Source organism: Typopeltis vanoorti, chromosome 17 (assembly GCF_054136105.1).
Source record: "Typopeltis vanoorti isolate ZY-2024b chromosome 17, IOZ_Tvanoo_1.0, whole genome shotgun sequence".
Lineage (NCBI taxonomy): Eukaryota > Metazoa > Arthropoda > Arachnida > Uropygi > Thelyphonidae > Typopeltis > Typopeltis vanoorti.
In genome coordinates, this window is record NC_143565.1 from 43,873,947 (window position 1) to 43,995,842 (window position 121,896).

The window sequence follows — 121,896 nt, forward strand, 5'->3', positions numbered from 1 at the left end:
AACACACCATTTAAAATAATCCATCTATTATAATCAAAGTTCCAATTATTGCTATCAAAATCCTTGAATGTTTGCATCTCAGAATTCTAAGAAATAAGGGTTAATCAGGAGAAAATTTGAAAAAGAACATTTGTCAAAATCTGACTTTCATACTAATCTTCCTTTAATCCCCAGGCAAATGCAGGTGGGTAATCTTAATCTTCCAGGCAAATGCAGGGGAGGTATAAATACAGTCTAATTGTGATTTTTCGAGTTTATTTTCGTGCTCGTTAAAACAGCCCTTGGCATTATGGCAGAAGCAAGTAAAAAATGTAAACATTTTTCTTTTCAAGAAAAGCAAAGAATTTTGAGTGTTATGATAAGATGCCCAAAATGAGTCAGCATAGTTGCAGCTGTACATTTAAAAATTTCACAACCACTCTTGTGTAAGATCTTAAAAAACATCAACCATTACTAATCAGCTCTTACTAATGAGAACATGGATCAGAAGAGAGCTCGATCTGGTAAGGATATTCAAGTTGAATCAGCATTAAAAATTTGGTGTAGTAATGGTCATGAAAAGAATGCTTCGATTAATGGGTCTTTGATGCGTCAAAAAGCAGAACTTGCAAAAACAATGGGCAAAGAAAATTTCATTGCAACTGATGGATGGTTTAACAGGTGGAAAAAGCAAGACTATTGTGTACAAGTGTATTCATGGTGAAGAAAAAAGTGTTGATTTTTTACCAGCTGATGTGTGGATTAAGACCAAGTGGCCAACAATTATTGCTGAATATTCTTCCGAGGATATTTACAATGCAGACGAAACAGGACTCTATTTTCGTGCAATGCCTGAGCATACTTATTTGTTTAAAAATGAAAGTACTGTACTAAAGGATTTAAATCTTCAAAAAGGAGCGAATGACAGTTCTTTGTTGTGCTAATGTGCAAGGTGAGAAACGAGAGCTCCTAGTGATTGGAAAAAGTAATAATTGGTGTTTTAAAAGTATCATAAGTTTGCCTGTCGACTATTGTTCTAGTGCAAATGTGTGGATGACTAATGACATTTTCAACAATTGGTTAGTTAAGTGGGATCTTAAATTAAAGAAGATCAAAGTAATTTTCTTGCCTTCGAACACTACATCGTTAATTCAACCATGTGACCAAAGGAATCATATGAGCTTTTAAAGCTTATTATTGCATGGAAGTTTGTGCAAGAATTATAGCTGAACTTGATTATGTAAAAGACCAATCTGATGCAAGTGCAATTGCAAAAAAGATTTCCCTTCTTGATGCACTGCATTTGGTAGCAATGTCATGAAAGCAAGTCTCAGAGAAGACTAAAAAAAAAAAAAAGGATTTTTTATAGGTTTTATTTCTGGGAAAATTCCCATGTTAAATTTGAAACTCCTTCTTCCGAAGAATTTGAATATCTTACAAATGAAAATTTTGATAAAATCCCAAACGGTATGTCAAAGAAGAATTTGAAAATTGGTCAGATATTGATAACAATGTTGAAGTGGTGGCTATAACGACAGTGTTGGAAATATGTTAAGTTTCTTCTGATGAGAACTTTAAACTAATAGAAGAAAGTGAACCTAATACAAGTACAGAATAACAAATTTTAGAAGCTGCTCCAATGCCCAGATGCAAGAAGCTCTATGAATACTTCGTTGCGGTGTGTGTTGTTAAATCGATGTTCTATATTTAATTATGCTTTCTTCTTAATCTCTATATCTATTATTTTTATATCTATGTTTTTTCTATATATATGATTTTTTATACTTAATCCGTTGTTTACTTAAATCTATCATTTCTTACTTTAAACCTTATACGATCATAATCCTTCCAGCTGCTCTATTGTTATATATTTATCTTTCGTTATTTATTCTTTCTTCTCTTACGTTAATCTTATTCTTATATCTAGGATTGTTTCCTGTTCGGATACCAGCAAATTTATATTTAGCTGTGCCAGCCAATATCCTATAGCAGAAAAGATCCTTGCTCAGGGATACAATAGAAGATTCTTAGCTTTCTTACCCAACATCTTACTTAACTGCCGTACAGATCTAGATTATTGCAGTCGTGACCTAAATCTATTATTATATTCACTCTCTAAAATCCTTCCTGCCAAAATAGGTTCTTTTATAAGTGGTAATTTGGAATCGTAATCAGGCATGACTCAGGTTCAGGAAAATATGACATGTTTATTGAAATATCTAAAACATAATAAAAAATTCATATACTGAATTATGCTCAATACTAAATAAACTCTAACTAAGAGATTAACACATTCGAACTAATTAAAACTTATAAGGCATGCTAAATACAGTAATTACACATTGGGATATAAATCAAATGATAATAAGTTAAGCTAAATTCCCTCTAGCAGTACTACTCGTAAGAACAAACTATCGACCATTCTAACTGAGACACTAAATTCTACCTTTCATATCACATCAAGTTAATCCTATCACATACAAGTTACAAAAGATCTCTCCTAAACAATTCTTCTTACTCCCAAACGAGGGGTTTCTAAATAGTGACTGACTACAGAGTTCCTTACTATAAAGTTCTTAATTTCACAATCGTAAACAATCTTCTTTCTTCTAATGAACATTCACACAAAATTAGAGCAATAGCACCTTACCGACTTTTTTCTGCGTCGCTCTGCACCACGTATTTTTCTGGATATTTCTCATCTATTTTGGCTGTCTATACACCAATGTAGGAGTTAGGCTATCTTCATTCTTTCTGCCGGAAATGGGCTCAAAATCTTTGCGTTTCAGGAACAACTCGATGGGACTTTTCAGCGACAGCCTGATTCTGCTAGGACTGGAATTTTTGCCTTCAGCTTTGCATGGAATCCAGCTTTATTTCTTTACGAACGCTCACTGTCCGACATCACAGACTTCGCTCCCCCCCCCCTTACTTGAAACTGCCCGCCAACTTCCAAACAACCTAACAGGAAAACGATATGACAAGAGATAAAGCCTTGTGTTCCTGGCTAAACCCTCTTTTATACTCCTATAGCGTGCCCTCTTTTTTAGCCCCCCTTTTGCACACGATCCTTACTAATTTCACCCTTTGCCTACGACACTGATATACTCGGATTCATGGAATACATGGTTACGTGATTTTCTGAATAAGCTATACACGCCAGCATGTATAGCTTATTCAGACTGTATGCGCGTAGCTTTAGGCCTTCCAGGAATTAATACTTAACAGCTTTATGATGACTCACAATAGATTTTACATAGTTTAAGTAAGGCTTAAATTTAATTCACATTATCCCTCTTTTTTAAGAGATACAAAAATGAAATCTCAAATTAATCACAATAGCTTAAATAAAGAATACCAATTTTTACATAAAGTGAGGAAGTTTCACTTTTAATTACAACTGATGTGCAGGTATTTCTCTATGTTTGCAATTTTTATACGTTAGACCCTAAATGAATGATTTCTTTCCAAGAATCCTTCATTTAGGATCTAACAGTGTACAACACAGAGCAACAAACTTCGAAAGGCATTTTGAGTATGAGCAATTTATTCATGAACTACTGTATTAAAACACACACAACAGACAATACTAGATAAGATTTTAATATAAATTTTATGTTGTAAATTATTAAAAAATTGTTTATATCAATAAATTAAATTATGTTCATAACAATAAATTGAAATAAATAATGCAATATTTTATATCGTTTGCCTAAAGATATCGAAAAGCAACTGTCCAAAAGTGATCACAATAAGCTGCATCTACTGTATATATCCTCAAGGGATAAACAGTTCTACAGGCTACTAAGACAGTACTACTACATGATTAAGGTTTACATTATTACTAATCTCCTATCAACAATTTTCCCTTCAAATTAGTCTATTACTTTACAGCACACTCCAATTTTGTCATATATTTCTGTCTTCTCGATACTTCTGATTGAATCAATCTGCCTAGATCTTGTGTCTTACTCTGAGTTTGATTTCTTTTCCATGGACATTCCTTATCTAGTTTCCATCTTCAGTTCTTTTTTGATGTTGGGTTTGTTCTTTTCCAGATGCTGAGTTCATGTTTGTTCCAGTAGCTGACTTTTCTGTTTGCTCTGGTTCCTTGTCAAAAACAGTAAGGCCTTGTTTAACTGGGTGACACCCCAGCCAGCATGAAATGCTATCATGTTGTACCATATCATGTTTATTTCTGGTTTAAGCCAATAGTTCCAAATTGCCAACTCATCCTTGTTTGTTCAATACTACTGGTTAGCTACTCATGGGGTGTACTACTTGAAGTGAGGATTGTACATTAGGTCAGAAGCTCCTGTCAGTTCTCTACATTTCTTAGAAGCAATGTGAAGGTCTCCCACCAGCTATATGGCTTTGACCCTTAAGCGACACTGGGATAAATTATATGCTTAGAAATTATATAGCAATGCATTAGAAGATGGAACTGAAAAAAAATTAATATTCAGGATGAAGTACATCTGAATCCATTAGGTCTCAATTTATATAGCATATATGGCAAAATGATTCAAATTGAGAGTAATAATTCTGCAGTGACTGGATAGAATTTCATGAAACGGAGTATTTAGGAACTGTATTAAAAATTTTTATTTTATTTTTGGTTTCACTTAGACCAATTTTCAATGACCAAGTCATATGTCTACAGTATATATGCCAAAATCAGGCAGCCAAAAACAACTTGTGGTACTAATAGATAGGGGGATGGTAAATCCCCCTATGTTTTTTATAGCCGGGTACGAAACTCGGATCGAAATCCATCGAGTTTCATGCCGAAAAAACTATCGGCGAGCCCAAGTGTAAATGATCACTTGGGTAGTACAACACGAGGGCAACTCCATGCAAATTAACAATTACATATTAACAATTTCGCCGGTAAAATAGCCTTTCGGTTTATTAAATTAGTAACTTGTGGTACTATTCAAATAGTGTAAATTAGCCACAGATAACAATAACTCTTGTGAAAATGATGGAAATATCAAAAAACTAAAAAAAAGTTCAACTTTGAACAATTTTAAACTGTAACTGACCTGTATATATGGAATCAAACTACAGGGTGTTCGGGATAAATTTGACATATTTATAATTAATTATATTTTTCCGTAAGTTACATGTATTAACACACACTTCTCTTCATTTAAAAGGTTGGACCCTTCTTCATTCATATACAAGATGTCAGAAAGGATGGATAGCTGGAACCCACCTGAATCATGGAAGAGAATAACTTGTATCATGATGATTCGTGCCGGCCATCAAAATAAGGATATTTCGACTGCTACCCAATGCTCCCTGAATACAGTAAAAACAATCAGGCATGAACTAGAGACTTGCAATGGTGACTACGAGGATGTAGCAAGAAGAAAGATCCCTAGCAGACGATCTGATTGCGTTCGTACAGCAGAATTCCTCGCAAATCTGCAGGAACAGGTGTTGAAGATCCCTGGCATTGGAATTCGGGCTTTGTCACGTGAAATGAATGTTGCAGCCTCTACTATGAAGCTTGCACTCAATGAAGACCTCCGCTACTACTCATACAAGCGCCGCAAAGGTCAGCTGCTTGCAGAAAAGGTCCGGGAAAAACGTTTGATAAACGCGAAGAAACTTCTAAGCAAAGTGAAACATCCTGCGGAACCACAAACAATCTGGTTCTTTTCCGATGAGAAAAACTTTTGCCAGGATCAAAAACACAACACGCAGAATAACAGATGGCTTGCATACAGTACAAAGGACATTCCTCGTGTAATGCAGACTAAATTTCCCCAAACTGTGATGGTTTTCGGATGTGTATCCTCTGAAGGCAATGTGATGCCTCCGCATTTTTTCCAAGAGGGCCTCAGGTTGACTTCAGATGGCTACGTGGAGTTGCTAAACACTGTAGTCAAGCCCTGGATAACAAGGGTAGCCAATGGTAGGCCGTATGTATGGCAGCAGGATTCGGCCCCTTGCCACACCTCTGGGAAAAGTCAAAAATGGTTGTCTGAAAATTTCTATGACTTCACCAGTCCAAATGTTTGGCCTCCAAACTCCCCAGACCTTAACCCCATGGATTATTTTGTATGGGGCGCAGTTGAAAAAGACACCAATCGCACTTCCAGTAATACAAAAGCCCAGTTAATGGATAAAATTAAAACAGTTTTTGCGGCCCTTCCCAGGGAGACTGTAGCATCAGCTTGTTCGAGGTTCCGAAGCAGGATTGAAGCTGTGATCGATGCTAATGGTGGTTATTTTGAGTAAATCTTGTTGATAGTATTGTAATTAACTCTGCCTGTAATGTTTTTTGTCAATTCATTAAATTTAATAGATACAAAGAAGATTTTCTTTTTCCTTACGAAACTGTCAAATTTATCCCGAACACCCTGTATATGTCAAAATTATAGTAAAGTGTTTTTTTTTTAATATAATTTGCACAATAAACCATATCATGCATTTTACATTAAAAAAACACTACTATTGGGATCAGAATTTATCTGGAAACCCAGCCCACCATGTTATATGTGATCAGTTGAACCCTTTGTGAAAATGCCAATAAAACAAAGTCCATTTATTTAAATTTAGAACATACATTCTTTAATAATGATTAAATGAAATCTACAAGAATGTCAAAGTTGGAATGAAAATATACATATTCAATTACAAAAATATATACAACATTCTTAATGTAACATATATTAAGAGGATTCATCGTTTGTTTTTATCTGATATCAACTTTCAACAATACTAAAAGAAACTGCCATACTTTATGAGGTGAAAAGAAAATGGAATATTTTTTTTAAAGCAGTTATAAAAAAAAATTAGCTGAAGGAGTTTTTTTTTTTTTTTTTACATATTCAAATTCTATACCGGTTAATAACACTGTCAACAATTAAAAGTCAAACCACGGACACTTTTCAACACTGTGGTAGAAATCTAGATGCAGTTAGAATGCCAACTGTCTTCAGTATAGCAGATATGAAGCATGATTATGATCAAGCTATACATAATGAAATAAGATGATGTAAATTTGTGCATATTCATGTTCTTCTGTGATTATTCTTGAAACAGTTTTTATCATACTGCATATTCTGTTATTTTGTACACAAAAAAAATGCTATAATTGTATCTCATGGCAATTAAGCAGTCTAGATTTATTAGTAAAATTCATCTTCCTCTTCTTTCTTTCTACCAGCTGAATTCTGATTTTTGACTTGATCTTGATTGTTATACAGTGCAGCCACCTGACAAGAGAAATAATAATTAGTTGCCAAATTTTTGTTCTAATGGCGATACACAATTTATATTAGCAACATTATTATATTTTAACTGCAAAATGACCCAGTTCTTAAAATTTGCCACTATGTATTGTCAGTCGTAAGTTTTATTTCAGTATTCACTATGAGGTATAGATGACTCTTGCTATAACAAACTATTAAGCTCATAAACCCATGCTAATTCAATATAGCAAACTATCCACAATAACAAGCTATCTGTATGATTCCTATGAGGCCTGCTAGTGTGAGAACACATTAATAAGATGATAATGCTAAACTAGTGAATCTGGATTTGGCTACTTTTCAGGAGAGCAAAAAAAAAAAAAAAAAAGTTTCATTATTGAATTAAAAATCAACACCTTCATTTACTGGTGTAATTATCACCATTTTAGTATTTCTTTTAACTTATTAAAAAAAATTTTGAACCTACCTTCAGTTATAGATCATTAAGAGATAAACATTCGTTTAAAGGGAAAAATGATTTTGTTTCATGCCAGTTTAGTGGTGGCGAACAACATGAAATGTCGAAAATCCCAATTCAACAAACTGGCAGAGTAAGCAGTTACAGAAGCTGTACAGAACCCACAAATAGTTCTCCCACCCATATTTTACAAGGATGAGCTAGTGCTGTATTTTTCTGACAGTTATGTAAAATTTATTTTTTAGATTTTTACTGTGACCTAAGCAAGCATACAATTAAATACTAACTGATCACAGGTTTTACCATACTCTGATGCTACCAAAGTAATGCTGTAAATGCATTATTAAGCATGGCATTACACACATACCAAAAAAAGAAGCTTAAGTTATATTTATTAAAAAAAAAAAAAACATTCTTATTTCATTAAGTGAACAAAAATTTTATTAATGTATGAACAATCTTCTTGTATAATTTAATATAGACTTATTTGTTATAAGACAATGATATTGGAAATTTCTCAAATATTCATGCATTTTCAACTTTACATTCAGTTAAAAAAAAGGTTATAAAACATCCCCCCACACACTCTGAGAAATAAGTAATAACAACACCATTATAAAAAAAAAGTTTAGAGTAGCTAAATTGCATAATTCAGATAGGCTAGTTATTAGAAGGTCAAATAGATTAAAAGATTAGAACTATCATAGTCAAAGACATAGCCCCCCATCTCCAAAAAAGAGAAATAAAACTGAATGACAGAATTACAGAGGAATTTCCATAATCAGTATTCCAATTATATTTATGCAAGCATACTTGAGGCTAAGAGAAATTGTCAATGGAAAACTTGGGAAATAAGAAGCTAGGTTCAAGTCAAATAGGAATTGTAAAAGCCAAACAGCCCAGACATTATGGGAATATAACAGTATCTGTATTCAAGTTTTGTAGATCTGGAAAAGACATATGATCAAGAGATTAAAAACTCTTCAGAATGCTACAATTACATAGTATAAATGGAACATAACACAGCAGTACATAGCCTATACTCAATATACTTAAATGGTAAGAACTGAAGGAGGTAAAGGAAGATAGTTTGATGTGAAATCAAATGTAAAGCAAGGGACATCATCTATATATATCATCACGAAAGATGATTACATTAAACCTGATATAAAATGTGGATATATCAAGCTTGGTTGTTTACTCTACACAGATGACATTATCCTCTTAAATAAATCTGCTATGAATCTTCAAATCTTTAGACAAATTAAACAATTGTTGCTCAATGAATTTGGTATGAAAATTAGGAATAAAAAAAGAAACTAGGAAAACAGCGAATGCATTCTCTGGAAACCTTATAGAACAAACAACGCATTTCAGCTAATTAAGCACAATTTTCAATGATGATAGCAAATTAAAAATGAAAACAGATAATAAAACAAGCAAAGCTAATATGCTTGGAAGGCGATGAAACATCAACTTTGTAATATATAATAATGTTTAAACAAGATTTTAACTTATGATTCCGAGAGTGAAAGGCCAGCAAAGATTGGTTGATTGGTAGTCTCTGCTACTAATGGCTCATGCAAAAAGTTAAGCAAGTCTGAGCATGGTTAGCAGTTGGAAGGGATTCTATCATTCAATGTTGCTGGCACTCTGCTGAGAACTGGCCATTCTCACAGGGTTAACTTTGGCCTGTAAACTGACACACGTCAGACTTCTGTACCCTCGAGGACACGTGGGGATATGACAAATGGGAGAGGAAAAGATTAGCAAAAACAGGTACTTGATGCTAGTATGACAGGAAAACATACCAAGAAGAAAGCCAAGACCTTTCTTTGGCAGGACTGATGCATTATCTTAGAACATCGGTTCCCAACTGATGGAACGCATACCCCCAGCGGTATGTGCTGGGCCGTTCAGGGGTACACGAAAAATAAAGTAAAGTAAAAAAATAAAGTAAAACCTATAATCAACAAGTAAAGGAAACAAAATGCAAACCGTTAGTTATGGAACAATAAATGTTAAGTTTGAATCACAGCTAACAGAGACACTTCAAAACTAGCTCACATCAGCGAATGATGATTGGCGAGGGCATGGCTATGAATCCCTCCCACAAACCACTCTTCTACCAATCATTACGCACAGTTTATGCATCACTTTTTTCCTTTCCAGAACAATCGCATGTTACTAAGAAATGACCTTTGCGATAACGAACCTTCCACTGACTTCCATTTGCGACGTTTCTAGAACTTCTCCAAAAATATAAATACATCCGTAGCCGGACTGTTTGATTAGGTCAGTTACTGACTGAGTATAAATAAGTGCGTTGTCTTTAATTGCGATTTTTTTTCAAGTAGTTTTTTTATTTAATGTTTAACGTAGTTTCAGTTATTATTGTCAATGATTTTTAAGCGTGCCAGTTATAGATCAGTGGTTGAAAACAGGAATGGTTAAAAAACCAAAACTTGATGTGGATACCCATCGCCAAGTACTTCTCAACACGTGTCTGCAAAAACTAAGTACATCAAAGCAAGCTCAACGATCTCACCAACAATGTTTCGATCGGCTAGTGATCCATATACCAATTATTACAGACACTTTTCAGATAACACAAATAAATATTATTAATAATAATAAATCAAAATTTTGTTAAATACTTCATCATCATTATCAATATTTAACATGGTTATTTCTGTGTTACGAATATTGTAAAATTAAATCTGAGGTTTGTACTTTTAATGTAGCAATTTTCCTTTCCCAACTCATTACCTCATTTTACATTAAGATAGGCACAGAACAAAAGTGTCAGTATTTAAATGCAGCTATTTTAAAAACAAGGGATACAATTTATATAAATGGGTTTAAAAGGGATACAAGTGGAAAAAGGTTGGGAACCACTGTCTTAGAAGCATCAATTAGCAGTATTTTAGAAGACTGAAATGTTAGAAATGAGAATATCTAAGACATAACAAATAATAGATTTAGGAGTAAACCCTTGATAAGAAACTAGTAAAATGCAAACAAGTATGTTTGCATTTTACTGTTTATATTGTCACAGTATACTGAGGAAACAATGATGACATTTGTATTCACTAATTGATCAAATTTGACTTTTTTCAAAATGTTAGTGTACATTTTTCTTTTCAATGGAATATTCATTCCTATCCTGCTCAACACTGAATGATGGTCCAATTCACATTTTGAATTAATAAACTAACTATCAACAAACACAATCTGTTTTATTATGTTGGAGGTTTAATGGATTTTTTTACAACACTCAGAATGAATTAAATTAGAATTTAATACTCCTATATTTCGTCCTAGTCACTAGGACATCTATGGGGATTACAAAAACAATTAATGTAACATGCACACAAAAACTTACAATACTAAGCTCAACCACGTGGGTGACACTAAAGTCCTATCTAGGTGGAGCGCCCTCTAAGGGCGGTAGTAGGTGGCCTGGCAAAGGAAAAGGATCCCACAAAAACGCAAGTTAAGAAATTAACTTGCGTTTTTGTGGGATCGTGTTCTAGCAGGATGTAGGTAGCGCGATCGCGGAGGATAGTGTTCATTTTACGTATGTACTCGACGTAGCCAACATCCTCGCACACTCTTCGCCTCCAAAAAGTAACTTATCTTATACCCAACGCATGGCTCTCCAGAAACTACGCAAAGAAAAAAGTATCGTCATCACCAGAGCAGATAAGGGTAATGCCACAGTTGTTCTTAATACCAGCGAATACAAAAGTAAAATGAACACTATCCTCTGCGATCGCGCTACCTACATCCTGCTAGAACACGACCCCACAAAAACAAGTTAAGAAATTAAAAATCTTACTTAAAAAAGTAACCTCCTGGCCCCCTGACGTCACAAAAAAACTTAAACCTTTCCGCTCCCGTCACCCCCGAATATACGTTTACCAAAAATCCACAAACCCAATTCCCCACTCAGACCTATAGTAGATGCCACCAATGCACCTTGTTACAGACTGTCTAAACAGCTGGCCAACTCTCTGTCCCCCCTCACCGGAAATTCAACTTCCTATATAAAAAACTCGACCCACTTTAAAGCCCTCACAGAAAATTTAACCTTGAACATTACAGACATATTGGTAAGCTTTGATATCTCCTCTTTGTTTACCAATATTCCCTTAACTGACACTTTATCTCTCTTAGAAAACGTTTTCACCTCTGACATCTTAGATCTCTTTTCCTTTGCCATCAACTCTGGATATTTCTCTTGGAATAACAAAATCTACAAGCAGATAGAAGGAACCGCCATGGGTTCCCCCCTCTCACCCCCCCCTAGCCAATTTCTATATGGAAGATTTCGAAAAACGAGCCATAGACTCAGCCCCACTCAAACCTTCTATCTGGCTAAGATATGTAGATGATGTGTTCTCCATTTGGCCTCATGGCCCAGACACGTTAGACTCCTTCCTCAGTCATCTCAATAGCCTACATCCAAGAATCCAGTTTACTATGGAAAAGGAAAAGAACAATTGTTTACCCTTCCTAGACACCTTAGTCACGCGCCTGCCCAATGATACACTTGCCTTCACTATATACAGAAAACCCATACACACAGGCAGATACATTCACAAACTCTCCCACCACCACCCCTCACAACAATATAGCATCATTAAAACCCTTACCAAGAGAGCACACAATCTTTGTTCCAGTGGAACCGCCCTCACTAATGAGCTTAACCACATACACAGAACTTTCCTCTCCAATGGCTACAGTGAACACAGTATCAAAAAAATAATCAATTCCTCCCCCATTCCCCATCCCTCTCGTCAACAAGAATTTAAAAATGCCATCACCATACCCTACATCCGAGGCACTTCGGAAAAAATAGCCAAGATACTTAAAAAGTATAACCTACACACAGCATACAAGCCCTACCACAAACTTGCTACCCTTATCCGTTCTACGAAAGATCAGCTCCCCCCTCTCTCTCTCTGCCTGGAGTTTACAAAGTACCCTGTTCCTGTAAGCTTGCGTACTTTGGACAGACAGGCAGATCAGCATCCATCCGCCTGGAGGAACACAAGTCGTACATCGTTAAACACAACTATGGCCATTCAGGCTTGGCTGACCATGTTTTGGACACCACCCACAGAGTATCATGGAAGAAAACCACGATGCTCCACCACAGCAAATTCAAGAGAGACTTTTCTTAGAAGCAGCAGCAGCTCTCAGAAACCAACCAAATCTTAATAAATACGGTTGCATTAAGCTTCCGAAGATTTGGGAAACACTCATCACCAGAGGTCCCACCTTACATTCCAGGCCACCTACTACTGCCCTTAGAGGGAGCTCCACCTAGATAGGACTTGCTTAGTATTGTAAGTTTTTGTGTGCATGTTACATTAATTGTTTTTGTAATCCCCGTAGATGTCCTAGTGACTAGGACGAAATATAGGAGCATTAAATTCTAATTTAATTCATTCTGAGTGTTGTAAAAAAATCCATTAAACCTCCAACATAATGTCCTCACAGCACTTAAGCCTCTACACAAGAAAACACAATCTGTGTTTTCTAATTTTGTGTGTGTGCCTCTCGATGTGAATATATGCTCATTTTTATAGTGAAACATGGTATCACTAATATATTAGCCAGCATCCCAAGCAGAAATACAACAGATACCTATTAGCTCAGTTTCCCCCCCCCACACTCCAAATTATTCCAAAAATGTTTCTATATGTCTGGATTAATTTTGTACTCTGCTGTTTAGGTATCTAACAAGAACCAGCCTTTACTTTATTCTTTATGTGAGCTGGTCTCTCTTATGTCATGAACATTTAGTACTGATAATCACAGCTACATCCTTCTGTACCTGATATAATTGAAGAATCTCACCTATTTTGGTATTCTTAGTTTTAGTAACACTAATTGTGTTAACACATTTTTCTCTAATTCAGTGGGTCTTAACCTCTTTAGTGATCGGCACCCCCTTGAAAAATATGTTACTGTTTCTTTATTTAGGAAATACATCTATTGCAAAATAAACACATACATTTACATATACATACAAAACAATATCTCAATTTTTAATGGCTATGTTGTTGTTGTTTATTCATAATAATACTTTTGAAGCGAGGCTACTTTTTTGAAAGAGCCAAGCGCAAGTCATCACTTGCATTTAAGCGATTTCTGGCTTTTGTTTTTATGTGCAAAAGTGATGAAAATCCCATTTCACACAGGTAGGTGGTGGCAAATGGTAAAAGTGCCTGCAATGCTGCTTTTGCCAGCCGTGGATAAGGTTCTAACTGTGTACACCAGAACTGTTCTAAGTCCAGTTTTTCAAATTCCATTTGAACATGTGCATTGGCTCGTATTTCAATAAGATCGTCTTTTATTAAATAGCTGTGGTCCATCCAATCCGGGTCAAAATTTAGAAACTTCTCCCCCCCAGGTTAAGAACCACTGCTCTAATTCCTTTGTTAGCATGTACTCAGTAACACCATTGCAAAGATGAGTAAACATTTGTCTTTTGGCTGAAAAATCCTGAGTTCAAATTCTCTCAAGGGTTTTTTTTTTTCCAGCTAGGAAAAAAAAAACCCTTGAGTTTTTTTGAGTTAGTCAGTCTCATACAAAGGTAGCAGAGATCCCCCAAAACATGATTTTTCAATGTAGCAGGTAAACTAGCCAGAAGAACACATCAATTATCCAACACAATACACTGACCACATAGCCTTAGCCACTTTAACTACAATTCCAACCAACACAAATCTTTACTCTTCTTTTTTAATTCATACTTGTTACATTCATAGTACTTTGTTCAATTCTGTTCAGGATGAAAACTTAATGCATAGAATAACACACTACTAGTCTGTTTTGAGAAGGACATTATGTCCAATCGAACTGGATATGCAATTCTTTATATTATCATCATCGAATTCCTGCCATGTACCCTCAAGGGGTGTACAGGATATGATAGTACTACATGAAAAATTTACATCCTTACTAACTTCCAATCTACAATTTCTTACAAATCAGTCTGTTACTTGTCAAGACTACAACATTATCAGATGTTATATTTCTATCGTCTAAGGCAATTATTACCATATCAATCCACCTATATCTTGGTCTTCCTCTGGGTCTTTTTCCTGCCAACCTGGCAGAGAACACTTGTTTTGCTAACCTTTCCTCACCCATTCTGTTAAAGTGATCATACCACCTGAGATTAGCTCTGGTAACACATTCCTGGATGCTGACAATGTCAAGCTCTTTTCTAATATCCTGATTTTTAATATGATATTGCCATTGGCGCCATCTGTTCGTGCCCCAAATCTTTCTCAGGACTCTCATATCCACAGTCTCTAGTCTTTGGTCAAGTGTTTTACTTCTGACTCAGCTCTCAGATCCATAAATTAAAACTGGTTCGAACACTGTCCTGTATACAGCTAATTTAGTGTTTTGACTAATTTCTTTCTTATTCCATTGACTTCCTACCATACCAACTTTGTTGATTCTGTTGTCTATTTTCATATTTAATTTACCATCTTCACTAAAAATCGTGCCTAAGTAGCAGAAATGTTTCATTTGTTCCGCAGGTTCTCCATTCACAACGCAGTTGACATTTTCAGTGATTCTGCTTATTTTCATTCTCTTTGTCTTGTTATTGCTGACCTTCATACCATATCTATCACAACAGTTACTAAGTTTAGTCAGGGAATCTTGCAGACTTGTAGCGGATTTAATTAGAAGTATAACAATGTCCGCATAAAGCAAAGCACTGACATTAATCTCCAATTTTGATATCAGGTTTAATACCACTTTCCTTCATAATGTGATCCATATAGATAATGAATAACAGAGGGGATAATGCACATCCTTGTCTCACACCAGATTTAACATTAAACCATCTTCCTGTACTTCAATTCTAACTGCTGACTTACAACTCAAATAAAGACAAAGTATTGCTTGATATAATGCCCCATTGACACCATATAACTGTAGCATATTGAATAGCTTCTCTCTTGGCACCTTGTCATATGCCTTTTCCAAATCGACAAAACTTAAATACAGATCTTTGTTATATTCCCATGCTTTCTCGACTATTTGTTGTAAAGTGAAGATCTAATCCTGACGGCCTCTATTTGGCCTGAATCCAGTTTGTTCTTCACCCAGCTTTTCTTCCACAATTCTTCTCAATCGTTCCTTAAGTATACCTGCATAGATCTTGCCAGGAACACTTAATAGGGAAATACCTCTGTAATTCTCACATTTAGTTTTATTTCCCTTTTTATATATGGGTACTATGAGAGCTCTACTCCAATCATCGGGAATTCGTCCCTCTGTCCAGGCTTTCTGAACTATGCAGTGCAGCCACTGTAAGACTTTTATACCACCAGACTTCAGCATTTCTGGTCAAATATCATCTATTCTTACTGCCTTTCCACATTTCATGCCTTTGATGACTTTTTCCTTCAAGTATGGATATGTGTTTCTGACTGTATGCTTGTTGAGTATTTTTTACCACTGTGCTATCACTTCTTGTTTCATTTAGCAATTTTTTGAAGTAATTACTCCATACTTCAAGGATATCTTTTTCTCAGTTTTCATGTCACCTTTATCATCTTTAATTCCTTTTACAGCATTCTTTCCTCCATTTCTAAGCTTCATCAACAACCTCCAGAATATTTTGCCACCTTCTTGATATTTATTTTCTATGTTCTTGATCCTCACGACTTTTGTTTAGCTAGTTTTACGGTGTTTAGCTTTCTTACATTTGTCTCTGTATTCTCTAAGAGCACAAGCTCTTATTTGCCAGGAACTTTTGATATGTTATCTTCTTTTTCTTCACTGCCTCTTTAACTTTCTGTGTCCACCATAGACTTCTGATTTTTCTATCCTTGCAGACAACCTCACCACATGCCTCTCTGGCCGAATCAATCAGAGTTTTCTTCAAGGATTGCCTCTGAATCTCCAAGGTTTGGTTCCTGTTCTCAAACTCTTTTATTTTTTCTTGAATAATGTTTGTGTGTTTTAGTCTACAGTTCACAGCTGAGAGCTGCTTAACTTTTATTCCCTTTAAAACTTTCTTACATGTTCTTCTTTTCAATATGAAATTCAATTTTATTCTGCTCAAGACTAAATAGTGATCACTTCCAATTTCAAATCCTCTGTACACTCTGGTGTCCTGCACCAGGGAGAAAACATTACTATTGACAACAACATAGTCAATGAGACTTTTCTTATTCCTTGCTTCTTCTCTCCACGTGAATTTGTGCACATTGTTATGTTGGAACATTGTGTTAGTAATAACCAGTCCATGTCCTGAGTAGAAATCCAACAGATATTTGCCATTATTATTAGCTTTGCTCTTTTCTCCAAATTTTCCCAAAATATTTTTGTATGTCTAACAATCATTTCCTACTTTGCTATTTAGATCCCCAACAAGGACCAACGTTTTCTTTTTCATCGTGTCAGTAGCTTTCTCTAGAGCCTCAAAAATTTCTTCCACTGCTACCTTAGTAGAATCTTCTGTGGGACCACAGGCACAAATAAGTCTCATTGTCCAGTTCTCCATTCTCATATTTGCCCACATCATTCTACTTGACACACCTGCCATTCAAGAAGATTAGCCTCGTATTTAGTATTGAATACTATGGTTACTCCTTTTCCTTGATTGTCATTGTCTGAATATAACATTTTGTATTTATTGCTCAAAAAGATCCAACCAGTTTTTGTCTTTTTTGTTTCAGTCACCCCTATTACGTTGATCTGGTACTTATCTAATTCCTCAGCTAGCTCCATTTCTTTGCCATTGAGGCTTCTTATGTTGATAATACTGATCTTTAACTCTGGTGATGTTGAGTTGGGGTTTATTTTCAGATTTGTTCCCGTAGCTGACTTTTCGCTGTTCGTCCTGGTTCCCTGGCGAAAACAATGGGGGGGGGGGGGTCTTGTTTAATCGGGTGACGCCCCAGCTGGCATGAAATTTTGTCATGTTGTACCATTATTTTGTATTTTGGTTTAAGCCAATAAGAATACAATCTGGTCAGTTAAATCCTAAATTGGCAGCCCATCTCATTCGTTCCATGTCCGAAGCCCTGGTTGGTTCTTCGCATTCCTTTAAAGGCTATGTGGAGATCTCTCAGTTATACAGCTTTGACCCTTAAGCATATCTTCTTTATATCAGTAGTTTTCAAACTGAGGGATGTGCAAAGCAATGGTCAATATTACTTATTTTCAAGCACAACTTTGGCATGTACAGTGGAACCTTGGTTGTCGAACGCCTCTGTTCTCGAACAATTCGGTTCCCAAATATATTTTCCAAACAAAAAACGTCCCAGTTTCCGAACATGCATACAGCAACCACGTGCTCTGCGTTCTGAGCTGTAAGGTGGAAAAGCGTCAGCCTTCGTTCAGTGCAGGCACCTGCTCAAATTTGCAGCGAGTTTTTGATTTTCTTTTGTTGTTTTTTCATAAATTATTATTAATTAAGCCACCATGGGACCGTAGAAGAATAGGGATAGCAGCAAAGCGAAAAGAAAAGTTGTTAGAACCACAATGGTGATGAAAAAAGAAATCATATCCAAACATACATGAAATGCCGTTTGTGTCTCGGATCTTACTATGCAGTTCAGTAAGGCAAAATCAACAATCTGTACAATACTCAAGAATAAAGAGGCGATCAATTTTCATCTATATTTTATCTATTTAATGTGTTTATTCATTTTATGTAAGATTTTATTTTCATTATGTTTGTGTACGATCTTATGCATGAAGTACTGTTGTAAAGGTTTAAATAAACAATCATCTGGGGGTTTGGGAATGGATTAATCCACTTTACATTAATTCTTATGGGAAAATGGCTTCAGTTTTCGATCGATTCGGTTTCCAAACAGCCTTCGGGAATGAATTAAGTTCGACAACCGAGGTTCCACTGTACTTGATATTTCATCCATTATTTTCAATATAATGTAACATTAAACACACCTGCCATTAATATGATCAGTTAAAAATTAAAAGTTATAATTTTTAACCCTTTCTGCCCGAATGATTCCAATTGGAATCGCTAACTTTCTTGGCTTTCATAGCCCATATTACGTGGCGAATGATTCCAATTGGTACCGTACATCGTAGTTCCATTTTTTGCCAACAGATTGCAGCTGTCTGCTGTTTCATCATGATCGGTTGTTTGTGCGCAATTTCCTTTTGTGTGTTTACATCCGCATGGCATGTCGACATCCTGGTGCCCTTGAAACTCTCGAAAATAATAACAGGTATGTATTATACGTATAAATCTTACAAATATCGGTTTTTATGACTTAGAAACTGTAGAATAATATGCATATATTGGATTATAGAGTATAAGCTCAGAAGTTGAATATTTGCTACCAGAATATAATGATTCCATTTGGAATCAGTCAGTCACGTGTATATAATAACATGTTAAATATGATCTTCTTGTTTATTCGCGATTATGTGGCTATTTGTGCGAATTATTTAGTTTCTTCTGAAAATTTATAGAGAAAAATCATATCCTGAGTTGGGAATTGAACCCATGTCCTCCACAATAGTAATGTGGAGGACCCAGGTTTGATTCCAGGCTCAGGGTCAAATTTTTTCTCTAAAATATTTACAATTTTTTAGAGAAAAAAATTTGTAAATGGTGAAGTACAAGAAAGACAATAATTTAAAAATTAGTTTCTTCTGCAGACATTTATATTTATCACTCTTGAAGTGTTATCAACGAAGAATAGAAATTATGTATAAGTCTGAATATGTATCCTAGCATTAGTTATTTAGATTATTTTTCATGATATAAAGTTAGGCATCTGTAGATTGTGTGTCACAATATAATTATGAGTCTGATATCTTTTTCTTTTAGAATATGTCGAGGCCATTATCATCTGAAGAAATTGTATTTCTCTTAGAAGGGATATATCGGATGTTGAGTTGCAAGATGATGTGGAGGAGGAGACATTGAGGGCAGCTGTTCGAAGCAGAGCTTCAGATGAAGGAGCTGCTGCAGATGAAACTTTCAATGTAGACAGCTACAGTGTGCCTGTGGAATTCATAGGAGGAATGGTGATGAAGATGACACACCCCTCAGTGTGCGACTTGAAACTTATAAAATCAAGGTGAGTCACCTATACGTGACATAAGAAATCGATGGTGGCGACACAAAAACATGGAAACAATAGATGTGATCTATAATTCCACATTTTCTGATCCTCCTTATCCTCTCACCTTATCTCCACTTATAAAAGTCAAGAGCCCGTTGAAAATGTCAGACGATGGTCTGTTGCTGCTAAACAACATGTGAATGTCCCTCGTCCATCAACAGTCAAAGAATACAACACTTTTATGGGAGGTGTTGATCTGCATGACATGCTTGTTCAGCAATATCGCACCAACATCAAGGGTCGTTGCTTCTACTAGAGGATCGTATTTCATTTGATCAACATGCCATGTGTCAATGCATGGCTCTTGTATAGAAGACACTCTGATCAGAAGAATGAAAAACACCAACCACTGCTTAATTTTGTGTGTGATATTGCTGCTGGCCTTCTAAAAAGGGGAACGAATGAACCAAGAAAAAGAGGGCGCCCATCTGACTCGCCAAAGCCAGGACCATCAAAGAAGAAGAGGGTAGAGAAAGCACCGCATCCTGTTGCTGATGTACGCTATGATGGTGTGGGTCACTAACCAGAGTACCCCCGTCACAAGTCAAGATGCAAACTGTGTATCAAGAGTTACAGCAGAATGAAGTGTGGGAAATGTAATGTTTCACCTTTAACAAAGAGAAAAACTGTTTCAAGGAATTCCACATAAAATGACTTGAAAGTCACCACACGAATATAGCAAACGATTTCAGAATATTTAATGTCTGCATGACAATGTCCTAATGATGCCAATTCGAATCATTTCAGAATTCCTATCCTGAAATGTATTTTTCAGAAAAATACTTGATACTTTTGCTTTTTTAGACCTAAAGACAAAATAAATAGAAATTCTTTTCACTTGAAAAAAAAATTCAGGTCAGAAAGGGTATCATTGTGCTATTTTAGTTATGCTAAAATACTAGAATAAAACACATGGTAAGAAAACTTTAGATCAATACTGTGTTTTATGAAAGTGTGTGTATGGAGATGCAAAATTTTTTTTTATTTTACAAAAAGGTATGCATCTCTTTAAAAACCACTGCTTTATACTATTAGTTTGATTATAAAATTAAACTAATAGTAGAAAGCAGTGGTTTTTAAAGATATTTCTTTTTTGCAATATCTAAGGCATGGGCAGATCCATCCAATTCATCAAATCTAAATGATGATTTAGTGTAAAATACTATCGAATGACAAAAACTGCACCAGTTCTGGGAAAAAATCTCTGAGATCACTACAATCCTATGATCCATCTCTCGTCAAAAATTAACTTAAAATAGAAAGGCGACATGATATCACTTCAGAAAAATATCAGCTAACTTACCTGGGAAGATAAAGTGGCATCTTCTGGTTTTTTGTCATCTCTAATTTTAACAAATCTTGGAAACCTGAGAGAAATTCCTTTTTCAGGATCCACCTGAAAGTATGATTTTACAAAATGTAATACTGCTACTTCTCTTAAAAAATTTTGTTCAGCTTTTTTATACCTTAATGGTAAGAGGTCATCACAAATTATGAATTTTCTAAATAGAGTTTAACCCATTTTATAAAGTATTAATATTTATGATTTTTCGTTTATTTTATTCATTAGATATCTCCATTTAAATTGGGATATGTTATACCCCCCCCCCCCCAAACTGATAGAACAATACAGTTGCTCAGAAACAAATTAAATTATGGAAACAAATGGTAAAATTAACAAGAGTGGGATGTTGAAGCCACACAAAATCTGTAAAATGGGTCAGCAATAGTGTTAATATTGGGAGAATTGAGGGTCCTGAGGAAAATTAGGAAATAAAACGAACTGCATTTGGGGGAGAAATATATTAACAAGTATGAAAATAACCCAAAATGACCATAAAAGTAGTGCACTCCACATCCACAATAACAGCATCCTTGTATGCACCATACATTACACATAATTTATACTAACAATTTATTACCATTATGCCTACTTTTGCCACTAAAAAATAGCCAGACTTACTAAAATTTATAAATTTTAGCAGTAATCCTAAATACCATTGCATTCCGGCCTGGTTGGCCGAGTGGTTAACGTATCCACTCTCCAGCCAAAAGGCTGCGGGTTCGAATCCTGCTTGGGCATGATGTTTGTGATTGTCTGTGAAAATACTAGTGGTGGTCGGCAGTAGATGGCATTGGTGTAGATGATGAAGGTAGTTGCGGTTGGTGGAGATGGAGAGTTGTAAAGTAGGTGCCATCCCTCAATGAGTCTTTGGACTCCCAGGAGGTGTTACGTAATAATAATTCTACCTTGACAAAGAAGAGTTATTACACTGAATCATTCTAAAATGTTTTGCCTCTATAAATGAGTCAAAAACGAATTTTGTAGAGCTTCTAAATACCACAATTTTACATTCTATTAGACTTGAAGGGGTATCACTTTGTATGCTTTTTGAAATCTTTTATCTGCAAATGGTCCAGTTTAATCCAAATCTGAGTTGGATCAATTTTTTTTAAAATAAAAATTCTGAATATCAATAAAATCTACATCAGAGTAAGGTTCTTATATGAGTACAGATGGATAGAGACAAAACCAATCTAAAAAGTACTTATGCATTTTGCAAAATATCTGAAGCAAAAAATGCTGGAGACAGATGTAAAGATTTATTCAAGAATTTCAGAAGACAGAAAGAGCTGAATGACAATGAAATCTGAAGTGTTGAATTATAATAATACCTTGAGTGCAGCACACCTCTTCCTTGCAAAGACACTTCCAGGAAATCATTATTATATCTGATAATTACATGTTAGATTTCATTAACAGTAGTTAAATTTCAATTAACTGCTATTAAAAATTGAAGCCTTGGAGATGTGGCTATATAGAAGAATGCTAAAGATATCATGGGCAGAAAAAATACCAACGAAGATCTTTGGCAAAGCCAAAGATCCCATACAAACAATCAAGAAACAAAAAACATATCTTGGCCACATCATGAGAAATAGCAAATATCAACTTCTACAAACTATTTTGGTAGGAAGAATTGATGGCAAGGGAGCTAGAGGAAGAAAAAGAATATCTTGGTTTGACAACATCAAGATGTGGACAGGAAAGAGCAGACAACTGCTTAGATTAATGAAAGAACGCAGTTTGTTCGCCAAGATGGTCACTGACCTTTGATAGAAGATAGCACCATAAGAAGAAGCCCATGGCAGATATTTAATATATAGTATAAGAATATACTATATATTAAAGATTTGCCATGGCTTTGTTTTAATAGCAGTTAAATGAAAGGAATATTAAGTCTGTATTTCTGGAATCACTGGAAAGCTGGCTGCTGATTGGTTAACAGTGTGAAATTCAGTGTGAAATTGGTTAACAGTGTCAGACCTATTTCTATTCTCAGAGAAATGAGATTATTCTCAATGAAGTTTAGTAAGATAATGCCAATACTCACTAAAGCAAACCTATTGGACTAAAGAAATAGTTTGTTACAGAGAGAGAGTCAACTACTCAGCAAAGAATAATCATGGCTATACTAAGCAATCTTTTTGGTGATGACTACAGATTCTATTCCACTAGGCTTGAAGTCTCAAAGACCGTTGTAGGCATACAGAATAATCATAAGAAGACCAATCTAATCAGGAAAAGTAATGAAATAATCAAATATAAACACCCACCAGTTTTCAAAAATATCTTATAAAGGTGTATAAATATTTCATGTTAACTAGTTAAAACTGTTTTGGCAGTGAGATCTATCTTCATAGTTTTAATTATCTTCAAGAAACTGAAAAAGTAGAGTAATTAAATGAGCATAAAAAACAACCAACCAACAAAGTAAAATAGAGATTAAGATATGGATACATTTTTTTAGGAAAAGAATGTTTTAAAAGTTACACGATTTAGTTCATTTCTGTCTATTATCTTATGCAAAAAGCAGATCATGCTGAAGTACTGCAAAGGGAAGTTTATAGTTTTAGCATTTTAATTCATAGCTTTAATTAACCTTCAAATAACCGAAAAGCAGTAATTAAATAAGTATAAAATCATCACGTATAAAGCTAACAAAGAAAAATTGTAATTAATAAACATATGAATGACAATTCTTAGGAAAAACTTGGTCTGTTGAAGCTCATGAACTGCATTGTTATGTGAAAAAAAAAAAAAAGACTTCTTTTTGAAGCAATGCGATAAGAAACTAAGTTTTTATCAGATATGGCCAAAGTGGGTGACTAAATGCGTGATTAATTGTAAGCATGTTCTGTTTAAAAATTTCAAGTGGTGTTCTAACCAGCACCATTTCTTTAAAGGATGTGCATATTTTCTTTTGCAATAATAAGGCATTACTGTGTTGAATTCCAATCCATTTCACATGACTTTTCACTGGCATGTGGATCATCTGTTAATACAATTTTTTTTTCTTCCTCACTTTAAAAGCAGGTCCCGTGTGGCCAAAAGATGGAACGCAGTACCAACAAGCTCTCTTAGATGCCCTAACCATATATTTCCTCAATACAAAGACAGAGAAGCTTAGGTGACTGAAGGACTGTTCTAATTTGGTTTTATAGCTTTGAATCTACTTTGATATCGATGCTAAGATCTTGAGAATTTTTATGAATATTGTCCCTTAAAATTATAGGTGACTGTTCCATGAAACCTTACAGTATTTGTTATGTTGTGAGGGATAGTTATATGTTAAAGCACTATAACATCAATAGTAAAGGAGCTTGTGGCATTACCTGGCATTTAACTATTCCTCATTTTTCATTACAAGGAGATGATTTGACTTATCAGGTCAATACCTATGTGTTCACTGTTTTTTGCATCTTCTTGTTCAAGCTTCACTGTGAACTGGATGATTGACTGACAACTGTTCAGAAAGCTAACATATTGTATCCAAATCACAGGATGCTGTGGGAAAAATCATTTAGCATCTGAGATTTGAAAATACAGCATATCTAGCATTTGTGAAAAGAACATTTAAAATGCATTTTCTCAGAGACAGTGAAGTGAGACAGCAAATTTCTGTAGTCTGGAGATTACACCCACTGGACATTACACTTCTGGATCTTCATCTCCTCCTCATCACGAACACACTTAGATAACTTGATCAGTGCACAGTAGTCAATATGGCGTCTTATCAAAAAAACAAAAACAAAAAAAAAAAAAACAGCTGATGCCTTTTATTCCCTTATAGGGAGCAGACGCGGCCTTTATACCCTATCTAGCTTTTGGAGACTGAGTGGACAGTTCAATCTCCACCGATAACCAATCAGAGATAGCTGGTCCATGTCTATCACCAATAGACATGGACCAGCTATCTTTGATACTGATATATATCAGTATCAAAGTGACCAATACTGTCCATCTCAATTCACTAATTCCTAAAATGTTAACTTGGGTATTTTTCATTTCTTTCTTTACCAGTTCTCCTTGATGCATGCTTTTTACATTCCATGTTCAGTCAGTAAAGTAGATGAGTCTTCCTCTGAGATTAACCCAATTAGAAGTTGAACTTGGAAGATACATCTTCCAGCACTATATTTCAAATAATTAAGCCTCTCTTCATAAGATTTTCTTGGCAAATATATATACAGATGTGGTTTGCCATTGCCTTCTTCTGTATGTTTAGCCTACCAGATAAGGCAAACACCTGGAAGAGAAGCTAGACTCTCACTGCAAGAGATAAAGTAAAATAGGAAAGATTCACACCTAGTACTCGAATACTCTCATGGCATTGGGAGGAAGGAGCAAGAAGAAAAGAAAGAACAGTAGGGACCAGTCTATAGATAATATGAAGATATATATATTACATGTTTCTTTCTGAGCAATAAATACAAAATGTTATATTCAGGCAATGACAATCAAGGAAAAGAAGGAGTAGCCATAGTATTCAACACAAAATACGAGGCTAATCTCCTTGAATGGCATGCAGTCTCAAGTAGAGTGATGTGGGCAAATATCAGAATGGGGAACTGGAAAATGAGACTTATTTGTGCCTGTGGTCCCACAGAAGGTTCTACTAAGGTACAAGTGGAGGAATTTTTTGAGGCTTTAGAAAAAGCAACTGACACAATGAAAAAGGAAAAGTTGGTCCTTGTTGGGGATCTAAATAGCAGAGTAGGAAATGATTGCGAGACATAAAAAAATATTTTGGGAAAATAATGAAGAAAAGAGCAAAGCTAATAGTAATGGCAAATATCTGTTGGATTTCTGCTCAGGACATGGACTGGTTATTACTAACACCATGTTCCAACATAAAAATGTGCACAAATTCACATGGAGAGAAGAAAAGTCTCATTGACTATGTTATTGTTGATAGTGATGTTTTCTCCTTGGTGCAGGACACCAGAGTGTACAGAAGATTTGAAATTGGAAGTGATCACTATTTAGTCTTGAGCAGGATAAAATTGAATTTCATACTGAAAAGAATAACATGTAAGAAAGTTTTAAAGGGAATAAAAGTTGAGCAGCTCTCAGATGTGAACTGTAGACCAAAATACACAAAGATTACTGAAGAAAAAAATGAAAGAGTTTGAGAACAGGAATCAAACCTTGGAGATTCAGTGGCAAGCCTTGAAGAAAGCCCTGATTGACTCAACTAGAGAGGTATGTGGTGAAGTTGTCTGCAAGGATAGAAAATTAGAACTCAATGGTGGACACAGGAAGTTAAAAAGGCAATGAAGGAAAAGAAGAACGCATATCAAAAGTTCCAGGCAAATAAGTCAGCTTATGCCCTTAGAGAATACAGAGACAAATGCAAGAATGCTAAACACTGTGTAAAACTAGCTAAACAAAAGTCATGTGAGGACTTTGGCAAGAACATAGAAAATAAATATCAAAAAGGTGGCAAAATATTCTGGAGGTTGTTGAAGAAGCTTAGGAATGGAGCAAAGAGTGTGCTGTAAAAGGAGTTAGAGATGATAAAGGTGACATGAAAATGGAATCCTTGAAGTACGGAGTAATTACTTAGAAAAACTGCTAAATGAAACAAGCAGTGATGACAGCACAGTGGTAAAAAACACTGACCAGGCATGCACTCAGGAATACATATCCATACTTGAAGTAGAAAAAGCCATCAAAGGCTTAAAATGGGGAAAGGCAGCAGGAGTAGATGATATTCGACCAAAAATGCTGAAGTATGGTGGTATAAAAGTCTTACAGTGGCTGCACTGCATAGTTCAGAAAGCCTGGACAGAGGGACGAATTCCCGATGATTGGAGTAGAGCTCTCATAGTACCCATATATAAAAAGGGAAATAAAACTAAATGTGAGAATTACAGAGGTATTTCCCTATTAAGTGTTCCTGACAAGATCTATGCAGGTATACTTAAGGAACGATTGAGAAGAATTGTGGAAGAAAAGCTGGGTGAAGAACAAACTGGATTCAGGCCAAATAGAGGCTGTCAGGATCAGATCTTCACTTTACAACAAATAGTCGAGAAAGCATGGGAATATAACAAAGATCTGTATTTAAGTTTTGTCGATTTGGAAAAGGCATATGACAAGGTGCCAAGAGAGAAGCTATTCAATACGCTACAGTTATATGGTGTCAATGGGGCATTACATCAAGCAATACTTTGTCTTTATTTGAGTTGTAAGTCAGCAGTTAGAATTGAAGTAAGTACAGGAAGGTGGTTTAATGTTAAATCTGGTGTGAGACAAGGATGTACATTATCCCCTCTGTTATTCATTATCTATATGGATCACATTATGAAGGAAAGTGGTATTAAACCTGATATCAAAATTGGAGATGTTAATGTCAGCTCTTTGCTTTATGCGAATGATGTTATACTTCCAAATAAATCCGCTACAAGTCTGCAAGATTCTCTGACTAAATTGAATAACTGTTGTAATAGATATGGTATGAAGGTCAGCAATAAAAAGACAAAGACAATGAAAATAGCTAGAATCATTGAAAATGTCAACTGTGTTGTGAATGGAGAACCTGTGGAACAAGTAAAACATTTCAGCTACTTAGGCACGATTTTTACTGAAGATGGTAAATTAAATATAGAAATAGACAACAGAATCAGCAAAGCTGGTATGTTGGGAAGTCAATTGAATAAATTCATATGGAATAAGAGAGAAATTAGTCGGAACACTAAATTAGCTGTATACAAGACAGTGTTCAAACCAGTTTTAACTTATGGATCTCAGAGCTGGTTCAGAAGTAAAACACTTGACCAAAGACTAGAGACCTGTGTGGATATGAGAGTCCTGAGAAAGATTAGAGACGTGAACAGATGGCAATATCATATTAAAAACGAGGATATTAGGAAAGAACTTGACATTGTCAGCATCCAGGAATGCGTTAGCAGAGCTAATCTCAGGTGGTATGGTAATTTAAAGAATTATAGAGAAAAGATTAGCAAAACAAGTGTTCTCTGCCAGGTTGGCAGGAAAATGACTCAGAGGAAGACCAAGATATAGGTGGATTGATATGGTAGAAAGTGCCTTAGACGATAGAAATATAAGATCTGATAATGTTGGAGTCTTGACGAGTAACAGACTGATTTGGAGGAAAATTGTAGATAGGAAGTTAGTAATGATATAAATTTTTCATGTAGTACTATCATATCCTGTACACCCCTTGAAGGTACATGGCAGGAATTTGATGATGGTGATATATTACATGAAATAAGACATGATCCAGCATAAGGTACCTTGGAAGTCTTTCACTCCCATACTCACTAAAGTGAGCTCTTGAGGAAAGACTGGATTCATTTATAAAAAGGGAAATAAAAAGTGATTATAAGCATTAGCGCAATTTGTCTATTGGGTTCAGGTAAAATTTATGTAAGCATATATAAGAAGCAGCTAAGAAAAATTGTGGAAAGTAAATTTTTGAAGAACAAGTTGGGTCCAGGGCAAACAGTTTGCCAGAATCACACATTCACTTTAAGGCAAATAGCTGAGAAATAATGAAAATATAATCAAGGATCTGGACTTAGTTTTGTAGATCTGGAAAAGGATTATGACAAGGTATTAAGAGAAAAGCAATTCAAAGCAATACAATTATATGGTAAATAAGAAGTTATATATGAGCCGTAAATCAGCAGTTAGAAATAAAAGAAGTACAACAAGATGATTTGATGTAAAATCAGCTATGTATATATGTATGTATCATCTCCACTGTCATTCATCATCTAAATAGATAATATTACACATGATAGATAATCTAGGACAAAAATTAAATACAAGTCTCCTGAAACTAATGTAAAGATAAAAGATATCCAGCTTCTCTACTAGTTCTCGATAATACAAATACACCTGGAATACTATATGCAGATTTGGTCTATTGGGTTCTAAAAATAAGCTGTAGAAAAGCTGCAAAGAAAAGTTACAAAGATGATATTGGGACTATGAGGACAGCAAGTGGACTGCAGACACTTGTAAACAGAAAAACAAGGGATGATATGATAGATTTATAAGCTTATGTAATGATGTCATAGGATGTCCGTTATATGGAAGGTGGGGAAGAGGATATGGAGAATCTGTGGAACTCAAGTTTGTGTGTGCAGTTAAGAAAGCAGTGAGAATTACATTTCTCTCAGTCAGCAGTGAGTGCATCTAGCATGAATTATCTTAAGAGAAGGTTTGACAGCTAGTCTGGGTGACGTACAGCATTCCTTGATTCCTTGACTCCATGGAGGTTTCTGATGGTGATAACAATATATTACAAAGGAACTGACATTAGGCCTGATATCAAAAGTGAAGATATTTAACTTAGCCCTTTATTTTAATGCAGATTATGCTATATTTTAAAATAAATTCAGTACAAATCTGCAGAATTCCTTAACTAAATCAACTAACTGTTGTAATAAATTTATGGAAATCAGCAATAAAAAGACAGATTATGAAAGAACATTGAAAACATCAGCTCTATCCTGAGTAGAACAAGGATAACATTTCAATTTAGACACAATTTGCAGTACAGATGTCAAAGTAAATAAGGAAATAGGCAAGAGAATTAGCAAAACTATATGGTAGTAAATCAGCTGAATAAATCTATATGGAATAAGACAAATTAGTTAAAACACTGAAGTTTCTGTATATAAGACTGTCTTGTTCAAACTAATTTTAACTTATGGATTTGATTAGAAATAAAACAGTTGATCAAGGACTACCGACCACAGATAGTATCAATGGCAGAAGGAAGGAACTTGACATTGTTTGCATTCAGGTGTTTCATGCCAGAAAGGCAGGAAAAAGATGCAGAGGAAGACCAAGATATAGGTGGATCAATGCAGTGAGAAGCAAGTGTCTTAGAATAGTGAAAGATTTAACAATACTGGAGTCCTGAGTTAAGATAATAAATTAAAAGAAAACCATCGATAGGAACTGAGTAAAAATGAAACATTTCACACAGTACTATGATGTATTTTGAACACCCCATGAAGATACATATCAGGAATCTGATATTTCTGACTCTAGAGTTCTATACTCTAAACAAATACAAGACCATAATCTCTTTCTTTCAATATGTGTTATAGTTACTTCACTAGAATCAGTTTATATTGCAGACTTTTTAATTAGAAAAAATTTTCTGGAATGTCAATATGAATGACTGTCAAAAATTTAATTTCTCCATTTTACCCACCAAAACGAAACTATTTTCTTCATCTTAGCAAATACAGCCCAGATAAATTCTACAGCAAAAGTTTTAATTTATTATTATTTTTTAACTTGAGGAATTATTTCATATTTTAGACATTTCTATTCAGTAAATTTTAATTTCTCTCCCTACTACTTTGCTGTTTTCTCAACAGAGAGTGACAACAACTTTCTCCTAATTTGATGTTCTTTACATCATGACAGCAAATTCTCTCCCTTCCTCCTGCCTAGACACATGACCCCAACAAATCAGATAATTGTTTTGGAACGTGTTTCAACCAGCCTAACCATGGCTATTGCATAACACGTTATTTTCACAAATTGACAAATATATTTCAAAAAATTTTTTCACCCTCACACACACAAAAACAAAACATTATATATATATATATATAGTTTTTTTTTTTTTTAAACATGAATCTCTATAAAATTTATAGTTGTATGTAATCTTTCACAATACAAACAAATATGTTTCTTTATTATTAATTTCTTATATTTAAATAATTACCAAGATATGCACATATGAAATCACATTATTAAACACAATGCATTCATATTTTAACATTTCTTTTCTTGGATCCATAGCATTAATCTACAAAATAATTGCTGCAGATACATCTAAATATATATTGATAATTTGCATCATTTGATAATTGATAATTTGCAAAGGAAGATAATAGAAAAACTTATATTTAAAATTATTAAGAAAGATTTTGGACCCATTTTTATAATCAAAATATAGGATTGGGAAGATATGAAGAACTATGAAACCTCCTTTAAACACCCAATATTCTATCATTTGTAAGAATAAGATAACACCAAATGCTTTGTCTATGTCTGAAAGGCAGATGCCATTGATCAAACAAAACAGACAATAAAGCCTGTGGGAAAACACCCAGAGAAAGATGGATCAATGAAGAAGCTAAGACAATGGTCCATTAAGCAGTTGAAAAAAAGTAATAAACATGATAGCTTTATACTGAAATATTACGAAATATATTTGCTGTGACACTATATGATATAAATAAAATTGAGCAATAAAAGACAATTGCTGATCTCCAAGAAAATAGGAGAGTCTTGAAAAAAATTAAGGGAATGAACAATGACATCAATGGCAAAATTATATTAAAAACAAAGATAATTACAGTAGTGTAAAAAAGAACTTGACATGATTAATATTCCGAAATGTATTAAGTAGATTAAGTAAAGATGGAATTGTCACCTTAGCAGAATGGTAGATTAAAAAAATAATAAGAAAAATTACAGAAACAGTGTTTAAAATAAAAAAATGGCAGAAAAACAGGATCAGAGAAATACCAAGATATTAGTGGACTGAGTTGATGTTACAGGCGCTTGAAAAAATAAAATAATATAGTTCAGCAACAACCTTCTATACAAATTTCGTCAAGGTTAAGTGGTTTAAAAGATCAAGAATGAAATACACAACACTGAAGATGCATGATGTATCCTTGTAATAAGTCTTCCGTTCTTAATATTACAAATGGGATGGCCTACACAATTTGGAAGACATGATTTCCCTAAATAAGTGTGCAAGATGTAATATGGATATGCATAAAAACATTACAATCTTTTATAGTACAGAAAACCATGACATACTTCATAAGCAATATAATGAATCAAAATTATTATTTAAAAAATAAACTATTAACATAATATATATATATATATATCCACATACAATCCCAATGGCAGCCTTATGAACAGGAGATATAGAGAGATCAGCACACAAAACCTCCCAAACTTGAACAGGTTCAAACCATTCATCTGGTGCCACACTAGAATCAAAGCGATAGTAAGACTTAGGTGAGGGTATTACATTCTGCTTGAAAAAAGTAGTGTGGATCTCTAGATTTTCTTCATCAAATCCAGTACCAAGCTGCAAACAAACAGAAAAATAAAGTATTTAATGTATACACAGATTGAGGTGTGAATCAATTCATAATTTACATGCAATATAAAAGAGGAGATACAGTTGCCACTGAAGTTTAATCTACATAAAAAAAGTAAAAAGGCAGCAAGTGAATTACTATCAAAAACATTTAATTCTGATTAGCAATGTCTTAGAATACAAAATGTTAGGCTTGAGAATACTGGTAACAAATAACAGATTAATCTGGAAGAATATTGTTGATAGGCAGCTAGTAATAAACTCAGTTATGTAGCTTCATCACAGTACGCTGTATGCCCCTTGAGGGTACATATCAGGAACCAATTTATGACAATTTTGCACACTGTGTGTGTGTGTGTGTGTGGAGGGGTAATATTACATAAACGGTTTCTTGGCATACTGAATTGAAAATTGTAGTAACCTTTTAATAATCAGTAATTTAAGGAAATTACAACATCAACTAGGATATACATTAAAATAAATTTTAATATACTTCAATATTTCAGCAATGTCACATTGCCATTTTCAAGAAACTTAAGAACAAGACACGTGCACGCAGGCACAACAAACAGTAAATGAGGAAGAAGCAGGAAGCTATTATTTCTCCTAAAGTCCTGATGGTGCCCCCTATGATGGGCAATGTTGGTATTCTTGGGCGATTGGGCTGAAGGTCTTCTGATGTAGGTTTCCCAAATTTGAGGCAGTCTCATGCAGCCAAATTTGTTGAGGTTTGGATTGTTTCTTAGGGCTGAAGCTGATTCCATGAAAAGTCTTAAATATTTGTATTTACTACGGTGTACTATCGCGGCTTTCTTCCACCGTATTCTATGGCAGGAATCCAACACCACATGGTCAGCAAGACCAGAGTGGCTGTATTGGTGAAACCGGATGTAGTCCTTGTGTTCTGAAATTCTGATATTGGCTGTCCTGCCTGTTTGGCCAAAGTAGGCCAGCTTACAGCTGCAAGGGATCTGGTATACACCAGGTAGGTCTGGGGGGGGGAGTTGGTCTTTAGTAAAGCGAATATGGGATGCCAATTTTTTGTATGGTCTGTAACAAGAAGTAAAGTCATGTTTTTTTAGGATTTTCGTAATTTTTTCTGAGGTGCCTCGGATATAGGGTATGGTGATGGATTTAGAGTAATCTCCTTGTTGTGAGAGGGGGGGGGGGAGAGTTGTGGTTTACTGGTTTCAATATTTTTTGGATTTTTTTTTTGGGGGGGGGGGGGGGGTAGCCATTGGCTGAGAAAGTGTTAAGAATGTGGTTTAGTTCTGTGGTTAGGGCATTGTCATTTGAACAGATAAGTTTAGCCCTGTTGTGTAGCGTCTTAATGACTCCATATTGTTGCGAGGAGGGATGGGGATTGTTGGTGAATGTATCTGCCTGTATGGGTGGGTTTTCTAGACTGAGAAAACCAAGGTTTCATCAGGCTGGTGGGTGACTAGTGTGTCTAAGAAAGGAAGGCATTTGTTTTTTTCCTCTTCCAGGGTGAATTTGATTGTTTATGTGTGTTAGGAAGGAGAGGAGTACATCAGAGCCATGTGGCCAAATAGCGAACACATCATCAACATAGCAAAGCCAAATGATTGGTTTTTGTGAGGCAGAGTTTAAGGCTTTCTCTTCAAAAGTCTCCCTGTAAAAGTTGGCCAAGGGTGGGGAGAGTGGAGAACCCATAGCTGTCCCCTCTATTTGTTTGTAGAATTTTCCTTGCCAAACAAAATAGCCTGAGTTCATTGTGAACTGAAAAAGGGCTGTGATATCGGGAGGAAATTTAGCTTGGATTAGCTCTAAGGATTCTTTGAGTGGGACATTTGTGAATAAGGAGGAGACATCAAAACTGACCATTATGTCAGTGTGTAAGGTTTTCTATGCTGGCTTTGAAGTGGGCTAAGTTTTTTTTATGTGTGAAGGTGTGTTGCAAGTATAATGTGAGAGAGCTTTGGCCAAATGTTTAGCTAGTTTGTGTTTGGGGGAATCAATGCCATCCACTATGGGACGTAATGGCACATTTTCCTTATGGGGGAGGGAGATTTCCACAGGCCAAGAAGTGACCTTCTTAAGGAGCCTGAGGAGTTTTCTAATTTGTGAGTTGGTGGGATTGTACTTGACAGGGAGGTAAGTAGCCCAATCTAACAATAAAGCTTTCAGCTTACCTGTGTAATCCTTTTGGTTAAGCAATACTGTGGCGTTCCCTTTATCAGCTTTGGTGATTATTATTTTCTTGTTTTTCTTTAATTCCAGTAGAGATTTAATTTCCTTACTGGGCATGTTGGTCAGAACACAAGCTACATCCAGTCTAATATTGTTGCCGATGTGGTTTGGAAGGTGTCGTATCCCGCATTCAATTCTTATCATAATATCTTCAGCAGGTATTCTTCTGGGCATGATGCCGAAGTTGTGGCCATGTGCGAGGCTGTCGAGTGCTTCAGGTTTTACACTAAATGACGAAAGGTTGACTACCGTTTCAGTAGGAAGTTGTGGTTTCGAGATCGAGTTCTTTTTTAATTTTTCAAATTTTTTGATGTGTCGATCTCTTACTTTTTTTAAACTCTTTTCCCACTGCAGTGATCGCTTCCAATTTCAAATCCTCTATACACTCTGGTGTCCTACACTAGGGAGAAAACATCACTATCAACAATAACATAGTCAATGAGACTTTTCTTATTCTTTGCCTCTTCTCTCCATGTGAATTTGTGCACATTTTTATGTTGGAACATGGTGTTAGTAATAACCAGTACGTGTCCTGAGCAGAAATCCAACAGGTATTTGCCATTATTATTAGCTTGCTTTTTTCTCCAAATTTTCCCAAAATATTTTTGTATGTCTCACAATCATTTCCTACCCTGCTATTTAGATCACCAACAAGGACAAACTTTTCCTTTTTCATTGTTTTAGTTGCTTTTTCTAAAGCATCAAAAAATTCCTCCACTTCTACCTTAGTAGAACCTTCTGTGGGACCATAGGCACAAATAAGTCTCATTGTCCAATTCCCCATTCTGATATTTGCCCACATTGCTCTACTTGAGGCTGTCTGCCATTCAAGGAGATTAGCCTCGTATTTTGTGTTGAATACTATGGCTTCTCCTTCTTTTCCTTAATTGTCATTTCCTGAATATAACATTTTGTATTTATTGCTCAGAAAGATCTCACCAGTTTTTGTCTTTTTTGTTTCAGTCACCCCTATTATGTCGATCTGGTACTTATCTAATTCTTCAGCTAGCTCCATTTCTTTGCCATTCAGGCTTCTTATGTTGATAGTACCGATCTTTAACGCTGGTGATGTTGAGTTGGGGTGTGCTTTCAGATTTGATAGAAAAAAAAAGGCATATTAAATTCAAGAAAGCACATGGCAAAAAAAGATAGTGCTAATGTTGTAGGCACAGAAGAATGGAAATCCAAGAAAGTACCCTATGAAATACTGATGAAACAGGCCTGTTTTATTGTGCCACACTAGATGGTTCTTTCTGCTACAATCACATAAAGTCTCAAGTTTTAAGAAAGCAATGGATCACATAACTGTGTTATGCTGTTCAAGCATGTCCGGAACTGATAAAAAGAAACTGCTAGTTATTGGGAAACATGCTAAGCCTCAATGTTTTAAGGGACTAAGAATGGATAGTTTACCAATTGAGTACTAAGCTAATAAGAATGCAGGGATGATTTCTGAAATTTTTAAGATATGGTTAACGAGGTGGGATGTGGAGTTAAATTGGAAATCAAGAAAAGTTCTTCTGATTCTTGACAATTGTGCAGCACATCTTCAGTATATGACAAACATCCAGCTAGTTTCTGCCTGCCAAAACCCACATCTTTGGTGCAGGCAATGGATATGGGAATCAAAAAAAATTGAAGATGTATCACACAAAGTTGGTGAACCACATCCTAGAAGCAACTGAATAAAATATACTGACATCATCTTCCAAAGCCAATGAAGTCAGTTCAAAAGTTAACCTTCTCCTATTGTTTGTTGCCAATAGTTGTCGAGAAATAGGCAGACAATTCAGAACTGTTTTTCTCACTGTGGTTTAAAGCATTTTAGGTTGGAGATGCCTGAAACAGCCAGAAGTGTAGATTAAGTGCGAAAAATTAGGAATTATGAAGATATCAACAATAATGTTGAATGTTAAAATGTAAATGAGATTGAAGATGAATTCGTTCAACGCATTCTGTTAAAATACCAAGAAGAAAGTGATGAAGATGACACACATGAATTTGAATGAGTGAATGCACAGGATGCAGGGAAATTTATTGATTAGTTATGAAAATACTTCATGCAGGAAGGCAGTCCACTATCTGCACTAGATGTCTGTGCTGATTTGGTGCATTCACAGTCAATCAAAATAACAGAACAGAACACACTGAATAAATTCTTCCGGTAATAACTATTAGGAACTAAAAGCAGAAAAGTAATATTGAACATATTTATTATATAAATTAACTAGTTTAAATATCAAATAATTTCTAATGTTTTAATAGAATTACACTGAAGGACAATGGGTCGATATTGACAATGAAGAAAATTGAAATATGTACATATTTCAATACTGTAATTAATTTGAATAAATGATTTGTTACTCAGTGAAATGTTAGTTTGTCTTTTTATATACTTTTAACTATTAACATGAAATTTCACATAAGTGGGCCAAAACGTTCTAGTCCCGATGTGTCCCAATTAACTGGTATAACCTTCATATCATAAACATAAAAATTTACCCCACTGACACATCCAGGGATGCAAAAAGTGCCATGTGCATTCAATCTAATCTATGGACAAAATTAAATGGAAGATAACTGAGACTTGTAATGGAAAATGACTGAGTACCTCATTACTCGTAGATGCTATTACAAAATCTGAGAGACTATTTTTGGAATCATCAGCAATAATGCACTCTCCAAACCTCAACAAGTGTGGTTGCATTCATTTACTCAAAATCTGAGACCGTTGTTTTAGATCTTCAACCCAACAACTATAGACTACTTCAAAATTATTCTTGAAAGAAAGTTAGTTCTTTTGTAGGTTACAATTTTGAATTGCTTCCATGCTTGCATGTGAGTACCGACATTCCACAACATGATAAAAAAAATTTTCTTCAAGGATGGTGATCTCAAAACCAGCGAAATACCATTTTTGTGGTTTTCAGACTGTTAATACTCCCCTATTCATTAATTCAAATGCAGTTGATTCTTGCTATAACAAACTATTGAAAAAGTACTCACCAAATCTCAGTAGGTACAATATTATGCTAAAAGAAATTTACTATAGCTAAATATCCACTATCACAAAGTGACCTTAAGAATTTGCCACAGCAAAAGATGACTGTAACTGCAACCTCTGTCTTAATATTAACAGAGAAATCTAAAAGCTCTGTGGACATTTTTTAATTTTAACATGTCATAAAAGTAATGAAAATCATTATTCAATAAAATATAAATGGCTCAAATTGGGCTGTATCAAAGTATCATCAAATGCACAATGTAGTGTAGTCTTATTCTTAAACAAATCTCTTATGAGCACTAGTGTTGCATGAAACCAATGATTTATCTGGATTGCTTGAGTAGACCCGTTCACTCTTTACTGCAGGTAATAGTAGTCTCTAGAAAGGGACAGTATGACTATCAAACTGTCCCTGAAGATTGTTGAGCAGTTCTGTGCAGACATCACTGCAATAATGAACTTGTTCTGGTATCTATTTGTGCAGAATATTTTGAAAGGTTATCTTGGAGAACTGAGTTCAGTCAATAATCTCCAAGTGCTTTTGGCCAGATTACCTTCAATATCATGATAATGTGGATTGAATGAGTGGCCATTCAGAATGAAGTTGGTCTTCAGGCACACATTACTAATGTGGCACAGTCCACTCTTTTCTTTGCTTTTTGTACGAAAATTTTGCTATTTTATTTATTAATATTTTGTATGTTCAGGTGAAGTATGCCAAAGTTCAATTGTATATATTAGATATTATGCACAAAAATAAGATCTTTTATTCAAAACTTTCCATGGCTAATAACTTAAATGCTGATCTTCTAGCCATTCCAAAGTGGAGTGAAGATAAATTTAGTAAATTTTAATGCTACAAAAAAAATCTTCCACATCTGGTCTATTCTGGCATAAGCATATATATCTCCATAGCCTCTTTAGCTTCCAAAAAAGCTTGGTATTCTTTTTTTTACTTCTAAACATCATCTCTTCTGCTCAACTCTAATACTTTATTCCGAATCTACTCAATCTTGGAATGTTGCGCATACAGCTGCAGGAGTGTCTCCCCCCCCCCCCCCAAAAAAAACTCTCTCAGAATGCTAGTGTATTATAAAATAGAGATTATTCACTTTACATATGACCTTCTCTCAATGACTAAGGTATTTCCATGGATGCTGCTAGAGTGAACTGGCTGCCACCATCTTGCCACTTTCCTTCAACTATGTAAGACTATGAGCAGCCGCTGCTCACCATCCATATACTACTCAGTTCCAGACTCACTGAACCACCTTCTCATCCTCTTCCTTTGCTTCATATACCACTGTCCTTTGGAACAGTGGTATATGAAGTGGTATTTGGAACAGTCTTCCCAATGGAAACCACCTTCAACTCTTCATGAAACACATGACTGTTGTTATAAGTCTTGGGACCTCTCACATGTAGGGTTAATATTAAAAAAACATTAAGTACATGCCATTTTACTCTTTAATTTAGTATACAGAACAGAATTATTTGAGGCAAGAAAAAAATGAAAATATAATAAAGACAAATTCTAAAAACCTATCAGTAACCTTATGAATATTTCAATAATTCTCCATTTATCATTATGCATAAATGCAAAACATTTATGTTTATAAAAAGATTTAAACTTTTTATATAGCTTCACTATAAATGGAAAAAATTAAATATCATTAAATGATTTATACATTCATTTTTCAATAACAGAAGACTTATATACAGCTTACAAAACTTAATATGCAACTACAAGTTAAAATTAATAATGACCTTGCAGATGCTTTGGAATTCCTCATTCTTATCATCATAACAAGCTAAGAGGAAACCACCATAATTTCCTGCACGTTTTCCTTTACCATGATAGCCTCCAATAACAACAAGATCAAGGGTATCTCCAACACCTGCCAAATAATCCTTTTTAAGCTAAAATACAACAAAAAAAAAATGCAATTGACTAAAAACAAGAACAAGAGACATGAATAAAGTAACAAAAATTACAGCATCCTATTTATATCTGATATTTTACATCAAAGCTAGCATTTGACTTGATATATTTTTACTGCAGCTGAATTAAATAATGCATTTTGGAACGGCTAAGGCAAATTTTTTAATTGCTTTATAAATATATTTACATGTTCTCTTTAAAACAGGTACAATAATGCAATTCAAACAAATTTATTATTGTACTTCCTTGAATATCTCCATGCCAATGAATCATTCCCCCCCCCCTCCTGCATTTGGTGGGGGGGGGGTTTATTAATGAAAATTTACAACTTGATCATACATAGGGAAGTTCTGGTTGAAGCCCCAGCCAGAATGACATTTGATTATGTTATATGCTCATCTTCATTTATTCATTCAGTACCCAGGTGAATACCCTGCTATCTTAGTGCAATAAGAGAAAGTAAAGATTGGACACTGGGATAAAAGTTCTAGATGATTCTGCTTACAACCTCTGTGGAGGTCTCCTCTCAGTTATATAGCTTTGAACCTTAAGGGAACCCAAAAAGGTCCCACACAAAAAATATATTTCCATTACATGAGGGCTCTGCTCTCCAGATTTGTGGATATATTAATAGTGCATTCTTTTCTAATATCTTCAGTTTGAATGCTTTTTTTTTAATTAACCATAATTAAAAAAAATAAGTTTCCTCTCATATTTTTTAAATGCTGTGCTAGAAGTATGCACATACGCACACTCTTGCAACAGATGCTAACATAACATATACTGTATATGCACATAATGCCAAATTAATTGGCTTTAAGTAAAAGGGTTTTGCTCTTGAAGAAGGCAGGCCAGCTAAGAAAATAAATGATTATATGACAACACAAAAAACATGACAGCAACAGTGAGCAACTAAAAACAATATACTGCAAAAGATTCTAAAGTTAAAATGAAATAGTGAATTGGAAAATGTTAAAATGTGTACAATGTTAAAAAAATATGTATGTATTTTTCATACATGAAAATGCTTCTATATATCAAATAACCAAGTATTTGAAACAAACACATATTTACCTTAAGCCAGTTGTGGGATCTTCTAGCAATTTCATAGGTGGCATCAATATCTAGAGTCTTAACCATAAGTCCCTCACAATTACCTTAAAAAATATAGTTTTGGTTTTCAAAAATTGCATATCTTAGCAATTTCAAATTATTTAAATATCTTTTCAGTGAACCACAAAATCTATATACCTGATGAAATAAACAAATACACACAAAACGAGGCATTCAAATGTGTGAAATTTTATAGATTTGAATGCATTTGAATTTGTAATGAATATCTTACAAGGGTCATTTTAATTACCAATAAAAAAAAAGGCCACTGGTGAACAAGAAATTTAGTTCAGTGAGCAACTAAAAACAATATACTGCAAAAGATTCTTGAGTTAAAATTAAACAGTGAATTGGATGATATGTACAAAGTTAAAAAATACATGTATTTTATACATGAAAATGCATCTAAGATTCTATAAGATTATGTGAATGACTTCCCTCCACCCTTTGCCACAGAGTAAATGTTTGTATGTGTGTGTGTGGAGGGGGTACTCTCTTTTTTTAAAGTGTAAAGGAAGAGATGATGTGATCTAAAAGTTTTTCTATTTAAAGTGATAGAGGAATTCAGGAGCCTTTGTGAAAGGCTTTTATAGCAGCCTCTCAAAGCAAGGAGATTGATATGTTAGTACTATGAATAATTTAAAAGTTGCAACAATGTTAAAACACTGGAATCTGAATAACTGTAGATAATTTTTTTTTTTTTTTTTTTTTTTTTTTTTTTTTTTTTTTTTTAAAGCTACATATGAAAGATGACTATTTTCAAACAAATGGCTGAGTAACAATAATGAATTAGCTAGCAATTTATACTATAAATCCCTAGATGATTGCAATGCTCAATTGCCGGCCTGGATGGCTGAGTGTTTGTACTCGCTCTCCAACCAACAGGTTGTAGATTTGAATTCTGCTGTGGGCATGGATGTTAGTGATTGTTTTTAAGTGGAAGATGAATTTGATAACTTGGTGTGAGACCACTGCCCCACTTAGTGGAGGAATGAAATGGACTGAAAAAGTTCCTTTTTTGGTCTCTAGAGCAAGGTCTCCAAGACTGTAAAAATAAATTTAAAAAAAATATATATAAAAAATTGATAAAAAAAAATAATAATAAAAAAAAAAATCTGAAATCCACCCATGGTACAAATATACTATAGGTTTACTAATAATCTTTCATAGGTGGGAATCACAGAAAACATAGTATCCAATTGCCATTTCTAATGGTTTTGAAAGAAAGCAGAATTACAGATCCTTTCTGTAAATGTCATAAAGTAATGTTTAGCAAATGACTTATGGTCTTTTTTTTGTTATATATTTTTTTACTATACAAAAGTCTTATGTGTTTTTTGTTGTAGTATTAGAGAAGATTGCACTTTAATAATATAAATAAAGACATGCCATTTTTTGTTCAGCCAGAGAATCAGATAATCTTTATATTTTGTTAACTAAAAATGTCGTGCTCAAGAAAGCTTGTTGGGGGTCACTAAGAATAATATACCACAATGGACAAAGTAAAGCTAACTGAAAAGGCGAATACAGAAATCCTCACTGAAGCTCAGCTGACATCCTCTGCAACTATATACTGTCCTGACTACATACTGCATGATTCCATTCCTAAGCAGTGCAGAATATGCTCATTTGTCAGATTTTATATTGCATACCAGAAATTACTAAACTTGGAATCCCTCTATGTGATCTGCTCTGACTGAGACTTCCTTGCTAACTTTCCTTTTAAGCCCTCCCTATTCACTATTTTGAGCGAGATCGTTTTCCTTGAAAATCTCAATATTCATAATTCAAATTGGCTTCTTAACTTTATAAATCAAGCTCCAGTGTCTATTCCCATGCATGTCAGTAGTGGAAGGATGAAAAAGAAATACAAAAGATAAAAACAGAACCATGTTATTTGTTATCACACTCATGATTCACCTACCAACCAGAATATCAGATAATCCTCATCATACTCATAACACCATGGACCTTTTCTTAACTGGTTCTGTCTCCAAATATATACATATACATTGTAGATGTTCTCTCCTCTTGGCAATTCCAGCCATGTCCACATTTGAATTACTATAATCAACTTCGAGGCAATTGGTACCACAAAACATGTAACAAATGGAATAATCTCCAGAATTTCTAAGCCTCTCACTGGAATGAGGGTCTCCACTCCATTCAAATTCCCAACTGCTATCAAAGCCCTAGTTCTCCAAGAAGTGTATCAAAGCACTCCAACATAAAAGTTCAGCATACCTTAAATGGCTCAAATCAGAAACTTCAGCTTTGCATTTAGCCTTTGCTACAGCCTACAAGAGGTATATGCAGTTACACCCCAAGTTACGTAACATGTGACGTGCGTAAATTCACAGTCACGTAATAAATCTACTAGTGCAAATGAAAACATTTGTGGCTTTGTGCAGGTGTGCCTTTGACAGCCGTATTGCAGTACAGTAGTAGATGCTTCGCACAGTTAGCTCAGTCACTTGTTATCACAGCTAGTTTTTTTTTTTACCCTTAAAATGGAATGCAAATGCAAAACCAAATGTGCTGGTAATGAATCTAAAAAACAAAGGTCTGCAATTACTTTAGAAGAAAAGTTGAAAATAATTCGTACGTATGAAGGGAAAGTTCTATCAACAATAGTGAAGGACATTGTTGAAAGCATGAAAAGTGCAGTAGCATTGAAGGGCACAATTATTACCAAGAAGAGGCTGGGCCTGATATCAGAGATGGAGAAATTATTGTCTCACTGGATCGATGATCTGACAGAAGCAGATATCGTTAAGTTTACTGATTATCCAGGAGAAGGCCATGTCCTTATATAAGGATTTAAAAGAGCAGGTCAGTATCATGGATGTGGAGAGTACATTTAAAGTTAGTGCTGGATGGTTCGAACGATTCACGAAACGTACAAATCTGCATAGCATCAAAATCACGGGTGAGGCAGCAAATGCAGATACAGATGCGGCAAGTCGATTTTCCGAACTTCTGGAAGAAATAATTGAGGAGGAGTAATATTTGCCTGAGCAAATATTTAATGTCGATGAAACAGCTCTGTTTTGGAAGAGGATGCCAACACAGACATTTATTGCAAAAAAGGAAAATCTATGCCTGAATTCAAGTCGCAAAAGATCGGATCACTGTTATGATTAGCAACAACATTTCAGGGGACTTAAAGTTTAACCACTTACAGTATACCATTCCCAGAGACTGTGTGCCTTTAAGAACATTGACGCGAGTACGTTGCCTGTAATCTGGAAATCCAACACCAAGGCTTGGGTTACACGTGCACTGTTTGGAGACTGGTTCAATACCAGTTCGTTCAGGTGAAGGAATATTGTGCCGAGAAAGGAATCCCATTTAAAGTGTTTCTCTTGCTGGACAATGTCCCCAGCCACCCAGAAGAGGTGGATGACTTTCAATTCTGATGTAAAAGTTGTTTACCTTCCTCCTAGAACTATCTCACTATTGTAACCTATGGATCAAGGCATTATTACGGCCTTTAAAGTCTACTATTTGCAGTGGTACATTTTCCCAAGCAATCAAAGCCATTGATAGTGGTATGTTATATGGAAGAACTATAATATCCTTAACGCTATCAAAAACATCGGGGTGGCTTGGGATGAAATCAAGCAGACAACAATGAATGCTGTGTGGAAGAAACTCTGCCCAGAAATGGCCCATAATTTAAAGCATTTCATGGAAGGAGAGCAAACAATGACTGATACGGGAGCTGAGTTGACACAAGAATTACAGCAGACAATGGAGATATGTGCACAACTGGGCAAGCAATTAGAGCTGGAAGTGGATAACGGTGACATTACCAAGCTTCTTTTGAGTCATGATGAAGAGCTAACTAATGATGACCTTATTCAGTTGGAGGCATTCCAAAATTCCGAAGAAAATACTAAGCCAAAACCACCGGACATAAAGAAATTTACAATGCCAAGGTTTTTAACTTGATAGACATGCCGTTAGAATCGATGGATCCAAACACCAAGCTGTTCAAAAATGTTAGCTGTCGTATCTATTCCGATATGTCTAGCTACAAGGCCATCTGTGAGGACAAGAAGTGTATGACCACACACAATCTACTCTAGACATGTTTGTGAAATGCTGTTCACAACTAAGTCAAGATGACAACTCAGACTTTGGGGCACTTTGTATCGTATCGATCCACCTATATCTTGGTCATCCTCTGGGTCGTTTTCCTGCCAACCTGGCAGAGAACACTTGTTTTGCTAATCTTTCCTCATCAATTCTGTTTAAGTGACCATACCACCTGAGATTAGCTCTGCTAACGCATTCCTGGATGCTGACAATGTCTAGTTCTTTCCTAATATCCTCGTTTTTAATATGATATTGCCATTGATGCCATCTGTTCATGCCTCTAATCTTTCTCAGGACTCTCATATCTACGGTCTCTAGTCATTGGTGAAGTGTTTTACTTCTGACCCAGCTCTCAGATCCATAAGTTAAAATTGGTTTGAACACTGTCTTGTATACAGCTAATTTATTGTTCCAACTAATTTCAATCTTATTCCATATGAATTTATTCAATTGACTTCCTACAATACCAGCTTTGTTGATTCTGTTGTCTATTTCCATATTTAATTTACCATCCTCACTAAAAATTGTGCCTAAGTAGCTGAAATGGTTTACTTGTTCCACAGGTTCTCCGTTTACAACACAGTTGACATTTTCAACGATTCTACCTATTTTCATTGTCTTTGTCTTTTTATTGCTAACCTTCATGCCATATCTATTACAACAGTTATTCAATTTAGTCAGGGAATCTTGCAGGCTTGTAGCAGATTTATTTAGAAGTATAACATTGTCCGCATAAAACAAAAAGCTGACATTAACATCTCCAATTCTGATATCATGTTTAATATACCACTTCCCTTCATAATGTGATCCACATAGATAATGAATAACAGAGGGGATAATGTACATCCTTGTCTCACACCAGATTTAACATTAAACCACCTTCCTGTACTTCCTTCAATTCTAACTGCTGACTTACAACTCAAATAAAGACTAAGTATTGCTTGATATATATGACAACTCAAAAAAATAATAATATAAAGAATATTTTTATTAATGAACAGCCCAGTTTTTTGGGAGTGGTAAATATGTATTTTTCATACTTTCATATTTACAGTATGTATATTATTCAGATACAAATGATACATTTTTTTATAACTGAATTTTTTTTTAATCACTCCAAAAATGAAAAATATTCGATTAATGGCAAAAAAATTAATGTAAGACAGCAGTATGAGTAGCCATTGAACATTTTATTGTATGTACGTAATTTACAAATTCGACTTACGTAAAGGTTTATGGAATGCACTACTTATGTAACTCTGTATTAAAAAAAAAAATCCTAAGCTCACTTTGTAGGAAACATGTGCAAAAACTTGTCTGTAGCCTAAGTAGTCAAGCCTTCTGGGTAACTCCTGTCCTTCTACTTTCTTGCATCAAAATGGTACTATGGTAACATAACTTGTATAGTAGTAGAAGACTGATACCAAGAAGTTCTGACTTCTTGTTATCAGTCTTCTCTTCCAACTCTTGTAAAGTCAGTCAAGGAAAATCACTTAATATAGTTACTAATAAGTCTTTTGGCCCATATGATATTCTTAAAGTGTTGTGGCAAAATCTTTTACTCCAGAATCACCTACTCTGTATTGCCTAATACATCTCATTCTTCTGACATTTACTCGATGGCATGGAAACAAGCCTTTATATCCAACATGTCCATTAAAGCTTGACCTTCAGCAATCAATCCCTTTGCCCTCAATACCCACCCAAAATAATCACTAATACTCAACTTCTTCCCAGAGCCTCACTAATTAATTAATAATCATTAATATGGATTCCATCATTTACACTCCACATATCTCCTAGCTAACCTACCCAACTTTTGGACACAAGCCATAGAAAAGTTGAGAAACTTATGTGGTTACTCATGCCATTTCAAAATAAATTAAATTTTATAAATTTGCCAAGAAATTTCTTTTCAAATATAATTTACGTTGTAAACAAGTGGAGGGGGACTTGCTACAACTATCTCTGATCCTTGCTATTTCCAAGGCAATCAAGTTTAGCAATGAGGGCAATCTTACTAAGTTACCAATCTTAGGATTTCTCTCTCTCTCTCTCCTGTCCTTTGTGATTTGGCGCCAGTTAACTTTGATCAGAAATCTAATGAGTTTCCTCTCATCAGATTTCTCTATCAGTGCTGGGTATCCCAAAGCTCTGTGCTGTCACTTACACTCTTTTCTATACATTAATGACCTTTCATTAATTTCAAATCCTATTCTTAGTTTTTCCAATGGCAATACACTCCATTCTTCTTGAAGAACTTTGTAGTGTTCAAATTATTCAAGATCTATAACCAATGCCTTAAAATCAGATCTTCTCACTATTCTCAAGTAGGATGAAGATAATTCATGTGAATTTTAATGCTATCAAAACACAATCCTGCCTTACCTCTCAGGCAAAAGATTTTTCACTTCACTTTACTTTAGATAATATTCTGATCTCCAATCAATATCAATTTTCTCTTCTTGGGTTGATTTTTATATTTAGTCCATCCTGGAACATTTCACCTATAAACTGCTCAACCTTCAAAAAAAAAAAAAAAAAAAAACACTTGGTATATGTTTTCATTTAGAACATTACTTCATGCCTGCACAGCTAACACTTTGTGAATTCCAAATCTATCTTAACTTAGAATATTGTTCCCATGTCTGGGGTGGTGCACCAAAATCCTTTTTAAGAATGCTTGATACTGAAGATGGCAGGTTTGCTTAATATATGATCTCTCTCTTTATCACAAACTCTAACGAAGTGCTTTTTCAAAGATGCTTTTGTTTCTGCATTATGTCTTATTGGCTGCCACCATTCTCCTACTTTCCTCTAACCATGTATGAAGACGAACAGATGATGGTCAATATAGAGTTCAGCTTGAAATATATGGATGCAAAGTTTCCCATTCTCCTATTTCATTCATCTACCTTTATTCTTTGGAATAATTTCTCATATCATTTTCTCAATGAAAACAATACCTGTAACTCTTCAAGAAACACATTAATAGATTCCTTCCTGATCACATGCACCACTGCATCATAGGTTTTGTGACCTTTCATGTATGGGACTGATATAATTACAGCATACTTAACATCAAATTCTTTTGTACCATGCTTATATGAATCAGGGGTAAAAAACATTTCACATGCTGATCCAATCTGTGCTTATCTAAACTTATTAACCAACACTAATATTTAATTTAAAAAGTTTACTAGTGAAAACTGAACTAAACAACTTTTGGGAAAATTAAAATTACACTCCTAGACATTACTGATGATGTAATTGTGACAACAAATGTTTATTTCTTGTATCCCACTGTTAATTTTCTTTAGGAATAATCTCTTTGATGGACAATGTGGTAACTAAAAAAGAGTTACATTACTGAAAAATGCTGGATAAATGCTTACGTTACATTGTGGTATCAATGCAAATTGAACTTACCTTTTATTGATTCTTCTAAAAATTCCTGAACATTTTCTAAGCTACAAGCATCTATTGACTGAGCAAACAGGAATTCACTTTCTACCTCATTAAATGATTCTTTTAATAGCTCTCTCCTTTTACGAAATGGTAATTTTACTAATGACTCTTTATTAAGATACAGAAGATCGAAGGCAACAGTACAAACTTGTACTTTAATATCAGATTCCTGTACATCCTGAAATTATAGCAAATATTTTATGTACAAATTTATCCCACCAGTTTATATGAATTAATTATCAAGGCTTGGAGACAATAGAGATATTACTAATATAATGTATTTAAACAAGGAAAGGAATATTTTGGAGTCCAAAATTTTGATAACAGTCCTATTGATTTTGATTAATCAGCGTGCTATCATGTCAAGTTATAAAGCCAAGTTTCTGATGTATATTGGGAAGATTTCCCATGAAAGTAACAATAAGTATATTGATTTTTAACAAATGGCTACTGAAGCATCGGTTTCTTGTTTTCATAAACATGATCTAGGAAATCACACGTTCACAATGGACATAAGACAAACCATATCATCATACTTGCCTATGGGACAAAATGAGATATCTTTCGATTTGTATATCAAGTGGTCATGTGGCAAATAGTTACGTGTATTTTTCGGAGGAAAAAACCAAAGCTATGTAGAAAGAAAATATGTTGGTTTCAGGATATATACATAACTGATCATTAAAAGAAATTCTACTGGGTGGTATTTAATTATTACATCCATTCCATCTCCAACATGAAAGGGAATTTAAATATTATGACTTTAAATATAAAGTCATAAATTTCTATAAACAGTACACTGCTATTTCTGATGCAGAGGATTTTTGTCTACATACCTGTAAAGTAAATAATGTGTTAGAAGGTGTGTGGCTGGGTGAGGAAGAACATAAGTAAATGGATTCCAAATAGGCCAAAAGTGTTCAGTTATAGGCGAGTTACCACTTGTACTATAGCTCATATTTATTTGTCAATTTCATTGGCTTGCTATCTTGTTATTAATTTCAGCATATATTTTTTAAGATGATAAAGGTTGGTTCTAAATATTTAAACAGCTGTTGAATAATTTTGTAACAGCTAATTTTCATTAACTTAATTTCTATTTAGCTGATAAGTTATAAGTACAAAACATGTTTTAAAAATATACCTTTCTTTTCCTACCACTTAAAACTTGGAATGGAAGAATCTGTTTTTGTTTCTGATCCCATGCAACAACTTCACTATCAATAATACAAGACTTCACACTGGGCTTTAATATTTTAGGCATTCGAGAGATTATATCTGGATATTTTGAAGTGTTGTTCTCTTGATTTCTACTATATATTCTCACATCACCATTATCCAGAACATGGATCTGAAGCAGAAAAAATAAATAAAAAAAAAAGCAAATAATGTATAAATCAGCATATCACTGAAAAATGAAAACTTTTAAAACATAGCCTTTATTTCAAGTAGATGTCATTTTCAAATAAATTATCTTAAAAAAAGCCAAAAAAAAGCATAACATATTGCTAACATTTTCGATAATGAACTAACAGAAAACATGCTTTAATTACCCAGAAACAAAGGCTGGTTGGCTGGATGGTGAGACAATAGCTAAATACATTTTATATGAAATGAAAAAGAAAACAGTCAGAACATTATAAACAAACAAGACAGTATTCATATCAAGTTTAGCAGGGATCTGAGACAGACTATGTGAGAGCTTCAAGAATAATTAGTAGGGCAAACAGTTGATATTCATGCTAAAATCGCATCAGAAAGGAAAGACATCTGGAAGAAAGAATCGGAAGACATCTGGGACAAGCAGGCCCATATGCCCGAAGATCTGCAGTCAGCATCCCTTTATCCACAGATCATTGTGGAGAGCATTTTTTAGTAGGGCAAACAGTTGTAGGGTTGTATCCACAAAATTGGACAAGACACCAATGGGCTAATGTACTCTTTACAGATGAGAGTCTTAGTCTTTCCTCCAATTTTAGATGACACTTGATCTGGCATGAAAGTGGCACTGCTTACCATCACAAGAAATGTTCTTGACAGGGATAGATACAGCAGTGCTGGGATCATGGTGTAGAGAGAAATTATGTTTAATGAACACAACATTTTTTCTGCTGGAAAAAGGGACTATGACTAGTGAACGATATTGCAACAAGTTCTTCAATGTCATGTTTGATTGTTCCATAGTGCTGTAGGTGAAGAATTCATTTTTATGGATATTGTACATGAGCAGTGGAGATACTTCTGGAGACCAAGGATATTAATCGAATCAGTCCTGTCTCAACCTCATAAAACATGTTTGGGACGCAATAGGGAGATGCATTGCAGCTTGAAATTCCCCTCCAGAAAACAAACAAGGCCTTATCCTGCTCTGAAGGAGTAGTGGGCCAGTTTGTTTCAAGAACTCCTGAATCACTTAGTGCTAAGCATGGTACGATGTTGTGAGAGCTGCATCGCAGGTCAGAGTGGACATATTCCATACTGAAATGTCTCTCCAACATTAGTTAAGGAATTAATGTACAGTGCTTATAGAAAACTATGTCCATGGAAAATTTGTAACTTTTGCCAAAAACATATTGCAATTTAATTTGTACGAAATTTATAATACATTTTTTGTGTAACATAATTTATTAGTATGCTGGCAATAAATTTATGTCCACATTTGGCTGTAGTCATGAAAATGTTTTCATATACAGTTAAAAATGTAGTTTGTCCTTATCTTTTTGGACACCAACGTATGAAAAATGTATAAACAGAACCAAAGTTCACTAGAATGAGACTTGAATGATTACTAAAGCATTATGAGAAGCAAAAATAACCAGGAAAGAGACTTAGAGAAGGGTCATCAGAATTGGATGGTTGAGGGTGACTAAAGAAAAAAAGAGTAATGAAATCCTAAACTGTAATGACCTAAATGAAAATAAATAGTGATTTAAATTTCTACAAAAATTAAAGTATGCACTAGTAATGTAAAATATTTTCACATACACATTTTCAAATAAACAAATTCAGTACCAATTCTTAAAATAACTGCATGTAGACTAAGATTTATACTATTACATCTAGAGTGTTAGATGTAGTAACAATTTTTTAAATAAGAATTATGGGGAAAAAATATACTAACTTGTGCTCTTTCACCATCATATTTAAATTCACAAGTAAATTCAGCATTTTCAAAACGATGCAGAACCTCTTCCAGTCCTTTGGTGGGATGAGCTAACATAGGCTTTAATGGAGTACCAGAAGACAGCCTGCAATGCTTAGGCAAGGCTTCAATACCTTCTCTCAGTAAAACTGGTATGATGTGGTCATAATTAGGGCACTCACTAGTTAAAAAAATTACAATTAAAAAAAATAATAATAATCACTTGCTACACATTAAACTATATATATAAATAGGTGCCTCAGTAGCACAGCTGAAAGAATGACAGAACAATACATCTTTCAGCCAGAAAAGATCTGAATTTGATTCCTGTCATAAGAGGACTTTTTTTATATGGACTTTTTCTATTGAATGTTAGATAGCAGAGTTTTTCTCTCAGCAAACTTCAGGTTTTTATATCCCACTTACAGATACAATGGCCAGAGAAAGTGCAAAATTAACAGAAAAAATACTATTCCTGAACAGCATGGATGAAAGGTGAATTAAGTAGTGTATAGTTGTATATAGAGCCTTCCTGTGATGAGTTCCCAGTCTTCACAAGTGTAACATAATAAACAGTAGGTTCATGCCATGGGAAGGGTTGCATACTCCTGATTTAGAGAAGTGAGTTATACTAAAGCTTTGCCAGAAGCAGTATACTATTAGAATCATTTTATTTATCCATCTATAGATAAGCAAAACTGAGTCAAGGTTGATTCAACACTGTTGAATCAACCTCAGTTTTCAAGAATTCATTCTATATATTTTAACATACAGTGATCCACCATTTATCTGAATAACTGTGGGAAACTGATTTTTCAGGTTTCCCATGGTTAGAAAATTCTAGAGTAGTGGGGGGGGGGGGAAGAATCATCATTATCATCATCATCAAATTCCTGCCATGTACCCTCAAGGGGTGTACAGGATATGACAGTACTACATGAAAAAATTACATTATTACTAATTTCCTATCTACAATTTTCCTCCAAATCAGTCTGTTACTTGTCAAGACTCCAACATTATCAGATCTTATATTTCTATCGTCTAAGGCACTTTGTACCGTATCAATCCACCTATATCTTGGTCTTCCTCTGGGTCGTTTTCCTGCCAACCTGGCAGAGAACACTTGTTTTGCTAATCTTTCCTCTTCCATTCTATTTAAGTGACCATTCCACCTGAGATTAGCTCTGCTAACGCATTCCTGGATGCTGACAATGTCAAGTTCTGTCCTAATATCCTCATTTTTAATATGATATTGCCATTGACAATGAATAGATGATGCCATCTATTCATTACCCTAATCTTTCTCATGACTCAAATCTGCGGTCTCTAGTCTTTGGTCAAGTGTTTTACTTCTGACCCAGCTCTCAGATCCATAAGTTAAAACTGGTTTGAACACTGTCTTGTATACAGCTAATTTAGTGTTCCGACTAATTTCTCTCTTATTCCATATGAATTTATTCAATTGACTTCCCACCATACCAGCTTTGCTGATTCTGTTGTCTATTTCTATATTTAATTTACCATCTTCAGTAAAAATCGTGCCTAAGTAGCTGAAATGTTTTACTTGTTCCACAGGTTCTCCATTCACAACACAGTTGACATTTTCAATGATTCTGCCTATTATCATTGTCTTTGTCTTTTTATTGCTGACCTTCATACCATATCTATTACAACAGCAATTGAATTTAGTCAGAGAATCTTGCAGACTTGTAGCGGATTTATTTAGAAGTATAACATCATCCGCATAAAGCAAAGAGCTGACATTAACATCTCCAATTTTGATATCAGGTTTAATACCACTTTCCTTCATAATGTGATCCATATAGATAATGAATAACAGAGGGGATAATGTACATCCTTGTCTCACACCAGATTTAACATTAAACCATCTTCCTGTACTTCCTTCAATTCTAACTGCTGACTTACAACTCAAATAAAGACTAAGTATTGCTTGATATAATGCCCCATTGACACCATATAACTGCAGCGTATTGAATAGCTTCTCTCTTGGCACCTTGTCATATGCCTTTTCCAAATCGACAAAACTTAAATACAGATCTTTGTTATATTCCCATGCTTTCTCGACTATTTGTCGTAAAGTGAAGATCTGATCCTGACAGCCTCTATTTGGCCTGAATCCAGATTGTTCTTCACCAAGCTTTTCTTCCACAATTCTTCTCAACCGTTTCTCAAGTATACTTGCATAGATCTTGCCAGGAACACTCAGTAGGGAAATACCTCTGTAATTCTCACATTCAGTTTTATTTCCCTTTTTATATATGGGTACTATGAGAGCTCTATTCCAATCATCGGGAATTCGTCCCTCTGTCCAGGCTTTCTGAACTATGCAGTGCAGCCACTGTAAGACTTTTATACCACCATACTTCAGCATTTCTGGTCGAATATCATCTACTCCTGCTGCCTTTAAACATTTCAAGCCTTTGATGACTTTTTCTACTTCAAGTATGGATATGTATTCCTGACTGCATGCCTGGTCAGTGTTTTTTATCACTGTGCTGTCATCACTGCTTGTTTCATTTAGCAGTTTTTCAAAGGATATCTTTTAAATTACTCCATACTTCAAGGATATCTTTTTGTCCTGTTTTCATGTCACCTTTATCATCTCTAACTCCTTTTACAGCACTCTTTCCTACATTCCTAAGCTTCTTCAACAACCTCCAGAATATTTTGGCACCTTCTTGATATTTATTTTCTATATTCTTGCCAAAGTCCTCCCATGACTTTTGTTTAGCTAGTTTTACACACTGTTTAGCTTTCTTACATTTGTCTCTATATTCTGTAAGAGTAAAAGCTGACTTATTTGCCAGGAACTTTTGATATGCTTTCTTCTTTTCCTTCACTGCCTCTTTAACTTCCTGTGTCCACCAGGGAGTTCTGCTTTTTTTATCCTTGCACACAACCTCACCACATGCCTCTCTGGCAGAATCAATCAATGGGGAAGAATCAGAACAAAAATATTAGTTTCACCTGCTATATTCCATTTCGTTTTTCTGTTTCAAAGAGAATGCCATCGCTTTCCTGAGTTGTTTATTGCTTACTTCCTTTCATTCAAATGAATTTTAATCATCTCCTTTAAAAAACTAATTTCTTTTGCACTGTTCCAGAATGAAATTATAGTATCTAGATAGTGGATACTCAACCTGTTTCAAAAATTTCATAACCCATCTGCCAGCTTCTAAAGAGTTAGAAGAAAAAGGATAGCTGATAATTTTAAAGGTAGCTAAAACAATAAATTGCAGTCAGTGGATCAAAGGAGTACCCATAAGTTCAATTTGAACTATTCTTTAAAAATTAAAAACTGCTTAGTTTTCTATTCACTTGATTTTTTAGTTTTTTTACTATCACATCAGTTGACATTTTTTTTAAAGTCTCTATCAAGAAGTTTATTTATACTTCCAATTGGAACACAACCGTTACAATGTCTTTATCAGCATTCTATTCAGTCATTTCAATAATAAAAAAATGTTGTCGTTAATAAAAAAATGTTGCAGTAAACCATTAATTATGTGCATGTATATATGCTAAACGAAGTACCTGAAAAAGAAAGTTAATTTGAAAGAGTGATATTTATCCTTCCTTCCTTACTCTAACACAAATTTGTGTAATATTTGAAAAAATTTTAAAATTTGCGCTTGTCGAGGGAGTCACCACTTCTAGTTTCCCAGGAGCGAAAATTAAAAATATGACAAAAGTAATTGAAAACCAAAAACGAAATGCACAAGAAATGATAGTGTTTAGTATGAGAGAAGATATGAAAGGTCTGTTTGAAGATAATAAATTTAGTTTAATCCTTTATCCAAGTGTGAGCAAACAAAGTTTGCCTGAAAATATCTTCAGGACTGGGATAAGGTAATACAACACTGGGCAGCTCGTAAAGGTGGACCAAGCTTTGACTTCAAACAGACTTGGTCCACCAGCAAAGGTGGACCAAGTCTGTTTGAAGAAGCAAGAAAGAAATGTGAAAGAGTAAAAATTGTAGGACTGCTACCTAGATATGATAGTACTGAGTTAAGAAGGAGGGTGATAATAGCAAATGATTTCATACACATACTATGTAAAGGGTGTCCCAAAATTCCCGCAAGATTTAAATTTAGCGCCATTTGTGTGGTCAAGTGTTGCCAACGAGAAAAAAAAAGACAGCGTGACAGCTGACAGTTCAGGGTTATTAAAAATGGAGCGCTACATGAAAGAACAAAGCGTTGTCATTGTTGAGCAATATTTTAAAAATAATGAAGGTTTGGCAGCTACAGTTCACAATTTTCGTATAAAATATGGTCGGAATATAGATTTAACTTCATCAACTGTGAAAAGATTAATTAAAAAATTCAAGGAAACTGGATCAATTAGTGATCTTATATACACTGGCCATCCTTCAACAAGTCATTCAACAGAAAACATCGAAGCAGTTCGTGACAGTGTTGCTGAGAGTCCAGGAACATCAATTCGGCACCGTGGTCTTGAATTGGGCATTTCGAGAAGCTCTCTACAGCATATTCTCACGAAAGATTTGCATCTTTATGCTTACAAAGTTCAACTGACTCAAGAACTGAAGCCTACTGACCACACACAACGAAGAGAGTTCGTTGAATGGATTATGGAACAACAAGTACATGCTTATTTTTCAAACAAAATCATCTTCAGCGATGTGGCTCATTTTCATCTTGATGGCTTCGTTAATCTACAAAATTGTCGCGTTTGGGGTTCAGAAAATCCACGAGTGATTGTTGAGAAACAAATGCATCCACGACGTGTCACTGTTTGGTGCAGATTTTGGGCTGGAGGCATCATCGGTCCATTCTTCTTCGAAAATGCGGCTAGTAAGGCAATAACAGTTAATGGTGCTTGCTATCGCGACATGATAATCCAGTTTTTTGTGCCTAAATTGCAAGCTATGGATGTGGACGACATGTGGTTTCAACAAGATGGTGCCACATGCCATACAGCCCGAGAAACAATTCAATTACTGCATGAGTCACTTCCTGGTCGTGCAATTTCCCGTTTTGGTGATCAGAATTGGCCGCCCAGATCATGTGACATAACACCGTTGGACTTTTTTCTTTGGGGTTTTTTGAAGTCTAATTTTTATGCCAACAAGTCCACGACCACCCACGCCTTGAAGGAGGAAATTGAGCGCTGTATCAACGAAATTCAGCCACATTTATGCAAACCGGTCATGTAAAATTTCAACAAAAGAGAGTGCGTATATGCCAGCAAAGCCGTGGAGGCCATTTACCCAATATGCTATTCCATGCATAACCCTATACTGTATACTTTATGAATCAATAATTACAATTTTTAATTAAAAACCTGTGTTTTCAATCAAAATTACTTCTTGCGTGAATTTTGGGACACCCTGTAAGAAGATATGGATGCGAGTTTTTAGATGTGTGGGGGTGTGTTTGATGACAGAAAAGATTTGTATAAGAATGATGGCCTGCATTTGAATTCATTTGGCATCAAAAGCCTGGAGAAATTACTTAATAAAGATGTGGTATGAGACTTAATGCAGAGAGTCAGGGAAATTAGATCAAGGGAGGAATGGGGAAAATGTGTGTGAAAGTTCAACTATGGTATACAAACATGATAAAGATATGAATGCCTTTGAACATGGTTATGTATGTGGCGAAGAAGTGAAAAAATATACTTTGGATTCGGACCTTTTAAGTATGTCTGGGGAGGGAAAAAAGAAAATTCTAGAACAAGACCATATACATTGCATATCTAATTATAAGAATAGGCCAGGTCGTAATTTATTATGTCTATACACAAATGCTAGGAGCATTAGAAACAAAGGGGTTGAGTTTGTTGCTTTATTGAATACGATGTGGCCTAAGATTGTTGGCATTAGTGAAACCTGGCTATCAGAATCAGATATGGTGAGTGGGATCGAGTGTAATGGATATACTATTTTTAGGAATGATAGAACAGATAGGATAGGAGAAGGCATGCTACTAATGATATCAGATGACTTTAGTCCAGTTAGGGTAGAAATAAAAGAAAACAATGATAGTAACAATGTTCCATGTAGCGATGAGTTTGAGTCTATTTGGTGTGAAGTGGAGGTTAACAGAATGAAATCTATGGTGGGGTGTTGCTACAGACCTGGCAGCCCAGGGGACAAAGAAATGCATCGCCAATTTAGCCTTAAGGGTACCAAGCAAATGATCATTATGGGTGACTTCAATTTTCCAAACACTGATTGGGTAGAAGAGAAATCTCATGATCAGAAAGAACAGGAATTTATTGAATTGTTGTGCGATAACTTTCTCAAGCAGCATGTGAAAGAAGGAACTCGAGGTCAAAGAGCGTTGGATTTGCTCATAGCATCAGAAGGAATCTCTGTCAAGAATATGGCTATTTTACCACCAATCGGTGATAGTGATCATGCTGTTCTTTTTTTGGGAAGTATCTACTCGTATTGAAGCTCCGATTAAATCAGGCTAAATGCTGAATTACAAAGCTGGAAATTATGATCATCTTAGAAGAATACTATCTTTGGTCCCATGGTATCAGTTACTGAATGGAAAAAATGTCAGCAATGCATGGGAATCTTCAAAAAAGTGCTTGAATGAGGTGGTATCTCAATGTATCCCTAGCGTTCGAAGAATAAATAGGTTGGGAGTGAAATGGATGTGCAGCCTTATTAAGCTAGAGATTCACAAGAAGAAGTTGATGTGGAAAGAATATCATGAGAGGAGTTATGAAATATATAAAGCTCAGGCCAGAAAAGTAATGAGTATTGTGAGAAAAGCTAAAACGGAGTATGAAAAGAAATTGGCAATGCAAGCTAAAGGCAATCCAAAAGAATTTTATGTTATGTCGCAAGCAAAAGAAAGAATGAATGTGAAAGAATAACTTTATTGAATGCAGATGGTACACGAGTGTCGGAAACTAAGGAGATTGTTCAGTTAATGAGTGCTCAGTTTGCTAAGATATATCAACCAAGTGTATGTAGCATGGCGCTACTGCTACGTTGGATGAAGAGTTACAGGTTCATGAAAATGTGGTTGAAGAGCTCTTGCATAACCTGGATAAGAATTTGTCAATAGAACAATACAAATGGAATATCTGCCCATTTGTTAAAGGAATGTTCAGCTGAATTGGCTAGGCCTTTCACACATTTGTATAACTTGAGTCTCAGCTCAGGAATGATACCATAGGAACAGAAGGAATGTATGATAGTTCCATTGCACAAGGGTGGTGCAAAAACTGATGTGTCTAACTACCAGCCTTCGCTACCACGCCAGTATCTCTGGTGTGGTAGTGAAGATTTTAGAGAAGTTAGTAAAAACTCGCATACAGAAATGGGTAGACAAGCATTCTATACTATGCATGGAAGAACAGCATGAGTTTACTAAAGGAGGGTCATGTTTTAGCAATTTGCTCATACTGTATTTTATAACAATGTTACAGCCAAGTTGGATAAAGGGAATGGATACACTATGATAATGTTGGATTTTTCTAAGGCATTTGATAGGATACTACACAATAGACTATTGTGTAAACTGGAGAATATGGGACTGAAACGTAATCTATTGACTTGGATCAGGGGATGGTTGACAGACAGATATCAAAAAGTGGTATACAGTGGGTGCGAATCTGTCAGATTTATGGCAACCAGTGGTGTACCTCAGGGTTCAGTCCTTGGGCCATTATTGTTCAATCTATACATTAATGACATCAAACAGGGTCTATCATCAGATTTGCAATTGTTTGCTGATGATGCGAAGATAGGCAGGGCAATCAGGGATGCTACTGATATTCAGAAATTACAAAATGATTTGAATAGACTGGAAATCTGGGCTAACGAAAATGGCTGTCAGTTTAATGTTAGTAAGTGTAAGTTATGCACTTTGGAGTGATTAGAGTTCCAGCGGCATATTATATTAGCAGGGTTATGCTACATGAAACTGAAGAGGCAAGGAATCTTGGTGTATTGATGGATAAGAATTTAAAGTTCAAAGGTCACATAGCAAAAGTTGCAAATACAACTCAGAGGATAATTGGTATGTTGAAGGGAACCTTGAACATGTAAAGATAAGGAAGTAATTTTGCCTCTTTATAAGGATTTGATAAGACCACACTTGGATTACTGTGCACAGATTTGGTCTCCTGGGTTCCAAGGGGATAAAGAAGCTGTGGAAAGGGTGCAAAGAAAAGTTACAAAGATTATATCCAGATTATGGGATTTAGATTATGAGGACAGATTGAAAGTATGTGGATTACAGACTCTGGGTAACAGGAGAAAGAGGGGTGATATGATAGAGGTCTATAAACTTTTGATTAGGTGTTATAACATTTCAACTAATGAAATTTTTTGTTATATGGAGGGCGAGGAGAGAACACGGGGCATCCATGGAAGTTAAGTTTGTTCTCAGTCAAGAAAGGGTTAAGAGCTAGGTTTTTCTCCCCAAGAGAAGTGAGTGAGTGGAATAATTTGCCCTTAGAAGTAGTGAGTGCATCTAGTGTGAATGAATTCAAGGGTAGGTATGATAGCTGGGTTGGGTAATTTACAGCCTCCCTTGATGAGTCCTTGACTCCCTGGAGGTCTTAGATAATAATAATATCATAAGAAATTGACTGTTATAAAAATTTTTTTACCTAGTCTTTATTCATTCATGTGGCTCCCACCAAGTCTTTTATAAAGCACTTTTGTTTGTGCTTTATAACGAAAATGGAGGAGGCAATTTTATTTATTTATTTTATTATTACTTTTTTCAATGGGGAGCTCATCCACGAGAGGTAGTACCATGGATGGGTGACTTAAGCAAAATATATTAGTATGCACTTCCTTTCTAAAATATGCTAATTTGGATAATTCCACCCAAAATAATCTTATATATCACAACCTGATGAAAAAAAAAAAAAAATGACAACTTAAATATTGCTGATTTTTAGTTTAGCCACTTCAAAGTACCCTATGATAAAATTTAATCAGGAGAAGTCATGCAAGTTATTTACAGTAACCACTATCCCCCTCTTACGACTGAAATAACTACATGCTACTCTGGAATGGCAGTATTCAAATTAATCCATGTGTTATATCACACTGTGTACAGAAGAAAAAAAGGAAAGAATTTGGAGTTTTAGTACTTTTTAAGGCCTTTTATGCCATTTAAGAACAGATGCTATCTATCATGTTTTTAAAAATAACTACATTTCATAACTGAATTTAAGACTAATAATGTAAATTTGATTTTCTCAAGTAATTCACAATTTTGACTTGTCATTTTTATTTATTTATTTATGCTCTTAACCCTCTCAATGCATGAATTTTTATACTGATTTATAAAAAATTATAATGATGATACAGTACCATTTAATCTTACAATATTACCATGAATTCATTAATTTTGCTAAATTTGTGCCCTGCATATGTTAAAAATCATGTCCTCATCTGAGGACATCATTTTTATGTATCCTCATATGAGGTCCTTATGCATGAGAGGGTTAACATAGTTGCAATATATAAATTACATAAAATCTTTACATTCATTGTTCAGGAATTTTAGCAAGTAAGGATAAACTATACTGTCAATGTCATCATTCAGTAACAATAAAACCATAATTTTATTGTGAATGGGTAGCAGAAGATGCAGTTTGAGCAATGTAAGGCTGGGAAAGATTACTAGATAAATTCTTAATGAATTACCTCTTCAGGATAATCTGAATGAGCTAAAAAGATGGGCAAAGGATGCGAGTTGAAGGTTTGAACTTTGGGATCCAAAGATTGAAAATATACTGGTGGAAGTGGAATAGAAATTTGAACTTCAATGGAACATATTGCAAAATGGTCAATAAGAGAGCAAGTTAGCTGAATACATTGTGATGAATTTGAAAATCACTATAACAAATATATTGCAAGCAGAATACACCTTTCAAAAAATTTCTGATAAAGGTTCTTTGTGTTCTAGAAGCAATTTGAATCTGTATCTTTCCAACTAAGGGGCATCATCGAAACTGACTGACCTATGGAGACTTCAGTAATATGAAAAATACTCTTGATGAATATGACACCAGAAGAATTGAACAATAATAAGACCAAGTAAATGAATAGTTTTATAGTATGAGCCAGACATAAGTTGCTTTTCATTATTATTACAATTGTTGAATTGCTTGTCCCTTTGGTAAGCTGAGACCAGTATATATCTACTGATTTTTACTTATTTTTAAAGAAATAAAAATTTTCCATGAATTCTCTTGTAAACTCTGAATGAGTTTACAAGAGAAACTGAACAAATCCTGGATTTTCAGCACATGCAACAAAGTTTGTGGTCAGAAGAGAATCAAAATTTAGCAATTACCTAATTACATAACATGACAAATTACACAGTTGTAAATTCCATAAAAAATTTTATGGAATTTACAACTGTGTTAAAAAACTTTTTTTATTATCCTGACGTTTCATGCACTGAATACCTTACACAGAATTGACTGGAAAACCACCAGCTGTCTACATCATACTAAAACATGGTATGAACAGAAATTCAAGGAAGCCTGTGAGATTATTATCAACCACCCCAATCTGAACAACAATGATGGTCTAAAAATCCCAAACATATGAAAGGTATATATTCGACCTTCCTCTCTAAGAACAACTATAAACAGGACTGTAGAAAATTCAGTATTGTAAATCAAAAATAAGAATTGTAACACTAAAAATAGGACACCAATTGTTTCTGAAAGAAAACCATCTAAAGTAATGTTTATTCCTGTCATTGTAAGATAGAATTTATCCTGATGTATTTTTTTTTCTCACCAGAGGTCATGCCAGTAGAATACCATGTGATCAAATCATTGTTTCTCTAGCTTACAGTTAATGATGTAACTCAGCTTGTCCTGTATATTTATGTACGCTCCAGATGATGATCTTGATGTGAAGATCGAAACGTCGGGATAATAAAAAAAGTTTTTTTTAACACGGTTGTAAATTCCATAAAATTTTTAAAATGGAGGAAGATTTTGTGTGTTTCAATCACAATATACTGAATCAAGTTCGGTGTTACTCTGAAATTACAATTCCCCCCACTCCCATATGCTTAAAAAAAAGTTACTATTTCTTCCCTTACCTTTAATAACAATCGACTCAACTATCATGATCAGACCACCTCTTTTGGCATAAACACATCACATCACATGATAGATACCCCCTCTGAATTATGTAATGCAGCCACCATAAAACTTTTATGCCTCCATATTTGAACATTTCTGGTCAAATTCCAGCTGCCTTTCCACATTTCAGATTTTTGATGACTTTTTCTATTTCAAGTATGGATATGCATTCCTGTTTTCTACCACTGTGATGACAATGCCGTTTTATTTAGCAGTCTTTCAAAGTAATTACTCCAAACATCTAGAATATCTTTATCTTCAGTTTTCATGTCACCTTTATCATCTGATTCCTTTTACAGTACTTTTCTTCCATTTCCAAGTTTTTTCAATAGCCTCTAGAATATTTTGCCATCTTCCTGATATTTATTTTCTATGTTCTTATTGAAGTTCTCCTAAGACTTTTGTTTAACTAGTTTTAAACAGTGCTTTGATTTCTTACATTTTTCTCTGTATTCTCTATGAGCACAAACTGCCTTACTTGCAGGAACTTTCCATATGCTTTCTTCTTTTCCTTGACTGCCTCTATTTACAATATTACAATAAAGGAAAAATTATAATAAATTATTATTATTAAAAAAAAAAAAAAAGCCTTCGTAGCTCAGTTGGTAAAGCCCCTTGGTTGGAAATACATGGGTTTGATTCCCGTCTATGGCGTGAGGGAATCTTTATCTGGTCTCTTTCAACTAAAAGTGAGTTAGCCAGTCTCATGTGGAAGTAGGTTTCCCCCCCACACACCCGGAAACTCTGGTTTTTTGTCTCTCAGAACAGGCAAACTGGTCCTGTGAAACACATACATTTACAGACATACAACAAATCTTAACAGGCCATGCCTAATATGAACATAAAGGGCTACTAGGCCTAATATATGTAGGAGGAGGAAAAATTACAATAAATCATTACTTTAAAAAAATAATAATAATAAAATAAAATGTATTATAAATACTTAATTTAGCTATTAAATTATTTTCATTCCTGACAAGATAGATATTTTCCCAGAAACATCAACATTAGTGACTGCAACAACTAAGAAAATTTGAATACAGAAATAAATTTTTTTTTTCCTGAACTCACCAATATGTAGTTTTAAGAATCAGAGTGTTTTCCTCAACCTTTTTTTTAAAGGATTCACCTGGCTTGTTTCTCAATGAATCTACACACTCAGCTGAAGCTAACATTGCTGCTCTTGCTATAGCAACCAAAACCGATTGTTCGGCTAATCCAATTCTCAATTTGCCAGCAAGAGACCGTATTAGGTAGCGTGCTTCAGAATGACGGCATGCTACCAACATTATCTGTATCTTGTCTATTTTTTTCATCATCGACTAAAATTAAAAAAATATAATGTAAGTATGCTGAAATGCTGATCTATGTGTTAAAATATCAAAATACAGATAACTCTTTTAATGCCAAAATAATACAAGACAAAGGCAATCAAAACTAACATTATTTAAATTATGACTATTAAATAAACAAGAGGCAGAGGTGGGGAAAACATTAAACTCACACATAAATAATCTAATCTAGAAATACTTGTAATTTAATCCAAGTTTCTAAATAAAGGCTAGCTAGCAACTATACTTAAAAAAATAAGTAAGGACACCATTGTAAATAATCATAAATAAAGGAGTTCCATCAGTAACATTCATTTAATAACACCTTCATTAATCAAAAATTGAAATGAGAACTATTTGTATATATGTTCCATAGAAATAATTTTAATTCATCAATTCTAACAAGCCAAATTAAATGCATGCATTTTTAATAGTGATAAGAAACAGGAAATTCCACGAAACTGCAAGGAAGAATTATTATTTCAAATTGTTTTGCAATAAAAAAAGGAATTATAACGAAGCAAAAAATCTTTCTGACTGGCATACTGGGATTTAACTCCACCCAGTGATGTCATACTGGGTGAAGTATTGTACTGTTAATCAAGGCCACTGGTGTTTTCATCAGGGAACTAGTGAACAATGACATGTCATCACAAAAAAACTGATATCTATCTTGAGTTTTGATGATATCAACACAAGAAATATCAAGTGGAACTGGCAGATCACATTAACACAACTGATGGTATTAAAACAAAGAAGATAAAAACAGGAGGGATTCTTTTAAATAACACTTACAAGAAGTTAAATTCAGGCAATAATGAACAGAGAAAAGAAGGAATAGTTTAGTATTAGACACTAAACATGAAGATAAAGATTGTTTGCCTTCTTGAAATCAAGAGCAATTTCAAGTAGAGGAGGAATGATGTGGGTAAGCCATCTAAATGGGGAATTAAACAATGAACCTTATTTGTGCCTATGGTCCTATAAAAGATTCTACTAAGAAAGAAGTAAAGGAGTTTTCAAATCATTAGAGAAGTTGACATAAACAAAACAGCAGAAGTAGGAAATGAACCAGACATACAGAAATGTGTTGTGAAAATTTGGAAAAAAAGAGCAAAGCTAATAAGAATGGCAACTATCTGATTATTTTGGTTAAAGACACAGACTAATCATCATTAACACATATTCCAACATAAAAATGTGCACATTTACATGGGTGAGAAGCCGTAAGAAAAAGTCTCACTGACTACAGTATCTTAGTGTTAACAGTGATGCTGTCATGCTGGTTCAAGGCAATAGTATTTCAAACAGGAGGTAATCACCATTCAGTTATGAACAGGATACAAATGAAGACAAAAAAAAAAAAAAAAAAAAAAAGAAAAAAGAGATCACTTCTTGTTTACAAATACTTTGTATACTCGTGTCTTGAACCAGCATGACAATATCCCTGTCAACAATAATCAAAGAGAAGCAGCTTTAAGAGGGGGAACTGTATACTCAAATATATACAAATATTATTTTAAAAAAAAAAAGCAAAAAAAAAACGAAAGTTTGAAAACAAGAATAAAACATCAGAAAACACTGATTGATTCAGCTAGAGAGGGTAATGTGGTCAAGTTGTCTGTAAGGAGAGAAAATCAGAACTTCAGATTACATTCAAGATGTCAAAGAGGCAGACCAGATAAAGAAGACAGTATTAAAAGTTACTAGCAAGTAAATTATAGCCCATGCTCTTAGAAAATAAAGAGAAAAATGTAAGAAAAAAGGCAGCACAAATGTCAATAAACATCATGAAGGAGCTTTCAGGAGAACCGTAAACTCAAATATAATTCAAGAAAAAAAAAACAGACGATAGCAAATTATTCTAGAGGATATTGAAAAGCTTAGAAATGGAGCCAAAACTACTGCAAAATATCAGAAATGATAAAGGTAACATGAAAACTGAAGATAAAGATAGCCTAAATGTTCAGAGCATTACTTTGAAAGACAAAGAAAACAAACAAACAAGCAGTGACATCATTATAGTGGGAGAAAGTATTCAAGAGGAAAGCAATCAAATATCAGTACTTGAGGTAACAAAAAACCTCAAATGTGGAAAGACAGCTAGAGTAGATGATATTTGACCCCAAATGCTCAAATATTGAGGAATATTTAATGATCACAGATATGAGAGTTCTGAAAAAAATTAGCAGTGAACAGATGACACCAATGGCCAAATCATATTAAAAATGAAGATATTAAGAACTCGACACTGTAGCATTTAGGAATGTGTGAGCAGGGCTAATCTCAGTTGGTGTGGTCACTAACAAAATGAAGAGGAAAGATTAGTAAAGCAAAGAAATAAACCAAGTGGAAGACTGATCTAGATGGATTGATTAGAAGTGCCTCAGAATATGAAATATAAGATTTGACAATATTTGACATCCAGCATATCAGATTGGAGGAAAATTGTAGATAGGAAGTTAGTAATAATGTAAACTTTTCATACTGTGCTATCATAATATCCTATATACCCACTGAAGGTATTAGGAATTTGATGACAATAAGTTCTTTCATTAACTATTTTTGAATCCAAAGACTGCTTCAACATCAAAGATTGTGTGCAATGGTACTTTTGTAGATATACAACAATGTGCTTATGAATCAACTCGCCATAGTCTAGCATTTAATCAGCTATTTTATTTTCAACCTAACTCACATCCATAATTAAACTGGTTTGAACACCGCCTCCTATGCAGCTAGTTCAGCATTTTGGCTAATTTCTCGGTTATTCCATAAAATATTTTTCAACTATTTCCCCATTTTTGGTCTGTGTACTTCAGATGCACGATTTTGTTATGTCTAATTTTGCCATCACAACTGGTTCAACTGAAACCACAACAGAAACAAATGTATCACTGCCATTTCCTGATATGTACTCTTAGTAAGAACAGAGGACACTAAAGTAATGCACATTTTTACATTATTATCCCACAAACCATTTTCTTTATTATTAATCTGATATGTGAAATTAAATACACGAAATCTTACATTTTTAGTATTTTTCTGGACTTTTCATCAAACATCTTTGCTAACCTTTTCCTCTCCCAGGATTATACATCTTCAGATTAGTTCTGTTAAATGCATTCCTTAAACACAAATGCCAAGTTCTCTTCAAATATTTTTTCATTTTTTAAATTAAGGGGATATTAAATCCCACATTGTTTTAAAACCGAATAAGAAACTCAAAGATTGGAATCAGACAGTTTCATGCCGAATATAGTAAACTATAAAAGTATTGGCGATTACTAGCATGGGCTAATGCAAGTAGTCCTAGTACGCAGTACAATCTCGGGTAACTCGCAGCAAAGGTGGTAAAGTTCTGATCGCTATTCTTGGTATATAATGTAAAACACATTTCCTAGGAAATGTATTCTGCTATTACATTATGGTGGGAGGTCACTACCCGGACCAGGTAGTGACCTCCCACCTTTGTTCAGCCTTTATTGAAGCTTCCTCAGTGAGTAGCTAGACCAAATTAATACCAAAGGGTATGGTGAAAAGAACTTACATACTCTGCTATACGAGTTGTCAAAAAGGTGCGACCATTAAGTTACTTAAATATAAAGAGCCAATAGGCTTCATTTCGGCGATATAAACATTATTTAAATTAAGGAGATATTAAATCCCACATTGTTTTAAAACCAAATATATTCGGTTTTAAAACAATGTGAGATTTAATATCCCCTTAATTTAAATAATGTTTATATTGCCGAAATGAAGCCTATTGGTTCTTAATATTTAAGTAGTTTTTCATTTTGTTATATATAAATCTGCCATCAATGGCATCTGTCTACTATAATTTTTCTCGAAGCCCTCGCCATAGTCTAGCATTTAATCAGCTATTTTATTTCCACCCTAACTCAGATCCATAATTAAAACTGGTTTGAATGCTGCCTCATATGCAGCTAGTTCATTAGTGTTTTGGCTAATTTTTCAGTTATTCCATAAAATTTTTTTCAACTATTTCTCCATTAGTAGCATGCTTATTCTGTTGTCTATTTCCATATTTCATTTTCCATTTTCATTAAAAGCTGTACCTACATATCAAATAATTTAATTTGTTTATTGGTTTTCTATTAAAAATACAGTTGTTTTACATGTGCAAAGTTTGTGTCTTTTCAAAGCTGATGTCATGCTAAATTTAGTATAGCAATTATTTCATTCAGTTAAGAAATCCCAAAGACTTGCACTTGATTTATTTAAGCGTAACATCATTATAATTTCCTGATGTTTCAACTTTCATATTAAGATCATTATTGTGTGTGCATGTGTGAAAACACATGCACACACACAAATCACAAAGACAAGCTATATTATATTTCAAACAGTAAGCCAAAGTGACAATGATTTGAACCATTATTCTACTGGCCTGACCTCTAGTGAAAAAAAAAAACCCTACATCAAAGTTATATTTTATTTATATCATCATCAGAGAACAAATTCATAGATAGTTTTAATACAACAAATGTGGTGGCCTAATCCATATTTAACAAGAGTGTTATATTAGAATTAGGATCCTGGATTGTTTACAGTCCTAATTATAATTAACTCTTGAATTTTTGGGTAGAATATGTGCCATCAATACTCTTGGGATTTTTAGACCACTAATATTGTTAAGATTAGGACAGTTGATATGAATTTCAAGGACACCTTAAATTTACACTTATACCACATTTGGGTGTGATGTAAACAACAGGTGCCTTCCTAGTCCATTCTACGTAGAGGAAATGATCAAAAAGGCTAGATTTACCACAGTTATTAAATTTAATATGCTGTTTATGTTCCTTTTTTCTGATAGGAATTGTGCATCCTGTTTCAGCTATATACAGCAAATTACAGGTGTAATGAATATGATATACTCCAGGGTGGGCCAGTGGAGGAAGTGCATCCTTGGATGGGTTGAATAAGTTCTTTAATTTTGCAGGAGGTTTAAAGGTGACATTAAGATCGTATTTCTGTTTATTTTATTTGATATACCTTTAATGTATGGAATGGCTACAGTTTTATTGTAATCTAGTATATTGGCTGTAGGATGCATAAGGTCAAAGCTTATAACTGAGAGGAGAACTCCACATAGCATAGCCTTTAAAGGAATGTAGAGAACCGACCAGGGCTTTTGACCTAATGTGCAATCCTCACCTTCACGTGGTGCACCCTGTTAGGTATCCTGGATACTGAACAAATGAGGAAGTTTGGCTGGCAATTTGGGATCTGGCTGACCAAATTGTATTCTTATTGGCTTAAACCACAATATAAAATGACGGTACAACATGACAGAATTTCATGCTGGCTGCAGCATCATCCAGTTAAACAAAGCCTCATTGCTTTTGCCAGGGAACCAGGGCAAACAACGAAAAGTCAGCTACTGAAAGAAATCTTAAAACACACCGCAAATCAACATCAGAAGCCTGAATAGCAAAGAAATTGGGCTGAGGAATTGGATAAGTACCAGATCGACACAACAGGGGTGACTGAAACAAAAAAAGACAAAAACTGGTGGTGAGATCGTTCTGAGCAATAAATACAAAATGTTATATTCAGGCAATGACAATCAAGGAAAAGAAGGAGTAGCCATATTATTCAACACTAAATACAAGGCTAATCTTCTTGAATGGCAAGCAATTTCAAGTAGAGTGATGTGGGCAAATATCAGAATGGGGAACTGGACAACATGACTTATTTGTGCCGATGGTCCCACAAAAGGTTCTACTAAGGTAGAAGTGGAGGAATTTTTTGAGGCTTTAGAGAAAGCAACTGACACAATGAAAAATGAAAAGTTGGTCCTTGTTGGGGATCTAAATAGCAGAGTAGGAAATGATTGTCAGACATACAAAAATATTTTGGAAAAAGGAGCAAAGCCAATAATAATGGTCAATACCTGTTGGATTTCTGCTTAGGACATGGACTGGTTATTACTAACTCATGTTTGTGCACATTTTTATGTTCCAACATAAAAATGTGCACAAATTCACACGGAGAGAAGAGGCAAAGAATCAGAAAAATCTTATTGACCATGTTATTGTTGATGGTGATGTTTTTTCACTGGTGCAGGACACTAGAGTGTACAGAGGATTTCAAATTTGAAGTGATCACCATTTAGTTTTGAGCAGAATAAAATTGATAAAATTGATTTTCATACTGAAAAGAAGAACATGTAAGGAAGTTTTCAAAGTGAATAAAAGTTGAGCAGCTCTCAGATGTAAACTCTAGACTAAAATACACAAACATTATTCAAGAAAAAAAATAAAAGGGTTTGAGAACAGGAACCAAACCTTGGAGTCAGTGGCAAATCCTGAAGAAAACATTGATTGATTCAGCAGCCAGAGAGACATGTAGTGAGGTTGTTTGCAAGGATAGAAAAAATCAGAACTCCAGACACAAAGTTAAAAAGGCAGTTAAGGAAAGGAAGAAGAAAGCATATCAAAAGTTTCTGGCAAGTAAGTCAGTTTGTGCTCTTAGAGAATACAGAGACAAATGTAAGAAAGCTGAACACTGCATAAAACTAGCTAAACAAAAGTCATGGGAAGACTTTGGTAAGAAAATAAATATCAAGAAGGTGGCAAAATGTTCTGGAGGCTGTTGAAAAAAGGTCAGAAATGGAGGAAAGAGTACTGTGAAAGGAATTAAAGATGACATGAAAACTGGTGAAAAAGATATCCGTGATGAATGGAGTAATTACTTCAAAAAAACCACAAAATGTAACAATCAGTGAGAGTACAGTAGTAAAAAACACTCAACAGACATGCAATCAGGAATACATATTCATAAAAAAGTAGAAAAAGCCATCAAATGCCTGAAATGTGGAAAGGTAATGGGAGTAGATGATATTCAGCCAGAAATGCTCAGTTTGGAGTTATAAGTCTTACAGTGGCTGCACTCCATAGTTCATAAGGCCTGGACAGAGGGATGAATTCCAGATGATTGGAGTAGACCTCTCATATACCGATATATAAAAAAGGGAAATAACAGTATATGTGAGAATTACAGAGGGATTTCCCTATTGAGGTTCCTGATAACATTTATGCAAGTATATTTGAGAAATGGTTTAGAAGGATTATGGAAGGGAAGCTTGGTGAAGAACAAGCTGGATTCAGGCCAAATAGAGGCTCTCAGGATCAGATTTTCACTTTACAACAAATAGTCGAGTAGATCTAGATTATATCAAGCAATGCTTAGTCTTTATTTGAGTTGTAAGTCAGCAGTTAGAATTGAAAGAAGTTCAGTAAGATGGTTTAATGTTAAATTTGGTGTTAGACAAGGATGTACATTATCCCCTCTGTTATTCTTTTCACATTATGAAGTGGAATTAAACCTGATATCAAAATGATAGATGTTAATCTCAGCTCTTTGCTTTATGCAGATGATGTTATACTTTTAAATAAATCCACTACAAGTCTGCAAGATTCCCTGACTAAATTGAATAACTGTTGTAATAGATATAGTATGAAGGTCAGCAACAACAAGACGAAGACAATGAAAATAGGCTGAAGCATTGAAAATATCAACTGCATTGTGAATGGAGAACCTATAGAAGTAAAACATTTCAGCAACATACAGTGTTCAAACCAATTTTAACTTATGGATCTGAGAGAAGTCTGTCAGAAGTAAAACACTTGACCAAAGACTAGAGACCACAGATATGAGTCATGAGAAAGATTAGGGTAATGAATAGATGGCATCATCTATTCATTGTCAATGGCAATATCATATTAAAAATGAGGATATTAAGAAAGAACTTGACATTGTTAGCATCCAGGAATGTATTAGTAGAGCTAATCTCAGGCAGTATGATCACTTAAACAGAATGAGAGAGGAAAGACTAGCAAAACAAGTGTTCTCTGCCAAGTTGGCAGGAGAAAGACCAAGATATAGGTGAACTGATACAGTAAAAAGTGCCTTAGAAGATAGAAATATAACATCTGATAATGTTGGAGTCTTGACAGGTAACAGATTGATTTAGAGGAAAATTTGTATAGGAACTTAGTAAAGATATAAATTTTTCATGTAGTGCTATCATATCCTGTATGCCCCTTGCGGGTACATGGCAGGAATTTGATAATGATGATTATGTATTTTGGCTGTAGCCATTTTTTTAGGAAGACTGATAACTTTTAATTCATGTTTAAGTACTTATTCACTGAAGCAAATCTACAAAGATTGTTTTTTTAGTGTGTTGATGATACCTAGTTTTTGCATTGGGTATGTGTATATATATTGGTCACTATGTGTAGGCTTACAGTAAACAGTGAAAGAAAGACTTCTTGAAGGAAGATGTGTGAAAAGTGAATCTAGAAAAGAAAGGGAGTTCTGCTGATTTTTAATTTCAATTGTGAATTGTATGTGTTGTTTGTTTAGGTGGCTGAGGAAAGTGAGGGACCAGATAATGAAAACATCGTCAGCGTATCTAAACCAGATGTTGGGTTTTAAAGTAAAGGAATCTAGAGCACATTGCTCAACGCTTCCATATAAAAGTTAGCAATTGGAGGGGGGGGGATACTGAGCCCATGCCCGTGACTTCTTTTTTGTAGGTAGAAAGTATTTTGTCACACAAATTACTTTTTTTTGTGTAGCAAAGTCTTTTTTAATACTTTTTAAAAGTTATCAGCAATACAATCCTAAATTATGGTCAAATTATTATTAACAAAATTCTTCACAAGACCCTCACTTAAAAATAAACTAGATTACAATAAAACTGTAGCCATTCCATACATTAAAGGTATATTAGACAAAATAAACAGAATACAATTTTAATGTCACCTTTAAACCTCCTTCAAAATTAATCTTTTGTTTTAAGAGTTAATTATAATTAGGACTGTAAGCAATCTAGGATCCAAACTCTAATATAACACTCTTGTTAAATTATGGATTAGGCTACCACATTTGCTGTATTAAAACTATCTATATGAATTTCTGATGATGTTATAAATAGAATATTATATAGGTTTTTTCTCCACTAGAGGTCATGTCCGCACGGTTATGCACTCTGCAACAATATGCCTGGGAAAGAGGAGTGTCCTGCGTTCGATTCTCGTTGATGATGTGAGGAGCTACGGATCTTTCTCAGACATAGCCAAGTTAGCCGGTCTTGGGTGTGAACTGCAGGGCTTTTCTCTCCAGTTTATCTGGGGATTTTCCTCCTGCAAAGCAGGCAAACCAGTCTTAAGAATACAATGCCTCAGAGACAATTACACATGGTTGAGCGTGTGTGTGGGAGAGGTAATGACCCCACCTCGGTGAGTTATGAAACCCAGAAATGGGAGGCCAAGGCCTTACATGGGGCTGTAGTGCCAAAGAAGAAGAAGAGGTTAGGTCAGCAGAATAATGGTTGATCAAACCATTGTCACTTTGGCTTACTGTGTGTGTATATATACTTCAGATGATGATCTTAATATGAAGGTCAAAATGTTGGGAAATTAAAGTAATTATTCCTAACACAGTTGAAGTCTCCATAAGTTTACTGAAATGAATACTGATCATCAGATAACACTAAAGGAAAGAATCACTGTTTGTGGTGAGTCTCCTCCACAACCTCTTGTCTTGGGCTGTAGCCACATCCAAGTACTTCATCCTTAAGTTCTCCTCCACCTCTTCTTTGGCCATCTGCACTTCCTCCTCCCCTGCACATCCATCTGCATGACCTTTCTTCCACCCTCCTCATCACATGACCAAACCATCTCAACCTTGCCACCTGTATCTTTGCTCCTAAGTTCGTAACTTTCATAAAAATTACATATCTTATTATATTCCCATTATATTGAACTCTTTGTCATAAAGGAAAGGATTAAATATACAGTTTATATTCCTCTGTATGTTCAATTCACAATATAATTGTAATTAATTTGAAGTTTTATAATTTAGCACCTTATTGCATGTTTTTGCAGGTCTACAAAAATTACATATCTTGTTATATTTCCATTATATTGAACTCTTTATCATAAAGGAAAAATCTCTGGACAACCCTTATTTGGTCTGAGGTCCAGGTTTTTTCTGTTCCAGAGAGATGTCTATGTCATATTCCTACAAATGTATAAGACCAGTTTGAAAACTGCACATATAATAATAGTTCTAAACCCCCGTATTCTGTCTTGTCTGGAACTTAAACATTATCATCTCTAAAAAGGAATAAGTTTTGTGATCACAAAGGTTGACAAGGGAAAAAACGAAAGTAATTAAAAGGACAATTATAGGAAACTAACTATACACAAATGGGATAGCCAAAATTAATAAGCATCTAAAAACCTAAATTAGATGATTAGCAAAACAAGTGTTCTCTGCCAGGTTGGCAGGAAAAAGATCCAGAGGAATACCAAGATATAGGTGGATTGATATGGTAAAAAGTGCCTTAGAAGATAGAAATATAAGATCTGATAATGTTGGAATCTTGACAGGTAATAGACTGATTTGGAGAAAAATTGTAGACAGGAAGTTAGAAATTATGAAAATTTTTCATGTAGTACTATCATATCCTGCAAACCCCTTGAGGTATACATATATCAGGAATTTGATGATGATAATGAGACCTAAATTAGTTTCCCCTCCTAGATTATATGGCAAAGCTTCATAAACAAGATGCTCCACTGCAATCTGTGGTTGGCTATATTGGTGCTCCTTGCTAGATGATTGCAAAACACCTTTCCAGATTATCATTCTTCACAGGCAAATCCATATCTTTTAAAGAAAAGACAACTAGGTTTTAAAAAAAAGACCAACAATTCTTCTCCATGTCGTTTAGGCAGCCATATTACCTGAGCTTAGCTCTGCTCATGCATCCCTGTATGCTAACAATATCAAGTTTATTCCTAATATCTTCATTTTTTAATGTGATTCTGCTATGGATGCCACTCTAAGGCAGGACCACAGATAGAGTTCCAATTTTCTTCATAATGCTCATATTTGTAGTTTTCAGCCTGTCATCAACTTTATGTTTAAGTTATGTAAGTTAAAATTGGCTTGAACACTTGCATACAGCTAGTTTTTTTGGCTGGCTTCTCTCATATGCCATGCAAATTTATTCAACTGACTCTCCACAATACCAGCTTTGATTATTTTGTTGTCTATATCTGTATCAATTTGCCCAATACATATATTATAAGTTCTTCATTCAGGATGCAGTTAATATTTTCAAAGTTTCTGCAGATTTTCATATCAAACTTCAGTATTCTCTGACTGAATTATTCAATTCAGTCAGAGAATACTGAAGACTTGTATTGGATTTATTTATGAGTATAACATCATTTGCATGAAGTAAAGGGTTGAGATCAATATCTCCAATTCTGATATCAGGTTTAATGCTACTTTCCTTCATAATATGATCCATTCTTTCAATTCTAACTGCTGGCTGACTTGACTCAAATACTGACTATATATTGCTCAACATAACTTCTCATTTACATTTTGAAGTTTTTCTCTTGGCACCTTGTCATATGCCTTTTTTCATATCTACAAAACTTAAATACCGATGCTTGTTAAGTTTTGTCGATCTGAAAATGTCATAACCAAACCACTGAAGTAGCAATATAAAAGATAGTGATCAAACCAATTTAACTTCCGGATCTGAGAGCTGGATTAAAAAAAAAAAAAAAGCAGTTAATGAATTCAGCAATAAGGAAACCAACTATGAAAATAGGCAGGAACATAGAAAACATCAGCTGCATCCTGAATGAAGAAACTGTAAAACAAGTAATATATTTCAGCTATTTACAAAATGGCAAATTAAATATGAAAAATAGAATAAGCAAAGCTGGTGTGGTGGGAGTTAACTTATATGAATAAGAGAGATATTACTCAAAACACTTAACTAGCTACATACAAGGCAGTGTTCAAACCAATTTTAACTTATTGGTCTTAGAGTTGATCAATGGCAGTATCATATTAAAAACGAGGATATTAGGAAGGAACCTGATATCGATAGCATCCATTGGTGGGTGAACAGAGCTAATCTCACTTGGTATGGTCACTGAGACAGAATGGATGAAGAAAGATTAACAAACCAATGTTTAATGCTAGGATGGCAGGGAAATGACCTAGAGGGAGACCAAGATCTAGGTGAAATTGATGCAGTTACAAGTACCTTATCTTAGAAGAGTGGTTCTCAAACTCTTCTGGTTGTAGCCCACTAGGACAAGTGGTCCACTAACCCCCATACCCTATTCTTTGCTGATATGCCATATTTTATCACCAAAGTTGAGCCTCTGTGTGTTGCTTCTATTAGCAAAACTGTGAAGAAGTTGGCATAGCATACAAATTAATATTTTTCAATTGAAAAGTAAGGGAAATTAGGATAGAATTTTTAGGCACATTTCTCAGCATATCATGGTGATGCTGTGGCAGATTTTTTGTACCACTATGCATGTGCTAAGTAAAATGAGAACTAGTATACTGAAATTAAACAAATTATGTAAAGGAACATTTTAATTAATAGGATTTTTAAAATATTATTCTAAACTATCTACAAACTATAAATAAAAAAATAATTAATAAAATTTCCAAAAGCTACTTTCTAATGGCCCACTAGGAAAACTACACAACCTACACTTTGAGAAATGCTGTGTTAGAAGAAAAATATAAGATCTAACAATACCGGAGTCCTGACATATCACACTGATCTTGAGGAATATTGTTGATAGGAAGTTTGCAATAATGTAATCATGGTATGATTACATTATTGCAAATGCAAACACCCACCCTTTGAGAGTACAGAGCAGAAATTCAATGCAGTTATTAGACTTAAATTTATATTCACTTTTAAAGCAACTTTTATACTGCTCTACTCTACAAGAAAAACACCAAGAATTTAAAACACACTAATTTTAAAATCAATCTTTTTTTTTTTTTTTAACTTACAGTATTTCCAGCCATCTGAGCTATATCTTTAAATTTTGAATATACACCTGAAATTGTCAGCTTTGGAGGTGCAAACATAACACGCTGATTACCACGGCTGCTCTATAAAACAAAGTTAGCATTTATTAAATACAGAAATCCAAAAAGTTTTCATTATCATAATACAAAACCACAATACATAAAAGCTACTTTCTAATGTTATATTCAAATATGATAAGAGAATTTTATCTAATTTATTCACTTAATGGAAGTTTCTCCTACCACCCAGAAGAGGCATATACATTTTGCCAGAATAAAATTCTCAGACCTTGCATGCTTCTTAGTATCCCTCTTTTCCTATATCATCTGAATCATTTACTGTCTAAATTAATTTTTTCCAAGTGTATTCCTAGTGTTATGTACGTGTTGTCTATTCTAAGTGAAATTAACTGATATTCTTCATAGATACTGAGATTCATAGATCTTATAGTTCGATTTTGAGGTAATGTCATCAGTTTTAGTTTCAATTTTTCTAATTTCTGTAATTTGAATTTATTTCTTAGTAAGAATTCATCATACCATATTAATAACAGAATTACTTACATTAATTTAAATGCCTTTATTTGTAACATACAAAAAAGAACAACAATTCAATTCAAAGCACATATGTGCTTATCGGTTACAGAATAATAGCTCCATCTACATTAATAGATAAACAAAATAAATTATACAAAAAAAAAATTAATTATTTTTAAATATCAACAACAAATTAATTACAAATTAAGGAACACATGAATGGCGAGTATTAGCCAGTATAATTAAATTCCAAAACTGAGAAAGTTTTAGGCAATCGTTTTTGTTCAGATTCTGGTTATGAATGTGTACTTCACAGCTTTCTTTGTACAGTCTTTCCAAAAGAAAATAACTCATGTAACACTTTTGTTTCACTGAATCCTGTGTTCTGTAGATAATGACATGCATTCTGGTTGGCCGAGTGGTTAGCATATCCACTCTCCAGCCAAAAGGCTGCGGGTTCGAGTCCTGCCGTGGGCATAGATATTTGTGATTGTCTGTGAAAATACTAGTGGTGATGATGGGTGGTAGATGGCGTTGCTGTAGTTGTGGTTCATTGTAGTTTGTGGAGACAGAGCTGTAGAGCAGGTGTCCTCTCTCAATGAGTCTTTGGACTACCTAGAGGTGTCATGTAATAATAATTATCTAAGAACACACATTATCTACATAGCATACAGTCTTTCCAGAAGAAAATAAGTCTTGTGTAACACTTTTGTTTTGTTTCACTGAATCCTGTGTTCTGTAGATAATGCATAGCTTGCCAAACCGAATTTGTTGGGTTCTTTAAGTGAAATGTGTTCCTAATGTTCTTCAAGATGAATTTGTGTAGAACAACCAATCTATCCATGATAACATGAACTGCAAGAGCAGGAGATTCTGTAAACTCCAGGATAAGAAAGAAAATGATATTTATCTTCTTGGACAGAAAGAAACTTGTAAATTTATCTGTCGAAGTAGTCTCGCTATTTTTTTTTGAAAGTCCTTTAACATATATGTCAAAGGAAGAAATTATGAAATTCTGGTAATTTCTTCTTGAGGTGGGATAAGACAATGGCCATAATTATTGATTATTTTATTGATAGTTTTTGTATTATATCCAATAAAAATAAAGATAGTTCTGATAATAAAAGTTCTTTGTTTAGAAGAGAATCTGTAGAACATATTTTATGAGCTCTGTCAACAAAAGATTTGATTTCTGATAAGAATGATAATGTGAGTTAGAATTAAATCTATTTACCAGTATGAGTTTGTTTTCTATATACTGAGAACTGTAGAATACTACATTTGGTTGAAGTAGAATGAGAATACCCAGAAAAGGAAGATGATTGTTATCTTCTACTTCCAGGATAAGTTCAATTCTTGGTTTTATTGAATTAATTTTTTTCAAGAAATTTATGAAGATCACACAAGGAGGGTTTCCATACAACAGAAACATCATCAACATATCTGTGCCAAATCAATGGTTCAGGCAAAAAAAAAAAAAAAAACGTCCAGAATCAGAACTACCTTTATTTCTAATGGTTATAATACAAAAATTATCAATAATTATGGTCATCATCTTAACCCACCTTAACACAATTACCAGAATTTGTATGCCATATGTTAAAGGACTTTCAGAAAAAATAGTACGGCGATATCAACAGACTGACTCACAAGTCTCTTTCTGTCCAGTTTGTAAACTTAATACCTTCCTTATTTCTCCTAAAGGTAAATATTCTCTTCTTTCTTATCCTGGCATTTACAGAATCCACTGCTCTTTCGGCTCATGTTATTGTGAACAGACTGGTCGTTCTGCACAGATTCATCTTGAAGAACATCAGGAATACATTCACTTAAAGATTCCAACAAATTCAGTTTAGCAAACCACACATTATCTACAGAACACAAGATTCAATGGAACAAAACAAAAAGTGTTACACAAGAGTTATTTTCTTCTGGAAAGATTGTACGCTATGTAGATAATTATTATTACACAACACCTCTAGGTAGTCCAAAGACTCATTAAGGGAGGACACCTGCTCTACAGCTCTCTGTCTCCAACAAACTACAATGAACCACAACTACACACATTCACAACGAACCTGAACAAAAACGATTGCCTAAAACTTTCTCAAATAGGGGAAGTTATACTGACTATACTTGCCATTCATGTATTCCTTAATTAATTAATTTATTGTTTATATTTAAAAATAATTAACTAAATTATTTTATTATAATTTATGTTGTATATATATTAATGCAAATAGAGCTCTTCTCCTGCAGCAGATGCACATAATACTACGTGCTTTGAAGTGAAGGTTATTTTTTGTGTTTTGCTATAATTGTATTGACAAGGGCTATGAAACTTAGCCAAAATCTTTACAAATAAACACATTTATATTAATGTGATTCCATTATTAATATATTATAATGAACATTCAGTAATGAATGAGAATAGAAATGTATTCATTGATAGAGATATTTGTGTTTTGACATTCTTTCTTTGATGTAGAGCTCTTTTATAATGTCCAGAAATTTATCTTCAGTTGATGTCTACTCTCCAAGATAGGCATTTGAAACATTTTACTAAGATATTCCTGATGTATCATGATTTTGCATCCATCCATCCATCCATACAGCAAGTTTCCTAGAAAGAAACTTAACTTTCACATATAGTCTTGGTTTTTCCTACATTTTACTAATCTTTAAGGAAGGATACCAATTTCTTCCAAAAACTTATTAGAAGTTGGGGAAGTCTATGAAGTTTTTTCTCAGAGTGCTTCATCAATGCCTCAGGTTCAGGGACTCCTCCCTTTTTGCAGACATCTCCAATTTTCAGCATATTAGTTTGCTACTTATCTGTTATCAAAAGATCTGGCTAAACTTTTAAAGAACCACATCAGACATATGGACTCCCTCATCGAAATCTCGCAACACTATGTACAAAAACTAGGAGAAATCCATCTTACTGCTGGATACTGTAGCCTTCTTCACCAATGTTATTGTAGATGTATGGCACTTATTGACAAATTCGTTCCCTTCTGACATCTTTCAACTATTTAGGCATTGTCTCCAGTCAAATTATTTCAGATGGAATGGGAAAATTTACAAGCAGTTATCTGGCCTTGTAATGGGAATCCCTCTGTCTCCTTCAAGTGCTGACTTGTTCATGGAAAATCTTGGAAAAACATTTCCTCACATCTACAAATCAAAAGTCCCCACTTTGGTAGAGATAACAGATGATATATTTATTATCTGGAATTATGGTGTTGCTGAGTTGCACAATTTTCTTTCATCCATCAACTCTTTATATCATAAAATTACCTTTCCTAGATGTTTCAATTTCAAAAAAGAGAAGCTTCTCTCTTTTAGTGTATACCATAAGCCAACTCATGTCATTAGCTACATTCCTCTTCATTGCACCACATATCACAAGAATTAGGTATTATACATTTACTCAAGAGAATAGTGATTTGTATTACAAGAGATGAAGGAAAAATGAAAGAAGAATTACAGTCTTGACTCCAATTACTGGTGAGCAATGGATATTCTAGGAAAATGGTACAAAGAATACTAAGCTCTACTCCAGCTCCACAACAAATTCCTGACATTCACCACAGAACCTCAGTTTCCATTCCTTATCTTAGAAGACTTTCTCTCAAAATCACCAATCTTCTAAAATCTCATAATATAAGAGTGGATTTCAAACCCATTGTGACTATACAAGCTTTATTACATTCGCTTAAGGATCACAACAAACATCCTGGAGTTCATAATATTCCATGTTCATGTGGCCTTTTTTACACAGAGCAAACTTCAAGAAGTTTGGAAATAAGACAAAAAGAACATATTGGAGATGTTAATAACAACAGAGAAGATAGTTCACACCTAGCTTTCCACTTCTCCCACACTCACCATAATACTGAATGGGTCAAGAGTCCCACTTAGAGAACAACTTCAACACCTGCAAAAGAATAAAAGAATCCGCTCACAAGGTACACTCAACAGAAGCCAAGGAATGATTCTACATGATATTTGGAAGTCAGTTATTAGATCTTTCCATATGTCAGATTAACTTTTCTGCCAAAATATTGTGCATAATTACTGAACTAGAACTTGCCTGGGCCAGCTTCCATGTTCCAGGTGTTTTCTGTTTTTTACTTTTGTGTAACAGTTCCTACACGTTTTGTTTTTTAGTTATGTAATGGTTCATGCTGAGCCCTTTGTTGTTGTTTTTTTTTTCCCTAACCCGGAAGACGTCACTAGCATATGTTGCGAAATGAGTCATAATCATCTATAATATCATAGCCTAATCCAATGGCAGGAAAAGGATGCAGAGAAAGATCAAGATTTAGATACACCCAGAAGAAGATCAAAGCATAGGTGACAGTTGGTAATTCTGGAGATGGTTTTCGGTATGGAGACCACATGTTTATTAAACAATAAAAAATAAAAGAATAAAAAACTCAACAAGTTTCGTTCATCATAACATCATCAGGGGTAATGGTGTATAAAAGTATAACACAACAACAACCAAAGATTAACTGATAATTAATAGTCCATTACATGTTTTTTTTTTTTTGACTTCACAACTGTTCATTAATTGAGAACCCGAATACAAAATGATACATTCGTTACTGTATGCTTGTTGGAACGCTAGTTATTGCCATGATCTGTGGCTCACATGTGTTATATCCAAAGTAATTAAATTTTTGATGAAGGCAGACTGCACTTTATGTAAAATCAAGCCTTCATTTTTAATGCACTGTGTAGGGATTCTAAGCATTTTTGCAGATTCTTTAAATTTTCTTGTGCAACAGTTCTTATCAACATATGACATGTTCTGTTACTTACTAGAGTACTTTATGGCCAGTAGCAGTTGTGTGGAATGCCAAGTCTGATCCCTTCTTTTTTCTACGTCTTTCATATGTTCAGCCATGCAGATTTCTCCTGACCCCATCTGATCTACGTAACACATGCCACAAGAACAGTGAATCTGATAGACGCCAGATTTTTCCATGGGATGATGCAGAGATTTTGGTGGATGTAGCAATTTTGATATATTTTGTAAAGGAAGAAAAGCCACTTTATATTGTACTTGGAGAGCAATGTAGCCAATTTGACAGTGACATTCTTGATATGGCAGTGTGATTGTGTTCTTGAAATCTTGTTTTGCCAGCCTGGTTGGCCAAGTGGTTAGTGTATCTGCTTTTCAGCCAAAAGGTTGTGGGTTCGAATCCCGCTTTGGGCATGGATGTTTGTGACTGTCTGTGAAAACACTAGTAGTGGTGGTCGGCAGTAGATGGCGTTGGTGTAGATGATGAAAGTAGTTGGTGGAATGAGTGGTGGAGATGGAGAGTTGCGGAGTAGGTGTCCTCCCTCGATGAGTATTTGAACTCCCTGGAGGTGTCACGTAATAATAAGGGAGTTGCAGGAGCTGTGTTAAAGATTTTTTTGATTGTCATCATCATCATCAAATTCCTGCCATGTACCCTCAAGGGGTGTACAGGATATGACAGTACTACATGAAAAAATAACATCATTACTAACTTCCTATCTACAATTTTCCTCCAAATCACTCTGTTACTTGTCAAGACTCCAACATTATCAGATCTTATATTTCTATCGTCTAAGGCACTTTGTACCATATCAATCCACCTATATCTTGGTATTCCTCTGGGTCGTTTTCCTGCCAACCTGGCAGAGAACACTTGTTTTGCTATTCTTTCCTCTCCCATTCTATTTAAGTGACCATACCACCTGAGATTAGCTCTGCTAACGCATTCCTGGATGCTGACAATGTCAAGTTCTTTCCTAATATCCTCATTTTTAATATGATATTGCCATTGATGCCATCTGTTCACGCCTCTAATCTTTCTCAGGACTCTCATATCTGCGGTCTCTAGTCTTTGGTCAAGTGTTTTACTTCTGACCCAGCTCTCAGATCCATAAGTTAAAACTGGTTTGAACACTGTCTTGTATACAGCTAATTTAGTGTTCCGACTAATTTCTTTCTTATTCCATATGAATTTATTCAATTGACTTCCCACCATACCAGCTTTGCTGATTCTGTTGTCTATTTCTATATTTAATTTACCATCTTCAGTAAAAATCGTGCCTAAGTAGCTGAAATATTTTACTTGTTCCACAGGTTCTCCATTCACAACAGTTTAAATTTTCAATGATTCTGCCTATTTTCATTGTCTTTTTATTGCTGACCTTCATACCATATCTATTACAACAGCTATTCAATTTAGTCAGAGAATCTTGCAGACTTGTAGCAGATTTATTTAGAAGTATAACATCATCCGCATAAAGCAAAGAGCTGACATTAACATCTCCAATTTTGATATCAGGATTAATACCACATTCCTTCATAATGTGATCCATATAGATAATGAATAACAGAGGGGATAATGTACAACCTTGTCTCACACCAGATTTAACATTAAACCATCTTCCTGTACTTCCTTCAATTCTAACTGCTGACTTACAACTCAAATAAAGACTAAGTATTGCTTGATATAATGCCCCATTGACACCATATAACTGCAGCGTATTGAATAGCTTCTCTCTCTTGGCACCTTGTCATATGCCTTTTCCAAATATTTTTGATTGTCTTGGGTTCAAAACCATTAAGTGTGAGGGTCTGTGTCGGGTAGTGTAATTTTTCATTTCGCTTCATCTGTGTGCTAGATATATTGCATGCTATTCCCTCAAGGTTTTCATTATGCATATTTTTTGCAATGGATGGTGGTGTGAGTCAGCATTAAGAAATCTTCCTTTTGTGATCGGTTTTCTGTATATTGAAAAGGATAAATTTTTTTCCCTCTTTGTTTACTTCTATAAAGATAGCAAGGAAATGTAATTTTTTATGTTCTTCTAGTTCTATAGTAAATTTTATATTTGGATGCAAATTGTTAAGACACTCTTCGACTACCGTTCCCGGCCAAATGACAAAAATATCATCTACATAACATAGCTAAACCTTTGGTCTTTTTTGATAGTTTTTTTAAAGCATCTGTTTCAAAATTTTCCATAAAAAGGTTGGCTAAAGCTGGAGAGATAGAGAGAGGAAGGGGGGGGGGAACCCATGGCAAGTCCTTTTTGTTCCTAATATTTGTCTTGATAAATGAAAAAAGTGTTTTCCATGCAGTGTTTGTATATTTTCCCACTGGACATTGTATAGTCCTACAATGTCCAGTGGGAAAAGGTTTTCAAGAAGATCCTGATAAGGTACATTGGTGAAGAGGCTGACTATATCAAAACTTGCTAAAATGTCTGAAGGTTCTATGTTTACATCCTTGACCTTTTTGATGAAATGTAAACAATTCTTTATAAACGATTCTGTTTTTCCTATGTGTGGTGTTATCATGTTTGTCAGATATTTCGCTAAATTTGAGATCTGAGACTCTCTTCCATCTAAAATCAGCCTAACGGGATATCTTTTTTTATGTATTTTTGGCGCTCCATAAATTCTTGGAACCAATGGATGTTTTGATGATAGAGATCTTTTTAATTCTCCAGGCTAGTTAGGTAGCTTTTTAGTCAACTCATTAGTTTTATATGCACTTGTAATGTGGGATCTCTGTCTAGAGGTGAATAGGTATTGGAACCCTCTAATAGGATGATGTTCATTTTTCTTGCATCATCATACGTATCAAGGATTTAGGCCTAGTATGGCCTGTTCTGGCCTTAGAAGTCATCGTTGAATCGTTTAAGAGGACGTCCTGGTTTTCTTTTTCCTAATGGCTTGTACTTTAAGGCTTGTTTTGGTAATCTTTCTGTTTTCATTCTTTGAACGTGTTCCATCCATCTATGTTTATATTTTTTAATTTTTTCAATTACTGGTTCTTGGTTTAATTCTTTCATAATATCTTCGTTTCTTTTGTGATCAAATAGGGTATACTTTGCAGTTTTTCTCATAAACTTCATTTCTGCTGTTGTTAATCTTTGTTTGTCTTTTTGTTTTATTGTCCAGATTTCGCTTCCATACATTAAGACTGGTAGGGCTAATGTATTGTATACTTTTAGCCTGGTTTGTTTTTGAACTAGGTTTGGTTTAAATAGAGAGTTAATTACTCCTGTTATTTTTAAATATTTTGCAATTTTTATGTTTATGTCTTTTTCATTTTCATAAGTGATCATACATCCTAGGTAGTTAAATGAATTCACCTGTTCTAAGATCTTGTTATCTAATACTATTTTAGTTCTTGCTGGATCTTGTCCTTTAAAGGCCATAGTTTTTGGCCTTTAGAGGACAAAATCTCTCAGGGGACCCTGTAACCCCTAGAGAGCGCATCCCCTTGGTGGCGGATAGGGGAGCCCACCATGTGTGTGTGTGTGTGTGTACATGCGCGTGCGTGTATATATATATGGTGGGGTGGTCCGAATATACTGAATAAGGACTCGTGGAACAACAGGGCCATAAGGGGCAATCATCTTGATTGTAAGGGAAGCAGCACTCCCATGGACCCCTAGCTGGATCTATCCTCTCCTTCTACTTTGAGGACGACCCACTTACTTTAATCTTTCCTATAAGGCCTTATCAGCCAACTCTTCTTACTTTATTACCCTTGTGCTATTAGAGTACTCGAGGGCCATGGGGTCTTTTCATTTCTGGCCTTACAACTATGTCCTCTCTATAAACCTTACTATATTTCTTCTATAATCTACCCTTTCCCCTTCAATATACCCTATTCCTCCTATGGGTTTAAATTCGGAAGAAGGCGAGTTCAGAAGCCTTAAGGTAGCAGCCCTACCACTGAACTATTCCATCGTCAGGCTAGCCCCCTGACATGGAGAACATAACCATACTTGTAAGCTGACAATTTTTCTTGCATATTCTTTTAAATTCATGACTACTGTTGCATTTCCCCTTTATCTGCCTTGATTATCATGATGTTTTTATCTTGTCTTAATTCTTTAAGGGCTACGGATTCCACTTTAGGTAAGTTTCCACGTGGTACTTTACATTTTAATAATAATGCTGAACTTTTGTATATATTATATGACAGCCGGTAATAGCTAAGATGATCTTTTTAGATCAGACCATACTGGCGTTCGATAACAGATTAATTTTGAATAAAAAAAATTGATAGGAAGTTAATAATTACGCAAACTTAATCATGCAATAACTATCATAATACAGTCTACTCTCACTATAACTCGTAGGGATCATATGAATAACTTGTTATAGTGAATAATTTGTTATAGTGCATTTCTTTTAACATGCTTTATACTCATGTGGTTTGGAACTTCTCAGCAGTCTGTTATAGTAGTGTTTGCTGCAATGAGAGATGTTTTATCTTTATTCCCTGGGAGAGTATATTACATGAATCTTAACGATAATACTTTTGGCCCTGCAATAAGTTTCAGTGGCGTACTGGCTTTTCATTCACACTCTGATATTTTTCTTCTGGATTAACAAGATTGGTAAAGAACTGACAGTGTAAACTGATTTAAAATAATGTTGCTGCAGTTTTGTATGTAAATTAAATGTACATACAAAAAATGTATGTACATTTAATTACAAACTAAAGAGTATCTTTTTGCAAAAAAACATTTATGTTTGCTGCTCTTTTCATGGTCAGCTCATTACTGTTCGAAAAAATCCCTTAATTCTCATAGAGTAAGTGAAGCTTCTTTAGTGCTAACTTTCTGAAGTCTCTGGGACTCGTAGCAACTCAACCATAGAACTCTGGTAGGGAAATCTTACCTGCTTATGCCAAAAGATCAATTAACTCAGGAACCACCCAGCTGAAGAAAGGCCTAGAAAAGGTTCCTCTAGTCAATGACTACAATCAAAGCTATAATGGTGTTTCTTCAGGCAGTCTACAGCAAATGCTTTCTACATGGCTATACAGTAATTCATATCATTAAATTCTCATAACACCTACTTAAAATTTGAGGAATTAATAACACTAAAGCTGATATTCACAAGATAATGTGGTGACTGTTCACCTGTTTATAAAAAATACATAAATTCACAGGCTGTTTTGTATTTGGGGGGGGGGGGGAAGACACATGCAACATTCTTTGCCAGAAGAAAAGAGCTCATGGTTTTAATCTAAGTAGCAACTGTTCTATCTGAAGAAATTCTAAAGTTCTCATCACAAACAGAATTTAAACTTGTCCTTTTCCCAAGTGATGTACAGCAAAACTACTTGGGTAATGGAAACATCTCAAAAAATCATCATTTACAATTATTATTTAGCAGGATTTTATATATTTCTACTGAAGATAAGATTACTTGCATGAATCAAAATTTCTTTAATGTGTAAAAAATAAATTAGAAGTAATTTTTACTCTGCTACATATACATTACTTGTGAAAATTCTATTTTTTATTTTAAATTAATTAATGCCATAATAATGAAAACGAGTCAACAGGGGAAAAAAACACATTCTAACTCCATATCTTTTATTCTTACTTCAGCAACCAATCCCAAATCTCCTTTATTTGCCACTTCAGCTTTTATTTTGTCTAGACTTCGGCCTGTAGCTTGAGCAAGAGCCCTCATCAGAAGTGTTTCTCCAATTCCTAATTCCATACCTTCATAGTCAGGAGCCACTTTGTTCAGACACAAGTATATAGAAGGCAGAAGATCTTCAGGACTCATTACAATCACTGAGTGAAGGAAGTTTGCAAGAATTTCTATCATTTTCAACCTGAAAAGGATAAAAATTAAACAATGTGAATTATTAATTAGGATATAAATGAAACACTAAAATATATAAAGAAACATATGTCTCAGATACCTTTTAATTCTGTATTTAAGCATTCTAAATCAACAACAGGATAGGGCATAACTATAAAGTTTGTTTTCCTTTCCAGTTCTGAATTCAGTTTATAATTAGATAATTTTCATAAGAATGTTATAGTGACACAACTAATGATAGCATAAAGAATTTTGTATTAAAATATTAATTACCCTATCTCTTACCTTGCAGATATACTTTCAATTTCTTCTAAAGTTCGTGCGAGAGCTAAATAAGGAACTTTCTCACCTTTCTTCCAACAAGCATCATTAATAGCATGATATTTTGGATTTGCTGGGTTATAGTTTACTCCTTCAGTGGTTAACCTGAACAAATATCCAGATGGGTAATTTTTAAATAAAAGTTTAAAATAAAAATACTATTTGTTCAAGTTAATAAATAACACAATGAATAATGATAAACTAAATTAATGATAATCACAAGTTAAAGTTACAACAAATTTTATTTTTAAAATATCTTAACTATAAAATAAAAAGATATACATTTCAGATAAGCAATAATTTAATCAAATATCTGATTTATATACATTTTGAACACAAAAATTTTATGGACTAGGCATAAAAAGGCAAATTAATACAATTATAAACATCGATGAGAGTATTCAAAACTGTTTCTTTTCCTTTTCTTTGGAACAATAATGAGAATGATAGTGGATTAATCTTTTAGTGAAGAAAGATGAAAATATATGAAAAATATTTAAGAAGTATATTTTATTAAATCTCATCATGTTGCACCATCATATGCATTTCTGGTAGCTTAGTGAAGTAGCTTTCAACACCAAATATGAAGATAAACTTCTTGATGGGAAGGCAGTTTCATGTAGAGTTATGTGGGCAAACTTCAAAATGAGGACATGGACAACGAAACTTATTTGTGCCCATGGTCCCACAGAAGGTTGTTCTTCCAAGAAGGAAGTAGAAGAATTTTTTGAGTCATCAGAACAGACAGCTGACATGTAGGAGATCTGAACAGCAGAGTAGGAAATGAATCCCACCAGGCATAGAGGAATAATTTGAGAAAATCTGGAGAAAAAAAAGGCAAAGCTAATAATAATGGTAAGTTTTTACTGGACTTCTGCTCAGGACACAGACTAGTCATTACTCACACCATGCTTCAACATAAAGATGTGAACAAGTTCACATAGAGAGAAGACACAAGAAACAAGAAAGCCTCACTGACTGACTATGTCATTGTTCATAGTAATATCTTATCTTCATATTCATTGAGGATACAGAGGATGTGAAATAGTAAGTGACCATTACTTAGTACTAAGCAGGGTAAAAATAGATATCACATTGAAAACAAGAACCACACCTTGGAATCTGAGTGACAAACTCTGAAGAAGAAATTAATCGATTCATCTAGGAGGGTATGTGGTGAAGTTGTCTGCAAGGATAAAAAAAATAAGAATGCTATAAGTTAAAGAAGCAGTCCTGGAAAAGAAGAAAGCATAAGAAAGTTCCTACTAAATAAGTCAGTAGATGCCCTAAAAGAATGCAAAGAAAAATGTAAGAAAGCTAAGCAGTATGTAAAAGTAGTTAAAAAAAAAAAGTCACGGGAAGACTTTGGTAAGAATATAGAAAATAAATATCAAGAAGGTGGCAAAATGTTCTGAGGCTATTGAAGAAATTTAAAATGGAGGAAAAGAGTACTGTAAAAGGAATCAAAAATGATAAAGATGACATGAAAGCTGAAAATAAGGATATCCTAGATGTAATTACTCTGAAAGACTTAAATGAAACAAGCAGTGGCAGAACCATACTAAAACATTTCCAAGAGGAATGCAGAAAAGTACATATCAGGTAGGAAAAAAAAAAAAAGCCATCAAAAACTTGAAATATGGAAAGTCAGCTGGAGTAGATGATATTCAATGAAATGCTTAAGTATGGAGGTATAAAAGTTTTGAAGTGGCTGCAGTGCATAATTCAGAAGGCCTGGTCAAAAGGTCAAATTCCTAATGATTGGAGTAAAGCTCTCATAGTACCCACCTACAAAAAAGTGAAAAAAAAGCATATGTAGTTTTGAACGGTTCATTTGGATTATTTTTATAATTCGTTGAATTTTTTATCGTCATAAAACTATACACATGATATATAACAACAGTTCAGACAATAATACGGGAAGTGACGGCAGTGAGATGAACTGAATACTGGTGGTACAAGTTATGGTAATAATAAATGAAATTTAAGGTTTGTGAATCTTTTTATATATATATAAAAAGATATATTTTTTCGAAAAATTGTCTCATAAATTTGGGGCAAGTCTTATCGTACGAAAAATACGGTAATATTCATCGGAAAAAACCTCATCACTATATATATTTATATATAGTGATTATAAATATATATAACTATCCACTACTATATAAAACGAATATGAAATTGGCATGCCTCACCTCATATCTCAATGCATACTCTAATTTATACCTAGAAAAGCATATAGTGAATAAAAATGAATTTTCATAATAGCTTTCCTGGAATCTAAAGACAATAAACAAAGACAGTGACTAAAAAGTGCTTGTAAAAAATGTCAAGGAATAAAGCATCAGCAAGAGTAGCAGAGCTGTAAAAATATAAATCGCTAAATCAGTGTTCAATACTCTCTTAAATGACAAAAGATAGAACAAACATTTTATAAAAATATTAAATTAAATATTTAGTGCATTACATTGAAACTTTTTCTTGTTTAGGAAACTTCATGCTGGTTTCATCTGAATCAGGTCTCTTTTTGCCTATTAAACATAAAGTCAAGCTTAATAATATAAGTTTATAAAACAAAGGAATAACAACTTCTATATTATGATGAAACAATTTATGGAATAACACCAAATACAAGACAAGACAAAAAAGTTTAAAAACATGTAAAATCAAGTACCACTTAAAGTGGCACGAGTGTGTGCACGCGCACGCACACACAGTACAATAAACAAAGTAGTTAATCATCATTTAATACTGTAAGAGACAATATCCCTTTCATTTATAGTCACTGCAGTTTAAATTAGAAGTGCTCAACATGGATTCAGTTAAATGTTTTAACAGTCTCTTGAATTTTTATTTCAAGTCTATCTGACTGGATTTTTTCCATCAAATCTTGCATGACCATCTTTTAAATTAGAAATGATGTCATTAAATTAATAAGTAAGCTATTATTTTGTCATAAATGTTGAGAGATATATTTATGAAATTGCTTGTATTTGATTTAATGTAACTTTTTTTTTCTCTGATGTAGTGCATTTGTTATACATGTTGAATTTATTAGGCCATTTCCTATCTTAGAATGAAACAGTGATTATGGAAGAAACCTACATTCTTGGCAGTCATAATATATGGCTTATGCTATATATAGGCAATGGACAAAAAAAAAATGAAAACAATGAGACATTTCAATTAATATGGTGTTGGACCACCATGAGCATCTAGTACAGCCTGTATTATTCGAGGGAGAGAATCTGTGAGTACTTGGAACTCTCAACAGGAGGAATTTGATGCTATTTGTCCAACAGAAACTGAATCGATTCACTTTTGTTCTTTGGAGGCAAGAAACATTTGCCTGAAAACTCGCTCCAAAATGTCCCATAAATGTTCTATAGAATTTAAGTCTGGTGAGTGGAATGGCCATGGCAGACAGTACATCTCACTGTTATGTTCTGCAAATCACTGGATGACCACATTTGGTCGATGAATGGGAGCATTATCCTGTTGAAACGTAGGAGAAAAGTGTGTCAACATGGGATTAAGTTATGACTGAAAGATAATGTGCAGCATCCACTTCAGCATTCATGCCATGAGAATGCACCCCCAAGCCATTACAGAACTACCAAAACCTTTCAGAGTTGGAAACAAGGACTCTGGGTGGTAAGCTTCTTCCGGCTGATGCTACACACATATTCGTCTGGTCTCTGTTTGCAGCAAAAAGTGTGAATGTAGATTCAGACTATATCACATCCCTCCACTGTTGTGTAGTACACTGCCTGTGATCAATGCACCACTGGATGTGGTGATGTGTGTTTATGTGAGTAATCAAAGGCTTGTGTAAGGTAAGCCGACCGTGATATACAATTTGCATAGTTCCTGGTGCAGCTTTTGTTGAAATGGGTTTTACAGGAACTGTATATTTGTATATACTCCAGATGATCTTAATATGAAGATCGAAACATCAGGAAATTAAAAGTTATTTATAACACGGTTGTAAAGTCCATAATTTCTAAAATGAATGCTGATCACCTTGCAACACTAAAAGAAAGGACTAAAATGATTGCAGGAATTGTTGATTTTTTCACACAATTACTCAGTAGTAGTAGCCTGCCTATTTTTCGTGGTGCAGCACACTAATGTTCAAGCATCCCTCTCTTACACTAAGCACTTTCATCCACTATTGCATTTTGCTGATGTTTGTCCTGTCACCTGCCATGCTGACATAACCTTAATCTGTTCCTTGACTAGCATGCAATTTCAGCTGTTCTGGTCACAGATGGACCACTGCAAATTTTTATACCTCCATATTTTAGCATTTCTGGTCGAATATCATCTACTCCCACTGCCGTTCCACATTTCAGGTTTGAGAAGTCTTTTCTACTTCAAGTACAGATATATATTCCAGATGGCATTCCTGTTGAGTGTTCTCGACCACCCTGCTTGTTTCATTTAGCAATCTTTCAAAGTAATTACATCAAGAATTACTGCATAAACATTAACAAGTAAAGAAAGAGAGGCTCTCTCTTTATAAGGTATGTCAGCTGCATCTGGCCTAATGTGCACATATTTCATCAACTGGGCTTCTTGGGGATCAGGAAATGGTGGAAAGAATTCAGAGATGAGTGACCAAGTTGGTGACAGGTGCATGCTCCCTATGAGGATAGATTGAAAGTGTGTGAGATGCAGAATTTAGTTGATGGGCAGAGGAGAGGCAACATGTTATAAGTTACTGAAGGAATTCTATAAGACTCACTCAAAGGAAATTTTTCAATACATGAGAAGTAGACAAACTTTGGTAACTTTGGAGTTTGGATGTGTTTTAGGGTTTTTTTTATTTATGAACATTACTAATCATACTGTATTTTAGATTAAACATGGAGCATAGATCTTCTACAAACCTTGGAAGACTCACATTCTGAAGTTATTCTCTGATCTGTTGGTTGCATTAATGAAGTGGTGTTGGTAGTTGTAGATTACTGTAATTTTAAATGACAGCTGATAATACAATAACAGTTAAGGTGATAAGTTGATTAATATGCAATCAGTACCACTGGCTGATCCATCAGCTAGTTTTTGATACTCTTTTTGTGCATGTATTAAAAACACTAATAACAATAAATTAGCACCGAGTTATCCAGTTTCAGCCTATTGTTTTGCATGGCTTTTCATCAAGGTGATCTGGTTTTTCTCCTAAAAGAATTAAACAACTCTGAACACATTTTGTTACAATCAGTACAGAGCAACAAGTGGGTAATAAGTGGAGTATATATTCATTACTTCCTCTAGATAGACTAATGTTGTCATTGTCTCCTGATGGAAAGGTAAAATAATTTTGTTATCTTATTTTTTGATTTGCCATAAATTATTAATTTGTCCTTCTTGCTTTGTTCTGGTTAAAAGTCAAAAACACAAGTGAAGTGCATACGCTTGTCATGAAAAGTTATACGAGACAGTATGATGATAAATATTGCCTTAACCATCTGATGCTTTCCTGCATGCTTTGAACACTATAGCATAATGAGCAAAAAACTCCAGTGCTGTCTTTTCAACGTTTCTAAAAGGAAAAAATAATAAAAAACAAAAGTCAGTTTTCATCATCAAATTCCTGCCATGTACCCACAAGGGGTGTACAGGATATGATAGTACTACATGAAAAAATTATATCATTACTAACTTCCTATCTACCATTTTCCTCCAAATCAGTCTGTTACTTGTCAAGACTCCAACATTATCAGATCTTATATTTCTATTGTCTAAGGCACTTTGTACCGTGTCAATCCACCTATATCTTGGTCTTCCTCTGGGTCGTTTTCCTGCCAACCTGGCAGAGAACACTTGTTTTGCTAATCTTTCCTCGCCCATTCTGTTTAAGTGACCATACCACCTGAGATTAGCTCTGCTAACGCATTCCTAGATGCTGGCAATGTCAAGTTCTTTCCTAATATCCTCGTTTTTAATATGATATTGCCATTGATGCCATCTGTTCACGCCTATAATCTTTCTCAGGACTCTCATATCTGCGGTCTCTAGTCTTTGGTCAAGTGTTTTACTTCTGACCCAGCTCTCAGATCCATAAGTTAAAATTGGTTTGAACACTGTCTTGTATACAGCTAATTTAGTGTTCCGACTAATTTCTCACTTATTCCATATGAATTTATTCAATTGACTTCCGACCATACCAGCTTTGATGATTCTGTTGTCTATTTCTATATTTAATTTACCATCTTCACCAAAAATCTTGCCTAAGTAGCTGAAATGTTTTACTTGTTCCACAGGTTCTCCATTCACAACACAGTTGACATTTTCAACGATTCTGCCTATTTTCAATGTCTTTGTCTTTTTATTGCTGACCTTCATACCATATCTATTACAACAGTTATTCAATTTAGTCAGAGAATCTTGCAGACTTGTAGCAGATTTATTTAGAAGTATAACATCATCCGCATAAAGCAAAGTGCTGACATTAACATCTCCAATTTTGATATCATGTTTAATATCACTTTCCTTCACAATGTGATCCATATAGATAATGAATAACAGAGGGGATAATGTACATCCTTGTCTCACACCAGATTTAACATTAAACCATCTTCCTGTACTTCCTTCAATTCTAACTGCTGACTTACAACTCAAATAAAGACTAAGTATTGCTTGATATAATGCCCCATTGACACCATATAACTGCAGCGTATTGAATAGCTTCTCTCTTGGCACCTTGTCATATGCCTTTTCCAAATCGACAAAACTTAAATACAGATCTTTGTTATATTCCCATGCTTTCTCGACTATTTGTTGTAAAGTGAAGATCTGATCCTGACAGCCTCTATTTGGCCTGAATCCAGTTTGTTCTTCACCCAGCTTTTCTTCCATTCTTCTCAATCGTTCCTTAAGTATACCTGCATAGATCTTGCCAGGAACATTTAATAGGGAAATACCTTTGTAATTCTCACATTTAGTTTTATTTCCCTTTTTATATATGGATACTATGAGAGCTCTACTCCAATCATCGGGAATTCGTCCCTCTGTCCAGGCTTTCTGAACTATGCAGTGCAGCCACTGTAAGACTTTTATACCACCATACTTCAGCATTTTTGGTCGAATATCATCTACTCCTGCTGCCTTTCCACATTTTAAGCCTTTGATGGCTTTTTCTACTTCAAGTATGGATATGTATTCCTGAGTGCATGCCTGGTCAGTGTTTTTTACCACTGTGCTGTCATCACTGCTTGTTTCATTTAGCAGTTTTTCTAAGTAATTACTCCGTACTTCAAGGATTCCATTTTCATGTCACCTTTATCATCTCTAACTCCTTTTACAGCACACTCTTTGCTCCATTCCTAAGCTTCTTCAACAATCTCCAGAATATTTTGCCACCTTCTTGATATTTATTTTCTATATTATTGCCAAAGTCCTCCGATGACTTTTGTTTAGCTAGTTTTACACAGTGTTTAGCATTCTTGCATTTGTCTCTGCATTCTCTAAGAGCACAAGCTGACTTATTTGACAGGAACTTTTGATATGCTTTCTTCTTTTCCTTCACTGCCTCTTTAACTTCCTGTGTCCACAAGGGAGTTCTGATTTTTTTATCCTTGCAGATAACCTCACCACATGCCTCTCTGGCAGAATCAATCAATATTTTCTTCAGAGTTTGCCACTGAATCTCCAAGGTTTGATTCCTGTTCTCAAACTCTTTCATTTTTTCTTCAATAATCTTTGTGTATTTTAGTCTACAGTTCACATCTGAGAGCTGCTCAACTTTTATTCGCTTTAAAACTTCCTTACATGTTATTCTTTTCAATATGAAATTCAATTTTATTCTGCTCAAGACTAAATAGTGATCACTTCCAATTTCAAATCCTCTGTACACTCTGGTGTCCTGCACCAGAGAGAAAACATCACTATCAACAATAACATAGTCAATGAGACTTTTCTTATTCCTAGCCTCTTCTCTCCATGTGAATTTGTGCACATTGTTATGTTGGAACATAGTGTTAGTAATAACCAGTCCATGTCCTGAGCAAAAATCGAACAGATATTTGCCATTATTATTAGCTTTGCTCTTTTCTCCAAATTTTCCCAAAATATTTTTGTATGTCTCACAATCATTTCCTACTCTGCTATTTAGATCCCCAACAACGACCAACTTTTCCTTTTTCATTGTGTCAGTTGCGTTTTCTAAAGCCTCAAAAAATTCCTCAACTTCTACCTTAGTAGAACCTTCTGTGGGACCATCACAAATAAGTCTCATTGTCGAGTTCCCCATTCTCATATTTGCCCACATTACTCTACTTGAGACTGACTGCCATTCAAGAAGATTAGCCCTATATTTTGTGTTGAATACTATGGCTACTCCTCCTTTTCCTTGATTGTCATTGTCTGAATATAACATTTTGTATTTATTGCTCAGAAAGATCTCACCAGTTTTGGTCTTTTTTGTTTCAGTCACCCCTATTATGTCGATCTGGTACTTATCTAATTCTTCAGCTAGCTCCATTTCTTTGCCATTCAGGCTTCTTATGTTGATAGTACCGATCTTTAACTCTGGTGATGTTGAGTTGGGGTTTATTTTCAGACTTTTCGCCCTGGTTTTCGCCAGGGAACCAGGGCGAAAAGTATGGGGGCCTTGTTTAACCGGGCGATGCCCCAGCCGGCATGAAATTTTGTCATGTTGTACCAATAAGAATACAATTTGGTCGGCTAAATCCCAAATTGCCAGCCCATCCTTGTTCGTTCAGTATCCAAGTAGATACCCAACAGGGTGCACCACGAGAAGGTGAGGATTGGACATTAGGTCAGAAGCAGTGGTCGGTTCTTCACATTCCTTTAAAGGCTATGTGGAGGTCTCCTCTCAGTTTTACAGCTTTGACCCTTAAGCACCCCCAAAGTCAGTTTTAACTATTTGTATTAATTTATTATTTATCTGAAGAGGCTGAAAATTTAGCTTAATAGCATCCATGCTATTCAAAATACATGCATGCAAACATCTATCTATATCTGTCATCATGGCTAGCGGATGAAAATATAATTCATATACCTAAATTCCACTGAACTGTAAATAATTCACTTTATAATCAACAACAAAACATTTATACAGTCTGGGATGATTACATATTTTGTTTTTATTTTCTATTATTTAAAAAGATGTCTGAATATAATAAAAATTCAAACTTATAACCATTTAAGCTAGGCTACTATGGCTATTCATACTGAGAGAATAGCAACACGTGATTTCGTAACTGCATGTTTCGTAATGATTAATGATTGTCAATTCTCACTAGAGAGCTGCCGAGAAGTCAAAGTCCATAAAGAAATTCGTTACACAAAATGATCCACTATAACAAACTAATCCCTATCAGTCTGTTACAGTGAGAGAGTCGACTATACTTCGGTTAGCATTATTTTTTAAATGGCTTTATAACTATTTCTGATTAAGATGTCATTAATATATTTCAGTTCTTGTGTTATTTCATTTTTACTTGATAAGACATGCCATCTCAGTTTGCTATAGTATAATTTTTTCTGTGGAACAATGATGTGATTGCAAATGTAGGTATCTACTGTCTTCATTTACTTTCTGTATACCACAATCTATTTCTTTCTAACTATAGGATAATGCTGGGATGGATTTGGTTTAAATAATCAGTAAACATTGCAAGATGTATGAAAGTATAATCCACATAACCTAAATCCATTTTCTGGATTGTATATGATGATTAGATAGTGCCTTTGCTCAAAGGAATTCATATATAGTTGACTCTCTCACTCAGAGAACTCACAAGGACCACAGGAATAATTTACTAGAGTGAATGAACTTGCTTTAGAGCTTATAATAATTATGATTATTATAATAATTAATAGGACTTTGAATGGGACTTTTCAGATGTTTGTTATAGTGAGTGAATTGGCTATAATGGTCAATTCCACAGCAGATTCCCTCTGTTCAAATAATAACACATTAATAATGAAAAAGGCTTATCCAAAGAGTTGAAATAAGTTTATCACACCATAACAATTCAACTGTCCTTTCTATAGAATGCTTGTAAACAGACTTATCACATTAAAGGCTAGGCAATGTATGAGTGTAGACTCTAAAATGGATCTCTGATTTTTATTTTAGTGAAATTCCTGGAGCTTATGTGTGTTTGTGTAAGATAGCAATTTTACCAGTGCATGACACACCAACAGTTTAAGTTTAAACAAAAATCTGACTACAAGATGATGAACTACGAGCAATCATGGATTGTAACAGTATCATTTTGCTTATTAACAAGCATCACACTTTTGACTCCCCAAAATCTCTATTTCAACCACTGCAAAAAAAGTTGTCTATGAAATTCATTGTACATGTGACATCCATCACAGGATGATTAAGAAGTGGGGAGAAATTTGGAGAGGCAAACATGTCAAAAGATTGAGAACAAGAGAACACAAATATCTAGTTTGAAAATGAATTTGAACAAAGGAAAAACAGGGAAAGGACAAAAATAACCTCTATTTCATATAACAGATATATGAAATAGTCAACAATAAAGAATAAAGACAATATAAACTCCAGCACAAAACAATAAGAACCAATGAACAAACAAAATACTTACTGAGCAAATACAGATGAAGTGGACTTGAAAAATAATACGTAAAGCTTATCAACACAACAATGTATTGGGCAAAACTCACAGGATCTTCTGGAAGAAAAACACCATGCTCCACCACAGTAAATTTTAAAAGGAAAAACTGTTTTTGGAATCTGCAGCAACAATCAGAAATCAACCTAATCTAAACAAATATGAATGCATAAAACTTCCCAAAATTTGGGAAACTAACTGTCAGAGATCCCAGTTTACATCCTAGGCCATCTACAAATGCCCATAGAGGGCACATCACCTAGACAGGACTTTAGAATCACCCAAGTGTTGTCTTTGTGTGTGTATGTGTCACAAGTGTTATTTGTACATCCTGAAGATGTCTCAGTGACTGAGATGATATATTGGAAGCATTAAAATCCGTTTTTAATATTTTCCCAATGCGGTCAATACTCCATCAATCCTCCAACATTACATCAAGATAATATTAAGGTTTTCATAATCATCATATAATGTATACCATAAAATTTAAAATTCTTGTTTTTCTGAAAAACATACTAAATGTATATTTGAAAATGTAACTGGAGATAGATCATTACAACTTGATCATAAATCATTTCTGCTTTTTCTGTAAATTATTTTAAAGCTTATTACTGAATTATTTCTCTATACATACCAAAGAAATCACGAATAGATTCCTTCCTTTCATTTTCATTCTTTACATCATCACTTAATTCACTTGGATTTTTGGCTGCACATATCTCATTATGTTTGTTATTTTCCACTTTACCAAACCCATCTTCTACATCTACATCTGAAAACTCCCTTTTAATCTTTTTTCGGTCACACTCTTGAGAAAATTCTATCCTGGATATTTCTGGGCTAATGATTCTTTTCATGTGTTTCCTTGCTAATCAAAGAACAGACATTTCAAATTTAAATTATGCAATTTTAAAGAGTCCACAATTTAATCAGAATTAGTAACAAAGGAAAGAGGAAAAGGAAGTTTAGAAAAAAAAAAAAAAAAAACCGCACTAACTATTCATACATTGCATGCAAAAAGAATATCTGATACATGAAAACTGATGTTTCAAAAGGAGTAAAGGCTTGATATTTTATTATTTGATTTATTATTAGTAATAAATTAATAGAGCAACCAAAGAATTGAAGGAAGTGTTGCATATAAAGCTATTTGCACTATGATGATGCTTTTAAGTTAAACACAAAGAAGCATTTCTAAAAGGAATACATAGAAAAGGATATTTATTAATTATATTTAAAAAAGGAGACCCTACGTAGTCATGTGTAATATGCTTAAGGGAAAGTGATTGTTCCTTTATAACTTCATGTTATAAATTATGATGTCCTTTCATTGGAATGGCCCAAGTTTAAATGTCTAAGAGATGAACCTAAAGGTGTGAATTCATTAGGTTATTTTCAACTGATGATGTGCATGTACAGTACAGTACATAAAACCAACACTTCTGTCAAGAGTAACGTTTCATTCACCAACAACATCTCCTGACAATGTTGCCACTACTTGCTTCACTATAACTAGACTATTTTTTATTTAGTTAATGGCAAAATTAATTGCCATTAACTAATTATAGTTATGCCAACTGTATATATGGGAGAAAAAAAAAAGCTCTAGTTCAACTGTTGTGATCATGAATGATATTGCTATATGAATACAATTATGAAATGCACATTTTTATGACTATGTAATGATCATTTGCTTACAGACTTAATGAAAGTTATTCACAAGTTATCATGCATCTGTTCAGGATGGAGGGAAAATAAAATTTAATAAAAATTGTGGTATGAATGTTAAATAAAAATCAAATAGAGAGATCTTTCAAGTTTATGTTCATTAATTTTTCTAATAATGTTCATCATTCAGAGCACAGATGCAAGCATATTATTAATAAGGTGTGATGCCTTTTGACTACTTGTATATGGAAATATGACTTTTGCATTACTTCAACTTTGGTACTGCTTCTGGGTTTGGCTTCCACTGATGACCTCAATAAATGCTGTAACTGGTCTGGGTAGTGGCCCTTCCTATAATGCATAACATTATACATGTCGTAAGGATATTATTACACTCTCCATGGAGTCGGCAGACTCATTGTGGGAGGTTCATTTGACTGACAACATATTATCCTATAGAATCGTAAAATTCTAAACACTTCTTGCATTAACATCACATTCTGGTAAATGCATTCCATTCACTGACAATTTTCCATGTAAAAAATCACTCCTCACATCCCTCTTCACCACACTTTTACATAACTTCCAGGGATGACCTTTGGTTTTACCCCTCTCACCTTCTACTATTTTTATAATCCTCTCTGTATTAATCTGATAAAATCCTCTCACTAACTTAAATGTCTATCATATCACCTCTCTTCCTCCTATCCAACAAACTCTGCACTCCACATTTCTTCAACCTCTCTCCACAGCCAGCTTTCCAAAGTCCCGATATCGTCTTACGTCACTTGCCTCTGGACTCCCTCTCCAATGTCTCCACATCAAATTGAAAACTAGGTGACCAGATTTGAGTACAATAATCCAAGTATGGCCTGACCACTTCCTTATACTCTACATGTAAGAGTACTTATCACAGCAGCACTACTACAATGTGCAGTCTTTGCAACACTAGCAATATGCCCTCTCTAAACTTCAGTCTATTGTCAACCATTACTCTCAAATCTCTAATTTCATCCATTTTCTGCATATGTGCATTGCATTATGGGATACCAAGGTAACTGATGTGAAATCATCAGCCTCTATATACAAGTAGTCCAGCTGGGAGGTGACTTCGCGTACCAAATGTCTGCTTACACATGGATAAAGAATTATTATCATTCGAGACCTCCAGGGAGGCTATAAATCACCCAAACCAGCTGTCATACCTTCCCTTAAAACATTCAAACAAACTTAACTTCCATGAACGACCCCCCCCCTCACAGTGTTCTCTCCCCACCTTCCATATAACAAAAAATTTCAGACGATATTCTATAACACCCATTCAAAAGTTTATAGATCTCTATCCTCCTGTTAACCAGTCAGTAATACACATACTTGCAATCTGTCCTCATAATCTCATTTCTGGATTATGCCAACATAATTCAGAAATAATCTTTGAAACTCTTCTTTGCACCCTTTCCACAGCTTCTTTATCCCCTTGGAACCCAGGAGACCAAATCTGTGCACAATAATCCAGGTGTGGTCTTATCAAAGTCTTATAAAGAGGCAAAATGACTTCCTTATCCTTACATGTCAAGGTTCGCTTCAACATCACAATTATCCTCTGAGTTATATTTGCAACTGCTATGTGACCTTTGAACTACTAAATTCCTATCCACCAATACCCCAAGATTCCTTGCCTTTTCAGTTTCTTGTAGCATAACCCTGCTAATATAATATGCCACTGGAACTCTAATGATGTCAAAGTACACATCTTTACGCTTACAAAAAATTAAACCGACAGCCATTTTCGTCTGCCCAAATTTCCAGTCTATTCAGATCATTTTGTTAATTGCTAAATATCAGTGGCATTCCTGATTGCCCTGCCTATCTTCGCATCATCGGCAAACAATTGCACATTTGATGTTAGATCCTGCCTGATGTCATTAATATATATTATAGATTGAACAATACCCTGAGGCAGACCACTGGTCACCTTAAATCTGGCAGATTCACGCCCACTGTATACCACTTTTTGATATCTGTCTGTCAACCATCCCCCTTATCCAAGTCAAGAGTTTATATTCCAATCCCATATTCTCCAGTTTAAGCAACAGCTTTTCACGTGCTATCCTATCAAATGCCTTAGAAAAATGCAACATTATCATAGTGTATCCATTCCCTTTATCCAACTTGGCCATAACATTGTTATAAAATATGAGCAAATTGCTAAAGCATGACCTTCCTTTAGTAAACCCATGCTGTTTCTTGCAGAGTATAGCATCTTTGTCTACCCATTTCTGATGCGAGTTCTTACCAACTTCTCTAAAATCTTCACTACCACACCAGGGATACTGTTAGGTCACTAGTTACACACATCAGTTTTTGCACGACCCTTGTACAATGGAACTATCAAACATTCCTGTGGTATCATTCCTGAGCTGAGACTCAAGTTATACAAACATGTAAAAGGCATAGCCAATTCTGCTGAGCATTCCTTTAGCAAATGGGCTGATATTCTATCTGTCCCTATTCAATAACCTGGACAAATTTTTATCCAGGTTATGCAACAGCTCTTCAATCTCATTTTCATGAACTTCTAACCCTTCATCCAATGTAGCAGTAGCACTGTGCACCATGTTACATACACCTGGTTTATATATCTTAGCAAAGTGAGCACTCTCATTTGCTGAAAAATCTTATTAGCTTCCAACACTCGAGTACCATCTGCATTCAATGAAATTATTCTTCCACATTCATTCTTTCTTTTGCTTGCAGCATAATGATAAAATTCTTTTGGATTGCCTTTAGCTTGCATAGTCAATTTTTTCCATACTCTGATTTAGCTCTTTCCTCACAATACTTGTGACTTTTCAGCAAGAAAAGTCACGAGTATCGTGAGGAAAGCTAAATATAAGGCCTGAGCTTTATATATTTCATAACTTCTCTCACTCTTTTTACGATAGTCTTTCCACAGCATCTTCTTCTTGTGGATCTCTTGCTTAATAAGGTTGCACATCCATTTCACTCCCAAGCTATTTATTCATTGAACACTAGGGATGCATTCAGATACCACCTCATTTAAGCACTTTTTTTAAAGATTTCCATGCATTGTTGACATTTTTCCCATTCAGTAACTGATACCATGGGACCAAAGATGATATTCTCTGAAGTTGATCATAATTTCCTGCTTTGTAGTTCAGCATGTAACTTGTTTTAATCAGAGCATCAATACAATTAGATACCTTCCAAGGAAGTACAGCATGATCACTGTCACCAATTGGTGGTAAAATAGCCATATTCTTGAGAGACCCCTTCTGATGCTATGAGCAAATCCAACGCTCTTTGACCTAGAGTTCCTTCTTTCACATGCTGCTTGAGAAAGTTGTCTCGCACAATTCAATAAATTCGTCTTCTTTCTTATCATGAGATTTCTCTTCTACCCAATCAATGTTTTGGAAATTAAAGTGATGCATAATGATCATTTGTTTGGTACCCATAAAGCTAAACTGGCAATGCATTTCTTCGTCCTCTGCAACTGAGCTGCCAGATCTGTAGCAACACCCCACCATATATTTCATTCCGTTAACCTCCACTTTGCACCAGATAGACTCAAACTCACCACTACACGGGACATTGTTACCAACCTTGTTTTCTTGTGTTTCTACCCTAACTGGACTTCAGCCATCTGCTTTTATCATTAGTAGCACTCCTCCTCCTCTCTTATCTCTTCTGTCATTCCTAAAAATAATATACCCGCTACACTCGATCCCACTTACCATATCTGATTCTGATAGACAGGTTTCACTAATGCCAACAATCTTAGGCTACTTCGTATTCAATAAAGCAACGAACTCAACCCCTTTGTTTCTAATGCTCCTGACATTTGTGCATAGACATAATAAATTACCACCTAGCCTATTCTTATAATTAGATATGCAATCTATTTGGTCTTGACCTAGAATTTTCTCATTTCCCTCCCCAGACATACTTAAAAGGTCCAAACCCAAAGCATATTTTTCCACCCCTTCACCACATACATAACCATGTTCGAAGACATTCATATCCTCATCACATTTGCATACCATAGCTGAACTTTCACACAAATTTTTCCCATTTCTCCCTTGATGATCTAGTTTCCCCAACTCTCTGCATTAGGTCTCATACCAAGAAGTAATTTATCCAGGCTTCTGATGCCAAATGAATTCAAGTGTAGGCTATCCATCTTATACAAGTCTTTTCTGCCATCAAACACACCCTACACATATTAAAAACTCATATCCATATCTTCTACACAGCCTGCACATGAAATCATTTGCTATCATTGCTCTCCTTAACTTAGTACTGTCATAACAAAACCGAGAATACAATTTCTTGGCATTTTTAATTTATAGTGAATAAAACTACAATGAAAAAAAAAAAAAAAAAAAAAAAAAAAAAAAAAAAAATCAACTACCTGTTTTTCGTCTTGGTATGGAAGACAAAGGATGATTATTTATCTCTTTTACTTCTTGATTTTCTTCTTTCTTCTGTGCTTCATTATTCTTCGTGTCTTTAAGTAACTCTTTTGAAAGACTTTCCCCATGTTTTTTCTCTTCAGATAAGTGATCTAATGGCTCTACCTTTGCTTCCTAATATGAATACATCAGAAAAACATTACATCAAAGAAACCTGATAACTACTGTTCAACAATGAGAGGTTTAAACAGTATGAAAAGAAAATATTTAGAACAGTCTCCTACCCCACCCCAAATATACATACATACAGTTAATCAAATTTCATTATGCCTATATGTTTACCTTTTTTGGTGAGCATTTTTTCCCTTCAAACTCAGTTTCTAAAGATTCATCATCGCTGTCAAGAATACGGTTTATTCGCTTCTTGGAATGGTTCTTTAATGAAGAAGAATTACCACTTTTGTTTTCTTCCTTTTTCAATAAGCATTTTTGTTTTTTAGATTCAGCTTCTATACATTCATCTTCATCACTATCAAGAATGCGGTTTACTTGTTTTTTAGGTAGAGTTTTCAATGGAGAAGAATCAGAATTTTGAATTACTCCATTTAGATGTTGTTCACTAATAATAAAAAGGAAAAATTATTATTATCCATTTATTTTACATATGTATAATAAAAGAGCATCTAAAATGATTTATTCATTATTTTAATATTACTGCAGGGATATTTTTATGGGGAGAACACCATTCTGGAATCCAATTTCTCAAAAATAGTTATGAGTATACCAATATAGTAAAATTCATGCTACACACTAATGACATTTAACATTCAAATCATTTATTTAGATATGTAATTATATAATTTATAAATAAATCAACTAATACAATGAGAGATTTGATCATCATCTCAGTAGTACTATGGATGGCATCTCTGCTCTCTCAATGAGTCTTTGAGGTTGTAGATGATTTTGCTGCCTAGAGCATGAAAGTATATGTTTCTGGTCTATAGCACAGAATTCCCAAAGGATCTAATCTTTAGCTCATCTATGATATTAAACATGCTATAATATCCTGTGCATTCCTTGAGAGTACATATAAACTGATAATGATAAATCTACAGTTAGACTAGTTTCATGTTCAAGGACTTTGTGACTTTACTTTTCTTATTAACCATATTACATATGACAAGGAGAAATATATACTAAATTAGCATATTCACAAATAGTCTAATTAAAACAATGGGATTCAGAAAATTTGTGAAGCAAATAGATGGCATGCATCAGAGTGGTAATAAGCAAAGTTAAAAATGCAACAAAGGAAACTTTTTTTCATTTGAAAATGTTAATAGTCTTAATATCAGTAATTCTTAATATTCTCTAAGGCAATTTAATATCTGCCACAGAGAATACTCAGAGAGCAATCTATATCATGGCATTGCAGTTAATTTAATAAATCTCTGTAAGGAAGTGGGAGGAACAGAACAGAATGCTCATTATTATTCATAATGGATCTTGACTGATTTTAATGTTTATTATTTTTTGTGCTACCATTTTTTAAAATAAAATTTCACTCTAGTCTCAAGGGATGATAAAAATAGTTACAGAAACAGAACTTTAAGAAAATATTTTTCTACATGCTAAAGTTTCGTATTTATATGAAATTAAAATGAATGAACCGTATGGGAATATGCTGAAACTGAAACACATTAATGTTTTCATTAGTATTAAAATAGCAGTGATTACAGTTTTGAGTGCAAAAATCATTCCAAGATCTTCAAACTAAACCAGAAAGCAAGATTAATATGTAGAACATATCACAAAAGGCTTGCTAAAGAAGTGCAAAACTGTAGCAGTCATGACTGATTACTACTTTCCAAGAATTCAGTCCTACTGACACTACCACTAATTGAGAGCAAATGATGTTTAGATTTGAAGTCTACCTATAAATGCAATTGCTTTTTATCTAACATGATATCTGTTAACCTCAAAGAAAGCTCACAAATAAATGTAAATTCACTATCTTAGTTTCATAGTCACTCCAAAGCCTTGATTTGGCCTCATCTTGATTTCCCACTACATTGTTTTCAAAGATACATCTGAGATGACATTTTGTGTCAAATGATCACTTTAGTGATAAGGTTGTACTTCTATCAACAGGATACTTCCAGAGTGATGGATGAGAAAATGACCTTACAGTGACTAGAGCTTGATCAGTGCTGAGGTGAAAGAGAAATTTTAAAAAGGCATGAAAACGGTCCTGATAAAAGTAGATGTCTAGTATAATGAACACCACTATAAAAAAAATGATGTGTTATAACAAGCAAAAGAAAAGTCCTGGCCTAAATCCATAGAACCAGTGCTATTTTAAGCTCACTATCATAAACAGTAAAAATTCAAGATCATCACAACAGTGAACTGCATTTCCCAGCAACTGATGTCACAGTCAGTAGGTAAAGGAGATGGTGGGAAACCATATACTGGTGACAGAACAGCATTTATGTATGGCAAGACTCATAAAAAAACAAAGGAAACTGCAGGAACCAAAGAGCACAAAACATATGAAAGTGTACAAATGCAAATAATAAAGGGAAATATAAGAAAGAACTAGATGAGTATAAAATTATAAAAATGTTACACCAAGTTAGCATAAATTAATGTCACTTACCTGAAATCATTGAAATGAACATGTTCCAAATATGTTCACACACAAAGCAGTTTTTACACTCAGGGCACCAGATTTTTGTTTCCTTTCTGATATTTTTTTTTTATTACATACATAACATTTGCGTGCAGGTTTTTTTTTTTTTATTTTTTTATTAGCCATTGGTGGTAGATTTTCGGGATAATGGTTGGAGTTAGCAGCGTTCAACCTCAGATGTCTAGCAGGATTGCCTGTTTTTCTGCTTGCTGAAGGCACATGTGCATGCAGCAATGCTTTCGTAATTTCTATTCTGTATTCTAGATATGTTATGGTAGACAAACATTTTTTCTTGTGCAGGAGGAAACTGTTCCAAATAACAAAATCCAATATATGTCCAAACACTTTTTTGTAATATTTTTTATGCTGTTTCCTCATTACAGAGTAGAATGATAGCTGCTGATCGCACCTGTCGACTCCACCCATAGTGTAGTTGTATGCACACACAGCAATGGGTTTTTCTTTCTTCAAACCATGCTTCTCCACGGATTCTGTTGATGGATTGTGCAGGGAAGACAGTAGAAAAACATCTTTTTTGTCTTTCCAACGTAGTGCAAAGGCTTTCCCTTGCTGATAAGCTCGGATTTCCCCCTTTCGATAGCTTTCCTGAAGTCATATCTGGAGGCATGTCTTGCCTTTTTGCATTTACAGTACCATAACTATCTGTACGATGTTGTAAAAGCAAATCAGTGAGTTCAGGACACATATAGTAATTATCCATTGTAATGCAGTAACCTTTCCCCAGTAAAGGGTCTAGCATTACTGCATGCATCGACAAGGGGAGATCCGAATATTTATCATGCTCGATTACAGTTTGCTTTCCCGTATAAGGTTTGAAATCCCAAAGCTATCCACTTTCCGATTCGCAAAGCATAAAAAATTTTACTCCATACTTCGCTTTCTTTTTTGGAAATATACTGCTTACATTTCAGTCTACCTTTGAATGGCATAAGGCTTTCATTGATACTCAAGTCTCTCTCAGGAATGTAGAGTGATCTACGTTTCTGATGGATTTTCATCAAATAATCATAAATTTTGTTGAGGACTGGGCAAGGATGTGTTGCCTGATTGTATTCCTCATTATTCTGAAAATCCAAATACTTCATGATGAGACTGAATTGTTTTTCAGTCATAACATCACGAAACATTAGCGTGTTCAGAATCCAGTCTGTAGACCAATACATTTCGAGAGCAGGCTTTTTCATGATACTTGCACAATCAAGAGTGCTATAAATGTAAGGAGCATGTCGATATATATTGGGTTCCAGAGTTTACTGCGAGAATGCGGACTGTACTCAACTTGCTGATGTTGTTGGCAAGCATAAAAGTTAGTCTGTTCCACTATGAAGGAAAGTATATCATCGTCTAAAAATAGACAGAAAGAGCTTAAAATGTTGCTGGAGTCAAACCGTGGACAAGCTGGTGTACGTTCAGTGGCGATCACCCATTTTTTGCATGAAGACATATCCAAAGTACCAGCAGAATCGCTATCTTCAGAGCTAGAAAGATTTCTCTTCTCATCGGTAGAACAAAAGCTGCTTGAAAGGTGAAGGCTCCAACTTTTCTGCATCTCACGAAGTTTTCTTTTCTTACCCTGAGTGTCACTGCTACTGCTGTTGCTGCTTGCCATCTCGTAAATGAATTGCATACTTACTAATTATTCCTTTCTTCTCAGCTCTAAGCTAACGTAGATTACTAACCCTCACTGAGAAACAGAACAATAGAACATGCAGCATGCTAAAGAGCCTCAAGCAATATCTGAATATTTTACAGGCAGAAATTTCTTGTTTGGTTTTCCACTTTCTTTATTCTGATATTGCATTTGAAGGATGACAGTGATTTTAAATATTAATTTTGTCTATTACCGAATATCACATAATTTTCTGATTTATAATAATCACCACATAATTTTAGTATCGAAAAATTAAAGTTATGTGGAACAATTACTAGAGATAAATAATAGTTTTCGGGTGTGTGATAGTGATGCAATGGGGGGTGGGGAGGGGGTGAAACTATCAGAGGTGAAATAAAGTTCAATTCTATTGTGAAAGGAAATGAAATTTCCCATTTGATGCATTTGATATACATATTTTGAATGATAAAAATAAGCAAAATATCACTGACTTTAAAAATTGGAGAATAAAATATCTGAATTATGCAGAAAATATCTACATATAAATTTAAATCATAACTGTTAATTTCATTTTGTAATGACCAATTATACAAGGAAACCAAGAAAGTGAAAGTACAAAGAACAGTAGATTACTATATAATATAAAGAAAAAATTTAGTGATATCATTAAAGAATTTCATGTTATTCTCTATAAAGCAAAGTTGCTCCAGCATGTCCTAAAGGAAATCTGTGAAGTATTATTCGATTTCGATGGTTTTGTACAAAAATAAAAATAATATAATCTGGAATGTTGGCAGCCGGTTTTCTTTTCTTTTTTTAAAAAAATATTTCAAATAATTATCGTGAATTAATTTCTTCAAGAACAAAGAAAAATGTTTTGTCTAGTAAGCGATTAGAAAAAAATTAACGCAAAAACATTAAAAATGAAATTGGTTCTCCAAGGTAAGGCAATATTTAAGTGAAGAAATTATGCAAGATCTTTATTTTGTCCAGACATTAAAATTGTATTGTACAATAAAAAGAGAAAACAAAAATATAAATAACTTCTCTATTTTTAGTCTATCCTATATAACTAAAATCCAGTTATCCAGCATAGAACAAGGAAGTGCGTTTCTTGTTATAGGCAACTGAGAGGCAGCTACGAACGTGAGATAATCCAATTAACCACTCTCTTCGAATGGACATGATGGTCAAATTGCACTTCTTATCCCGGTTCTTTCAACAGGTGGGTTGAATCATATCCAGATTTGGCTGAACGTCTATAGACGTCCTTGCCGTTTGAGAGGTTAACATGGAGCGTACACCCCACAGGGGGGGGGGGGGCAATTAGAAAATAATGCTGCATTCGTGACCTCATTACTGATATACTCAAAAAACTCACCATTGTCAGTGATAAATTGTCGATGCAATCCCGACTTTCCGAGAAAAAAAGCTGACATCACTATTACAGCAGTCAACATAAATACAGTATCTAGAAGAACTCTCAGAAAAGCAAAATGATGAGTCTATTAAAACTTTATTCAACATAAAAGGAACAATGGCATGGCTTTCTGACGAGACACAAACAAAATACCGAAATTAAACTAGCTTTGCAAAAAAAAAATACTGTTGCCCTTCCTGTCGTCATATTTAGTTGAATGTGGCTTTAGTGCTGTAAATGACTTGCTACTGAAAAAAAGAAATCATCTGGATATCACAAACCATGGGGATTTGAGATTGAAAATGACTAAATTAGTACCTCAAATAAAAACTCTTTGCAGCAGACATCAAGCTCAAGGATTGCATTAACTTGAATTTTATTTTCCTGAGTTCAGTTTGATTTATGTTTTATAATATACAAAGTGTAATATAAAATTTATATTCATTGAAGAAAGTCAAATTAAAAACAGTTACCTATGTTCTTTTTTTATTTAAAGTACATATTTATATTATACTTTTTCAGAATTAGCTGACTATTATGCTAGAGGGAGGACATCAAAATCTTTGAGGCATGGAGGTGGGGCATGATCCAAAAAACATTGGGAAACACTGCTCACTAGTTCAGGGAATATGCTGAAGACCATATTCCCTCAACTAGTCCTCATGCTCAATGCTCTAGTCTAGATGCAGTAATTTCCTCATTTCCAATATAGCTAGATGACCATATCTGTGCACAGAATTCCAAATTAAAGCTTGTTAGTGCATTATTCACATTATCCAGTATTATTCTCAGGGTATAGTACAAGCATTGTTGAAGTCTAGTCTCTGGAGGATTTTTAGGTGGTTCAACAGTTGCAAAAAAGCAATGTTGGAATCTTAATCTTTGGGGCATTGCAGTCTGGCTGAATAGTGGGTAGCGTTCATCATTCATTTGTCTGCTTCTTTTGTCAGCTGAAAATGCAGATCTTATTCAACCCATTCCCAAAAAGGGTGACAAATCGTTACCCACTGACCTCAATCCTATCTAAAGTGATGGAGAAAACCATAAATTCTCGACTTCTACCCTACCTTGAAGGTACCCAGCTATTAAGCGACCACCAGTATGGATTCCGTCGATGCTGATCAACAGGTGACCTGCTTATATATCACCCATCTCTGGACATATGCCATGGAAAAATTTGGCGAATCCCAAGTAGTTGCACTCGATATCTCTAAAGCCTTTAACTGGGTCTGGCACAAAGGCTTACTAAGCAAACTTCCATCATTTGGACTGTCTCAAGACTTTTGCAGATGGATTGCCAGCTTCCTGTCTGGACGTACGCTATGTGTGATGGTAGATGGTACCCTATTGTTGGATTCTAAATGAAGAGAAATGAAAATTACTAATACTTTCAGAATCCAACATAATCCTCCATGACAAAGGCAAGACTTGTAAATATTATTTATCTCTTGCTTATAGTGTATTATTCATATAATTGCCTTGAATTTTGTTTATTATTATTTAATAATATAATCTTAAGTAATGTTATAGTAATAATAAGGCTCTGTATAAAAATATTATTCTTTTTACTTTATTATATAATAATATCATAAGAAGCATGATATTATTATATAATATTATGAAGCATGCATGTATGTTATAGAATTTGTGTTTATTATGATTGAATGCGATTTATATGAACTATGGATTATTTCTTTATTTGTATTTCTGAAAGAGAATGTATATGTGTAAGTTTAATGTACCCTATGTGAACTATGATATTTTTTATTTAACATTACTGAAAGAGAAAGTAATTTTATGTAATTTTTCTGATTGAATTTGATTGGCTGATGTCAAGGAAACGGAGTTAATTTTATATAGCGCATGCGTGGAGCGTGAGCTATGGTATTCGAAGGGAGAAGGAGTTGATATAAGCTGAACTGGATTTTGGCGGGAAGAATAAAGGTATTTTATTGGAAAACAAAAGTAAACAGAAGAGAAACATTCAGGACAGCAAGAAGGGGATATGGAAATGCCGTAAATCGATTAAGAAAGAACTGGGAAATTAATAGGCAATTAGGAATATTTATACGGAATTCTAAAATTACGACGAATTCCAATTGTTTTGAGGAAGAATAGTGCTAAGCTGAATTTAATGCATAGAAGAAAACAACGAATAAGTAGATTACCAAAAATGAGTGCGTCAAGACTTGTGAAGCTCTATGTTTAATATTTCAGTTATTATAGTGAAGATTTCTTTTGAATAGTGCTACTTCAAAGTGATAACAAATTGCAACTACGGTTTTAAGTGTGCCTATAGTGAATCCAATGTGTAAAAGATGTAACCCGGTAAGAGCAGTCCATTTTTTTATATTTCAGCGTGAAGAAATAAGAGTTAGCTCACCTGATATCTTAACGTTAACTGTGGCGTTCTACTAAAAATAGCCGAAGTATGGAGCTTTAAAGTGTTTCCCCCTTGAAGTGATAACTGCCTCATAATTAAATTAAGTGTTAGTTGACTAAGAGAGAATTAGAGAATTCTACTTTAAGAATAATTACTGTGAGCTGTAACATTGAACTGTGTGGACCATCTTCAATTATTCGGATGAATATAGTATTGACAGCTGAATGTGCGATGCCTAATGTTTTATGTTTGTTATGGGTATTTGGGCTAAGCTGATTTGCATTTTCTTGTTTTTAAAGTTTTACGTAAATGTACATGTTCTATAACCCTGTATTAAATGTTTATTTTATTGGATTCAATTTGTTGTTTGCCTAATTTTTCTTCATTGCACTGCTCATAAAGACCTCCCGGAAGCCTTAAATATTTATTTTAAACTCAGCCTGTAGAAAAGTGAGATTGCTAAAGTTAGTTGATGATTGATTCTATATTATATAGACTAATCTGAATATAGGGTGGCGCAGGATAATATAAATTTCTCTATATTTGGATTAGTAATTAACCAACAATTAATTAAGATAATAAAAAACATATAATTTAAATAAGAACTATGTTCTAACAAGATGGCGGATTCAGAGCCAGGACGTATGATCCAACACTATCCTTCCACCATCCAACCAATGCTAGGGTCCCACAAGGTTCGGTTCTCTTCCCGACCCTCTTCCTTGTGTATATCAATAACCTACTTCAGTTGACCTCCAATCCAATACACAGTTTTACAGATGATAGCACATTGCACTCCTCGCTTTCATTTGATAAACCTTACTCTGCACAACTCACTTCAACCCGCAGATCAACCACAACTTCCCTTAATTCGGACCTCCAAGACATCCTCCGACGGGGATCAGATAACCTCGTCAATTTCAACGCTAGTAAAACCCAGTTCTGTCTTATTTCCCACAAAAAAGAACCATTTTCCCCGGTATTATTTTTGATAACACTCAAATTCCCAGACAAGATGAAATTTCTCTTCTCAGAATTACCATGTCATCAGGCCTCTCCTGGCACAAACACATCACAACCATTGCATCCTCAGCTTCCAAAAAACTAGGCTCTCTTTCGCTCAAGACGTTACTTCACTTCAAAACAGCTGCTAACCTTATACAAATCTCAAATCAGCCCAGCTATAGAATATTGTTCTCACATTTGGAATGGGGATCCTAAAAGCTCCCTCAAAATGCTTGACTCAATACAGAGGAGAGCAATTAGACTGATAAATGATCCAACTCTTACCAACTCACTCCCCACTTTCACATAGACGTTTAGTCTCTGCAATTTGTATATTCTACAAATATTTTCATGGAAAATGCTCATCTGAAACAGCATCAATAATTCCTCCATTCTGTGCTAAACCCAATGGAACACGTACAGCCACCTCTCAACATCCCTTTCACAATACACCTCGAAACCCACAGAACAAGTTTCTTTTCCTCCTCCTTCATTCCTGTTACTACTGCAGAAGAGTCTTCCCCTTGATGTATTTCCCAAGGAATACAATATACAGGCTTTTAAATCGAATGTCAACAAGTTTCTCCTTTCCCATCCCACTACTACCCATCATATACGGTACTAAAGTACTATAGGTTGACCAGCCAGCCTCTCGTAAATGGGCACAACATAAAAAAAAAAAAAATCACTTTAAGGATATGATCCTCTATTTCTTTCTCCTATTGGTTAATAGTTTTAACTAGTAAATTTAGTGACATTCTATTCAGATGTTGAATTCATTTGATTCTATAATTATCTATTTTTTGTAACACAGGTTCTTGCTGAAGTATTCATAACAATTCTGTTTCTCATACAAACAGAAACAGGATAATAAATTGGAAATGAACACTGGACCACAAAAGGGATTAAAGATATATAATTATACAATATTCACTGAAAAAACCATATCAAATAAAAATTATGTCCCCTAATTTTAATCATTAATTTGATTTAGATCACATTATAAGAATTTTTTAAGGTTATAAATTGGCATTTTACATAAACAAAATGAAAAGACAAAAATGTTTTCAATTTTTTTCCCCCTAAGTAAAACATGTAACATATAACTTCCATAAATACTATAAAATAACCTGCCTTTTTGGCTTTAAGTAGTTCTCAATCCCATTCTGAGTTGGTTTTACACTACTTATACTTGTTGATGAAGTGTTAAAAAACGCTCTGTAACGAAACATTAAACACTGCTTTAATAAAACTGATAATTATTCAAGCAAAATAGAATAAAAAATTCTATTTCAGAAAAATACTTTCACTTAAAGATGCTTCTTAGATTATGTAGTACTACTGAAATTATAAATAACCTGCTAAGCAAATAATGAATTAATGAATGTATTGTTGCACATCAAAATACTAATTTTAGAAAGAAAAAAATATAGCTTATCAGCAGTTTGAAATAAGCATATTTTACATAAATATCCAGTGAAAGTGGATTTTTTTTTTTTTTTTTTTTTTTTTTTTTTTTTTTAGGATTAAGAAAACACTGAACATCTAGAAAAATAACGGAGAAAAGATGGGGGGGGGGAGCACAAATAAGAATAAGATTCCAATCATCATCAGCTACTCACAGCATGCTCATGAAGTGTGCAGGAAAGAATTATCTAAACAGTAATATTGAAGGCATTAATATGTTTGAGAAAGAGGTGCAGACAGATGCTGGTTAAACATAACCAGTCTTTTCTGTTTGCATTTCTTCCTCCTGGAAAATATGTAGAACAAATGTGTGTGAGTAAAGTGAATGAATGAATGGGTGGAAGATGAATATGGAAAATGTCAAAGTGGAAGAATGAATTGAAATGAATGAAGAGTATGTCAGAGTTTGCTCAATACATTGATGTCTTGATATTATTAGTGATGTACAGACAGTGATATATATATATATATTATTATTACGGGCAACTCCAGGGAGTCATTAGACTCATCGAGGGAGGCCCCAAATCATTTTCATCACAACTATTCGACATTCATACAGTATCTATCATACCTCACCTTAAACTCATTCACTGTCACAGCATCCACCACAGACTCAGGGAGCGCATTCCACTCATTCACTACTCTAAAAGTAAAGAACCCAGCTCTAACACCTTTACTAACCACACTTTTGCCCAGTTTCCATGGATGTCCCCTAGTCCTCCCACAACCAGCCCTGTTCTCAAAAATATCTTCTGAATTAATTTTATAGAAACCCTTCAGTAATTTGAATGTCTCAATCATATCTCCCCTCCTCCGCCTATCAACCAATTTTTGCAACCCACAAATCCTCAACCTGTTCTCATACGGTTCATTCCACAGACCTGCTATCATCTTGGTCACTCGCCTCTGGATCCTCTCCACCTCCTCCCCATCAAGAAGAAACCTAGGTGACCAAATCTGAGCACAGTAGTCGAGATGAGGTCTTATCAAGGCTCGATACAGAGGAACAATAACCTGCTTGTCTCTGCTTGTCAACGTATTCTTCAGCAACCAAGTGATTTGATGAGCTGATTTGGCCACTTTTGCAATGTGTCCCCTAAATTTCAATTCCTTATCCACCAACACTCCTAAATCTCGTGCCTCATCAATTTCCTGGAGCACGGTTCCACCAATGCAGTAAACTGCAAAAATATATATATATATATTTTTTTTTTTTTGTTAAGCGAGAGAAATATGTGAACATTTAAGGTATGCAACAAAGTGGACTTAATCACTATATGAAGAAAATTAGAAGTGTTGTAGGAGTTGAGATGCGATTGAAAGATAAGAGCTCAACAAGCAAGTGGAAGAGAATTGTAAAAGGGGACATAATGAATAAAATGGTTATAAGAAAAATGTAGAGAGGATATGGAAAAAAAAACTGAAGAGAGAGCGAGATCTGTGCAAAGAACAAGTGAATGATTTGTATGAATATCAGAAAGGTGTGAAAGAGAGGTGACTGAAAAAAAAAAAAAAAAAAAAAAAGTTCATAATGGACAGAATTATGTCAAAAGGTTAAAACTATTTGGACTAATATACACTGATGTCCAAAACCTAAGGACAAACACTATTTCTAAAAATTACAACTGCAAATTCATATGAATCAGTTTGTGGCAATTTGCATAATTAATGATTTCAAGTAGAAAGTGAGTACACATTCAGATTTCCGAATCACACACAAAGGGGTCATGTGGTAGCACTTAACATGATAACAGGCAAAGGCTGCACTTAGCAAATTATGTTGGAAGGAAGCTCTTTTCATGAAGGAATAAAAGTTGAAAATGTGGATGTCTTTTAATGTCTCAAAGATGATATCATGTAGGGAAGAATTATTGGAAAGCCTGAAGAAAGCCACAGAATTACTGACCAGAGAGTTTGGAATTTCACATAGCATTGTATCCAGGCTGAGGGCAGCATCTGAAGTCCATGGAATGTGTTCAAGACAGAGGTTGCCCTTGTTCTATCATGGAGCATGAAGACAGATTTTTGGCTATAACAGTAAAACCCCAATCAATGCACCATGGTAGGTCAGCTTGCAAGTTGGCTCCATTCAAGTACAGGTATATGGATATATCGACAAACTGTGGTAAGATGTCTGCAACAAGTACCTAGGTTTTAAGGCCTGTAGTCTGCATCCTTTTATCCAGATCTCATTGTAGAGCATGTTTTCAATGGTGTTGTATCCATAAAAATTCTTACAAATACTCCATACAAGTTTGAACACAAACATGCAACAAAAGAATAGGTATTCTGACTGATATAGCAGCATGTCCACAACATAAAGAGGGAAGTGGTTTATTGTGAACCAGTGTATGCAAATTACATCACATCATCAAATTCCTGATGATGCATCCTCAAAATGTAAACAGAATATGATAGAAACATCCTCAAGAGGTATATGAAGCAATAATGTAAAGTTTTCATGTATTTCTACTTGGACCAGATATCAAAATCTCCAATTTTGACATCAAATCTAGTGCGACCTTCCTTCATGTGATCCACATAGATGATGAATAATAGTGGAGGTAGTGTTCACTCGTCTTAACCTGATTTAATTTTAACTCAAATATAGACTATATATTGCTCAATATAATGTTTTATTTATACCATGTAATTCGATCTTTTTCTCTTGGTACCTTCTTCTATGCTACTGTCAGACCTATAAAATTTAAATACAGATTGGATTGTAACAAATTTTATATTTGTTACAATCCAATGATTCTCAAATATAATACTTGATGTATTAATATAAAATTTTTTCTAATTACCTTAAGGATTTAGTAAAAAAAAGTTCCAGTAGTACATGACGTTCTACATCAGTTGTTCTCAACCTTTTTTCCATTTGTGTACCCCTTTTAAACCCATTTCTATAAATTGTACCCCTTGTTTTTAAAATAGCTGTTTTTAAATACTGATACTTTTGTTTCAGTGCCTATATTAATGTAAAATAGTGGAAATGAGGTAATAAGTTGGGAAAGGAAAATTACTACACTAAGATTACAAACCACAGATTTAATTTTACAATATTCATAAAAGCGGCGATTCAAACTTAACATTTATTGTTCCATAACTAATGTTTTGCATTTTGTTTACTTTACTTGTTTTTCCGCCATTACTGATTATTTTTCGTGTACCCATGAATGGCCCAGCATGTATTCCCACCGGGGGGGTACACGTACTGCCAGTTGGGAACCAATGCTCTACATCATCAGTTCACACATCACTGTTGAATATACCAGTTTCTGTTTTTATGGTTTAATTTGAAAGTTTTAATGAAGATGCCCTGATACTATGGAAAAATATTTAAACTCATAAAAAAAATAAAAAAAAAATATATATATATATACACAGGGTGTTCGGGATAAATTTGACATATTTATAATTAATTATATTTTTCCGTAAGTTACATGTATTAACACACACTTCTCTTCATTTAAAAGTTTGGACCCTTCTTCATTCATATACAAGATGTCAGAAAGGATGGATAGCTGGAACCCACCTGAATCATGGAAGAGAATAACTTGTATTATGATGATTCGTGCCCGCCATCAAAATAAGGATATTACGACTGCTGCCCAATGCTCCCTGAATACAGTAAAAACAATCAGGCATGAACTAGAGACTTGCAATGGTGACTACGAGGATGTAGCAAGAAGAAAGATCCCTAGCAGACGATCTGATTGCGTTCGTACAGCAGAATTCCTCGCAAATCTGCAGGAACAGGTGTTGAAGAACCCTGGCATTGGAATTCGGGCTTTGTTCGTGGAGTTGCTAACTGTAGTCAAGCCCTGGATAGCAAGGGTAGCCAATGGTAGGCCGTATGTATGGCAGCAGGATTCGGCCCCTTGCCACACCTCTGGGAAAAGTCAAAAATGGTTGTCTGAAAATTTCTACGACTTCACCAGTCCAAATGTTTGGCCTCCAAACTCCCCATACCTTAACCCCATGGATTATTTTGTATGGGGCGCAGTTGAAAAAGACACCAATCGCACTTCCAGTAATACAAAAGCCCAGTTAATGGATAAAATTAAAACAGTTTTTGCGGCCCTTCCCAGGGAGACTGTAGCATCAGCTTGTTCGAGGTTCCGAAGCAGAATTGAAGCTGTGATCGATGCTAATGGTGGTTATTTTGAGTAAATCTTGTTGATAGTATTGTAATTAACTCTGCCTGTAATGTTTTTTTGTCAATTCATTAAATTTAATAGATACAAAGAAGATTTTCTTTTTCCTTACGAAACTGTCAAATTTATCCCGAACACCCTGTATATATATATATATATATATATATATATATATAAGGTAAATTCATTTTCAACTATCTGCCTTAAAGTGAAAATCTGATCTTGACAGAACATAGCTTGTTCTTAGTAATATTTCCAATCCTCTGTGGCATCAGAAGACTCATTGCAGGAAGTTAAATGCTTACAAACCAACCATAATTACTATCATACCTTGTCCTAATATTCACTGTACTGGAGCATTCACCACTTGCCATGCAAAATATATTTTTCATTTCCTTACTCACATGACCTTTAGAGTTTTGACAGATGACTTCTCATTTCCCCCTTTATTTATCTCAAAGGTGCTTCTCACCAACTTGCAGTCTCAATCACATTACCTCTTCTCCTCCTATCTAATAAGTTCTGCAGACATTCCCTTAATCTGTCCTCATCCTTACCCATCTATATACTCTGTCTAATCCTTATCATCCATAAAGCAGGTGATCAGATACATGAAATGAAATCCAAATTTGGTCTGATTATTGTCCTTATACGGTAGAACAATTTATATCCTTATCCATACTTGTCAGGATTCTTTGCAATATAGCAGTAATTCTGATAATCTTTACAACTTTTGTAATGTATTTTTGAACTTCAGTTCCCCATCCACCAAGATTCTGCACTAAAGTTCTTCCAACATGATAAATCTCATCCATCTTCTCTCGATTTCAAGCAATGATTACTTGAAAACAGTGTAGTTTATTATCCACATCAAATATTATATCACGTCCTAAATATGAAAACTAAGCTCTAAAAGTGACAATTATTATTTTACTTTGTAAGTGATATTTAGCCCAGAATGCTATATTTTTAATTTTCTTTGATGAAATTCGAAAATTGTATTCTTTGCTTTGGGTATTTTCTTGAGTGCTTTCTATAAAAATAAAAACTATGAGTTAATACTTCCAGAAAGCAAAAAAATTATTACATATACTAATTATTAGCTGCTTATGTAATAACATCTTACATTCGTTTCTCCGCGAAGTGCAGACAAAATTTTATACGCAGAACTGTAAAACGTTTTTACCTGGGTATGCGATATTGGGAAATTCTAGTCATATACAGCTGTTGTAATATTTTTTGGCCATTTCTACATATTAACATATCTAACAAGAAAATACTTAAACGATATGTAGACTTGAAACATTTTGATTTCATAATAAGTAATTGCACAACTGTACAAACTGTATTAAAATTATACATGAAGCATAATGTTTAGGCGCCAAATTTGACATCCACAAATAAGATACGTAGGCCACTTACTTTAAGGTTACTTGAGGCATGGTTTCTCTAATAAATCGCTACAAAATATAATTTGAAATGATTACACAGTTACAGAATCGGCAATTAAACAATTCGAAATAATTATATGTATAGAAAACTGAAAATTATAACAATTTATATAATTTCACAAGATGGAACGCGTAACCCTTTCCGAACAGCTTGCGAAAGCGCCGCGTACACTGTTTTCTAGAAAAGATAAATACTTTATCGTCAACTACATTAAGACCTACAGTAGTTGACACCGAAGTTAAAACTAAAACTGAAATTTCTGTTTCAATTTAGTTTTAATTTCAATGGAAATTCATCATTTCTGTTTTAATATATAATTTAGCAATGCTCATTACATGCTACATAGGAAAATCTTAAGAAAATAACAGAGAGAGGAAAACATGAAGTAAACACTAAAATAAATTGAAAAAGATATTTCAGTTTCAATCACTTAATTTACAGTGCTATAATAGTGTATCACAATTACTTGAATAAAGGTACAACGAGATCATGAGCTTGTATTCATAAATTGGCTTGAAAAACTGGAAAGCAAAATATTAACTTAAAAGTACTAATATCAATCGACACAAATTCCAAGTAAACACACATAAACACTAATGTTAAATTCATATTTCACTGCTTTGGTTTAAACTTTAATAGGAACTTACAAGCAAGTGGGAATTTCGAATTACGTTTTCTAGGCTTTGAATACAACATGTTAAAAATGATATAATAATAATACAAAAAACATATTTTGCTACCTACTTTAAGGTTTTCTGCGCCATGCTTTGGTCATAAGTCTATCTCTAAAATGTAAAGCAAAATTACTGCAACTGTATATATATGTATAAATAAACATCTGGAA

At 34.4% G+C, this 121,896-nt stretch overlaps 1 protein-coding gene across 2 annotated transcripts; it reads right to left on the bottom strand.

The window, feature by feature from the left end:
* Nucleotides 1–6,550: 6,550 nt before the first annotated feature.
* DNAlig1 (DNA ligase 1) lies at nt 6,551–121,206 on the bottom strand. Of its 2 annotated transcripts, none has more exons than XM_090407011.1 (18): nt 120,787–120,897; nt 115,108–115,191; nt 105,180–105,456; nt 104,837–105,011; nt 99,368–99,601; nt 90,585–90,648; nt 88,082–88,222; nt 87,569–87,806; nt 76,606–76,707; nt 63,461–63,711; nt 51,236–51,437; nt 49,259–49,465; nt 48,076–48,292; nt 40,507–40,589; nt 39,258–39,410; nt 32,066–32,263; nt 21,115–21,207; nt 6,551–7,208 (listed from the first exon to the last, which is right to left on the bottom strand). In XM_090407011.1, the coding sequence occupies exons 1-18, from the start codon at nt 120,861–120,863 to the stop codon at nt 7,122–7,124; spliced, it is 2,883 nt and encodes a 960-aa protein (XP_090263137.1). In that variant the 5' UTR covers nt 120,864–120,897; the 3' UTR covers nt 6,551–7,121. The 2 variants fall into 2 exon arrangements, with proteins under 2 accessions (XP_090263137.1, XP_090263138.1); XM_090407012.1 differs by lacking the exon at nt 120,787–120,897 and adding an exon at nt 121,023–121,206 and having other exon boundaries at nt 6,552–7,208.
* Between the last annotated feature and the right edge of the window lie 690 nt (nt 121,207–121,896).

Bases quoted from the DNA above. Each gene is read 5' to 3' on its own strand.
- DNAlig1 (XM_090407011.1), bottom strand. From the start codon at position 120,863: ATGTTAATATGTAGAAATGGCCAAAAAATATTACAACAGCTGTATATG. The intron at 90,649-99,367 runs GTATGTATAGAG...TATGTTTAATAG, and splicing joins ATCTATTCGTGATTTCTTTG to GCAAAAAGAGACCTGATTCA. The intron at 39,411-40,506 runs GTAAATATGTGT...GTTGTATTTTAG, and splicing joins GATCCCACAACTGGCTTAAG to CTTAAAAAGGATTATTTGGC.